Here is a 141857-nt window from a genome sequence, read left to right as displayed (position 1 = left end):
TTGTCATGATCCACCCCTGGTTTTCCCATTCACCTGCCTGCCACCCTGATCACTCCCAATTAACCCAACCACCTTCACCTGTGTTTCCCCTATATCAGTCCTTTCCTCCCAAACATTCCCTGCCAGATTGTCTCTTGTGTTTCACAGTGCTTTCCCGCGATTCGAATCCTGACCTACCACCTATCCTGCCTGCTCTCTGATCCCCGCCTGTCTGACTATTCTGCCGGTTCCTGATCCCCGCCTGTCTGACTATCCTGCCTGCTCCTGATCCCCGCCTGTCTGACTATCCTGCCTGCTCCTGATCCCCGCCTGTCTGACTATTCTGCCTGCCGATCCTGAATCCGAATAAACGATTGACACTGTTCCACGCTCTTCGCCAGTCTGTGCCCTTGGGTTCAGCCAAACGCTCACGTTACAGTTATACACATCACTGGGATGGCCCCCCCATGGATCCCCTCCCCGCTCCCCCCCATGGATCCCTTGCGGAACACAGAGCACAGCGACCACACCCATGGTCCCTACAAAGCCCCCAGGGCTTAGGGGTCAGGTGTCCCGCCAACCCCAACGCCCATCGCCCATCGCACAGTCCTGAAGTTCAGGGCCTACGCTGCAGACTCCTCTCGAAGTCTGCGGCAGTACACCACCTTCCCCCCTGGTTTAGAGGCCCGCCTCCAACAGCGGGCGGCATAGGCTCTCTTCTGCCAAATCCCAGAGTCAGACCGAGCCCTGGGGGTGTGGTCGGGGACCACCTCCATCGGGGCCCCCACCAGGTTCCGCTGGAGGGGGTGTTGGGAGTGTCATTTGTGGTCACCAGCAATCCGTTGAACCCGCTCCTGCTCTCGCCTGACGTCTGGCCCATCGACATGCACACCGGCGGCTGGGCCAAGGATGGATGGCGCGCTGCCCCACCGGCAGTCCTTGACCAACCTCACCTGCTGACATTGCTGCGGCTCGAGGTCGGCCCTGTTGTGCAGCCGCAGCGCATTGATGGCCGAGGCCGTCTCGGTAGCGGGAAGTGTGGCAGTCGTAAAACCACCAGTGATATGTGGCCCGGGCGTTGGCCTGGGCTTCCGGACCCGATGCTTCCTCTGCCCAGACTGGACCGCAGCGGTCTTTGTGGCGAGGGTGAGGGCTGCCCCAGCCGCGTCCACACAGGTTCAACAGTGACGGCAGCAACTTCGGCCGGTCAAGACCGGGCCCGGCAATCTTCCGTGGATGACTGCTGGCTGGGATGGGTGGACAACTCCATCTCAACCCGTCCAGAGCCACACTGAGGGTCTGGGGCCTGGTGAAGCGAATGTGTTGACCAAGATGTCCCGCCGCAAATCCCTGATGAAATGCGTGGAGAGCCAGGTCCTCCAGTGCAGCTATGGAGAAGTCTGCATAGTCATGTCGGGGTTAAAGTTGCAGATCAGCGGCATAAGCCCCTAGGCTCTCCTCCACCTGGCAACGGCGACCAGCTAGCTTCTCTCAGCTCTTGTCACTGAAGACCCCCTCGCCGAACCGCCTCACCAGTGTCCTGGTCAGCGCCTGAAGGTCTCACTTGACATCCAAGATGGACAACCGCCTCCCGGCACCGCAGCCGTTGTGCCATTGAGCCAGGGAGAACTTGGTCAGTATTGGCCCCAACTGAGAAGCCCAAGAGAATTTTTGCAGCTTCACCGCTGTCCTGGCTAGCAGAGGGCAGTTGATAGCTGCAAGTTCTCCGACCATTCCGGTCGGAGAACAAGGGGGCACGGCGGCCCCGTAACGAAGGGTGGGTTGGAGCTGGGCAGAACTGTCACCTCCTCCATGGGCTCGACTGTCGGTCTCAATTCCCTATCCGTGTGCGCAGGCCACATCCAACTTCTGACACCAATGTGGCAAGCAGCACGGGAAAGACGGGAGCCCAGGTCTAGCAGTTTGCAACTCTAGCACCCCTTACACCACTCGAGTACTAGACTTGCCTTTATTATCGAACACACACAGAAACACCCTCCACCTAACCAATCAACATGAAAGTCCCAGTGATATACACGTTCTCCAACCCCACCGTAGCTGAGGTGGAGTTTAATAGGTCTCATACAGTGTCCATGCCACAAAGAGTGCCGCCGACCTAGGAGGGCGACAAAGGTCCAACTGGCGATAGTCCGAACCCCCCCTACCCATGATCCCTTGCAGCATACTGAACGTGGCAACCACGCCCACGCCCAACCAAGTCTCGCTTAAGTAGAAGTTCATGTGCACAGTTTACACACTGCAACTTTGAATAAGGCATTGCAGGCCAGTTCAAGCCGCCATAGTATTTAAGTCGTTGGAAAGGGAGAGTTTACAGAGTACTTAAGCCCCATCCACACGGGCGAAAATTATCTTTTCCCCTCCGTTTTCCTCTGATGCGTTTCAGGAATATCTCCGTAAAGACGGACTCATTGCGAAAACGCGTCGAGCTGTAGAAACGCTGTTGTAAATATTCAAGACACTGCTTCTTCACAAAAAAAAGGTGGAGCGCATCAAGCCTGCGCTCATCCAGCCTGCGTGCTGTATACAAACATTCAGTCAAGGAGGAGATTAAACTTTTTAAATTGAGCAGACATACTTTTTAATGTACAGTTAGTAATTAAATGTACTAAGGGGCTGTATTTAAAGCTACAAAAAGGATACAAATAAAAAATTCAACGCAACTCTAACGTCGCCCAGCTGGTGGGGGGGCTATGAAGTCATCGTTCGCGTTTCAGGCATCCACACGAATCCAAACACGAAACCGCATAGGTCAGTTTCAGAGGCGGACAGAGTGCACAGCTTCCTTACTTGAGTAAAAGTACAGATACCCCTTGCTAAATTTTACTCAAGTACAAGTAAAAGTACTACAGTCAGATGTCTACTTGAGTAAAAGTACTGAAGTACTTGTTTTAAAAAGTACTTAAGTATCAAGAGTACAAGAGTACATTTTCTAAATATTGCATTACTACTGCCACAGTGCTTACATTTATGTATAGAAACGTCCTACATGGAGTTCTGAAAAATGAATGAGAATGTAAAAGGAATTGAAAGTAAAATCAAGTCATTTTCATCTTTTTACCATGTTTTATTTAACATTTCTCACTTGCCCACAAGGAAATAGCACAATAGTATACAGTATAACAGTATACTCAAGAACATAAAAACAAATGCTCAGCTTACAAAAATATGTAATATCAGAGAAGAAAATTCAGCTAACAATTGTATTTATGTATATTGTATGCATGTGTGAGTTTCTCAGTTTTTTCAAATCAATAAACCTAAACCAGCAAAGAAGGCAATAAAGCAATGTTCTGACACACCTTTTGAACCTGACCGTGTTATACACGCAGCATAGCAAAGAATAGAAAATAATAATGATTAAAGAAAATCAGCTAATCAGCTGTGTTAAGGTCAGTGTAAAAAAGGGGAAAAAAATTCAGACAGTATTAATCCCCTTCCTCTCACATTGACATACAGGCAAAGGCAGGAGAAAATACTTTCAGCTGAATAACACCATTCTCACACATCTATGTGTGACAACTCTGTGTGTGTGTGTGTGTGTGTGTGTGTGTGTGTGTCTGTGTGTGTGTGTACTATACTTCAATTCAATTCAATCAAATGTCATGAAGTCCTTGTTCAACTTGAGGAGAAGTTGGTTCTCAAAATTCTGTGAATCAATTGATCCCCTTCTTGGGGTGAAAAGCAAACCTGCTATGCTAAAAAGCCTTTCACACGCGGCTGAAGCTGGCAGGGCTGTGTTGAGCTTTAGTGAGAGGTTACGCACAGTGTATTCACTCCTTCAGCTGTAGCGGCTTGGTATCCATCAAGTTGCTTACTTATCTCATGGGAAGGAAGAGGTTGATGTGGTATCAGGAGACCGAAGACCTTCATCGTGTTCTGGCAGATGTGTCTTGATATAACTAAGGCCTTGATTAGAAACACAGAATCACACCAACAAACACATATTTTTGTAATTATTACTCTGTAAGTGAACAACTGCATAGAATCATTGTTGGATGTAAAGTTTTTGAAAAAAAACAAAAATCATTGCTGGTCCAGGAGGTTGTGAACCTTCGAACGAGAATGGCTGCTGCAATTAGCTCTGGCTCTGACATCATGCTCTCAAACCACTTCCTCAAACCTTCAAGAAGAGCATCAACAAGTGGCTTGCAAAATCTGAGTGAAGGTGGCTGATTTTTCAAGCTTGGTTGTGAGGGTGGTGACTGTCGGAGCCAGCCAGCCCATCTGAGCGTTGACTTCTCCTTGTAGTATGTTCAAGGACTTCGCAACTGGACTCATGGTGGTGACATATTCCCCTAAAAAGGCTATGTCAGCCGGACTGTAACTAATAGAAACAGAAGAAAATAAACAAACACATATTTCAACAAAATGTATACAGAACCACTGTGCAATGCTGGACATTTATTTATTTGTTTATGTACCTACAGCAGATAATGTGGTAAGCATTACTCTAACAAAATCAGAACACAATTATACATTAACATAAGATACTTACATTGGAACATTGAGTGCAGCACAGACCGTTCTCACAGACCCCTCTCCTTGGTCTCTACTGATTCTGACCACAACTTCCACTGCCATGAAAGAGGAGTTCCATCGAGTTGAATTAGGCTGTACCAAGTGAAGCTTACAGTGTTCCTCTATAAACTCTGCATTTTGAGGAGACCTTGATGCTTTATTCCAGAGTGCCTGACACTCTGGAACAATTTCTGATCTGGACAATTTCTTGTAAGCTTCTGTCTTATTAGCCCGATCAACATCGACTGTGGAAACTAAATTTAGTAAATGCAATGCACACCGATGATGTTTCAGCAGCTGATACTGAAGCCTATCATCTTCCTCCAGAGTGGCTTCCACATCCATGAATTCCACCTCCTCTTCACCATCAGATGCATCACAATCTTCTCCTACTTCGCCTTCTGCAACAACTCTTCATTGTTATTTTCGTCCTGCTGACCAAAGACACGGAACGCTTTCACGAAATTCAACCCGTTGTCTGTTGTAGTTCTTACAACCTTTTGACTTATTTCATACTCTGCATGAATGTCGGTCAAAACAGCTGCCAAGGCATCAAATGTGTTGGGGCCCTTAGTTGACGGCAGGCAACGGAACAGCGTTCAAAACTGCAAGGATCGAGAAAATGGGCTGTTACACTTATAAAGCTCCTTCTCCTGGCCGTCCAACAATCAGTAGTGGTGGCGATGTATGGTACCATTTTCATTTCATTCTTGAGACGTTCTTTCATTTTAGATGTAGCTGAATCAATCTTACGCCGCATAGTCGTGCGGGACATGACAGCACTACTCGGTTGTAATTCTACAATAAGGTCTTGGAAGGATGGTTTCTCCACCAGGGAGAAGGGTTGGAGACCTTGAACGATGAAGCGGAGGATAGCCCGATCAACCGTCTTCTGAGACACCTGCTTGGTCTCCAGCAGTTTCAGTTGCTTCGCCTTGAAGCCTGTTCCGCCTTCTGATGGACTCTTGCAGGCTGTTGAAGTCAGTTGACAGTATTCCTCCAGATGTGTCTCATGCCTTCTCTGTAAAACTAAGCATAATATTTCAGTTTACACTATAATAAACTAATAAATATTAGAAAAGATACTCATCATGTAGTCTACATAGCAGTATTATTAATTATGAAGTGCTGGTTGTTCATAATTTTCCAATGGCTCCAGACTAACTTTTAAATTGGTTTTACTGGTGCAACTTACTTTAATTTACGTGGACCAGCAAAGTATTTAAGTGCTTCTGACATTCTAACAAGTGCTGCAATATTAGGTCAGGCAAATACAAGACTTTGGGTAGAATATCTCTCATGTATTTAAATACAATTGTAGGCTACAGCAAATTCCTACAGCTCTCCCTATTTGTCAGAGGCATGTCAAAACATGAATCTGAAAGGTCTTCAGTTGATTATCTATGTTACACGATTAGCTTGCCTCGGCTTATGTTAACTAATTGTCAGGCCAAAGTTAGCCATCTGAATGGCTAGCTACAGCCATGGCTGCTGTCAAATTGGCGGGTGCATGTGGCTTCGACTACTTAAACGTAACTGAGAATGTAAAAAGCTGCATTATCGCAGCTAGCCAATCATTTAGTGCACTTTTATGTAGCTAGAATCTAACTTAGAAATGCAAGGAAGTTTATTACAATGTACGTACCTTGACATGCTTCCGCAAGTTGGAGGATGAATTTTTGTAGGCGGTGATGAAGTTCTCTTTTGGCAAACACAGCAAACACTTGAAGCGAAAACTATCATTAACTTGTTCAGAAAATTGAAATAGTCTGGCGAAAATTGAAATAGTCTGGCCAACCCGTGGCCCCAGGTGGGGCCACGGGTTGGCACATTCCCGGGATGGACCTGCTGCGTCTTCATCCATTGTTTCCTCCATGGTTTCGTCTCTCATCTAAATCTGAAGGCTGTCCCAATCAGTGACGCCTGCACAATTCAATCACGTTTGAGAGGGAAACAACAAATTGAGGGTTTCCGAGATTTTTCTTTTCTCCTTTTATTTTTTATTTTATATATATTCTATATATTTTTTATTTTTATATAGAAGAAGTAACGGGTACTCACGGTTATCGATAGAAATGTAGAGGAGTAAAGAGTACAATATTTGCCTCTCAAATTTACTTGAGTAAAGTCATGAGTACTCCCCAAAAATGACACTCGAGTAAAGTACAGATCCCTCAAAATTGTACTTAAGTACTGTACTCAAGTAAATGTACTCTGTTACTGTCCGGCTCTGGTCAGTTTTTATTTGAATCCACCCTGGGACCTGGTTTCAGAAAAGTGCGCTTTTGGGCACCGGGTCCACCAGATCTGTCTGGACGGTCGGCCCAAACGCACAAGACTTATTGTAACGTGAGCGTTTGGCTGAACCCAAGTGCACAGACGGGCGAAGAGCGTGGAACAGTGTCAATCGTTTATTCGGATTCAGGATCGGCAGGCAGGATAGTCAGACAGGCGGGGATCAGGAGCAGGCAGGGTAGTCTGACAGGCGGGGATCAGGAACCGGCAGAATAGTCAGACAGGCGGGGGTCAGGAGCAGGCAGGATAGTCAGACAGGCGGGGATCAGGAACCGGCAGAATAGTCAGACAGGCGGGGATCAGGAGCAGGCAGGATAGTCAGACAGGCGAGGATCAGGAGCAGGCAGGATAGTCAGACAGGCGACGATCAGAGAGCAGGCAGGATAGGTGGTAGGTCAGGATTCGAATCGCGGGAAAGCACTGTGAAACACAAGAGACAATCTGGCAGGGAATGTTTGGGAGGAAAGGACTGATATAGCGGAAACACAGGTGAAGGTGGTTGGGTTAATTGGGAGTGATCAGGGTGGCAGGCAGGTGAATGGGAAAACCAGGGGCGGATCATGACACTTATGCGGTTTCACCAAAAGATCGGCTCCGTGTGTGGACGGGGCCTCAGTCGGTTGGAATCGGCAAGCTAACCGCAAAATGCTGCTAAATTCTACACATTAATTCTACACATTGAACACCACTTTTGGTGTTTTGGGGGAATAGAATAGGGGATGGCTATTTTCTTGCTATGAAATAATCTAATTAGGATATATTTAATTACGCAATATGTATTTCCAAAATGGATAATGAGCTACATTTCTGTTTGGAATCCCCCGGCCCACCAATTCTCGTATATATGCATAAATGCATTTTTTTATACCTGATTTATTATTGATATATTTATATGTCTTGTATTTGGTGCATGAACATGGTCACACAACATTCTACAAAAAACACTGAAATTAATGGTTCTTGGTCTGTGATAGAAAGGCTGTGATGAGGTCAATTAATGTATAGCGTGTAAGCAAGCACAGTTCATATTTCTCAGTTCATGAGTAAAGTGTAATTTACACAAACCTAGACGAATAATATTCACCGAAATAGTGCAACTGAGATATTTACTATTTTAGAGAAAAATAAATTGTCCGCTTTTAAACCTAACCCAGCACATTCGTTGCCATAATGACGTTAGTCTGGCAGCTGCCGTAAAAGTATTTGTTTTTCTAAGTCTAAACTAGGTTCCGCTGGCTAGGGAAGAAACGCATAATAACCACAATCCCATTCAGGGTGATGGAAGACTAACCTCAGGGTCCAGACAATGACCAGCTCGCTATACATTAGCCGAGGTATAATTTATCAATAAGCCAAGAGAGGCCATGGTGTACAGTGATTTTAGAACAGCTAGGGGGCGTGGCTTAGCAAGAAGAATATTCACCGCCACAAGTGACTTATAGCTTTTATAAAACAGTAACTAAATCGATAACAGTAGACTACCTCGTAAGGTCCCAAAATAAACACAGCAACAACATTAGCAATCATTTATTGAAAACCGATCGTCATTCTTCAAACAAGCAATACATTAGAACAGCCCATCCAAAGAATCTGCCCTTGATGAGTCCAGCCCATCCAGATACTCTGCCCTTGATGAGAACAGCCCATCCAGGTACTCTGCCCTTGATGAGAGCAGCCCATCCAGATACTCTTGATGAGAGCAGCCCATCCAGATACTCTGCCCTTGATGCGAGCAGCCAATCCAGATACTCTGCCCTTGCGTCACACCCCCGCCACTTTGTGGGTAAAAGTAGCTCGTTATTTGACTGGCGAATTCAATTCAAATTCCGAGGTCTTTGCAAATTGAATAGCATAAAATAAGATTACTGTATCGCTTTTTTTTCATATGGCCAGTCATGCAAACAATTATGTTATTATGTTGACAATCTAAATAAATTTTAAGAAAGGGTGTTTAAAAATTGAAATACGTGCCCTTTCAGTCAACCGCCGTCAAAGTGGACGAACAACCCCTACTGATGGTTGGAGGTCACATAAGCATAACCCCCCCTTAAGGAAGTAAAGAAATTCGTAAGCTGGGTTTTTTAATTTGCAAAAACGAATTATCTGGAGAGGTCGGACTACCCTGGATTCTGAGTGTTACCTCATTGGCTATTAAGTTAGGTTTACTCCATCAGACACCAGTCATCTCAGCAGTCGCCGTGCCACTGGTCATGGAGTTGACAGTGGCACTGGTCTCACGGCACGTGGGTTCTTCTCTGATGAAGTTGAAGTGGCTGCGAAGGGTTCGATTCATGCTGGACCGGAAGTCACGACCCAAACACACATAGAGAATGGGGTTGAGGCAGCTGTTGAAATACGCCAGGCAGAGAGATAGAGAGTGTGCCACCTTTATGTTGGGCCGATGCGGAGAAGTTCGACCTAGTATAGTTATCAGAATGTCCGTAATGTGCAGGGGCAGCCAGCAAAAGAAAAAACTGGTCGTGACAGCGATGATGACCTTCAGGGTGCGCTTGGTGCGGATAGATCCGGACAACGAACTGGCTTTTATGTAAACCACAACATGGCTGAACACGATGGCCACGAAAGGAAGCAGGAATCCGAAAACAAAACGGAAACCGGCGATGATCTGGGAGTTGACCTGAGAACGCTTTCCCAAGCACTCCTTCTTTTGGTGCAAATTCACCTCCATGGTGAAGAGCAGCTCTGGAATGGTAGCCAATAGCGCCAGGACCCAGGCTCCCCCACAGGCCCAGACCGCCAGCCCAGGGCACCTGTTGTTCTGGCACCAGACGGGCCAGCTCACCAGCATACAGCGGTCCACACTGATCAGGACCAGCAGCAGAACGCTGCAGTGCATCACCAGGTAGAACAGACTCTTGAACAGCGTGCAGGCGATGGGGCCAAAGTGCCAGTGGTCGTCATGGGCCAATGGCACCATTAGGATTGGGAGGAAGAGGCAGCACAGAAGATCGGCCAGGGAGAGGTTGAGGAACCAGATGGAGGTGACGGTGCGAGACATGCTGAACCCCGTCAACCACACCACCAGAGCATTACCGGGAACGCCAAGGATAAACACAAGCCCGTAGAAGACCAGGCTCACTATTTGGATGGGCCTGATTTCAGGCACCAGGGTTTCTTCAAATGGGTCTGTACCATTGTATAGAAAATAATCCATGGTTGGTGTAAACTGTTGCATGGAGAAGAATAATAAAAATTTTAAAAAAAATACTTACTGCACCATATCCACAGACATACATGTAGGCTAGAAACAGCTAAACATAGTTACTATTCTATTTATAAAAATTAAGAAATAAATTAGGATCAAACAAACATTCATTATTATCCTATAAATAGTCTGAGTTATTTCCTATTTTAAGAATAAAATATAGATTCTTTCAAGTGAGATAAATAGTGAGAAAAGTTTTATGACATCTTTAATTTGATAGATTAAACTTACAACTTCAGAGTCCATTTTTTTTTTAAGTGCTGCACTGCTCAACAAAGAGAGACTCATCTCTTTTTGAACAGAGCGCCTTTTATAGTGTTCATGCACACAAACACACTCAGACCCCTCCTTGCATATTTCTCAATCTGTTTGTTTGTGTATTTAATATGAAGTATATGTGATGTGCGGTTAAATAAGAAAAAGAGTAAGTCAAGGGAAATCAGCAAAGATCTGCTTACAAGACGGAACATGAACGTGCTTGTGTGCATGCATGCATGTTTGTGAGTGTTTGTTCTCCTTATTTGTGTTCTCTGTAACTTGATGTTTTATTTTATTCTGCTTTCTTGGCCAGGTTGCTCTTGAAAAAGGGTTTAATCTCAATGATTTACCTAATTAAATAAAGGAAAGAGACACATCTTCTCATGCATACTACTTATACATACTAGACATAGGCTATCATATGCTTAAATGTTGTTGGGATAGTTTTTGCAATTTATTTAATCTGTTTTGTGGGATGGAAGACACAGATTTCTCATCCCTCTCCTTTCTTCTTTGACTGCGGATATTTATACTGCAAGATATTCTCCCCCCCCGCCATCAGGGGTCACAGGTTTTGCAGCAGTAGGTCAGTTGAGGGCCGGCGCATTGCTTGGTGGAAGAGTTGGAGTGTCATCCCTGAAGGCGTCTGACTGAAGGTCTGAAAAATGAATGAATGTGTCACATGCTACATGTCTGTGTGTGTCAACCATTTTGTAGCCACATCTTTTCGACATTGCAGACATTTTTTGCCGTCGGCTTTGTTGTGTGTGTCATACGGACAACCTACCAATAAGGGACGGGCTTTGCTGATGGTTCAGGATAACCGACCTCTCATCCCCTTCGTCCTCCTCCTCTTCCTCGTCCTCTTCGTACCCCCAGTCGGCGATGTTTGCCGGGGGGATACACTGCTCCAGGAACAGGTCCTCCTCGTCTTCCTCCTGGTGGGTTCCCTCAGGCGGCCAGCGCAGCTCCCCGCTCTCCACCTCGCTCAGCTCGGTGGGCTCCACAACGATGGATGGCAGTCGCTCCTTTTGGTGGTCACAGTCCCCGCAGTGCAGGGAGCTCTCGGGCCCCGGCGCCACTGCAACTGCCTCCGGGAAAATCTGGTATCGAATGGTTGCCGATCAGATGGAGGTTAGTGTAGGATGAGATTTGGCTTGCTGATAATATTCACCTGTGTGTTCCATGTTATTTAATCTCCCCAGTGCCTCCTGTCCCGTGTAGTCTGTTCTGCGAGAGTCTGTATGTGTTTCTGTGTCTGCTCTCTTCCTCTACCCCGAGTACATTTGTGATCCCTTGCCATGACCTAACTATAGGTGTTAAGATGATAATTGCTGTACGCCTGGAGACCATCCTGATCATGTGACCGCAACGTCTGTTTCGCAACACAGATCAGTCTGGTCCTCCAGCTAACCACACTGATTTCAGTGGCGTACTTGCCTTGACAGACCAACTCCTTCAGCCAATCAGTGTAACAATCCAGTCGGAAGAATGCCAAAAATGTTTCTGCATGAATCACAGGTGTACCCAGTTATAGTAGGGTCTTTCTCGTACCTGGAATCGCAGTCTATTGTCCATCCTCTGCATCTCCTCGATGCTCAGATCCTGACCGATGCTCTCTTCCATTTCTCTGTTGAAAGGTACATGACAGCATTAATGGGAGAGGCAGTACACATCACAATGCTGGAGAGAAAGAAGGAAAGACTGTAAATGTAGCTGCATTGGTGGGTCTTTTCATTTGTGCATATTTCCTTCATTTGAAATACACTTCATGTGTTCAGATTGAATAGTATGCCTAGAAAAACATTTTTGAAAGGCTTTTGTATTACTTCTGTCTCGGTGTCTGGCTGTCCAGAATCATTACCATGAATTCACATCATTAATTTGTATTTGATAGCCATTAGCTCACGCATGCTGCCTTCCTCCTTTCTATTCAATCCACGTATTCCCATTAGCTGAGGAATTATAAGACCTCTCTCTGCCCCTCAGTGTCTGCAGGCCAATGCATCACCTACTCCACCATTGCCAATCCCTCACAGCAAGACATTATGAGTCTATTCAAGGAGTTGACCCTAGCTGCACCTCAGTATCAGCCTCAAGATCAAATCAATTTAATAGAGAAGTCTGATATTTAATGTTCTTTTTAGCATAAAGGGTCGGCTGTATGTGTGAGCGGGCCAGGCTTAACCTCAATCTGTTGAGGCTGTGGTCTCCACTAGCGTTGACTCGGGATTAACGGTGAGCCAAGATCTGTCTAAAGCCTCTTTTACTCCTCTTTTCCACTCAATTATTTATAAAGGCGACCCTGTTATAAGCAATTTTAAATAGTTGACAGTTTCCCCTTGAAGATAAAACTCTTTTACATTATAGTATAAACAATTTAGTATTATGAAGGTAATGTTGAATACACTTATTTTCCTTAACTTGTCAGATTCAGCCAAAGTGGAATACATCTGTGCATCCTGTTCTTGCCCTAAACAGAACCCGCTTGGTTGCGATGATTGTATTAAATGTGGTCGGCCCTAATAATTAAGTACTGAATGGGATGTCAGTTCTATTTCTGCATTGGAGAGTGTCAATTTAAGCTTCCTGTACGCCACCTGGGATGGAAACCCTTAGCTCTTATAAGGATGAGCCGCTAAGCCCTGTTGTTACCCCTTCCGTAAAGTATTTTTCTACTCTCTTAAATCTCAGAAAGCACAAATCTCACCCTAGCTACAAAATTCCTGGGTTAAAACAATATATGTTGTCCGGCTACACTACCTGAGGAGAGTGTTATAGAAATTTCGCAAGACACAGCATTCGCAAAAAATGTAATTTTGGTTTTTCCTATCTTGTTCCCACAATAAATACTGCTGCGAAATGGCATTCAGCATTTCTTTGGATGCGTCAAAACTGTGGGCCTGAGATGAAGTAAGCAACAGGAAATAGTGGTTTTGATCTCTCAATATTATGCAATAAATCTTGTGGTGCTGACTTCTTTCTTCACAGAACTAAACCAACCTAAAAGAGCTGTCAGTAAGCCCATGGAGTTTGACAAAAAAATCATGTGCTGCACATGGTAGCCTCGTAATGGCGTTTTGGATCTTCTGAGACAGGCAATATCAGAGCTGCAGTGCCCTTAAGCCTTCCACTTACTCACGCAGGTCAATTCACACACTCACACATAACTGTCGCTTCACTGTATTAGATGGCCAACCTTCTTCCTCTGGTTGAGACCGGTTGAAGTACTGAGAGAATAGTTATAGTACCGGTAACAATAGTGGGCCTGGGTAGAAAGGAAAGGAAATGGCCAGCAAATGCAACCATTAGCACACTTTCCTTCAGAGAGAGAGAGAGAGAGAGAGAGAGAGAGAGAGAGAGAGAGATAATGCAATCATGTCTTACCCTTCTATCGAGGGAATGTAGAAATGCTCTTCGGCCGAACACAGCTCAACATTGGATAAGTCGGGTACCTCCGCAACAAGTATGGCTAAATCAAGAAGAGGTGCAGGAGGAGGGCTGTAGGTCCCACAGCTTCCCCCCTCCTCAGATCCCCCAGGCAGGCCACTGGCCTCCAGGTCGAGGCTTGGGTGGAGGGACCCGTATCCAGGGACGGGACACAGGAGGTGCAAGCTCTGGACAGGGGGATGGTTAACAGGTTGGCCCTCTTATGGATAAATCGGCACCGCTGTGTCTGGTCGCACAGAGAACAAGAACAACGGCACCCCCATTCGAAAGCCTGCTCCAGCCTCGCTCTGTCTGCGATGACTTGACTGCCATCCACTCCGGCTCCCACTCCTCACTCTTTCTCTCTCTGTCCGTCTCACCCCATATCGTACCCTCCCACCCCTGGCCAGGCTTTGGGGGAGGAGTGGGATTAGCGTCTCTTTCAATTACGGAGGCTGGGTGGGTGACGTCAGCCGCGCCCGACCGCCACTCCAGGTGAGGCTACCGGGAAACATAAGTGGCACACCGTGGGCAGGAGATGTTTCTCCGGCCTCTCTCCAACCAGACATTACGAAGCCCCCTTTTCTGTCTGTTTGCCTCAAAATTGAAACTGTCTGTCGCTGCATCTAAATATGTTCACTCCCACTCCATCTGTGGATTTGGATTTGGACGATTCAGGGAATTAGCTCTTGGATCAAGGGCTCAGTGGTGGGATAGGGATATGAATATAAACAGGTTATCATTTGCGCAACAGGAAGAGTCTCCCCATGTTTGGCTAAAATTGTATGTATATGGTGCAGAATTATGGTACCATATGTTGAACAAGTAGCAGGTCGAACTACAAAGAAATATCATTTATAGAAACATTCATATTTAAGTCATTTATATAGCTTTGAATTTGTCATAACATACAAGGGAGGTTCTAGAAGCTCATTCTATGCATATGAAGCAAATACACATGACATACCTTTAGGGGTTTCTGGAGTAATGTCATCTTGGAAAGGAAGTTACAAGTCCTTATTTTACAAATGTAGAAGAGTTCTCATCAATTAGCAGGTTTTGTCCTACTAATTAAAATACTATGCAAATAGTACATACACGATACATTTGTACATTTATATTCATGTTTAAAGCAGTGTCTTCCGTAACAAAACATTATGTAAGCATGTAATTATGTTGTCTAGCTTTAGACCTCTGTAAGGCGTTGATGCAATCTCTGACCAGGGGGGGGCTGTGGCCCAAGTTTTCAGTGAGGATTGATGTTGTTGTTTGAACTATATCTGACACCAGACTGTGAGGTGTGAATGGAAGATAATTTGCTGATAAATGTGTGGGGTAGGCCTCTTCTTCTAAATGTAGCAAAAATAAAACGAAGGGGTCCATGCTGACGTCACAAGACAGTATTGCTTGGGTTCTTTTGTATAAGCCATTTAAGTATTATTCTGTTTATTATAGGGAAACCTGTGCCTGCTGTAGATCATCAGATTGTGCAAATTAGTAGCCCTGTTTGTTTTGCAGGGCGGGGGGGGACATGGAAGCAGGCATTTTAGGTTGGGTGTGTCCTACATTATCTTATGGACAGTCAGTTGAATATGAAAATATATAAATAAGAAGTTTCACAGTCAGCAATTTCAGTAATCTATTAATATCATGAATTTTTTGCCTCAACAAATGGTGAGTGTGTGTTTGTTAGTCACTGTTTCCATATGCAATGAAATGAGGAAGGACCTGATGCTTGCGTAACATCCTGCGCTTATTTGCCGTTCTAGTTGGAAATAGGCAATTTTAGGATGTAGCAACTTAATGCCATTTCACATTGCCTTTTACAGGCATGCAACCAAGTTCCTCTTTCACCAGAATATATCATTTTTGGGAGTGAAATTAATTATTTAGGTTTATCAAATCAGTTCTTCGGAGGACCAGAAACTGGAAAGTTTTGTTTTTGAAAAGATGTGGATGGCTTACTGATGTGACATCACCAACAACATTTTTGTGTTTCCGCCTTTCTCATCTTTTTCGCAAAATCCTATCTCCTTGTTTACCCCCTGCAATCCTTCAAAGTACCCCTAGGCGTATAGGTATCCCCATTTGAGAGGTTCATGTCTTGATGTGCAAGGGCATGGCACAAGACCATCTACTCTGTTAAAACGTTCATCCAAGATGAAACCAAGGTCGCTTTCCTGGTAGATTCTCTGCAACCCTGTTGCTCAGGGCTCACTCTATTAGAGAGGAGCCTCCTGCTTGCGAGGATTGAAAGCTTTGCACTCAGGCAAAAATGCACCAACAACTGAGACAATAACAATTGCATTTTAATGCATGAATACAAATTAATAGTGTGAGAAAAGAAATGTGGCATTGCCTGTTTCATGATTTGAAGTAATAGTCTAATTATAGGGTGGAAAGGAATTTTTACAGCTTTGTGACAGCAAAGCAGCAGTCAAACTGGTTTGGTTAACTTTCGATGGGTTCTCAGACTACAGTCCTTTAAAAAAAGAAGGAGACAATGTAATCACTACATCGAACCACCAAAATAATATACATGGTTAATACAATGGTACCAAACCTTGGGGTCGGGAACACACTTTGGGTCGCCTGATGTGCCAATGGGGTCGCTAGAGTTTGCTGTGAAAGGTTAAAGAATAAACCATATTATTTTTTTAATGGTCTCATAGACATCCTGTATAGACAAACCAACATGCATCATGCATAATGATTCATTGCCAATAGAAAAATACGACTAGTTTGTAGTAGAGCGATGCGATTATGTTAATCAGGACATTGATATTACAGGCAGATATTGATTGGGTAAAATCAATTTGTGCTGAAGCAGATGCACACAAGTTAAAGTCGGGATAGCAAACATTTTCAGAGCTGCATTGTGTTACGCAAAAAAATACCCCTCAACCCTGTCCCCAGGAGGCTCTTAGGGGCTTGGCTATCAGCATTCTTCTACAAGCAGACACAAGATAAGGTGCACTTTGCTACATCTAGACAACTGTCAGTAGCATTTTGAAGGCACAGGTTCCCTCTAATTATCTACAGTCTGCAAAACATAGAATTGGACGTTCAGACTTGCATGTCCTTCTTCCATTTGCTGTCGGAAGTCTTCCATGATGGATCCACGCCGTGGAGACAACAGTGGAGAAGGCAGTGTTAATGCAGGTAAAATCACCATTCAGTTTTGATAATGTAATTGCAACTTAAAACCATAGTTCTAAGCCACGTTTATTTGATTATTTGTATTTTTGTTTCACATCTTTTTACAAACATTATGCTATGCCACCATCTGCTTTAATTTTATTGTTTTTAACATCAATATTTTAGTTGATACATTATCAATGTCCTTGGATTCACGTCTGCAATTTATTTTTTACATCCTTTAAATATAGCTTTAGGCCTACCTATATGGTATGATTTTAGTCAGTTCTTGAGTAACTTCTGTGTGTTCTTTAGTATTACCCCTAGGCTTATCTTGTATCTCCTTTCCTGCTTGTTTCTAGATAACAATTGTTATTTATCATCATGTGCACATCTTCTGCCCATTCTAGAGCAAGTGGTTGCCTTCACGGCCAAACTGGCTCAGGAAGACAGCTACCCCTGTCACTCTGGAGTGCTGAAGTTTGCCAATGTCTGCATCAACGAAGGTGATGCCTACAACTCTGAAACTGGCATCTTTACCTGCCCTCTGGATGGCCTTTATCACTTCATGGTACACATGTCTGTGTATGGACGGGCCCAATGTGCCATATCTAAGAATTCTGAGACTATAGTGTCAATGTATCACACCAGTCTGCCTGATAAATGCAGCCAAGTAGCAAGTGTCAGCACTGTTGTGAAATTAGCTAAACGAGAACAGGTCTGGGTTTCAACCTTTGGCCCGGGTCGAAATGACTTCTTTGCCAGTCCTGATAATGACAGCATTTTTGTTGGATTTCGTTTTGGATAATGTTGTTTTTATTGCAATCGGTTTACATGGCAACTATTTTGTTAGAAGGATTGTTTCTCGTTGTTATAATTGATGGAATTGAGTCGTTGTACATCGAATTGACAATATCATGTAAATCGTTTCGAAAGTAATAAAATGATTGCCCTCTACTGGATCATTCTTTGTGTCAAGTGTCATCTGTGACACCAAAACGCCAGTCCACTGGGGGCGCTGTCTCCAAAACGCCAGTCAACTGGGAGCGCTGTCTCCAAAACGCCAGTCCACTGGGGGGCGCTGTCTCCAAACAGACACCTTTTTATACAATACGCATGCGTAGATGTTCTGTTGTATGTTGCCCAAACTGTTAGGAGCGCATCGCCAACTTCACGAAACTCAAACTAGTATAATCATTGGCTTGTTTGATCGATCTCATCAGTAAACCGCTCTAAATGGACCTGGACAGTGGAACATATGAACCTGGGTTTGTCGGGATCCGTTTCTGTCAGGAATGGTAAGATCCCGGACTGAATGATATAGAGATAATACGGAGCCGACATTACGTTATTGTCATTGACTGTTTACATGTGTGAGAGGGTGGTAGGGTTAGTAGTGATAGGGCGATGAGAAGCTCAGCCATCTGCAAGGAGCTCGGAGTAGAGCCGCTGCTCCTCTGCTTAGATTGGAGTCTGTGGAGGTGGTTCATCTGGTCAGGATGCCCCCTTGGCGATTCCCTTGGGAGGTGTTCCAGGCACGGCCAGTGGGAAGGAGACCTCGGGGAAGACCCAGGAATAGGTGGAGAGATTATGTCTCAACACTGGCCTGGGAACGCCTCGGGATCCCTCCGTCAGAGCTGGCCAATGTGGCCCGGGAAAGGGAAGTCTGTGCCCCCCTGCTAGAGCCTCTGCCCCGGTGACCCGACCCCCGATAAGCGGTTTGAAGATGTGTGAGAGTGACTGAGACAAGCAGTTCAGACGTTACACAGGTGTGTTCTGATCAAGTCACGTAACTCTATATAATCTGTGTTCTCTGCCCTTTCTGTTCCCCAGTAACAACATGTTGTATCCGAAAGAAGACAAGGAGAACCGCATCCTCCTCTATGCCGTGAGTAACAGGGGGAGGGGATATCATGTTCTCTTGAAATACGCATGAACCTGTAGCCTGAGGATAGGATGTAGCGCAACATAACCGATTAGAATTACGATGCTTTAACCTCTTTCTGCAAGTTGTATCCTACCACCACCAGCAACAACAACAAAAACAACACTGCTACTTATGTCCCCTTTTTGGGTATTTCTGAATGTGGTTTAAATGTGTGTCAATGTATGTAGAGACACAATCAAAATATATTTTGATGATCTTTTACCCGAGGGCTGTGCCCACATTGTAATTGTTTAGTGATATCCTTACGAGTCTTCATCACAACAACACACAGTGTACTGTACAACTGCTTCACCATCACAATGTAGTGATGGTTATACAATATTTACTAGTGCTTGTTATTAGAGCTTTCCCTACGAATTGTACTGATGCTCTTTCCTGGACTCCCAGTGTAGAAACTGTGACTACCAACAAGAGGCAGACAACAGCTGCATATATGTCAACAAGATCACGCATGAAGTAGAGTAAGTACACATGATGGTGAATACTTGTATGCTACATAGTTACATTGGTTTGTTGTCCATGGAATGGCTAATGTTACCCGTCACTGCATCTCTTGTTATGCTATTTTAAATTTTGCCATTTGAATGTGTCCTACTTGTAGTAATGAGACATGCATGTCAAGCCATACATGTTTGGGTTAATTTAGCAATAATTGCTTCTAGTTCTTCTACATACTCCCCCATACATAGTCATTTCAAAGCATTTAAAAATGTTAATGTTGGTCTAGTGCTGCCTCTCTAGAATGTAATTCAGCAGGTTGAGCGGGCTGCGCTCCTCTGATGGGTTCCTAATTGTATCATCTGCTCTTTGGAAAAAAATACATTTACTTATTGATTGTTTTTTAGAGATGGGTCAGAAAAAGAGTAAATAAATAATAATCAAACCACACTGTATCTATAACCGCGGTGAAGGAAGTGGAACTGCGTATTGGGGCATCATTTATGTTATTTTATTCTATGGCCAAATATTGTAAACTGATTCAACTGGTGTCTCCCTATTTATATTATAGTGAGCTGACTCAGATCATAGCTGATGTATCCCAGGATCCCACGTTACCCAGAACAGAGGATCATCCCTGTCCCAAGTAAGTGTCGATGTCTGTTACAAATCCAGGGCTTTTCCCAGAGGTGCACCACTTGTTGTTTTGGTTTGCTTAACCTCAGCTTTACTTTACATTTTTGAATGTTAACATACTCTACGATTTGGTATAGCCTCTATCCATTTTTTCTATTTAGTTCCATGTACTTTCTATATTCTAGTAAAATTTTTATATTAATTTATCTTCTCAGATGTGGACACAAGGAGGCAGTGTTCTTCCAGTCCCACAGTATGAAAGCTGAGGTAATATCTTCCCCTCTGTCCATGTCAATAAATTTCAATGGCTAAACATCCATACGCATGAGGATCTGCATGAGGTGACTGATAACAATGGGTCTTGCGGACTAGAAAAACTCGCTTTTTGATGCCTCTACTTCATGTTTTCCCACAGGATGCGATGAGGCTGTACTACGTGTGCACTGCTCCACACTGTGGACACCGGTGGACAGAGTAGAGGAGTAGAGGAGTAGAGGACGTGTTGGTTATGATGTCTGCCTTCCACACCCAGGCCCCCTGGCTTCTGCAGCATAGAAGCTTTGTTGTTAAAAGTGTTACTGCAAGTCTAGTCTCTAGAAGCTAAGGGACCGATTTCTGACCTGCATAGGATGCCTAACCTCGATGTTTGAATGTGGCAGTTAGTCTGTTGCTAGGTCTCCATACAACCGATCGTGGGCAACCAGAGCAGCATCGATCTTTATGTCGTAAGTTGTTTCAGGCGTCACATTGTAAACGCAATAATTTAAACAGTTTTAAACTCTTTTTTTTTCTTTTGTAATATTACGTTGTTATAATAAAAAGATACCACATTTTTCAAGAAACTACATTCTTTCTGTGTTCGAACCATCTGTTTGAGTCTCATACATTAAGTCAACACACCTTTGTAGTTGGTACCAAAGTTAATTTTGGGTGTGGTTTCATCTGTGTGTGTGCGTGTGTATATACCTGTGTATTTATATATAATATGTGTATATATATAATGTGTGTGTATATATATATATAATTTGTGTGTATGTGTATGTATTTATATATATATGTGTGTGTGTATGCAGTATGTATATATATATATATATATATATATATATATATATATATATGTGTGTGTGTGTATAGACATTTCCATGTGAAATATTTTACATTGCTTTGCTCTAAGGGTAGTGTTTCTCTCATCACATACTAATGTGTTAATGTAGTATGTTTGCAGCGTATTAATGACTATGACCAAATGTAAATTACAGCCGCGCAAACGACCGCACATGCCACAGCAAAGTAGACAAAACCAATCCCGTGAAGCAAGCAATGACAAATACTAAGCAGGATAGGAGATAGGGTTAGTCTCGTAGGGCCTTGGAGTGGTACATGTACAGGGATATAACTACCTCAGTTGGCATTCCTCCGTCCATGGGTATTTCAGGTTGTCACCTCCGGGCGAAATGTAAAACATTGTTGAAATGATTGAGCACAATCTCACATGTGACAATAAAAAACCAACAATGTTTATATATCAGTTATGTATTTGCTATTTTATATTTATCATTAATTATTAAATCGTGGCCTTATTTTTGTTTTGCTATTAATCCTATGAATAGGCAAAAAGGATAAGGTCGAATTGCCATGGGAAATGTATTTGTTCAGCCCTGCATCATGTTTTATTCTTAGGGCTTCAAAGGCCATTGGATGACCCCCTGAGCACTCAAATAAAGTAGGGAAACATGTCACATTAAAGAGTAAATTCTGCTTTAAGATGGATTCACAAGAAATGTCCCTATCCCCAGTTCGACTTGGTAGGCTATATGTGTCTGTGTCCTGATATATATCTGGATTATAAATATAATTGAAAGCTTTTAATAGGCCCATTTGGATTGATTTTAACTTTTTATGTTACTGTCAGTTGTTCACAGATTAATCCCAAACCTAGACTTAAACTGTTTTTACAGGCACCCTTCAACGAAAACAATATCCAATCAAAATCTTCCTATAGGCGATAAGCGGAGGCAAGCTTGAGCATAGGCTACTTGCAACATGTGCACGTAGCAACAATATCAACTTACCATGATTGACTTAAATATAAAAAAGTGTAAATCCAGTTAAGGTCTTTACACATATCTGAAATGGTCTAGTCAACAGAGGCTAATTCAAAGATGGATGCCATGTGTTGAGTTGCCTGTGAGATACAGAAGGAAAAAGTACAATACAAGCAAAATAATGTTATCAATCGAAAAATCAAGCCATTGCGGTCTATAGGTCTGTGTCCCCAGTCAGCGGTGGTTCTACACCATTTCAAGTGTTCAGGCTTGGTTCAGTCTCCTATTTGAAGGACCAAAGTATCATTCAACGTCCGTGGTTCCATTAGAACTATCTCTGTACTAGAAGAGGTGTAGCTTGTTCATCCATCGGTTTTTACAGGTTAGAATAGAGCATCACTTACCCCCTGCGGAGGTAAGTGATGCTCTATAATTGCCATTATTGACTTGACTCTGAAATAAACTGCAAATGTTTGGAAATACTCCAAACTACAACAACAAAAAAAAAAATAAGTAGTGAACCGCCAATGTTTCCATGAAGTGTTATCATGTAGGCCAAGGATTATGGAGAACCCTTTGTTAGATTGAGTCAAATAAGTTGGTTTTAAATCAAATGCTTGGCGTACTACGTTGACCTTGGTCTAATTACCCCACTTTGCCTGTCAACCTCCCGGGCAGATCTAGCATGCTCAACCGTGCAAGGTCTATTGACAAAGTTGTTTGTTTCCCTGACCCAACTATATACCATTAATAGAGGATTACAACGTGTTATTATTTTATAAACAATTTAACTGTTGGGGTTGCGACGGGTTATGATGACACCATGAATCATCATTCAGAGAGCGGAGAGATGCTTAGGTCCCGGGGGCGAAGCAGCACGCAGGTGAAGTGTTGAGTTTCAGGAGTGGGAGGAAGTGTTGTAATTAAAGCAGAGTTCAGCCATCAGTCAAAGAGATGTAGCAGGCCGGGCTCCAGAGGAACGACTCGCCTCTGCTCTCGAGTGGCGGTGACACAGTGCGGCGGGCCGGGCTGCAGAGTAACGACGCGCCTCTGCCCTCCAGTGTTGGTGACACAGTTCGCCGTGCAGCGGGCTGAGCTCCAGCGAGGAACTACGCGAATCTGCTCTCCAGTGGTGGTGACACGGTGCGAACGTGTTGCGTGTCTTCGCCTCGCCCGCGCGTCGTATCCTTGTCGCGCGTCGCGTTCTCGTGTCATCAAGGGCTATATCGCAGTCAGAATGCAGACTGACACTTTAAGGACGCAGGTCATGTTGAACGTGGAGGATTTGAAAACTCCTGCACAGTTTTACCATAAATCCCCTTTCAGCATCAGCAGCCTATTGAGACGAGAGGGGGTGATGTGTGGAGAGGGCGACGCGCTGCAAAGGGTTCCCATTACGCACGGAGGCAGACCCTGCTCTGGAGTCCCCATTACGCACGGAGGCAGACCCTGCTCTGGGGTCCTGGGAGTGGTTCCCAGAACTCACGGAGGCAGACCTTGCTCTGGGGACCCGGGCACGCCGCCACTTGATCCTCAGGACCGCACGGAACACGGCCGCGGTGGGATGATCTGCAACAACGCCGAGGGTGAAGGTAAAGAGGAAAAAATTACCGTTCTTTCAAAAGACAAACTGGGGGAAAATAAGTGTGAATTGAAGAAATCAGAGGAAGAAGAAAAGGTTAAACTTCAAAAGCCCCCGTTCAGCTACAACGCGCTCATCATGATGGCCATCCGCCAGAGCCCGGAGCAGCGGCTCACTCTGAACGGCATCTACGAGTTTATCATGGGCCACTTCCCGTACTACCGGGAGAACCGACAGGGCTGGCAGAACTCCATCCGGCACAACCTGAGCTTAAATAAATGCTTTGTGAAAGTGCCGCGCCACTACGACGACCCCGGCAAGGGCAACTACTGGATGCTGGACCCCTCCAGTGACGACGTGTTCATCGGGGGTACATCTGGGAAGCTCCGGCGCCGCGCGTCATCGGGCCCTACTAGGGGGGCCAAGCTGGCCCTCAAGAGGGCCGGCCACGGCCTGACGTCCACCACGGCGACCAGCCTCGCCTTCGCCGCGGCAGGCTCCTTCTACTGGCCCCTGCAGTCTTTCCTGGCCCTCCAGCAGCCCGTGCGCCCCCCGTTCTGCACGGGGGGCCTTCTGGGGCCCCGGCACTACCACCACCACTCCGGTTACGCCACGTCGGTTCTGTCGCAGCGTACGCGCCGCCATATGAACGCAACGTGTATGGGGGAGGAATCCGCGCATCTGCAGAGGAGCCAGGAGAGGAACCAGGAGCGGACCGAGGAGAGATCTTACTTTGGAGTGAGTTGCGCGCAGTCAAGCCCCCATCAGTTCAGCGCGACCGCCGCGTTCTCCGCGTCAATGATCCCGCTGTCTCTGTCCGACTCCGGTCCGTTTAATGTGCTTTCCGGACAAACCAGTTACTTCTACTCGCAACAAATGCCCTATAACGCAGTGTTTAACCCGTGCCAAGAGGAGCGGGTCTTCTCTAGGACTTTTCAGGGCAGCGCGCTGTGTAAGAACGGCCAGTCGGAGTGTGTGAGCGCCTATGAGTTCCCTAGTTACCATCCTCCACCCAATCCGACCCCCGGGGTGTAGGAACACGTCCACTCCATCCGACCCCCGGGGTATAGGAAAACTTCCACTCCATCCGACCCCCGTGGTGTAGGAAACGTTCATTCCATCCGACCCCCGGGGATGTAGGAACACGTCCATCCGACCCCCGGGGCGGAGGAACGCTGCATGTGAGGGCCAGGGTTTATGGTGCTCAAATCGAGAAAGTATGGAGACACTTTCTAAACCACTTACTGATCACTAGGTAGGCCTGTTCCCTGTTGACCTGTTATAAAAGCTAATTTCAATATTGAATGCCTTTTTTGACCAAAATAAACTAGGACTTTTTTTAAATTGTATTAATCCTAATATGATGTTTTTTTTTGTTTATATTATATAGATTAATCAGTATACTATAGGATATTTCAGTTCGGCAGGCCTAATAAGTCAGTTAAATGTATCAGGCGGCATTATTGTTATTACCATGTTTGTAATTGCATTGATATTGCAACATAAGCCAACTTTATTTTTTTTTAACCAAAGCTTCCTGTTGTTTCATTTAGATTTTCTTATGATGATATTTTACATGTCTGTAGACCTATGCCCTCTCTTAGAGAAGATGTAAATAAATCATTGCGAAGGAAGGAAATTATTTGATGTATCTGCCTTGCATTGACGCATGCAGCTGTTTTGTAGCTATATGTGATTATGAATAACAGAATAACATTAAAAGTCAAAGATCACCCTCTTTTAAAGCAATCATCAACTCCGACAGGCTTTCAGTTTGTTATTCGTTTGAACTTTATTTTTAATAAATTTCAAGCGAATATTTAGAGGCTAGATGTTAGGGAGGATAGAAGTATTTTATTGTTATTGGCTGTTTATTATTTGGGCTCCGATATACCCTATGGATTAGGCAATTTCTCAACCTTCTTAGGCCAGTGCTTTTTAAAAAATAAAAAAAAAACAAATTAAGAGAAAAGGATATCGAATTGCTGAAGGCAAAGTAAAGCAAATAATAGCCCCAATAATGAACCTGTAATATGAATCAAATGACCAAATGCCTATTCTCTCGTCTAACCTATGTGCTGCAAATGTCAAAGTCCAAGAGGAAACGAGTCTCTGACGGTATTTTGAAGACACAAAATAGGAGGTATGGGAACAAGGAAGTTATCTTTTGTTTCTGCTTAACTATTTGCAGTAGTATTCTAATGTCAGGGATCATCCACAGTTCACATTCCACTCATCAGTGCAACAACATCAATGCGGACTGAGATGCAGCATTATAACAATGATACACAACGTTTGTCTGCCTGATGGTGTCATATGTGTCAATAAAATCAGACGTGTGATGAGAGAACAGATTATGAGTCTGTGTTTGTCTGTGTAACACAGATTCAATTTTTTTCTGTTTTTGTCGGTGGAAGGGGCGCCTCTTTTAAACAAAAGAGTCTTTCATGAAAAGGTTTCAGTCTGTCAGCCATCAACGTCTTCTACCTCACTCACATTCACAGTCGCCTGTGGTTAAACAAGACGGCAGGCATCGGGTAACCAGCAGCAGTGTGTGTTGGCAAACTCAAGGTCTAGATAGATAGAAAGATAGAGCATTTTCTTCCCCTGCATGAGTAATTGTGGCTGTACCACTTGGAGTTCAGGCGAACCGAGTTGTGAATCAACAGGTCTGGATCAAGTTTTGTGTCCTGGGTTAGTGTAATGGGATACTGTTGTTGGCATAATAAATAACTTTCTTGATTTGACATGGACTAATATCCCCACAGCCCTGGAGCCTCCGCAGTCCAGCAGAACGTGTAGTAGAAGAGTGGGGCGAAGGAGCGACATCTGGACATGCAACACAGGGATCCTTGACTTGAAATGGGGTGACTATATCCCACATACAGTCTGGAAAACTGATGAAAACATACTTATTTCTTCAATGTACTGTAAACATTTATCATGGCTATATAGGCCTATTATATTGTACTAAATTATTTGTGTTGTTCTGTTGTTATGTATGCTATAGGCCCATGTGTATATTAGAAAATCGAGGTGTGTATTTTCCTCTATGCGCATCATTTTTGCTTATTTTTTCCAAATAAAAAACGATCCTGTAAAGTGTGTGCAGTTAATGTGAATTTGTCAAAATATGAGCGTAAGTCGCCACTTTAACAGGCCTCTGAATACAATGGCTTTGATAAAATAATGGGTTTTCTGTTAAACATGATTTTAAGCATTTTAAGGTTCATGATCTACACAATCTTAAGATAACTTTCTAAAGTTAGCCTTTCTCTGGAAATGAGTCCTGAACACTGTTTTCTCTCAGGAGCATATACAGGATGAATGTATGTTCTTGTAAGTGATCTCCACAGGTACGCTTGCCACCATGTGAAATAAGGTGAGTGGGTTGTGCAGCCCTAGGCGTCAGTCTGTCTCCAACCAGAAAGCCAATCCCTCAATGCTTCATTGAGGAAAAAAATGTTGCACGTCTCTGGTTCCTCACACACCTCTCCATCATTCTTTTTGACTCAAAGAATAAAAAACGACCCATTTGATCCCCAAGCAAGCATCTAAGGCATTTATTGTCCTTAGGCTATGAAAACGTTATACTTATTTTTATAAATACAACATAATTGTTTTTCATACATATGTGTGTACGTGTGTGTGTGTGTGTGTGTGTGTGTGTGTGTGTGTGTGTGTGTGTGTGTGTGTAAATGTAGTGGGATTTTGTGTTATATACAATCAAGAACTTACACTGTACGCTTCGCAAGGCTACATTATCATAGTGCATCTAATACCTATATTTAGCTTTGCAATTTAACCTCTGGGATAGGTCGGAAAACACATATGTGGAAGCTTGCTGCAGGCAGCCAGTGTTGCCCGATTTGGCGGGAAATCTAGCAGCACTGTTGCTGACCCGGTTTTGGTTGGAGAGCTTTCCCATATCAAGACCCGGAAGTAGTCAAAGCAGCACGAGTCGTTGGTTGTTCGTTGAGAAAACAAGAAGCCGGTGGAAAGGACCTCAAATTGTTTTTACGCCCTAAAAATGTAAGTGTAATATATCATAGCCGTGTTTTTGAAACAGTTAAAAAACTATAATGAAATGCTATTGAATTGTAGCTCCTAGCTACCACCTTAAACAGAAATGATTCACTGCTAGCATGTAGCCTGGTGGCTAGCCTAGCATTAGGACGAGTATTAATGAATGAAACGATTATATACAGACCATAGCACCACATCGTAACGGATGATTGTGTGTACGCTTGGAGGCAGACTCCACATAGGGTCGTTCGGAATTTATAGTAATTTACTTTCAAGAGGAGTGTGTGTGTGTGTGTGTGTGTGTGTGTGTGTGTGTGTGTGTGTGTGTGTGTGTGTGTGTGTGTGTGTGTGTGTGTGTGTTCGTTCCACTACAGGGTGGTGTTAAAGAACAGATTTAAAAAAATCAGGCAAAGGGGTTATTCAAGTCTTCTTTAATATAAGATACTAAGATATCTTGCACTGTTGTTGATCCTGCCTGTTCCATACATGTATGTGGACTTTGTTGTTATGTGGTGTTAAATCCCAGGAGTCTATTAACCAAGCCCAAGTCGGAGATGACTCCAGAGGAGCTCCAGAAGAGGGAGGAGGAGGAGTTCAACACGGGCCCCTTGTCCGTGCTCACACAGTCGGTCAAGAACAACACACAGGTCCTTATCAACTGCCGCAACAACAAGAAGCTTCTGGGAAGAGTCAAAGCCTTTGACAGGTATCAATCACCTGCATTAATAAAAGTTAATCCATCTGTGTTTAAAGAAGAGTCAAAGCCTTTGGCAGGTATCATAATCACCTGCATTAATAAAAATAAGTACAATCCATCTGTGTTTAAAGATGAACTGGGCACCACTTGAGATTGGGTTTCGGTAGATGAACCCCTACTTTTTCATGAACCTGCTGTTTAACTGTTGACGCTACACAGCTGTCCTCCGCTTATTGAAGCTAAAAGGAAGGGGCTGTTAGCCCTGCCTCAGAATGAAAAAAAAAAACTTGAACCCATTTATTTTTAACAATTATTTACTAATGTTTATTACTACAAATTCATCAATCACTTTAATCATATTTGTGTATGACCATCTCTACCCCTCGCATTTCCCTTGGTCACCTCTTTCCTATCCCATCACCCACTAATGTGTTACTGTCTGTTTTAGTAGCCAATTCAACAGGTGTAGTCAGTGTTAAAAGAATCATAGGTGCACTCCTCAAGCCAATGATACCATACCACCATCAGATGGAACGGAATCCATTATACACTAAGTGAAACTGCATAAATAACTAAGAAGTGAATGTATACAGATTATGGTGATGAAATCCCACTGCAGGGTGTGTTCATGTTCACTAGACCCACATGGTAGAACCAGCAGAGGAGGCTGCAGAAGAAGTAGGGTTACAGCTCTGTTTGTATGTTCTGAGTGGTATGTCTGTTGAGACTCTTCTGAACAACGTCTTGGCAATTTTATGCTTCATGACACGCATCTCTTTTTTTTTATGCATCTAAGAATCTGTAACGCTTAACTAAAATTACCAATGGCTGAGAGGAGGCTGTCAGTGACTTGGTTGTGACCCACTCAAATGAACCAGTGGGTTCAGTAAGGGACGTGGTGGTAGTGGTGGTGGTGTTTGTTAATGGGAGTGATAACTGGTTCTTCGAGAGGTTGAGCAGTGTTTTTAGATCAAGTCCTAGAAGTTGGGATTTTTGCAATAAACATGTTTTCTATGCTTTTGCCTCTTTTTTCAGACACTGTAACATGGTGTTGGAGAACGTGAAGGAGATGTGGACGGAAGTCCCCAAGAGTGGCAAAGGGAAGAAGAAGTCTAAACCTGTAAATAAGGACCGATACATCTCCAAGATGTTCCTCCGGGGAGACTCTGTCATCGTTGTGCTGAGGAACCCGCTCATCACAGGGAAATAAACATTTAGCTTTTTGGTCTTTTTTCTCTAATGTTGTCTCCAGTCAAAGAAGCTGTTTAGGTCTTGACAGTCAATTGTTGTTGGAATGGTTTTTTTGTTATGTATGAACAACCTAGTTGTCATTGTACAAAAAAGACTGAGACATTTTCTCTGAATACTGATTAACATGATGACCTGATTTAGTTTTTTTGTGGGGTGTTATTTCTCTGTCCCTTTTTTCATTTTGATAATAAAATGATAAAACCAAGTCAGTTGAACTTTGAATATATTTTCTCAACCATAGCCTTTGTATGCTTTTCAGAAAGTCAGGCTGACATTCTCATATTCCTTAAACCCCTTAGTCAAGATTCCCAGCCAGCACTTAGCTTTACTTCATGGTGTTAACTATAAAATACAAATTCACTTACTCCCACACTCCTGTCAGCCCTTCACCTCCTCCTATTCCAGTGTCATCCTTTTACTCTTCCCCCACACATCTTTGTTGTCGGGGTGGATTTCAGCGAGCAGTGCTCAATAGGCGACAAACTGCCGTTTAAAGGCCATCTGCATTATTGATGAGAGCAGATGTGCTGACTGTTACTTCACACCCCGCTCCCTCCATCTCATGGTGCCACTCATCACACCCTTGCCCTCCTGAACACTCTGTTAATTGTCTTGAACACTAAGCCCCGTCCACACGGAGACGATTTTTTGGTGAAGCCGCAGAAGTCTTGTGCGTTTCGGCCGACCGTCCAGACGGAGCCGGCGAACCCAGTGCCCGAAACCGCACATTTCTGAAACCACCCTCGGAGGTGGTTTCAAATCTATCCGGACCTATGCGGTTTCGTGTTAGGATTCGTGTGGACGCCTGAAACGCAAACAATGACATCATTAGCCCCCCACCAGCTGGGGGACTGCGTTGAATTTTTTATTTATTATTTTATTTGTATTCTTTTTGTACCTTTAAATAAAGCCCCTTGATAAATTGAATTGCTAACTGTACATTAAAAAGTATTTCTGCTCAATTTAAAAGGTTGAATCTCCTCGTGACTGAATGTTTGTATACAGCGCGCTGGCTATATGCGTGCAGGCTTGATGCGCTCCACTTTTTTAGTGGAGAATCAGCGCCTTGAATATTTAATACAGCGTTTCTACAGCTCGATGCGGTTTCGCAATGGATGGGGCTTAAGAGTATTCAGTAATCATTCGTAGGCTATGACATAAAACCGAAAAAACATCGTTCGTGAGACTAGACTTCATAACAACAAGTATGGATGCCCGCAGGGGCCTCTTCACGCTTCTTTGCTGAATCAGATATTAGAACTGCTTACGATGGTTGAACATGAGCTAGAATTTATCAGGTTATGTTTATAATTGTAATTTATAATGTATTGTAATGCAAATGTTAGAATGGGTGTTAAGTTCGCCTCGTAGTGCTTGCTGCAAGTTCACTTTAGTCTATCAATGAAATAGGAAGCCATTGTTGTGACGTCAACTCGGAGGCTCGGGTTGCTCTACTTCCGCACAAAGTTCTGAGGGAAATCTCCGACCTAAAGTGTTCAAGGCGATTTCCTCCGATCTCTGAAATTCCCGGAAACTCAGACTGTTTTGAAGGCATCATTAAACCCTGCCATACCGGTGGAAACGCGATCCGTAACTGAGCTGGGCTAAACCGCACCTTAACTACTCCACCAAACCCACCGAACCGAACCGCCGCTCAGTGGAAACTAGGCATAATGGCGCATTTCAACAGGTGGGTTCGGGTCGTTTCACTATGTAAAGGTGCGGTACGGTTCACATTTCCACTGCCAAAAGTGGGCGTTGTCCGGACTGAGCCGTGATGAGCTGTACTCATCTCGCAGTACTCCTCCGTTGGGTACTGATACGTCTGAAAGGATGCCAACAAGTTCGAGCTACTCACGCGGTCCGTTGATTGGTCGACCGAATCATCACATCCGTGCGACAGGGGGATATTATGCCGCCTTCAAGCAGCTCGGAGGTTCGGAAGCTCTTACGTGTCTTTACGTCAACCTTCCCTTCTTCCGAAATAAGAGTGTTCAGGAAACGCCCCTCAGAAGTTCGTAGGTTCTGACATAAAACCGGAAAAACGGATTGTTCGTGAGACTACATTTTATAACAAGTATGAGTATAATGCCCGCAGGGACCTCTTTGCTCTTCCTTGCTGAATCAGTTATCAGAACTGCTTGCAATGGTTGAACATGAGCGAGAATTTATCAGGTGATGTTTATAATTGTAAGCTATAATGTATCGTAATGCAAATGTTAGAATGGGTGTTAAGTTCTTAGTGCTTGCTGAAAGTTCACTTTGGTCTACCAATGAAATGGGCAGCCATTGTTGTGACGGGATCTCGGAGAACTCGGGTAGCTTTACTTCCGCACGAAACTCTGAGCGAAAACTCTGACCCAACAGAGTGTTCAAAGCGCTTTCCTCCGAGCTTAAGGTCCAAACCTCCCAGAAACTCAGACCAATTTGAAGGCGGCATTAGGCGAGTTTCAGATCAAGCATGCGTTGCGTTGCCTCGCATAACATAATGCATTCTGGGTTCAAAACGTCACAAATGCTGGTGATAAAGGCGCATTCACTCTCTTGGTGATAACGAGAGGGCTCGCCAGTGATGACGCTCACACTTACGCGTGTTCCCGACAGCGACCGTTCATATGCACTTGGGAAACAGCCGGTTGGGAATCTAAAAGTTCTTCGCAGCAGGGGTTTTTTATCCGATAAAAAGTCAGAACTAAACAGAACTTAGGATCAGTTTTAAGTTTGCATGCCTTTATTTCCTTGATACCTATGACCTACTATCCTTTTGCTTTTATTTATGAGAAGCACATACACAGTATTGCCACTGTATGGAAGGCAAAACTTGCCCTTATCTAGAGCTGGTTTACCAGTACACAACGTTTACAACTGAGCAAAGTCATGCCAACAGACGTTACAACGTCAATCAATAGTAAAGTATGTGATATGATGGTTGATTCTTTTATATTGAGTAAACCTAAATGTTTTGCCATGTTCATGCGCGTAAACCATACGTCACCAACTGGGCAACTCTTGGTGTGTTCCTGAATCCTCGGACGCCAGCCTTCCGAGTTATTGTTAGCTACATTAGCCTCTTTAGCAATCCAGCCCGAAAACAAACAACACAACTTTACATTGTATTGCATGCACAGCAAGACCATGCAATGTATAAATTGGTGACCAGAATAAAGTAGCAATGTAATCAAGTGTGTAAGAGCATTTAAAAATGACATTAAAATGACCAATGTGGTACAAATACAAAAAAAAATCTCTTAACGGGCGCAGCCAGATTTCCAAAAGTTGAAGACAAAAATAGGGTGTGCATCCGAGAAATGCTGCAAGAAAGCTGGGAGATCTTCGACTTTCGACTCAGAAGTCTGGCGTCGGAGGATTGAGGAACACACCATCTGTTATCAAAATTTGGCCCGAGTTGCCGAACGGAAGTAGAATCATAACAGCGTCATGAGGTGTCGTTCACGCGAACTTTCCGACGTCGCAAAAATGTATTCCCCATAATTTCCAGCGATGTGAACTCACCATAACTTCCCTATGTGACGTGTCACATGACTTTAAAAACTCACAGGAGCTCCCTCCATCTGCATTTCTGGGCATATGGTCTTAAATAAATGCGCAAATAAGAAACTCCGCTCAAGATATCAAAACGTTGCCCTGGTTGGTTGGAGTGACGTAAATCCTTTCAAAGAGGCGTGCCCTCTCCAAAACTATGCTTTTTCGAACTACGAGAAGTGCAGGGAACTTGACGTGTTTCTGACTATTTCCGGCAGATGTTCTAAAGTGTTGTGCAGGCATGTGCGCATATGCAGACGATCTGAAACACGCCTAATAACAAACACAGTATCCGCGAGGTATTTATGGACAACGGCGAAAGCTTAGTTTATTGAAGAAAATGTTGCGCAAAAGTTTGACGTCCTTCTTGGACGATAATGTAGCTGTCGCCATCCGGCATAAACCCCGCCCTACCGTAAGGCACTGTCGGCGGTGGAAACGCGAGCCGTAACTGAGCTGGGCCAAACCACACCTTCACTACTTGGCCAAGGCGTACTGGGCCGAAGTGCACTCGCTGACAGAAACGCTGCATAAGGAGTCTTCCAACAAACTTACCGCATCGGAAGTTGGCCTACTAAACTCTTATTTCATTATTAGCCATCATTGGTTAATCTCACAACCTCGGCTATAAACAAACATGCCATGTCTGTCCTGTTTGAGTGGCAGCGGTATTGTGTTTCAGAATTAAACAATACAGTTGGCACGAGTAAGGAAGCCAACAAATCAGATCTAAACTTTGATTCACTAAACAACAGCGTCCAAATTGGGACCATACAACATTGATCAGCCTGTTGGCAATCACGTTGTCTGGTGAACTGTAAAAGTACTTTGTATTGCTTACGGCAATTCCTGATATCTCTTGCATGTTTGGGAGGAATATATCAAGTTGCCTGAACCGGGAAACTGTCAGATGTCCCTAGTGATTGATGTCGTATCTTGCCAGGCCTCACTGCCAGGTTTCTATTTGAAAACAGGGTTTTATTAAGCAAAAAGGTGGGTATGAGACAAGACCATCTAGAGACATTTATATGTGGACTTATATGCAAAGCTAAATGTAGATTTACCAACATGATTATTGAGCCTCGCCTTTCTATCATTTTTGAATTGCGGCCCCCAATGTGTCATGCATAGCCTGTTTCTCATGTTTCTTCACCCGCTGAAGAAAGATCCTTTGGAGGGGCCATCTCCCCCCAGATTTGGGGGAGGGTGATCCGTGGCAGGAAGGGAGATGTTTTATTCAGCAGGCAAGGGGCAGAGGGTGCGATAAGAGGGGAAGTGCGATTATGATAGCGATCGTCCATTCATCTATACGAGACCCTCTGAGCAACGCGATACCCTCAGCTTCACGCGCGGTTCACACCCATCGATCGGTCCCGGTAACCAGAGCGGCCGTAGGTCTGTGGTGGTGGTGGTCCGGGGGCAGAGCTGGGAGGTCAGGTGAAGTGAGTAAAAGGTATCGGCTCTGTGAACACAAGCCACTTACCCCTCACACTCATCTCTTGTGTGATAATGAACTACATAGTGCAATGCTTCAAGGACAAGTGCATTGAGGGCTAAACAGAAAAGATCAAGTACACCAAGCAGACATAGGATAGGATGGGGTATCTGGTTCTATTGGAGAATAAATGATGCATGCACTGATGTGACGAGACAAACATCGTAGACCAGTGGTTCTAAAACTTTTTATACGGCACACCACCTCAGAAAATATTTCTCTCCCCGAGTAGCACAACCATGACCGATGTTATACAACATTACAAAATACAGTAGTGTCGGCCGGCCCTATTCAGCAATGCACAGTTTCCGCAGGAGGCACATTTATTCCTTTAACTTATTTTAAACCCCATTTGAATGATCTCATGGAGAGTCTGGACCTACTCAATTGACTAACGTTCACTCACTTGAAGGCAGGTGTCTGTTGAAGTTTAAAACTATTCGAGCTGCCATAACCAATCACTAACGTTTGGCCGGGAAACACGTTGCACCCAGGTTGTAAACAAACCAAACACCGTGCGGGAAGATGTCCGTCAACGAGAGCTCACTTTAACGTCATTGTTCTCAGCCACTCCCTCTGTTCGCTGATTGGACACACAAATTTGGACAGAAAACCCACTAACATACTCAGACATTGCGTGTTGGATTTTTTCAGAAATGGCGTCAGAGAGAGCGGAAGCGGCAATTGCAGCAAATTACATATTCAATGACAACACTATGTAAAAACATTTTTTCTATATTAAAACAAAGTTGGGACTATTTTAAATTTGTATCTTTATTGTCAAAGTTCAATTTCATTAACACGAGCCATATAACGTTAAACTAATTAACGTTATATTTTAGATAATTATTATATAACCGAATCAGAATCAGAATCAGAACGTGATGGCTGAACGGCTTGTTACGCAAACTTGAAATGCTCCGTAGGGCAGACCGTCTCATTTAAAAACGTTCGTTCGGCCTTCGGTCTGGCCTTCACGGTCTACGAAGGCCACACCTTCATAGACCGCGTCCTTCGAAGGATGCGTCCCCTGAATTGAGACACAGCCCTAGTACTGAAGGGAAATTAAAATTGAGCGGAAGTACTTAGGCGGGCGGAGCCAGGCTAGTTAATGTAATTAGGTGAGTGCTGCATGCAGCGCTCAACTATTGTTCTTCATAAATTGTATTCTTTCTTTCTTTCTCTGTAAACTTTGGGACCTATCTCCTTCCTCGATTTTTCACCTAGAGACTCCATTCAAATTTTAAAATATTCAGAATAGCTTGGAATCGCGCGCTTCTTTTCAGATTTTTAAAATATTTTATACTTTTTAAGATATTCTACTTTTAAAATATTATCTTTTTTAACATTGGAGTCAATGGGAGGACGGCAGATACGTCCTCTGGTACTTCAAACTGTTTAAGACGTAACTAAATCATTTTTTAACCGTTTATCTTCGTTCAAACCATTTAAACCTACACAATTGTATCTTCAATAATATTCAAACGGAATTTCGATATCATTTAAACTTTCTTCAGAATCACAGTTTTAGTTTCAAACCGTCATATTCTACAGTTGGTCCCATTGAAGCCGTCTGCCCATCCTGACACTTAAATTACTAAGACATCGCAACTTTGTCAAATTTCGATGTCATTTCAACTTTATTCAGAATCACAGTTTTAGTTTCATACCGGCTTCGTTTTCAGTTGGTCTCATTGATTTACGTTGACGGTGGAGCGTGAGGACGTTCAGCAGTGTTGCCAGATTGGGCGGTTTTTCTTGCCGGATTGGGCTACTTTTGGAGGAAGTTCAGGCAGCGTTGCCAGATTGTGCTGTTTTTTACCACTCTACTACTACTTTTAATCACGCACCGGCTCGCTATTCTCTTAAAGACACACACACACACACACGCACACACACACACACACACACACACACACACACACACACACACACACACACACACACACACACACACACACACACACACACACACACACACACCAGCAGTGCAGGGCAATACATTTGAACTTTTACATTTCTGCATTTTTAGCAATGCTTTGCGCTTTTCATTCAGCTGTCACTTTATTTGTTTCCAGCCATTTACTTGTTCTTAAATGGTGAGCTTGTTTACATTGTTTACACCATTTAGATTTTTGAACTTTTGTTCAAATCCCTTCACTTGATTTAAGCCATTCAACGTTTCTGTATGTCTTAATCTATGTGGCTTTATTAAAAAATATTTTCAACCTCACTTTGTACTACAGCACTCACCGCATTTTCTGCAGGAAATGCATTTTCTAGTTCAATTCGTTCTTGTGTTTTGATATTAAGTTTAATAAATTATATATTACCTTCTTTTTCTTTGGATGTTCCCCGGCGTACCACTAAATAGCGCACGCGAAACAGAGTTTGAGAACCAGACTATTTAGTAGCACACAACGTTGTGAAAGCATCTCCAGGGTCGAGTTGAATTAGTTTCCTTATGTTTGGTCTTTGCAACTGTGATTCTGATCTGAGTGTGCTGTTTTGATAAAATAAATAGGTAAACGTATAATTTCTTAATATTTAATGTATAACTGCTTATTTTTATTTTCATCGTTTCTTTTATGTTTGCTTAACGATTCAAAAACAACGTCGGAACAGCGCTATCTTGGGCATTATAAATCATCGATTATATACTGCCATCTAGTGGCAGTTAGTGGAAGCCACCCGACATGTGAAACAGCTTATCTACCCTAGTAGAGGGTGGACTTGTACATACTATTAGATTCCTTTATGTATTTATATCGTTCCGTGTCGTTTTTACGATTGCCTTCCGTTTTAAATGTTTTATTTTAAACTCTGCTACGAGCATTACAATCTTTCTCTCTCTCTCTCTCTCTCTCTCTCTCTCTCTCTCTCTCTCTCTCTCTCTCTCTCTCTCTCAATTCAATTCAATTCAAAAAAACTTTATTGGCATGAGAATTATACATTTGCATTGCCAAAGCAGGTGAACAATAAAATAAACAGCGTTATAAAATAAAAAGTAAAAAGGTAAGGTATATATTATAACATAGAATATAATAAGTATAAACCGTTAGATACATAATATCTATACATATCAAATGTTATACATTAAAAGTACTATAAAAAGTAAAATGTGCGATATTTTAAAATGACCAAAATTGCAGTATCTCGTATGAACAGATAAGATACACTCTAAATACACAGTATTTACATTATGGAGGATGTGTGCATTAGTGCAATTATTGTGTGAAGAGTGAGTCCAGGGGGATGAGTCGATGGTGAGGTCCTTCTCTCATCACAACAGGTTACGAATCTTGCCGCTGCTGCGTTCGCACATTGTTGTATTTCTCCCAACAGGTATGGCAGTTTGTGAGCATCTGGAGTTTCTTTGAAGTCCTTGCATGCCTTTGTAATCCGTGGAGTGTGCAAAGTGTGTATTACTGATGTCTTCGTATGACTGGCAGGAAGTCAGGAAGTGCAGTTCTGTCTCTAGTTGGTTGTGTGGGTAGTGGGAGCACAGTCTGTCTTCTGTTGGGAGCCAAGTCTGTCTGTGGCATCCCTTCTTGGTGGCCAGGCTGTGTTCGCTGAGTCTGTATCTGGTCAAGGATTTCCTCAGTTTTGGGTCGGTCAGGGTGGTCAGGTATTCTGCCACGGTGTAGTCTCTGTTAAGGGACAAATAGCATGCCAATTTATTTGGTTTTTGGTGGACTCTTTCCAATGTGCCAAATACTTTTCCTTTTGTTTTCTTATAATTTGGTTTTGCCTGATGTGCTGGTGTGTTGGACAGATTCCCAGGACAAGCTGGCTAAGGGGACACTTTTCTGGGTGTAAGAGCCTTGTTGTGGGGTGTGTTGCTGTCGCTTTCCTTAAGGTGGTATGCAATTTTAGGGCTCACCTGAATTTTAATAACGATTGGATATCATCCTAATTCTGCTCTGCATGCATTATTTGGCGTCTTTCTTTGGACTTTTAGTATTGATTTGCAGAATTCTGCATGAAGAGTTTCAATTTGATGTTTTTCCCATTTTATAAAATCTCTCTCTCTCTCTCTCTCTCTCAATTCAAATTCCAAAGCTTTATTGGCATGAGAAACAAACATTGTCAAAGCAGACAATGTACCAAATATATATACATTATCTCTCTCTCTCTCTGTCTCTCTCTCTCTTATATATTATATATCTTTGTAATGTAAAACAACAAAGGTGTTGAAATGTTGACCATCAAAGTTCCATCACTGAGACAATTTAAATATTGAAAGAACAGCACAAAAAAGCCTTGACACAGTTGCAAATATATACCATAATTGAACGGGGATTGAAAATCTGTTTTTGTATAATACTCAGTGTAAAACAGACAACTGTAAAAAAAATTACCAATTAGCAAAACCTTACTCTATAATGCCAATACATTTTTAAAACGACTTGCAATGACGGACTGTCAGTAACCATTATCTTATTTACCTTTCAACCAACAGAGGAACCAACATTTGTGAAGAAATCCAAATTAGGCAGTTAGCTTTAAAGAGGAACAAACAGTTTTTTTGTATTTTATTACGGTTTTGAAAAGTAATGCAATTGCATAACAAACCCACTAATTGCTCCATTTATCAGTGGTCTCTTGCTAATCCATCCCCGCTTTCACCAGTCTCAATAACAGTAGCCTATCAGCTATCCCTTTGCCAAACCGATGGCGGGCCTCATATTAATCAAAAGATTAACATGATTATGTTCCGAACCCCCCCAAGGCCAAGTTTAGATATAGTTTGGGTTACCAGGATTTGCTTTTGGTAATTACCTGTAATCCTTGTGTGCTTCAGTGAGAGCTGTTTTACTTACTAATCTGGCAAAGGCATATGCAAAAAGACAAGAACTTTGGAGAGAGAAATAGCAGTATTTGTTGTCCATCGTATTTGACCTGAGTCAACAAATAAAGGTGTATTTGGATACAAAGAGGCGAACACTTGCATTTTTAAGGTCTTATTCTTTAGAAATGAATGTGTCTAAGTTGACATCCATTATAATTCTATATAATTCATTGATATTGCTAACTAGCCCGGTTTTGTAGTTTTGACTTTTTAGGCAGAATTCCTTTAAATAATAATTATCTGCAAATCCCTGCCATCTTTTCCCTCATGTGTTTAATATGAATATTAGTTGATCGAACAGATTAGAAACCCTATTCTATTTTAAAGATAGATGATAGATCATCAAAGATGGCTCCAGTGTGCAACTGTAGTTTACGACAAAATAAATTCAGGGTGCAGCTTTAAAAACCTATAGCAGCTGCTCAAACTGGTCAACTGGTGTGTGTGTGGGTGTGTGTGTGTGTGTGTGTGTGTGTGTGTGTGCGTGTGTGTGTGTGTGTGTGTTTGTATGTGTGTATGTGTGTCAGTGAGTGCCTGTGAGAGACAGATTGGATGTCTGAATGTTTACACATACTATGCATATGTAATGGATTCCTTACATATTTTTAACTACTTCCCCCTATTTAGAAGAATAGCACTTCCAAGAATGACTTACACGACACAGCGATGAAAGTCTACTTAAGAAGTCTTAGTATTTAATCACTTATATAGACCCCTGCTTAGAAAAAAAAACCCTCGGTTACAACTGTAGAAGTGCAGAATTAAAAATAAATAAATCCAAATAATAATTATATTGCAATTTCATTGCATTGATCAAGGTTTTTCCGCATTGATTTGATTACTACACACCATAAAAGACTAGAAATAAAATTGAAGTGAATGATGATCTCAAACTGGGATGATATAGGAGCCACCGCCAGGGCGAGGTGAAGCGCGCCTGAGGGCTTTGGATGAGGGAATATCTCGGGTAGGGCCAGACTCCAGTGAACTCACCCACAGCGCTGTGGCCGGGAGAACAGTCTGACGCACATTCACGCCATTGTGTCCGTGGAACCAGCAGATCAATTAGTGCCAATTAAAGAAGAAGTTGCGCTTCGGACGTGCGTTTTTTTTTTTTTTTACTTTGTCCGGGAGCTCATTGCTCGGTGGTGATTTCAAACCAATGCGGGATAGTGATCGGAGTTGACGAGCAGCTCCACTACTGTATCCCCCCCCCCCCCCCCCCCGCACAACCAGGAAATCCACCGCCGAGGTGTGCTCCTTCTTTATCCGGCTTGTAGCTCCCCCTCTACGGGTGTTAGATGTACGTTGACGGGCTTTTGTCGGGTTCTTTACGTTATCCGGTTGCTTCTTAAACCCGGGCTTTTCTGAAGACACCCGGACTGCACCCGAGGAGAGGACCTCCACCCCGGCGGAACAATGAGGTGGGTAAAGCGGGTCGGACCGCCGCTCTCCACGGCTTCATTGTTTGTGCTACACTTTGTGTTCAGCCAGCTCCACAATAGTTCCCCCACGTATTACAGGCTCTTAACTTTTTTTTTCTTTTTTTACGAACAATGCAGCCAACCATATGAACTTAAATGAATCAAAAAAGATTGAATCGCTTGCTTTGAAACATGAGTCAATTTGGGTTTGTGACCATGTTTCACACTGGCTCCACACAGTGAACCAGTCAAGCGTATGGCGATCGGGCTTTGCCACAATAAACCCGCTGAAAACATCTTTATAAACGGGGCTCTTTTATCCAGGCTTTGACGGTCACTAACCGACGTTGTTTGCGTAACAGCGTGTCCCGACACCTGACATGTAAGTGTGTGTATCTCCTCGACCCATGTAAGTGTGTGTATCACCTCCAACCATGTAAGTGTGTGGGTATCTCCTCCAATCATGCCCGGTGTTCCAAGTTCAGACTATGGACCTATTAGGTTCGGACGGATCCAGAACCAATGCTCCTAGGTTAGGTACAGTCTCGATGACCGCATAGTTTCCGTCTCCATGCTCACTTTGATGTTTACACGTGACACATTTCTGCTGCGATCCCCGAGTATCGTTGTGGACCCTATGTGGTGGTGATTGTTTTGTCATTATTATGGTGCATATCAACGGTTGGTAGCCCACCAACCATGGTGGGAAAAGTTTTCTAGAGCCACACAACGAACAACGTGTAGGTCGGCTTCTTTTCCCCACTCTGGATATTGTCAGGGAGGGTCGGACCCGGAACAAAAGTGCTCTATGCAACACCCAAGTCGGCGAATTCCACATCCTGTCACAGCCTGTGCAGGTTACAATTACATGTTTTGAACCACCACTCCTCGATTCATCTTTTTGTGGTCATATTCATTTACTCTTTTCTATCCATGCGCTCCGTATTCAAATTGGGACTCGATAAAGTAGGCCTGCTACTTCACATTCAATTTCCAGTTTCTCTTATACAAGTGACGATGGTTGGTGAGCCACCCGTGTAAGTAGTTCCTTGTCCTAAAGTAATCTTACCACTTTCACCCCCAAAACAATGCCAACGAGACAATGGTTGGTCCAAGGTTTGCATGGTCTATTCACTGTGGCAAAAGCCACTGCAATGTGTTAGGAGGGCTGTTGGCCTATTTATTCAAGCCACTTGGTTTTAACATGGTATGTTCACAGAGTTGGTATGGATAGTAGTTGGTTTAAATCATTTAATCTTCTGAGTTATACTGATTAACATATTCATCTTTATTTAATTCCTTTAGCCAAATCGTTTGACTGGTTCAGACCTTTTTATACAAACAATTACAGAATGGCTTACTGTTGTCGTCAAGTTGGCACAAATCTTCGAGTTGAGAGGGGAGTTGATACCAGGCCATCCCATATAGTGTCTAAATTTAACATTCAACTTAAGTTGATATAAATGCCTCCATGGCATAGGATCTCAACCAGCAACTCTATCCATGCAGTTCATGTTTTACCGGGAGGCCATTTCGGTGACATTGACCTATATACGTTTTATTTTATGTTATGTATTCTCCCCAAGCTTAGCTGCTGCACTGCAGAGCTGACCACCTCTAATATAATTTTGAAATACTTTTGTTGAGGTCAGGGTTGGAGCCCCCCCCCCCAAATCACAATCATCTCTTCTTATTTTCTCATGTTCATTGAAACAGAAGGTATGCTATGTGAGTTAAGGCCTTTTTATTGTCCCACATTCCCGCAACGCAATGACCATGCAGACGCTTCGACGCAGTCGTGAACGTTTATGGTTCTGCGTCGGGTTTCAGTAAACGGACCAATCACAGCCCTTGCTGCTGCGTCGCCTCGATGGAAGGTTACGATTTTTGGGAGGCGCACATCCGGCCCTTGCGGTGGACGCAAGGAGGGTCCGCAAGGACTTAAGGAGTCCGTAACCCCCTTGCGTTGCGTGAACGTTGAACCATAAAGAGCCCTTTACGGTCAGGGAGGTGACTCCTGCCATGACTATGATCAGATTGTCAGCCTTCCTTTACAGTTTTTCTCGATTGTATACCCAAAAAAAATGGAACTATGAACGATATTCTGAAAACTTGAAGCTCATGTATCAACTACAGGACTCCAGACTGCTAAACTCTAAGCACAATTCCACTGTTTTCACCCATATAGAAATTCTAAATCACATTTTTGCAAAACTAAGCACAAATCTCATCATTTAGCACACTTGGTTCACCTGGAAACACTGGCCTTCAAAACACAACAACTAATTACCAATAAGTGTAACTAGGGCTGGGCGATATTGCAAAAAATATTATCACGATTATTTTTTCGATATTAATCACGATATATATATCTATGTATGTATGTATGTATGTATGTATGTATGTGTTTTTGACAGGTGAAAGACATAACATTAGGTGAGGGACAGAACGGACGAGACAAAAACATACAGAAGGTCGTTGCATATTCTTACATAGTTGTTGATAGGCTGCGTGTGTGTGTGTGTGTGTGTGTGTGTGTGTGTGTGTGATATAATTTGATACTGCTGAAGCCTGAAGAAACCAGAGTGTTCATTAGTTAAACCATACACTTGTTTATTATCATGCTTCTTTTTGATTGTTTATCATACGGTACAACTGCCGCAAAAGACGACAGATAGACTGCTGTTTTGGAACAGCCCCCTCGCGCTGCTGCTAACTTGTTGTTGCGCGCATTTTCATACTTTCTGTGTAGTCACTCGGATGGTATTTTTTCAGATGTTGAAATAAATTAGTTGTGTTTCCCAATCGTGCTGGCACCGACCGACGGCATAATTTAAAGACGGTCTTATCCTGTGCTTCATGAGTTTTGAGATAGCCAAACCACTTCCATATAATGGACGTCTTGTAACCTTTTTTATTGACTACTTCACCCTCCGTTGTTCCACTCATTTTTATTCTGTCGCAGAACACTCCTCTCCTCTCGTCTTTCCTTACCGCGGTGCTGGAACATAAGCTCAAACATGCAACAGGAAATGGGCGTGTACTTAGACATTAACCGCAAAACTGCGATCTGACTATTGTGTATTCTGACATATCAGAACTGTTTTTATTTATTAAATTTATTTTTTAAACTTTTTTTTTATATCGAGCATTTATGTCTAATGCTTATCGTCGTAATCGACGTGAGTTTTATCGCGATTAATAATCGTAATCGAGTTATCGCCCAGCCCTAAGTGTAACTCACTTCTCAACCGTTCAAACTCAACTGGCAAAACACTTCAATTTTGTGTCAGAGCATAAAAGAGGCCTCAGTTGAGCTTTGTTGTAGATATGGTCCTCTGGCCTGATCAGGATCGGAGGTGGGGTACAGACTGATTTACATGTAGATCTGTTTCACCTCATTTATATATATTTTTTTGTTGGCCTACGAAGCTTAGTTCAGATGAATTTTTTTTGTATTACAGTAACAAATAAATATTTGCTTCATTACCTTTTTGAACTTGTGCACTGTTTTCATCATTAGATCCCCCGAAAGTCAGTCTAAACATTTTTTTACTGTAGTGTTTTTACAGTAATTATTAGTGCAATTACTGTAATTTGCCAAAATAGGTAAAATTGGTGTATTGTCAAATAGGGCTGGCAGATTAATCGAATTTTGATCGAGATTTCGATTTTAGCGTAAAACAATCACAAAAGTAATATAGAGTTTTTCAACCTTTTTTGTTTAATTGTTTTATTAAATGTTTTATAGAAAGTTCGGAAAAGCTGGATACATATCTGTACATTATTTTCAATTTGAACATGTTCTTTTTGACCATTTGACCTTTCTTTTACGGCGAAATTTCACAGTTCTCAGTTATGTGTTTTTGGGAGAGACAGGCTGAATAAATGCATCATGTTTTCAAACTCAAAAATAATTGTTTGAATAATTGTGATTTCAATATTGACCAAAACAATTGTGATTATGATTTTTTTCCATAATCGAGCAGACCTATTGTCAGAACAATGTTGCAGTATCAACTATAGGTGTACAATATAACTCTGGGAAGCTTGGATTGTGAGTTTAGCCCATTAGAGCTCATTGGATAGACAAATATGCATTGTATCCTGTTCTGAAACAATTGTGTCAATGCAATATTTATGATATAGTCACAGTATTGTATTACAATATGGCAAGAGTCTTTATAATACAAATACCACCTAATTGCAACTTTAAAAAAGAAAGCTATTTTTAAACAATTTTATACATTGGAATATGCAACATGGCCTCATGAAGCCAAAACGTATGTAAATAGTATTTTGTTGGAAGTATTTTGAATTGATCACATCAGTGTTTAATTGCTGCTCTCTTAGAGATATTAATTTGATAGCTGTGTTTACTGTTTGTCGGAAAAAAAATTTTTGAGAAGAATTTGTTGAGTTTTGACAAAATGAATAACTCTTCTCAAGTTTGTGTTGAGTTTTGAGAAATTGAGCTTTAGTTTCAGAAAACGTGTTTAAACGATTGAGAAAAACTCTCTGTTAAAGGGCATTAAAGTTGGGGCTCTGGAACCCAAACACTAGGGCAGCAACTAAAGATGATCAGTCCATCAACCAAATGTTGTTTTAATTTATTAATCATTTAGTCTGACATTTTATAAATGATAGCAAATGCATCACAAGTTATCAGTCCAGAGTGATGTCTTAAATGTGCTTGCTTTATTTGACCGGGGGCAAAGAAACCAACTCTTCCCTTATTTTATAACCGTCCATGAAGCAAATATTTGAATTGAACTGCAACATGAAGGAGACAATGTTGTTATTTTTAGTTTATCAATTGTATTCGACGCATTGGTTGTTTGACTAATCATTGAGGCCAGACATACATACTAACAGGCAGGTAACATCTTCTATCGCACAAGTTAACCCTGCTTACTGACGCTGAGATCTCCTAAGTTCTCTGCAGGGTTAGGGTTAGGGAGATGCAGATAGGGGAAAGGGCTTTACTCTTTACTATTGATCCACCGTAAAAGCAAGAGCAATTCACCCGGTTCTGGTCTCCTTTGTTTGTCTCCATTCCCACTATCGTGTAGGAATGTGTCCCACCCTCTCACGTCCACCTTTGCATCCATCTCTGCTTTTTGTCCACACAGGCCGCAATTAGAAGTGTGTGTGTGTGTGTGTGTGTGTGTGTGTAAACATACAAGTAGTCGGCCATCACATGGTTTGAGGCAGTCGATTTCTATGTGGGAATTCAATTCTATATTAAGAAGTTTCATTTGATGCTCCATTTTTTTTTTTTTTTTTGGTATATTTTGTTTTCAAAGGGACTCTAAATAAACAGGAAGAAGATTTGCCTGAACGGCAGCAATATTACGCATGGGTTTGTGTAGGAAAAGGTTAAAACAATGTCTGTCTGTGTAGTGCAGGCAGTGCACTAGTTAAATGTATTTGCCTTGATTTGCCACAACACCTAATCATGTCTAGTGCCCCCACCCCTCGCTCCGTAACAATTCACCCCCTTTGGTCCTCCCACCTCACACACATAATAAACAGGCCATTATGGCCACCGGCCCCCTGGATTAGGCGCTTTGCTACAGGAGTCGCTCAATGCACAAAACCTTCCATTGTCTCCTTGAGGACAAATCAAGTTTCCTCAGTGGTAGCTATTGTGTCTATAGGCTCTTATGTTCTCTCTCGCCGTCTCCTTGAGATTATTTTGGCCCTCTTCTCCTCTCAACATAACCTTTACCATGACCGGCGTGTTGTTGATAGCCTGAAACACCATAATCTCCTTAACTAGCCGTTTCACAAGCTTAACCTTTTTTTTTGGGGGGGGGGGGGGGGGGGGGTTCTGAATGTTGCAGATAGAGGACTGGATGGTTAACGGGAAGTGTAACAGGGCTTTGGTTGGACTCCCTGTGGCAATTTTATAATGTTCTATTATCCTGAGTGCTTTATAGAAATCAATGACAACATACAACACTGACATCATCACTGATAAAGTCTTTAGAGAAAATGCCTGGATCAACATATCCATCAATTTACAAAGTGGACTGCTGCTATAGCTGTAATCTCTATATGCTTTAATGTTGTTGTTTTTTGCATTTCATTTTTTGATAACTCCGTGTGTGGTAAGTGTTGGGTGATGGGATTCTGGGTGTTCTGTCTGGGAGGAGTAGAATAATGGTTGCCAGAGGAGATGCTAAGATGCTTTCATGGGGTAATATATGTTCAGCATTGGCCACTGCTAATGGCCAGAGATGCACATAAGACTGCAGTGGAGTTCCCCTCTATAATGGAGCATAATGGATGCCTCTTTGTGTATGACTGGTTCCAGAATGTCAGCCATCTTAAACCACTCTATCTCTCATGTTTCCTGACCTTGGCTCTACCCACATAGTCAGCAACGATGATGGGGGGGGGGGTTAAAAGTTCTGGTGGTGGAGAAAAAGGGGTTATGTCTGACAAAATTAAGTATTGGATGTTCCTGTATTTCTTACATCGCACAGGGTTTTTGATCTGGAAGTGACTCCGCAGGGGGGACAAAAGAGCAGAAATTAGCTTTTCAGCTGTGGCATGTTTGGTTATGTCAAAACTATTTCCTGCATGGCAGACATTATTATGCCATAGCGTTGTTAGCCCCTTGTTTTTCACACTTGGAAATTTGTCCCCACTCTGTTTTGACTGTTGTGGGTTAACTCTACATTTGAATAGGGTTCACTGGACCGACTGAGAGTGTCAAGAATGGAGAATGATCCGTTTTCTTTTGTTACATGTGCCTCTCATGTCTTCACTACACTCATGAAGTGTTGCTCTGTTATGGATGAGCAAGCTCTACAGAGCAGGTCTACGCCGCATACCATTTCCAGAGTCTCTCTGCGTCCGGACAGAGATTTCTCCTCTCAAGAGTCGTCCTCTTCCAAGGCCCGAGACAGGGAGGATGTGCTCCAACCTGTAAAAGGAATTGAACTCGGCAAGGAGGAGAAAGGTGATTTGGCGGATTCCAAATAAGGGCATGAAGTGTGGCAGCCTCTCTCTCCCTCCCCTTTCACCAACCCCTCACTCCCGCCTTTACGACTTAAGACGCAGGAAGCATTCTGCTGCGCGCTTCCTTAAAGTGGTCCAGCACAATCCAGAAGGAGCTCTCCCTCGCTCTGCAACACGGCCCATTCAACGTGGAGGAGGATGTGCTACAAGTGATGTCAGGGGATCCAAGCGAGTAATGAGTCAGTGCCCAAAGAATGTGTAGAGGGTGGGGGCAGGGATCTGGAGAGAAGGTTTTGAGCTGTCAACTCTGCCTTAATGAAAAGTATGGCCAGAATTGAGAGAGCTCAAACCATCTTTTATTTTTCTCTCTGTGTCTTAATTGTGATGGAGAGCATTGTGAAAGAGAGCTGAGGGATGGCCAAGATGCCTAGCATACCTCTCTGTATGGCTGCTTTGAGGAGGCACAAGGCATTAGCCCGCAGCATGTGGGTGCTTGGCTGCATTTGTGTGACTGTGTGTTTGTTCAAGTTAGACTTAATGAGTCCATGGAGAACTTGCTCAGCTTCTTTATTTGCTTTATATATGAATCCTAATTAATGGTGAGTAGCCCAGCTCCGTTACATACAGAAAACAGTTGGATGCTTTTCTCCAGGTTATGCGGCCCATTTTTGACCAACCAAGTTTGGCTCACGTTAAACGGTTGGGTTTTCCTGACCACGTGTTACTTTTCGGGGCTCCCATACAAGGACAGTCTTGACTTGAACCTGAACCTGAATCATGTCTTGTTTTTCCATCAAATAGCTTGACACGGCTGTGACTACAATGCAGCTATGTTGACCGAGAGTCAACACATCGTATTTCCAAGTAACCAATTAGAACCAATTAAAATCCCAGGTATAGGTGCCCCATTGTCAGGTATTACAAGTAGATACGGATGGAGATATAAAACATGAAATGGCATGCCTGTGTCGTGTAGGCCAAGGCTCCACATAACTGAAAGCTGTGGTCAGGGCTTGGTCCTAGGGGCGGGAGGTCCACATTGTTCTCCCTGAGGTCTGGGCTGACATTAGTGGTCTACTGTATGCTAGTCTACAACCTGAGGTCAAACCCTTGGCCACCAACTGTGACCCTGTATTGTATTTATTGGGTTGAACGCACACACAATGTTCAAGATTTTTCTCTAAATAGTGTTGTAGGCCAGTTATATAATCTACATAGTTCTATATAACAGTCCGGCACAGGAACCAACTGGCAAAAGATTCGCTCTTAGGTGAGATAATATTATTGTTGTTTTTGGTTCAGCATAATTTTGAGAGTCAAGTTTGTCTGGCCTCATGAGACCTCATGAAATCCACATTTGTGTTTTGCAATGAAAATCAGTCTAGCCTTGTCTGGGCAGCAATTGATTTCCAAATATGGACATGGCCTAACATTGTTCAAAACTAAAAAACATTGTTCAAATAGCCAATCAGAATGATCGTCCTCTCTTTGCCGTTGCCGAACCCAGTTGGAAGTAAAGCAAAAACATGTTGTTATCTGAAAGAACAAACGCCAAATGCCACCCCTATGCGGTCTTAGCATTGAAATGACTTTCAACGGCATCAAGGCCAGCCCAATCAGTCAGAAGAAACGGAATGTGAACTGGGAGGTCGTGAAGGTCTCAGCAGGACGGTCGCAGACTCCTTTTCAAAGACAGAAGGTCAAGGATCACACACAGGGCAACAGGGAAGGATTGCACCATGGGATGATGTATTCACATTCACCAGAGTACTGTACTTCCAATGTGTTTTTCATGCTTTCGTCTAGACACTTAAGTTCCGCACATGTACTGCTGAGTACTTTACTGTGCTTGTGATGTTGCAGTGTATTGAGGGAAGACATGTTACTCTTCCATGGAAAAAAAACATGCTTGTTTTGCTTGAAGGTCTTGAACATTCCCTAGATGGAAATCGCATTGGTGTACAGAGTAATGAAGGAATCAGGAACATCTCAATTTGAACTTTCTCATGTGCTTGGCCATGGCTTCCATATTGAAACTCAACAGTAGCAAAGTGTCACTTTCCTTTCCGAGTTGTTCATGCGTTGGTGTGGGGTCACGCGAGGCCAGTTGACTCCGGCCCGCCAATGGTGTACAAGTTGAACCCTTGTGGATGCCTTGTTTGGGCCAGTTCAGCATGTTCTGTCTCCTTACATGCTGAAGATGCAACCATATGATCGGGTGTTGGGTGCACCCCTACCCCCTCGCCACGGCCACATCTAGAAGCAACATGTCCCTCTCTCACTTGTCCTGCAGTTGCTGCGGGTGCGCTCGTGGCATGGGATGATCAACCTGCGTCCTCTGGTTTCTCTCGCCTCAACGTCGCCTATTAACGGCAAATCAAAAACCCCACCGCAAAGTAGGGGAAGGTTGCCTGAACAGGAATGGGAATCTCCTGGTGGAGGGTGAGGGGGAATGGTATCTCTTATCAGTTCAGCATATCTAGAAGGAGGCTGATCCCTGCTCGAGGATGCCTCCGATCTACATTTGAAGAACTATAGTAACTTGGCGCATGACGTGTTTGACCAAAACTGAATCTTTAGGTCACATTCCTTGTGCAAATGAATATTTGCTTCAGTGTATTAACATTTGTGCACCATATGGAATGCAAATAGTACTATTTTTATCAGGCCCTGAAAGGGGAAGGATTTCTGCTGGACTAGTCACAAAGAAGGCGGTGTTAAAAGTTTGTTTTTATAGTCCCCTCCTGCCTATACCCCCACCCAAACAGCCCCTTGAGTGTTAATTGGACATTTCAGCAATAGGCCAACAAGATATTCTGTTAATGCGCTATTATTGTTATTATTAGATGTTTAGCATCTACTTTTGGTTTTTGTTCTGTCTGTTTTATAATGGTGTCTTGTAAGCCCTTGTGGGCTGGGCATGCTAATGCATGACACAATAATAATAAAAAAAAAATCATTGAAATACAAATTCATTAGAAGGCCTCCTGAGGTTTGCAAGGAAACCAAATGGTGACCCCTTTTCCGCCAACACATTATTCCTATCTCGTCTTTGTCTTACTGAGTCATCCATGACTAAGTCTCATGGATAAACTGCTGCAGTGAATAATGTTGTTCTGTATTTAGAAGGGCTGACTACGTTGTTAGTCTTTCATAGTCTAGCCAGTAGCACTTCTGTACCAAAGGGGACTCACTCTAACGCTTTTTCTGGCCATAAGCCTGTTAGTCAACTAACTGCACAATCATTATTTTTTGAAGGGACAAAGGTGTTCCTTAAGTTGAGTCATCAGAGTTAAAGTAAGTTCTATGTCAGTTTGAGATTTCGAGACAGAAAAAGGCTTTTGAAGTGTTGTTTTGAGTCCTGGAATTGAACAGTAAGTAGTGGCGTAGGAGGAATGTGGAGGCTCTTGCAGTGTTTTAGGTTGCTCACTCCCTCACACAGCCCAGTGGGCCCTCTCTGCTCTCTCTTAGGTGGCTCACTCCCTCACACAGCCAAGTGGACTATCTCTGCTTAAGCCCTAGGAGCCTGTGATGTTCCTCATTAATTCCCCCCAGGAGGATTCTTATTAAAGGAATGCTTGGTTGATGGGCACGGTGGCTGCACGTACACCTCACTGCTATATTCATTCTATGCAGGATACACACATAACCTTCTCTACTCAATTGTGATGTGTTGAATGAATACCGTGTCTCTCTTATGTCTCACTTGAAGGTTTGTCCACGGTCGTTCCATCTATGTTTTGTAGGGGAATGGGTGATGGCTAGGGGGTTTGAAGGAAAGGTTGGCATCCTTGAGATGCCTAACCCCAACCGTTTCCTTGTATCTGGAATCAAAAGTTCTTCAAGATTAAAGCTGCTACAAAATAAACCAAATATTAGTTATACAATATGCAAATCATCCCTTTGGGACCTGACCGGCGTGCGCCAGGGCAAGCCCTGGTGTGTCAGCCAGGAATGCCCACAGTGTTTGGTTTCTGAGGCACTGGCCCTGGTGAGGAAGACACAACAGTAGCAAAACAGTGCAGGGGGTAGGGCCAGGTGGACAAAGGAGGAGGAGAAGGAGAACATGAGGGATGGAACGCAAAGAGGAGGGGAGAAAAAGAGGGCCACCGGGCCTGACTGTTCTTGTCAGCGTATTATGGGAAATCTCTAAAAGCAAAGCCTTATACAGACATTTCACAGTGAGCCTGTGGCCCAGCTGCACACTGCAGTTTCCTGTTAACCCTTCCCCAACCAAGAAATTGTGGCACGATCAGAATCCCATTCAGGCTCAAATATGAGAAGGTTAAGATACACAAGTGACACAAGTGTTTTTTCTTTCTGTGTGTTGCAGCTGTGTATTTCCTGTCTGCAAGCATTGATTTTCTGAAGCCTCTGTCACTTTCTACGGTTATGATTACAACACCACGCCATTGTGACAACTTCCTACCAGGGCTGTGAAATTAATCTAATTCTGATCGTTATTCAGATTTTTTTTGGTCAAACAATCTCCAAATTAATATAACTTAGTTGAAACGTTTTCTTTTTTTTAAACTCAAAAATAATAATAATAATCGTGATTTCAATATTGACCAAAATAATCGTGATTATGATTTCTTTCTTAATCAAGCAGCTCTACTTCCCACATCCAGTTGTCATGTTGCCTGTTGCGATGATTCCTGCCGCTTGTTTAGGAAGGAAATGTACATCTTATACTTGGATCTCTATCGAATTCCTTAAGGTACAAAATCCCTGAGTGTGGGGGCCAGTGACCTATATGTGCTCGCCCATTAAAAACCCTCTTAAGTCAACTAGTCGCTTAGTTAGCCTGGCACAACAAGCCACCACAGCGTGCGCCTTAGCCTAGCGGACAGTATCAGTCTGTAGCCGCGAGCAGGGCCAGGAATAGCATGTTAACGACCACAGCTTGTGGCAGTCTGTTGCAGTGCTAATACTCTGCCCTCTTTCCCCTCCCCCCCTTACCATAGCTCAGACAGTTTGCTCAACATTTGGTAGGCATCATGTGTTGGCATTCGGCAGGTTGCGAGAGTGGTGGCGGGTGCGCAGTTTCTTTCCGTCTCGGTGTCTCCAGTCCTTCCATAATTCAAGCCCTCTTGCTGGAGACAAGGACTCTCCAGTGAGGGGGGGCTCCCCGGACCAGCTTCCCCTCTCATTAAAAATGCAGCCATTTTCCCAGACACTCTCTCCGTCCCCTCAGACTTCCCATAACACCCCACCCCCTCCGAGCCAACAGCACGCTCAGTGCAGGTATTGGTACCTGTTCACCAACCTGACTATGTGCTCTTGGTGTTCGCATAAACACACAACATGCGTCTATTGATTTAATGTAGTTTGCTTTTTACAATGCCATGAAATGACATCTAACAATTAATCGTAGTGGGGTACCTTTTTTAATGAGAGAATTTAGAAAAAAATAAGTATAATCTTTTGCCCGTGTTCTGTCCTGTTCCATAACCTCTGTGTGAGGGAGAGATAAGGATGTAAAACTGAGAAATGTATGTCATGGTTAAGGCAACGGCATCCTTCATTAGATGGTAGGAAGGGGGTTGTGGCTTTGCCGCTGTGTCACAGGAAGTAACAGATTGTGTCACAGGCAGGACAGATGGATGTGTGTTTGTGTGCGTGTGTGTGGCGGGTTATGGATTAGGTTGAGTGTAGTGGAAAGAGCACAGCCTGAGTGAAAGAGATGTAACTGAATGGCATGGGGACATTTGGACTCTTTCTCATGCACTTTCTTTTCTTTCACTTTCTCTATTTTCTAAGTCCAACCTTTGGCTACAAATTAACATCCTCATCTTTCGTCTGTGTGTTTTTCTTCATTCAGCTCTCTTTAAGGTTAATGTCTGGGTTGGTGTGTGTGTGTGTGTGTGTGTGTGTGTGAGAGACTTGGCACACTAGTACCGCATGACTGCCAATGGCTCTGAGGGTTGTGACCAGCCAGGGCTATCCCAGGCTAGCTTTAGGTCGCTGTTCCACATTCACTACAGCAGCTACAGTAGACCTGCAGCAGGGAGTTGTGACTTAATGACTCCAACAGGAGTTGCGTCTGTTTGCAAGTAAAGGTTAGGCCAACTCGGGCCTGTCTGTGTCTAAAGACAGGAAGAGTGTGAGAAGCATGCTGTCCTTCTTGGCCATCGTTTGTTATAGTGATTGAAGTCTCTTGCTCAAATTAATCATTTCCTTTTTCTTTACATTTCTTTTTTCAAACACCATTATCTCCTTCCTCTGATTTAGATTTTGTAAATCCACTATTTCTCCATTTCCTTTATGGTCAATCATATTCGAATTACAGATTCCTCTTTCATGTGTTTATTTTTTTTTGTTCCTAATTTTTCTTTTTCATAAACCCACCATTGCTTAATGCATCACTTTGTTATTTTTGTCCTCACGCCGTGGAATCACAGGGCCTCGATTTGTAAATGGATACTTTATATGTACTGTTGCGTGATGGATAGAAAGCATCGATAGAATCTATAGATAATGCATGGATCTTGCATTTTATAAATGTTTAACAGCATCAGTCTTTGTCACCGTGTCCATTTCCCTCTGAAACAAAAAAGGGAATACCATCGCTATAACTATCAAAGGCAAGCATTCAAACCGCTATCTGCTGTACGCTGTGCTGATCGTTTCCCTTTGTCCGTTTACTGATGTGTTACTCTCTGCAGACTACAAACAAGTTCTACCAAAGCTTTGGGATTGTTTGACTGCTATTTGACCTAGATATGGCGCTCAGCTGTGCGTATTAGCATGCCCAGGCCCATTCAGAGGCAGTGTATTGTGACAGCGTGTTGGGTCCCACCAGATGAGGCCAGGCCTGTCTGGAAACACTGGCTCCAATCTCCCACCATAGCTTGTTTACACAAGTCAATGGAGAATGTAGCCTAGCTTAGATTCTGTAGCGACCGCTCAGCTTTAGGTCCCTCTTATTACTTTTATAGGAATACAATTTAAGTCCATTTTAAATAAACGAGTATGACTGTGAAATAAATATATATGCCTGTGAAATAAATCCTGAATTAAATATATACTATAGTGAGTCATCCATGTATATATATCACTATAGTTCAATAAATAAAATAAATATTTTATTTATATTGTTTAATTCATAATTCCACATTAATTTCCATCTGTTATATCCGAATAAGTGGGGCGTGGTCATCTCAGATCAAAGCTACAGCACCAGAACAGCACTGACCACTTGATAAGGCTCATAGTAGGTTGTTGTAATGCTCCTGGCCTCACTGCCCATGGGACAAACCCCGCCAAATATAAGCTTCTCTGATTGTCGTGTGGTGTTGCGGGGCTCAAGACATGAGTTTTTGCCGACCCTCGTCGAGTCGGAAGGGCAAAGATGTTTTTGAAATCACTTGATATCGGGCCAGCCTCACAAAGTGTGTGATTGCGTAGAGTGGACCATCAGAAGGAACGGTCTTCATGTGTGTAGAACGTGCACCTCGCATGTTCCCAATCGCCTAGTGTGGACCACCGGCAGGCCCGGTTGTGTAGTGTGTACTGCTGAAGTTTGCCCCGACTTTAAAAGTTGCTTAGTCGACAGGAGCCATCCTCCATTACACAAGGAGAAGAAGAGTGCATGACTGCTCTGCTACTCATCTATTCATGAGTGGTACAGTTAGGTCTATCTATGAGAAGAACACCTCATGTAGCCTTCCTTCCATCTGCTAGAAATGTTGCAGCTTCGTGTATATTCAGGGCTAATGTATATTCAGGGATTCATCTCATTTGTGTATAATAGATGGAAAAAGAAAGAGCTGGGCTAATAAATGTGGCATTATGAAATAAAAGTCCCCTGAAATAAGTAAACATGGCATTATGAGAACTGTAAGGAACTGATAAAATATTAATAAATTAATTTATTAATATATTTATCTATTTGTTTATTAAATATTGACTTGACTTGTATTCCCTACTTCCCCTCCTGCTCCCCCTCTTTTCACTCCAACTGAGTACTAACGTTCTCCTCATACCTTTCTGTTAATTATCAAGTGTTAGTTATCACTTGTTTGCATAAGTTATTTATTTTTTACCTTTTGGGCCACCACCCTTGTATTCTTTGTCCCTTATCTCACCATGTGTCACTATAGCAACCAGTACACCGGTAAAGTGGCTAGATTTGACTTTGCCGTCTTACCTACACTTTAATATAAGTAGAGTGTGCTTAGAGTGTAAGTTTTGACTGTTTGTAATGGTAAGTCTATTTATGTTATGCACAGAGAAGGATTTAAAACGTATAGTATGCTATTGAATTCAAGAAATGATTCATTTTTTTCCACCAAATACATTTTGTATGGTTGATCACATTTCCTAAATGTTCAAGAAATAAACTTTCGGGCCATTTTATCCAACACCAACACTAACACTATTATTTCTGTATAAAATGGGAATCGAGGTATACCGGAATTGGAAGTGGTTGAGTTGCTGTGGTTCGGAAAACAATTACTCATCAACGTAGACAAACGCGTAAGCAATGAAACGTGCAAACAATGAATACTGATTAAACAAAGAACCACACGTACCATAAAGCAAAGTTGGCTGGAATAGAAACCCACATTTTGTCAAGAAAGCAGTGCTGCACCATGAATCATCTTCTCCCACCAGGGCAGATTTTTAGAGTCGCCGCAATGCTCTGTTGTTTAAGTGCACACACAATCTCCCCCCCGACACACAAACACACACACACACAGTCGTCGCCCCCCCCCCCCCCCCCCCATAAACACACACAGTTCCCGCACACACACACAGTCACAGCACGCACACACAGTCCCCACACACACAGTCCGTACACAAGGACAGCCAACACACAGATTTGGTGTTGATAGTCGATAGCGTCACATCTTCAGAGGTGCACAAGCCGCGTCAAATCGGTGTATGAACCCTGGGAATGTCCGAGACAACTTTACATTTTTTTGTCAGCTCCTGGCGGCGAAGATAAATTAGGTTTAACACTCTGTTTTTTCTCCCCCGGGACGCCGCAGTGAGTCGAGTATCTGCCAGGCTCGGGCCACGGTGATGATCTACGACGATGGCAACAAGAAGTGGCTGCCGGCGGGCACCGGGCCACAGGCCTTCAGCAGGGTGCAGATCTACCACAACCCCACCAACAATGCCTTCAGGGTGGTGGGGCGCAAGATGCAGACGGACCAACAGGTAGACGCACTCAAACTCACTGAGCGTTTAATTACGGGGGGGGGGATGTGAGGGAAGGGTCGGCTAACTGTCTGAGGAGCCGCTGGTAAAGGAACTGTAATCTGTGATTTCACAGTTGCGAGTTTGACGGCTCCTTGTCCGTCCCGAGGTGCATACCCATGCGGTTTCCTGTCGGGTACCAAAACATGTGAAGAAGTGAGGCCGTTGCTCACTTCCTCATACGGTGTAGGTGGATGCGTTGGTTGCAATTTCGTGTGCAACAGATTTAGGTTTTAGATCTGCAATGATGCACAGCTATGAGCACATACACCTACTGTTGGATCATTAAAAACTGCATATTTTAACGTAAGCGGTTGCAACATGGACATTCTTTTGTCGCATCACTCAGGACAAACCCCAGTTGTAAAACAGGAAGGAGGGACGTGGTACGTACGGTCATTAAACCTCAGGCTACTTCCTCAATTCAGCCAGCACTCTATTGGGACCAGCGACTCTGTGATGCTGTCTTGGTGCACAGGTTGAGATGTGGGGCGTGGTCTGGGCAGGGCTGCTAATCGCTGACCGTTGTGCATCTTCTCACATTTATCAATGGAGCACAGATAGCGTCGCCCACATTATATTGTCCTGGTTTTCTGGGATAACAGTAATCAAACACATGGACTGGACTGTGCCCCCCTCCTTATCGTGACACCGTCTCCAGTGATGGCAGTATCCTGGATAGTGGTTAGTTTCTGTTGCCCAGTGCTCTTATAATCCATGCTGTTTGTGGCTGAGAACTCAGTCTGGTGGTGGCGCTGTGGGATCTCTCTCTTGAAGCAGCCGCCTCCTCCTTAAACATGCAGACCTCCCAAGTGTTCCCCAGAGACGGACCCTAAAGTGGGCCGTATTTCCTGAGAGATAGCTGGCCAACCCAACCATTTCCTGTGACACTTCAGGGCCATGGATCCCAGCACCAGCACCCATCTGTCTTACTCTTTGTCTGTCTGTCTGTGTCAGTCTAATATTGAGATAAATCAAGATTCCCCGTCTGTCTTCACCATGTGTACATGTCTAAGTAGGGTGTCCCATTCATTCATTGGTTATCTGTCTGAAAGTTTATTATTCAGGCATGGGCCCTGGTAAAAAGGCCTCATTGGCAGCCGGAAGAGATTTTACTGGAGGGATTACTTATGATCTCTTGTGTGTGTGTATATATGCAACTCGGGATTCCCAGGGAAATGTGTATCGTTCCAAGTTGGACATCGTTTATAGGATTGGCAAACTGCCAAAATTTGTTTTAAATACAGGCTATGTTGATGAGGTATATTTCTGAGCATGTGGCAAATGGACATTTTGCGTTGGTTTAGTGGACCTCTACCAATCGGTTCTCTCACCTGTTGCCTGACCTTAGCGTACGTGTGTGTGTGTGTGCGCGTGTGTCCCTGTCTGTGTGTGTTTGTTTGGATATTCACCCTAACAAGCTCCCCACTCACGTCTCCGCTGCTGTTTTCTGCGCTCCTCTGTTCTGTGGAATTCAGTGGCTGTTAAACAAACACAGAAGTGGCGTGTCAGCACATTCAGGTCTAGCCTCCCTCCCCGCTCCCTCCTGTCTCACAGGGTGCATGCCCCCTGCTGGGCGCACCGTAAACCTAATCACCGAGGCGTTCTTTGCTCCTTACCTATTTTTTGGTTATACCCTTCTCTCTCTTTTTTGTTGTTGTTGCGCGTGTGTTGCTGTATATTGTGAACTAATCGTTTCAATAGCATGTAGAAAAACACCAATTGTATATGAACTGGTTGTTTCTAGAAGCTTCTCTCCTGGAGCCCCGGCCGCTAAGCGTGTCCCGCCATTGTTCTCTCCCGTCCCGTCAGGTGGTCATCAACTGTCCAATCGTGAAGGGTCTGAAGTACAACCAGGCCACGCCCAACTTCCACCAGTGGCGTGACGCGCGGCAGGTCTGGGGTCTGAACTTTGGCAGCAAGGAGGACGCCACGCTGTTCGCCAGCGGCATGAGTCACGCGCTGGAGGTGCTCGGCTCCATGGCAGACGCAGGTAGCCAATCAGAGAAGCTGTGTCTTCCCTTCAGCCATTGGGGCTGGTGTCACACGGACCCATATGGTCGGACCCGTGCCTGGCACCTCCTGTGGAGTGTCTTTAAACGCATGTATTTGAATTTGCTTGATGCCATTTGTGTACCAAAAGGTCTATTTGTATTATATACAATACGCTTATGGTGGTGTAATCTGTGTACTGGGCCAGTTCACAGATTACACCACCATAAACGTATTGTAAATCTGTGTTCTGGCGGAGGACACAGATTCAACTACAATTAAAATCCTTCCATGAAAATGTTTGTTGTTGCCGTGGAGTTCCGCCCATAGGCTAAATCACAATACTACTAGCGATGCCTGAACTACGATATTTTTACACACAACTATGTGTTCATGCTCATGATGGGGCCATTTCCTGCGGGGATTGCACTGTAAGCCATGTTATCATCCTTCTGAAGATGTAAATAAAAAAGGGTTTTTCATTGTTCCTCTTCCCAAGGTTACGCAACCCTCCCCCGCCCAGTGTCCAACGGCCCGTCCCCAGAAGAGCTGGAGCAGCAGCGGAGGTACCAGGAGTGGGCCGGGGCACCTAGTGATTACTGCTGGGCTAATTGAATTTTTTCAGACTGACCACTGTGTGTGCGCAGATCAGATCAGTCACTTGATACCGACATTAGCCAACCGGAAACGCTGGTTCACTTGAGAATGTCCCTGTGGTTCAGTATTTGGTTACTCTCTAATCTCCAGAATTCTATAATATCCGTAACATTTATTAGCTCTAAGTCAATGATAAACTCGGGCTCAAGATGTCCAACATTCACAGTGGGTCTCTATCAACTGGCCACATGGGGCTTTCATTACTATGCAGCCTAGCCTAGCGGCGTGCTATATTGCTCAGCATAACCGGTGGCAAATGCAGTGCAGCTATATGTGTGGTCAGCGGTTGCTCACGGATTGAGACATCAGAACTAGCGAAGTCTCTGTTGACTTGCCTAACGAGCAAGACGCAGTAAGGCGTCTTTCTGTTGGCACCGTTTCACTAATAGCTCACACGCACAGACGGGCGGATTGGAGCGCATTAGCCTCACACTGCTTAACCCGAAGTCCTGCTCTTCAAGTCAAAGGTTCCAGAGAGCCAAGTGAACATCTCTCCTGTCTGAACCCCCCCTGGTTCTGCCATTATCACCCGTCATATTCCCATGTTTCAGCACATTTACTTTCATTTAGTCTTTCATCAGTCGGGCTGGGTCTTTCCATCCCACGTCAAGGCTGAGGGATTGACCTTTTTAATCCCATTTAAGTGGGAATGTATATGGTAACCTGCCCGGTGAAAGAGGCCTCGTAATATGCTGAAAGTGGCAACTGTTGGATTAACAGCTGCCCCAAACGGTGAAGGCGTTGGGCGACCTAGCGGAGTTCAACTCTCCCAGGACTATGAGGCTGTAGCAGTGTGTGAATGGCACGTGCGCTTGCTTTATTTTTGCACTGAGGTGTATTCTGCGCATGAACACCAAAACTGCAATGAAACCAAACCGTTCCAGTTCTGGAACTCGCTTGAGTCTGTTTAATGAGGAACCTTCCATCCATTTCCCACATTCTCCTACTAAGCCCCGTGTGGCCCTGTTTAGAAAAATGTTATGAAACTACTGCCGTCTGCTCTAGTGTAGTCGTCTACCAGGGGGTTACAAATACATTTAGGGTAGGCTTTAAAAGGATATTGCTCTTACCTGGCCTTCACCTTTTAATTTTCTCATCCCAAGTGGGAAGCCACAGGTTTTTGTATTACCCATACATTCTCACATCCTTATTAGTTATGTTTTGACACTCATTCTCCATTACCGTGGGTCTGTGTGTGTCACTAATGACTTATCATCTGTCTGTTATGTTCCGTAGTCAGTGTCTTATTTTGGCCTAGCTTTGCAATGTCAAAATAAAGTGCCTGTGTCTGAGCGGGGTTCGTATCTCCTGCCCTGTGCAGAGCGGAGCAGCAGAGGCTGGAACAGCTGGAGAGGGAGCGCCAGGAGAAGGAGAGGAATGAGAGAGAGAGGCTGGAGAGGATGGAGAGAGAGAGACAAGAGCGGGAGAGACAAGCTGCTGCAGGTCAGTCAAAGTCTGGTCCGCCTGGCTCCATCAGAATCGCTCGATACCTTCTTCCCTTGTCCATGCCTTGCCACCGAGGATATCAACGTCCAATCGTTCAATTTATTCATCTTTAAATGAAACTGCCTGATTTTAAATTCTCAACAAAAGTCCATGAACCTCTTTAAAATGCATGTCGTGATTTACGGCGCTCTCTTCTTACCTGTGATGTAATTATTAACAACCCATAGCGGTGGTCGCGTGGCTTTTTTTATTGATATCCAAAGCATCTAACTTAGGCTAGATGATGTAAACTATGCAAAACCGTTTACAACAGGACCGTTTAGGTCCTGTTGTAAACGGTTTTGCATAGTTTACATCATCTAACTCAGGCTAGATGATGTAAACTATGCAAAACCGGTTACAACGGGACCGTTTAGGTCCTGTTGTAAACCGGTCAGTAACCGGTTAACGGTTATCCATGGACACGTCCTTACGTTTCTCATTGTGTCTCATGCTTTAGTTCCCACCCCCCCGGCTCCCCCTATGGGCTCGGGGGCTCCTCCCCCGCCTCCACCCCCGCCACCCCCGCCCCCCGGCCCGCCTCCTCCCCCCTCTGGGGGCGGTGGCCCTCCCCCCTCTGGGGGCGGGATCCCTCCCCCTCCTGGACCACCTCCACAACTCGGGGCAGGTGCCCCGCCCCCGCCGCCGTTGCCCTCCAGTGGGACGGGAGGGGATGGCGGAGGAGGAGGAGGAGCAGGAGGAGGGTTAGGAGGCCTGGCAGCGGCCCTGGCGGCGGCTAAACTCCGGAAAGCATCCAAGGTGAGTACACAAGGGGCGTGCTCCGATGGACAATGGAATGATACCTATTGGATATAGGACCATCTGTCTCTTATGCCACACATATGCATTTGAACACACACGGAACATTGCACACTCATGTTGTATGATCACACAATGCCCTGTGTGTCTTCAAACAGGACACGTGTCCTGTGCCATCTCCCTCTCCCTCTCTCTCTCTCTCTCTGCCTCTCTCTCTCTCTCGCCCCCCCCCCTGCTTCTCCTCCTTCCTGATGTGTTGTTGTGTGCTGCCCTCAGCAGGAGGATGCGGGGGCTGCTCTGGGGAGGACCGACTCCAGCCGCAGCTCTAACTCTTCCAGTGGAGGAGGAGGGGGAGGTGGTGGAGGAGGCGGAGGTCTGATGGGGGAGATGAGTGCCATACTGGCACGGAGGTGAGTGGGGTCACTATTCGAAGACACGCAAAACAGAAACCTGTATTCAGTTTTTATTTAATGTTTATTTTGGTGAGGCTTCGACCCATTGGGATGTGTCTCATAATGAGTACAGGTTGTTGTGTTCACTACATTACATGGTCTACAAATTGATGGTCATTGCCGATGGATTGTTATTGGATATTTCTTTCCAGGAGAAAAGCTGCAGACACTGGAGAGAAGGTGCCTGCGAAGACACAGGATAATGTAAGCATATTGTTTGGGTTTTCATTTAAAAAAGCGGAAATTGCTTTGTATGTGAGATGTCCTGGTGCTGCAACATGACAGTGATCCCGGAATAGGAGATTTATAAAAATATACCAAACCTGGTTCATTGTTGAAAGGGCATTTTCTGGTTTTCTTTCCCACCTCTAGGATGATTCTGAGTCTGCCAGCCAGAACGGTAAGGCCCATCCACCTGTTTCCGTACAATAGAAAAAAGTTGTGTAGCATCATATCCTAGCTATCTTTGTTATATACGGGGAATGGATTGACTTAGCGATTGTTAGTGCTTCGCACTTGGATCTATGAACATCCTTACTGTACCGACAACGATATATTGTATATTGTTTCTCCTTCTTCTGACAAATGTACTTGTTGTAAGTCGCTTTGGATAAAAGGGTCTGCTAAATGACATAAATGTAAATGTAAAATAAGCTCATCCCATCTATCATCGTTCCGTCACATTATTCAACACTCATGTTCTTGTGCACTGTACTCCACAGACACTCGTAAACCGTGGGAGAAGTCGTCGATGAGCAGGTAATTCAAGAGGAGTGTGTTTTCCTGTACCCATGCTCCATTAACCCGCCTTCCTGCCCTTTTTTGGCCACCTCTGTGTTCTTCGTCCAAGATAGAGGGGTCCCCTTTATGTTTGTAGTACACGTGTGTCTGTGTTTGCAAGTGGTCATTGTGTGACATTGTGTGATCCGTTCACACGAGCACATTGCGTGGCTCACGTGCGCTCGGCGTTTCCATTCTAAGTGGAGAGTGTGTGTGTGTGTGTGTGTGTGTGTGTGTGTGTGCTTGCGCGTCTGTCTCACTAACAGGATAAACTCAGTCTCCAAGAACATGGACTCCACTTCCTCATTGCCCCAGGGTTCCAGGTATAAATGCTGTCCCATTCTCCGGCGTTCTCAGTCAACAGCTCCCCCCCCCGCCCCTCTCTCTACCCGCCCCTCCCTCCCATCTCATTCAGGTTATCACAGCTTCTCTTCTGAACAGTGTCTGGGTTTGTGTGTTGAAGCAGGTTTTAATCGAAAATGTTCATGGCATAGAACAGCTACCTAGGAGGGTGTACTACAGTTGACAAAAGCTAAAATATTATAGGTATCGATTGAATTCAACTTAAATCTGTTACTGGGGATACATGGACAATGGCTTGCATACTTGGTACCTCTGAGCACTAGCATGTGTAGTCTTGGGCTTTGGGTTTTATTTTCCTCAAAGGAACTTTTGGTTGGTCTGATTTCTCCACATTTATGTATACGTTTATACATCCAGGCAAGGGGGTGAGTAGCAAATGCACTTCTGTCCTCCCAAGGAAGAGCATGCATTAAGTTTTCAATTGAAATATTATTGACTTTATTAAGAGCTATACACTGCTTGATACGTATCAATGACAAGCAATGTAGGGCTTTGAAATGCCCCACAGAGAAGATCTGTATTGATTATTGTCTTAAAGCGCATCCATACTATACACAAATGGAGGAGGATGGTCAACCATTGTTGGGTCTGCATTTTTCTCCTATGTTCCCTGGAACCTCTGATTCCGGTTCCTGTTTCTTCACTCTGGTGGCGCCATAGCAACGGATGGCGGGGGATTTCATCGTGGCTGGCCTTGCTCGTCGCTTTCCATGCTTTAGTTTGCGTGTGTGTATATATTTGTATTAAGTACACATTTGTCTTGCAGGGTGAAGACTGGGGGCAGTGCTGGTAATGGTAATGATGCCGGAGGAGGTGATGACACAGATCTTGAGAAAATGAAACAGGTACATTATTGATCGCTGACGAGCGACTGAACATCTAGAGCAACACCTCATCTAGAGCTACAGCTTCTACTGTGCACCGAGGAAAACCCCACTATTTCCAAATGTTCTTCCCTCTCCAGGAAATCCTAGAGGAGGTGAGGAAGGAGCTACAAAAAGTCAAGGAGGAGATCATTGGAGGTGACTTACTTTACAGATATTAACATGAGGAACATTGTTGGGTAATATTAATGATTGATTATGAGTGTTTTTTCTTTTTTTTTCATTTCATATTCCGCAGCCTTTGTTCAGGAGCTTCAGAAGAGAAGCACATGAGGATCAGAGGATTGAGTTTGGATACGGACCTGCATGGGTTCTCCCTCACTGCCCCCTCCTGTTCAGCCCAGGGATTTATTGTCCTCTCTATCTCTAGCCTCTCAATTTAATCTATCTCTCCCTCTATCACACACACACACACACACACACACACACACACACACACACACACACACACACACACACACACACACACACACACACACACACACACACACACACACACACACAGAAGGCAATGCCTACTGTCTCTTACACATGCACATGTAAGCACGCTTGCTTAATATGTCCCACCGTACATATTCACTTTATCAAAAGAAAAAAATATAAAAAGAAAAATAAACAGACCCCAGGGAATCCTATTCACATCCTATGCCATCAGGGACTTTGATGATCTTAAACCATTGCTGTTGTAGCCATGACCCCAACTTTCATCAACTCATTGCATGCGCTCATGTCCATGTCCCTCCTGATCATTCCTTCCATTAAGACCACTTCTGAGCACAGTATGTCTTCCCCGTCCCCTCTGTGTGGTCCATCAAACATGTCCCCCCCCCCCCCTCCCCCGACCGATCACTTTGTCCCGCCTCGACCTCGAAACACGGCAGTTATAAACACACAAGGTGATTTTCAGTATCACGCTATCTTCAGGCCACGCCAGTTATCCACAGGATGATCTACAGTATTCGGGGACATCATCATCACCGTCATTCACTTTGGTTACTGTCCTGTATCGTGAGATATTGGCATGCAGGGATTTGTAAGCAATCAACTTTTTTTCTCTTCAAATCGTTTTTTTTTTTTCCTATTCACTCTCTGGTGACACACTTTTCTTAATCCTCAAGACACTGCCTATACAGAGAGCTTGGTCCCCCCCCCCCCCCCAATATCACACAACAACCAAACAAAACGAGTTTTGCCTTGATGGCAGAGTGAAAAAGGAAGGACATGGCGTTGGAGAACCAGGAATTCAGAGAACCTTTACAATGATCACTCTGGGCTGCCACGATGCATGCGGGTCTAAAGGCACATCAACAAGTGCTCGGTTCCAGCCCCCACGTCCGATGGATTTTAAAGCTCCCAAAACACTGGCCATTGGCATTTAAACACAGCTCCAGCCTACCGCACCACAAGACAGAGGAATCACATGGCGGAGAGGAGAAGCAAAGGGAATGGGATTATTACAAACATGACACCCAGAGTGCTGTGGAAGAGGGTCGCGTGTTGTAGTTTGTGACAGAACAGTGGGTATTGTAAGTTGGATATGGTTTGGAAAGTCGGTTTTCTTTGCGTTGCACTTGTTTCAGAGAAAGTGTGTGTCAGCGTGCTATACTGATTTGACACATGAGCTTTGCCCTCCCACTCAGAGAATCGGTTGGCCAGTGCAGTTCCCCTAAACTGTGCTTCTTGAACAATGATTTTTTTTCTTTTTTTTGAATTCTGGGTATGTTTTCTAACTTTAAAACATGAAATGAAATTGGCCATGACAAGGTCAATTAATTTGGCCAAGACCAACTGCCTTGAGAATAAATATATAAATATATATATAAGGAAAATATATATTTGTTTTGAGGGAAATTGTTATCAAAAAATTAAATGCTGTTTCTATTTTAATTGATGACTGGTGAATGGGTTTTTTGATGATTGTTTTCTTAAGAAATGTTTTGGGTTTACTATTGTTTCTTTTTTTCTATAGAGTATAGACTTTTTACACTTGAAATATAAAGACAACAGCTTAGAGACACTGGATTAGAAATGCCTTTATAGTCAAATACAGCTGCTTCTTGAAATGCATTATTGTTGAGTCTTTCTTTCAATTTGAAAAATGTATTTCTAATCGAATAGACAAAATGATCATCAGGAACTGCATGGGATCCTGACAGGACTTCTGCACCTCAACAGGCCAATGGAGTTGATTTTTCTCCAGTCGATGGTATGGAAGACCTGTGACCAAATAATACAATTAAATCTTGCATTATTTGTTCAAAAATAATGAGTTGTATTCATTGTAATCAATTACATATTATGTGGGCATGTTATTCCAACCTGCACCAACACTACTTTGTTCCGAGCAATAGCCAGCCTATACCACCACTTACATCATTCGATTTTAATTGTATTGCACGCCTAATGAACTGCAATAAGGCTTATAGTTCCAACCCATGTTTAAAAATAGATATATTCAAGTATTGTAAGTTTAATGATCTATTACCAAATGACTCGTGTGATGTGGTGTAGCCTATTTTCTGTATACAGACTTACATGGATGGCCAATTAACCTAGTGATGTATATATTTTTAGGCAATTAATTAAATGGGTTCCTTGTTCTCTATAATACAACCCCAATCCGTGGTTATTGTCAAAAATCTGACGCATGACAAGTGTTTAGGCAGCCATTCTAGAAGGGGAGAGTGAGGAACTAGCCTACATTCAGTAGGCCAATTATATATCCTCAATTACTAAAAAGGCGCAGTATGGGGTGCGAGAGGCTTACCCAATAGCTTTAACTATCCAGCTTTAAAAAAAAAATAAAAAAAAAAATGATACACATTATGAATTAACCAGTGGCTTCTAAGGTGGTAAAGCAGCACCATTGTGAGTGAACCATTGGGTTCTTAGTTGGTAGAGCAGCACCATTCTGAATGAACCAGTGGGTTCTGAGGTGGTAGAGCAGCACCAGTGCGTCCTCCCAGTCTTAGGCATTCAGAATGAACCAGTGGGTTCTAAGGTGGTAGAGCAGCCCCAGTGCGTCCTCCCAGTCTGATGTCCCCAGAGAGGCTTCCGGACTGAAGAGCTTCTGCGCCGCTTCCGCCGCCATTGCGGTTTTCGGAGTAAAGCTTGTGCCGCCGTAGCCGCTGCTCCTCTCCGATGCGGTGGATATAACGCACGGACCGGGGGACGTATTTGACATTTCTGACAACGGAATTTGTTTTTCAAACGTTCAAAAACACTCCGTTTTGCCGCCCTGATCCGGCTTCGTTATCTCCTCCCTGGCTCCGACCTACAGAGATAAGGAGAGGTCGTAGCTAGCGCGGCTAAGCTACTCCCACTCTCAGCTAGCTGTAGAGCTACAACATCAGCACCATTGAGGGACCAAACTCAAGCAACATGGCTCAAATACTGCCTATCCGCTTCCAGGAGCACCTGCAGGTAGGAACTACAAGGGATGCTTCTTGTTTTTGTTTATTCACTGTGATCCAGAGGATTTGTTATCCCCCCGCTCATGCCCTGTGTTGCGGTCTGACAGCTCGCAGCTAGTCGCGGCTAGCGCCGAACATCAACACCCTCCTCCGCGATGAATGACCTCCCGTCCACCTGGGTGCCTAGCCGCTAACGGTAGCGCCCTGGGCTACACGGTGATGCCTGATGGTGATAACCCTTACCCCTAACCCCTAGCCCTAGCGCCGAATATCAACTCCCTCCTCCGCGGTGGATGACCTCTCCTCCCCGGCGCGGGGGGGGGGGGGGGGGGGGGGGGGGTGCGCGCCTAGCCGCCAACGGTAGCGCCTCGGGCTACACAGTGATGCCCGAGGTCCGACGGTACCCGGGGTTGTACCCTAATGAACTCCGGTGGTACCCGGTGTTGTACCCTAACGAGGTAATCTCCTGTAACATCACCGTGCTAGGCGCCTTGACCTTCAGTGCGTGTGGTAACGGGACTGGTCCGAGCCCTGCTTGAGACGACGAGACGTGTTGTGGGCACGTTAGCTCTACAGCTCACCCGTTCGTGAGTGACTTCCCCGAGGGATCATTCACATCCCTTAATACGGTTGATTGTTGTAGCTTTACTAGAGGTTGTGTTGGTGTGATTGTTGTGTTTATGTATCACGTTACACAATAGCATCACGACGCGCGGCGCAGCGCGCGCCGCCCCCGCGCCGCGCAGACGAGGGTTCACGTTAATCCTGAAGACCGTCAGGTCTGATGATGCAGATTGTCTGCACACACACGGAAATCTCCATGTTGATTGACCATGCATACTAAGCCCACGACCCGTTAGTTTATATGTAACGTATTTATTCCATTGACTCAATCATGCAAAGTGTCATTCCTGCACCGCTTTTTTGTGTATAAAAAGAAAAGGTGCTCGTTCCGGTACGCTCGCACACCCCTATTTCTAACGTCAGAGACGGTTATACCATAAGGTATATAATGGCAGTACTATGTTAGTATCATCTGACGCATTTCCTTTTGGTTTTTCAATCCCCTTTTTATTTATTTTATTACAATATTTTATTTGGAGTTTTGGGACTATACTTAACTTGTATTTTATCTTCTTTAGTCAAGTCTACCTTCAACGGGTTGGTTTGAACTCAATACATGGTCCCCTGAAACTCGAATAACTTGTGCTCACCTGGTATATTGCCTTCTGTGCCTCCCTCAGCTGCAGAACCTTGGGATCAACCCAGCCAACATCGGGTTCAGCACTCTGACCATGGAGTCGGATAAATTCATTTGCATCAGAGAGAAGGTGGGCGAACAGGCCCAAGTGGTTATTATTGACATGGCCGACCCCAACACTCCCATCCGCAGACCCATCTCTGCAGACAGCGCGATCATGAATCCAGCCAGTAAAGTGATCGCCCTTAAAGGTAAGCCTTTTGCACCAGTTCTCGGCATGAGTGAACTACATATCTATGAGTGAATGACTGAATCTACACAGCTAAACAAAAATAATAGGGTTTTAATTTGTGAACTTTGTCGTTCCCTGTGCCTAATGTTTCAGGCCGATTGTGTAAACTATGTTTGTTGATTGGTTGATGGAGTTGTGTGTTGGCTTCTCATTTTGGTGTTCATATGCAGGCCAAATCATCGATCAACATTTAGTAAATAATTTAAAGGGCCCATGGCATGAAAATTTCACTTTATGAGGTTTTCTAACATAAATATGAGTTCCCCTAGCCTGCCTATGGTACCCCAATGGATAAAACATTGCGTTCGGTGTAAAACGAGCACTAGGTGTTCTGTTCGCCTTTTAAAAAACGGAGGCTCAAGCGCGCCAGTTTGGAATGTGGTCCCATATGTCGTCATAAAGGATCTAAGCTCCTCCCCTTTCTTTGCCTTGCCCGCCCAGAGAATTTGGCCCACCAATAAGACACGACCGTGCGAGCGCCACGTGTGTGTGTGTGTAATTACACACACTCTAACGCAAGTGTTTGCTGTTGGTATTATGGCGCATAACACGTCGGTTCTTTGACGTCTCTTGTATTTCTACAACGAGATTGTTATCTCAGCCATGGTTGAGAAGGAATTGGGGGAAAGGAACTTTGGCTTTGACTCCCTGAAGTACATGAACTGCAACATGCTGCCTGCCGCCGGTTGCCGCGAGGCTCAACCGCCTCAAAGCACCACCGCCCGGCAGCAGGCAGCAGGCAGCGGGTGGTTCAGTCTACTTCAGATTGATGTGAAAGAACCAGAGACGTCGGAGAACCCGACAAAGTTGTTTGTGATTCATAATATCGTCTGGAGGCGCACATAGCTTTTGGCCGTGATAATATAAATTATATGATATAGATACCTATGTATAATATGATATTATTAAGATGTAGAGCTCCAGGACTGTAACGCAAGTGTTGTACACTTCCTTGTTATTTGGATAACCGTTCTGCTGTTGGTGTTATGGCGCATAACACGTCGGACTCTCGTCGCTGGTATTTCCACAATAAGACTCGTAGTGGGGGTTATCTCAGCTATGGTTGAGAATGGATTGGGGGAAAGGAACTTTGGCGTTGACTCCCTGAAGTCCATGAACCACGACATGGAGGAGAAAGGGATTGTTGGGCGTGAATGTCTCCCGCTTGAGCCCCGCTTCCCGCTGCCGAGGGACCACCGCCTCGTGGAGGCGGTGGTGCCTAAGCGCTGACCGCTGCCTAGGCGGTGGTCCCTCGGCAGCGAGGTTCCGGCGGGAGGCAACCGCGGGTAACAATTCCTTTCTCCTCCATGTCGTGGTTCAGTCTACTTCAGATTGATGTGGACGTGGAAGAACCAGAGACGTCGAGAACCCGACGCGTCGTTTGAGATTCATAATATTGTCTGGAGGCTCACACAGCTTTTGGCCGTGATAATATATATTATATGATATAGATATCTATGTATAATATGATATAATTTAGATATAGAGCTCCAGGACTCCTGTGTGTTCTAGAATATTTACAGAACACGGCTAAAGGCTGTGTGCTCCTCGCCATTGAAATACATCCACTGTAAACAGTGCATTGTACCGTGGCTGCAAGCCGCTAAGGGCCACACCCCCAGCCTCCTCGTTGACCCGCCTCTCTCCTCCTCATTTGCATTAAAGCTACAGACACCGAAACGGCGCATTTGGGGAAAGCTCAATGTGGGACTGGATCCGTAGCGGCTGTAATTCTGCACCACGGCTGAATTTCGGGAACGTCTTCAAATACAGTGTTTGGGGCCTACTTATATCTATATTAAAGCATCCGTAAAGTAGCATGCCATGGGACTTTAAACAACCAGCATTACTCTATTTGTTTGTAAAGTAATCTACAGAGCATTGATTGTTACTTGTATAGAACATGAGAGACTGTAGCAATGCTACTACAAATGTCATGCAATCATGAATGCGTTGTCTATTTTGCTTGTTTTTGCTCTTTTTTCATTTCTTACTGCTTTCTTATGTTTGCAGACGGTGAGTTGAATTTTACCTATCATGATTGTCAAATTGTTATTCTGTCTGTCTGCGTAGTATTGATGTTGGTCTTGGGTACGAATTCCGGCCCGATAGTAGTTGAGCCAAGCAGGGAAACCCTATGTCAAATGATCTTTACAACTGATCTCAGAATTAGCTTAAGTAATTGTGTTTGACTTAACTAACCCCTCATCAGCTTGCCTAATAATATACATTTTATTTGGATTAGTTTCACGTCTAATCCACATCCCAGCTGACATCAGGTTACTATAAAGTTGCCAGGGTAAACACGTGCTGTAATGGCATATTTCTCAGTATTTTAGAAAGAATTTGTCGCAGATTGATGGCATAATCACAATATAGCATTGAATAGACATTAATTTAATATTTGGTAACTTGGTTGTGCAGTTCAAACTGCCCTTGTTAAACCAAACATTGCTAAGGTCTGGTAGCCAGATGAAATCCGTTCCTGCATAATGGCCTATATTTTGGTCTAATTCCGTGACCTTACACATTGCTTGACAGTGTTTGAGTGCATTGTGTTACGAACCCTTGGTATGGGTTCTTTATATGATTGGATAAGCATTGTGGAGGAACTTATTGATTACCATACCTCAATACCGACTATCTGTTTATTTTGTATTTGAAGTGTGACAATATTATTGGAAATCATAATGACTTGAATCAATCCTTTTTGAGAAAGGGACTTATTTGGGCTGGGCAGAATCAAAAGAGATGGATAATGTCTGGAGTAATAGGTATCCATTTGTTTCTCCAGGCATTATAGGATCCCCTCCCCTCTTCCCTGTGTGCCTAACAACCCTCCCAACATCATGTCTATGCTGTGTGCTTTGTGGTCGTCCTTTGCTAAGGTGCATTCAGAACCGACCGAAAGTCCTGCATCCCTGTTATGAGGATTAACATATTTTGTTAGGAGTCGCTAAAGAGCTTGTGATCACATGCTTGACGTGTGAGGTTTCTGGTTGACGGTAGTGTTGTGGAAACGGGACTATACCCTTTCAAAGGCGGTATGCTGAAAGTTATCGTCTCCTACTTATCTTGTTTCAGGTGCTGCTAATAGATGTTTGTTTGACTTTGTCAAAAAAACTAGGAAATCGATTTTTAATGTCCACTGATATGTACAACGGTTTTTAGTACACTTTTTCAGTTTGTTCTCTTGTTAACTTGCCCAAGTATTTAGAGATCTGTTTCCTGAATTACATGATCCACATAACATGGTCAGTGAGGGTAAAAGTGTCATTGTCAAAATATACATGTTAATGGCATAGAAATATTTAAGTTATACAAATCTAAATAACACAACTAGATCTAGGTCTGGACACATTTTTCAACACATTTATACAGATAGTCTGGCTCTTATGGCACTACACTTGAGTTTAGATGTCGGCAAGTTCTGATGTTTTTGTCCAATCTGTGAATTTTTCCTCCAAGACAGCATGTTGCTGTTGATGCCTCTCTTACAGGGAATTCTTACCACAATTTGCCGTCAAATATACACTTAAACACTGTCCATAGCAAACATGCATGAGGTGGCCTGCCAAAAAAACCTAACTTGTGAGCATCTTTGAACCATCTCATGTGTCTGGATATTATTAAAGGACCATAAATTGTTTGTTTTGCATAGGCAGCAGCTTCCCTGTTATTTCACCACTAGAGCGCATGTAAAAAGGCTTGCATCAAATGATGAACAGACTATTTCCACCAATCTCAGTGGGGTGCAAGTGATGGTGCTCATTGCTCTGCACGTGGTTTGTATGTGGATGGTGACGATTGTTTCACCAGCTTCTACCTGAATGGAGATCCTACCACCTATTTGATTCTTCCGTACTTCCTTCTTTGCAGTGCCCCTGGTACTAGCTTTTTGTGTGCTCTTTTGGTGGTTCTTCCGTCTAACCCTGGCTAACACTTTTCCCATGAGTGTGAAGTTTTTTATATTTTCTATTAATTTATTCCCGAAGCCTGGTGTGTTTTTTTTATTTTATGTAATTGTATTTTTTGGTCCGATTTGTGTAGTTGTGTTTGTTGTGTCTTTAGTAGTCAGAGTATTTTATACTACGTATTGTATTGCTTATTTTTTTTCAAATAAAAAGCATTATCTTGACCTGCATGCCTTAACACATCCTGTATGTTGTTTTCAGCTGCAAAGACTCTACAGATCTTTAACATCGAGATGAAGAGCAAGATGAAGGCCCACACCATGACGGACGACGTGACGTTCTGGAAGTGGATCTCCCTCAACACGGTCGCCCTGGTCACCGACAACGCCGTCTACCATTGGAGCATGGAAGGAGACTCCCAGCCAATCAAAGTTTTTGACCGTCACTCCAGCCTGGCTGGATGTCAGATCATTAACTACCGCACCGATGCCAAACAGAAATGGCTTCTGCTGATTGGTATTTCGGCACAGGTAGGAATCCCTTGTGGTGTTTATTAAATCAGGGCATGGGTCTCATTTAGTTAAGTCCCTCTGAACTGAAAATGCGGAATGGTTTGAAATGGTATTTGCCTAAAGGCATAATCTAAAATGCTATGACCTGCTATATTTCATCAGTTCATCCTGTTCAGACTATCAGCTGGTCCAGCTTGGCTGTGCATTAGTTTAGATGAAGAGGAAAATATTGGTTCTTAAAAGTCATTTGTAGCGTCAATTAAGGTTTTTTGGATGAACTACCTAAGAAAACAGCTAAATAAGGATTTAGGAAAACCAGCATATCATCAATCTCTGGATACAAGGTTTCGTACTGTGATTTAAAATACGAAGGGCCCTCGACTCAAATTCCTTTCCCTCTCTCCGTTGCTCCAGCAAAACCGTGTGGTGGGGGCCATGCAGCTGTACTCGGTGGACAGGAAGGTGTCCCAGCCCATCGAAGGCCATGCCGCGGGCTTCGCCCAGTTCAAGATGGAGAGCAACACAGAGGAGTCCACTCTGTTCTGCTTCGCTGTGCGGGGACAGGCCGGAGGAAAGGTATGACTCATCCACACCCAGCCTCCCACTCAGCAGGGGGGACGGGAGTGGCCAGCAGGCATTTTGGCTGCTAAAAATGTAACAATCACCCCGGTCCAATATCCACAAATCATCAAATGACCTCCCCTGAGAGGGGGTGTAAAAAGAAATCTCTTGATTTTCTCAATAAAACTCTTGGCAGGGGCTGTGTCCTTGTTTCGGGCAACCATGTCCACACCGTGTAAGGCTATCATGATTTAATCGGGTAGAATATGGTGGATGCGTGTATTGATTGTGGGAACAACACATGCTTGCTCCTCCTAGCTGCACATCATCGAGGTGGGCACTCCACCGACAGGCAACCAGCCGTTCCCAAAGAAAGCCGTGGACGTGTTCTTCCCACCGGAGGCCCAGAACGACTTCCCCGTTGCCATGCAGGTACCAGGGCTGTGTTCAGTGGCCTTTAATGAGCGCTTTCAGGTCATCTGAAGTGATGGATGTCCCGAGGCTAGTAAGCATGCTTGGTAGAGGAAGGGTTGGTGGAGTGCCTGTTGGTGATCTGGGATGTAAGTGTTGTAATGGCGGAGGTCATGTTGTCATGTACACCGGCGGAAATGTATCTCTTATGAGGACAATAAAATCCAATCGAATCTACTTCATAAGCTTCTGCAAAAAAGGACTATGAACAGTGACATAAACTTTAATGGTGCTTTTCTCAGCACCAACTAGGCCTGACTGTAATTCTGCAATTAGCACCTGCTTTCAGGAGATAATAACCAATATAAATCCAGATTTTACAAGGAATAACGGTGTGAAAGTATGTGGCAGGGTAAAACTAATACATTCTAGTTGTGCGTTAAGCATCCTAATAAACCATGGCTCCAATAAAATCCTAAGTAGTAACCGAGTCGGAAGTGAATCATTATCTTTATTTTAACCATTTGATTTCACATCCACATCCACAGATCAGCTCCAAGCAGGACGTGGTGTTTCTCATCACCAAGTATGGCTACATCCACCTGTATGACCTGGAGACCGGCACCTGCATCTACATGAACCGCATTAGCGGGGAGACCATCTTCGTGACCGCCCCCCACGAGCCCACCGCGGGCATCATCGGGGTCAACAGGAAAGGACAGGTACTGTGCTGTGTCTTATTTTCGTCGTGTCATCCTCCTTACTCCTCCCAGCCCTCTCTGCTCGCTGCCTTTAATCCTGTCTAATTGCTGGTTTGCAGCGATCAGTGGCACACTAACGAGCGCCGCTGATGTACAATCAAAGCGCTTTCAACAGAGCAGAGCCTTCATTATGCAGTCGGTTTCTATGAATGAATATCATTGTGTGTGATACAGGCTGTGCAACTGCCAAATGATTATTATTATAGTTTTTATTTAATGTTTATGACCGCCCTATAATTATTTTTCTTGTGTGTGTGTGTTGTATACTACTGCTGACACCTTAAGTCACCATCTCCTGTTGTGTGAGTGGATGTATGATCTCACTGTAGCCTCTAAACCCAAGGGAATACATGTGAATGTCAGCGGTAGTGGCCCCACCGGGGGTGTTGAGCAGCACGGGACTGTCACATAAGCAGAGCATGTCCGACAGTCTAGGCCTGCTAATCTCCTACTTACTGCTCTTGGATCGCTGCTGCTGGTCTTATCTTAAACAATCTAGAATTACACAAACACACTTTAGGAACGTGTTTAGTTTAGTTTATCTTTTTTATTTCGAACGTGTTCGAGTAATACAGTAAAATAAACTGAAAAACAAACAAATCCAATGAGAATAGTCTAAACAACAAAAACAATAGTCAAAACAAAAGTAATAATGTGAACCCAACATGTCCGAAAAGGAGTAGGATGAAGTATATGCTTATTTAAACCTACCCCTTCTCCACTACTCAATTAACTAACTAACTTATCTTTCTCCCTAAACATACATATTTACATAATACATATTTACAAAAATAGAAAATAAATAGATTAAATAAACAAATGTATAAAACATTTATCATTTATGTAAATACCTAATTATTATTCCCCTTCTTCCTCCCGGTACCTGGTGAAACCATGTAGTTGTACCGCTTTTTAAACTGGATCATCTTGGACATTGCTTGAGCTCCACACCCAATGTGTTCCACAGCCTCACTCCACAAACTGAAAAACAAAACTTTTTAATGTTGTACGTGGCCAGGTTACTTCTGAGAATGTGGTTGGGTAATAGTTTTTAATGCAAAGTCCAAATTTCAGTCTTAACCATTCAAAGTTGTTCAGATATCGGTGTTTCATTAGGATTTTCTTTCTTTCCTTTTTAATGCTATAGTGGCCCAGGCTAAAGCAGTCTTTTTAAATACTTTTCAAATGCCTTTTTTAATGCCCCCCCCCCCCCCCTTGTGTTGTGGTGCTGCAGGTGCTGTCGGTGTGCGTGGAGGAGGAGAACATCATCCCCTACATCACCAACGTGCTGCAGAACCCTGACCTGGCGCTGCGCATGGCCGTGCGCAACAACCTGGCCGGCGCCGAGGAGCTGTTCGCCCGCAAGTTCAACACCCTGTTTGCAGCAGGGAACTACTCCGAGGCGGCCAAGGTGGCAGCCAACGCACCCAAGGTACGGCCAGCGCTAGGCGCTCCTAGAACTCTTGCTAATGCAGGGCTCAGACACCTCCGTCTTCAGGTGTCTGAGCTAGGGTAGGAAAAGCCAGGGTAGGCAATGTGGGACACCAGCCAGGGGAAGGTCGATTTTGAAAGTAGTCAACCGAGGAAATCCTATTCCCCGGCTTCCGGGCTCCCTCCAAAGCCCCGCCCCAAAAACACAGGAATGGCTTGCTAGCTTAGGCAATAGGTCTGCCTAGCCTTGTGGAAGACTGGTCGTGCACAATGAGAGCATGGGCAGAGTGCACCCAGGTAGCCGGCTAGGAAGGTAGACACATCCGCAAACCATCGAATCAGTTCATTAGGGCTGCAATAAATGATTGGATGGGCTTATTACAGGCCTGCGACAGCCACGGATACTGGATACTCTTTTTTGGTCAGAGCCTTTGATTGACTGATTGCTGTTGGGATGACAATTTCTGAAGAGAATTTCAGCATATATATAATTTTTAATTAATTGCCTACCCTAGCTTTAAGGGATACTAATTTGCATTAATATTCTTTGCAGAAATTTCAATGATTCTTTACAGAAATTGTCACACTGCACAGCGCAGCATGTTGGTACAATGGTCAAAGTGTGCATTTTATGCAATTTTTCTGGTCTACAAGAACCTTTACATTCAGCTGTCAATGACAACGGTTTCTTCTCCATTTCACGCCGTGTGTGTGTGTGTGTGTGCGTGCAGGGCATCCTCCGTACCCCGGACACCATCCGGCGCTTCCAGAGCGTGCCCGCCCAGCCGGGCCAGACGTCCCCTCTGCTGCAGTACTTTGGCATCCTGCTGGACCAGGGCCAGCTGAACAAGTTTGAGTCCCTGGAGCTGTGCAGACCGGTGCTCCAGCAGGGACGCAAGCAGCTGCTGGAGAAGTGGCTCAAGGAGGATAAGGTGGGTGACCACCTATATCAATTCATCTCAACACATGGGCCTGGCCTAAAGAAAAGAGCAGTTTATATGTTGACTGCTTCCAATGTTGTGTTGGTCGTACTTAAGAATGATTTATTGCTTTTTTTGTTGAATAATACAGAACATTAAGAGGTTAATAAATAAATAAAAAAAAGCTTGTTTAATCGCAATCACAATATTGGTCAAAATAATCGCAATTTGATTATTTCCCCAAAATCGTTCTGCCCTACTGGGAAGTGAGGACAAAAAACATACCTGTACGGTATGTTTCCGCTTTTCGCCATGATTATCGCCAAAGAGGGTGACATGGGATGTTCTAGATAACTAGAAAATGCAATTTCTGCAGAAAATGCGGTGCTGTACAAAGTGAGGTTGAAAATATTTTTTAATTAAGAAACGTTAAATGACTTAGATCAAGTGAAGGGATTTGAACAAAAGTTCAAAAGTCTAAATGGAGTAAAGAATGTAAACATGCACACCATAGAAGAAAAAATAAATGGTTGGAAACAAATAAAGTGACAGCTGAATGAAAAGCGCAAAGCATTGCTAAAAATGCAGAAATGTAAAAGGTCAAATGTATTGCCCTGCACTGTGTGTGTGTGTGTGTGTGTGTGTGTGTGTGTGTGTGTGTGTGTGTGTGTGTGTGTGTGTGTGTGTGTGTCTTTAAGAGAATCGTGAGCCGGTGCGTGATTAAAAGTAGCCCAATCTGGCGGGAAAAACCTCCAAATCTGGCTAACTTCATCACGCTCCAGCGTCAACGTAAATAAATGAGACCAACTGAAAACGAAGCCGGTGTGGGTACCAGATCGACTCGGCTGCCAGATCAACTCGGGGTCCTAGATGCTGTCTTTCAAATGCGCTTGCGCGTTTCATTTATTCCCATGTTATTCCCAAGTATTAACGATCTCCTTTTGTTTTCTAATCTATGAATAATAATCTAATGTATAAAGATTGATCAGATAATATTTGTGGCTTTAGATTGATGGCTCACATGAGCTAATACATTTTAGCAGGGGGGGGGCTTTCATCAATATAGGATTAGTTTTTTAGGTGATAATTACTTCAACATATGTGAAAATAAAAATATATGTGTAACCGAGCGTTTTATTGTTGCCTATACTTGGGTAATATATAAAAGAAGAATCGGTTAACTCCATTCACTGAACGGGGCGATCCACTTTAATTCCAGCGCTCACAACACAGAGTCAAAACAGCGACCCACAGACAATTACGTTCTGCTCCTTCAGAATAAGAGTCCCTAACAGGAACTGGGTTACATATGCGTTCATCAGTGCTTTTAGACGTGTTTCCAATTGCTTTGTTTGTCTGAAAGAACGGACTGCGTTCAATGAAATCAAAACCAAAACGGATTGAGGCTTTTTTTTATGTCCATGATTGAGCCCCGTTGATTAACAACCCTTCCGGGTTTTGTCCGTTGGCTTGTGATCGATCTTTTACCCACACCGGTATGAAACTAAAACTGTGATTCTAGATAAAGTTTAAATGATATTGAAATTCCTTTAAGATATTATTGAAGATACAAATGTGTAGATTTGTTAAATGGTTTGAACGAAGATAAACGGTTGAAAATTGATTTAGTTACGTCTTAAACAGTTGAAGTACCAGAGGACGGCTCTGCCGTACTCCCATTGACTCCCATGTTAAAAAAAACAATAATATTTTAATGGTAGAATATCTTAAAAAGTATAAAATATTAAAAAAATCGAAAAGAAGCGCTCGATTCCAAGCTATTCTGAATATTTAAAAATTTGAATGGTGTCTCTGTGAAAAATTGAGGAAGGAGATAGGTCCCAAAGTTCATAGAGAATAATAAATAAAGAAAGAAAGAATAAAACGTATGAAGAACAATAGTTGAGCGCTGCATGCAGCACTCACCTAACTAATAAGTACTAGTACTTATTAGTATTACTAGTACTTGAAGTACAAACTATAACTGGTTGCATTTGGAAGCATTTCTTTCTAGCAAAAGTATAGAATGTTTTCCTAAAGTGTGTGTGTGTGTGTGTGTGTGTGTGTGTACAGCTGGAGTGCTCGGAGGAACTCGGGGACCTGGTGAAGTCTGTGGACCCCACGCTGGCCCTCAGCGTCTACCTGAGGGCCAACGTCCCAAACAAGGTCATCCAGTGTTTTGCAGAGACGGGCCAGTTCCAGAAGATTGTCCTCTACGCTAAGAAGGTTGGTGTCAGTCTGTTCCTAGTGGCTCTGGCCACTCCCATCTTTGAAACCGTGTGTTTGCATGTTCAGAATAGGCAAAAGTTTTGTGTTTCTAATACATCATAGAACATGTATTTCTTGGTTGACTATGGAAGGAAACGGTATCAGTTATTCAGCTATAAAATTATAATATGTAACCACAATATTCAGAATAAGAAAGAATAATACTGAACACATACCAAATTAATTTTGACGGTGTCCATCTGTGTGTGTAGGTGGGGTACACCCCAGACTGGATCTTCCTGCTGAGGAACGTGATGCGCATCAGTCCGGAGCAGGGCCTGCAGTTCTCCCAGATGCTGGTCCAGGACGAGGAGCCACTGGCTGACATCACACAGGTCAGGGGGCGGGGCTTCACCGTGCATCACCCCTTGGAAGTTGTCATTGTTTCACGAGCTCCCTCCACTCTCTCCTCCTGCTGACATGGCCGGTCGCTGCGTGTGTCTTCAGATCGTGGACGTGTTCATGGAGTACAACCTGATCCAGCAGTGCACCTCCTTCCTGCTGGACGCCCTGAAGAACAACCGGCCCACCGAGGGCCCTCTGCAGACGCGCCTGCTGGAGATGAACCTGGTGCACGCCCCACAGGTAGCTCCGCCCTTCAGCCTCGCCCCCACCGAGGGGCACACGGCACTCATAGTGGGTACGGGGTGGCTGGGGACAGAGCTGGTTGAGAGGGTTGCTGGGTTGTTTCTCGGTTGTTACCAGGCCTGGTGTCGAACGACTCACTAGCTGCTCCGGACGAATGTTCTTTGCCTTGAATAGTTGTCTTTAAAATGCTTTGGGTGCCCACGGTGGCTTTGAGTAACTAATCCACTGGTTTCCCATCGATACTCATTCTCCGAGCAGATGTGGTGTGTGTCCTACAGGTCCATTCAACAAAGGGACTGGTTTGGTACCACTGGTACTTCCTATCTGTGTATCTCACTGCCCGTGTACTTGGACAGGTTGCCGACGCCATTCTGGGCAACCAAATGTTCACCCACTACGACCGCGCCCACGTGGCCCAACTGTGCGAGAAGGCGGGCCTCCTGCAGAGGGCACTGGAGCACTACACCGACCTGTACGACATCAAGCGGGCCGTGGTGCACACGCACCTGCTCAACCCTGAGGTAGGGGCCCGGGGAGGCGCTTCACCTCCAAGAGCCAGACACATCAGTCTACATTATGTCAACTTAATGTGGAACATATTTGTACCGAGAGCAAAGGCCCATTGCCTGAGAAAAATGTGAGCTCTCAGATATCTGGCACATCCGTAAAACAAATTCAATTTGTTTTAGGAATGTGTTTTTTAATTGGTGCTCATTGAAACATTAAACTACATGACAATAGTATTGTTGTTATAGATTCCATTGAAACATTAACATTAGTTATTATGGTTATAAGCGTTAATTAAGTAAACTGATGGTAATCCTATACTGGGGGTGTTAAATAATGGTATTCATGGTAACTATGCTAGAGTTACCAACTAACCTTAACCCCTATGCTATATGATAAGGCTTATTACTGCATTCATTCATGTTAAATAACAGCTATTTAATATACCCTTTATAGTAAAGTGATTCCAAACCTGTTGTACGGCTCATAATGACCTTTCATCATGACCCTCTGTCTCTCTGTCTCCCCCCAGTGGCTGGTGAATTTCTTTGGCTCCCTGTCGGTTGAGGACTCCCTGGAGTGCCTGCGGGCCATGCTGTCGGCCAACATCCGGCAGAACCTGCAGATCTGCGTCCAGGTTGCCTCCAAGTACCACGAACAGCTGTCCACGCAGTCCCTCACCGAGCTCTTTGAGTCCTTCAAGAGCTTCGAGGGTAGGCGTACAGCAAAGCCATCCTCATCTCCTTAAATTGGGTCCCGAGTCGCTGTCCACCTGTTTTAGCGCTTCCATTCACACGTAAACCTTCAAGTGGGGTTAATCACTGTTTTAAATGCCTTTGCTCGCCCCACAGGCCTGTTCTATTTCCTGGGCTCCATCGTGAACTTCAGCCAGGACCCCGAGGTCCACTTCAAGTACATCCAGGCGGCCTGCAAGACGGGCCAGATCAAGGAGGTGGAGCGCATCTGCCGCGAGAGTAACTGCTACGACCCCGAGCGAGTCAAGAACTTCCTCAAGGTCTGGGGCAGCTGCCGAGCGTAGCTCTTTTATATAAAAAACATATATATCTACATCTGCCGTCTCTTTGAAAGCGTTGCTGTTTTGATTGTGGGTTGGATCTGGCCACCAGCTGTGATTTGTGTTTGGACTTATTTCTGAATCTCCTTCCCCGCGGCATCCCTCCAGGAGGCCAAGCTGACGGACCAACTGCCTCTGATCATCGTGTGCGACCGCTTTGACTTCGTCCACGACCTGGTGCTGTACCTCTACCGCAACAGCCTGCAGAAGTACATTGAGATCTATGTGCAGAAGGTACTAGAAATAAAATGCTCCCGGAACGACAAACTCATAGGCTCAATCAATGCCTAGTGGCACTACTGAAGGCAAAGCAGGCATTGTATCAGATAACATGTTCCCAAGTCCCCTCCGTTGTTAATAATGTGTATCTGGTGAGATGTGCCTTTTATTGAACACTAAACAGGACAGTGTGGCGGTGAGGGTGTTCAACTCTCTTTGTTGGTTCATTAATGGTTTATTCACGTACCCTTAGTCTAAAGTGTTTCCAAACAATCTATCTGACTGTTAATAAGCCTTAGCTAAATTGTAAACGGTTTCATATTGAAGACTTAGATTTACATAGACGTGAGCCGGGGAGCTCTGTGACCGTGAGTTGATGTGTTGGTCCGGCCTTAAGGTGAACCCTAGCCGCTTGCCCGTGGTCATTGGGGGGCTGCTGGATGTGGACTGTGCCGAGGACGTCATCAAGAACCTGATCATGGTGGTGCGGGGACAGTTCTCCACCGACGAGCTGGTGGCCGAGGTGGAGAAGAGGAACAGGTGAGACCGGGGTTGGAGCTTGTGTATCTGGGTCTTTTTTTAGGAGTGGATCAAACCCTATTAACCTGGCAAACCTTTCCATTATGTTAGTATGACGGGAAAGCAGTGAATATTCAAACAAAGGACATCAGTGTGGAGCTTGATTTACAGCGACTCCAGTAGACTACCGGAGCCTCAACTTAAATATAAATATCTCATCTCAAGCAGTTTCAGGCTTGTTGATGGAAACCATAGGCAAATTTAGGAAGGTCTTATTTGTTTTTCCTTAATTTTTTTGTGCTAGTCACCAGGGCTAGTCTGTTGTAGTCTGATAAGAAGCATTATTGTGTGTGTGTGTGTGTGTCAGACTGAAGCTGCTGCTGCCCTGGCTGGAGGCCCGCATCCACGAGGGCTGCGAGGAGCCGGCGACCCACAACGCCCTGGCCAAGATCTACATCGACAGCAACAACAACCCGGAGCGCTTCCTGCGGGAGAACCCCTTCTACGACAGCCGCGTGGTGGGCAAGTACTGTGAGAAGAGGGACCCCCACCTGGCCTGCGTGGCCTACGAGAGGGGCCAGTGTGACCAGGAGCTCATCCACGTAAGGAGGACAAGATGACGTGTTTCTTATGATTGGCTGTATTAAACATTTCCTTATTCCCTTCCCCTGGTGCCCAACATGTTGGAAGTACATTATTTGTGTGAGCAAGGTGACGTATTATCGTGAGAAGCGTATTTCGTAATTTTCCTTATGGTGATTTGAATACGGCAACCTCAAGCGATTCATGGATTTCCTTGAATTGATACTGACCACAACATTCATAATTGGAAAATAAATGCTGCCCCTTTTTGAGGGCTTGGGACAGCCCATCACAGTAGTGTTGGTCAGGACTGTAGAATAACGTGTGTGTGTGTGTGCTTTACTTTGTCCCAAGGTCTGCAACGAGAACTCTCTGTTCAAGAGTCTGTCTCGCTACCTAGTGCGTCGCAAAGACCCCGAGCTGTGGGCCAGCGTGCTGCTGGAGACCAACCCTTACAGGAGACCCCTGATCGACCAGGTACGCCCCACTGCCCCAGGCTGGCAGCACTGGCATTGAGTCTTAACCTGTGCGTTTTATCTGTACACATCGTAGATGCCTGTTTTTTTAACCACACTGTGTATATATTTAAGCTGTTATGTGCGCTTGCCATCTATAAATGGCATCACTGTACAGCAGCCACAAAACATCGAAATTAACTGCATTTGGTCCATCACACCTATTTACATGCCCTTTTTAAAGTCCAATCTGATCCAGACCACGCAGCATCTTATCCTCTCGCGCTCTCTCTCATCTCTCTCTCTAGGTGGTGCAGACCGCCCTCTCGGAGACCCAGGACCCGGAGGAGGTGTCGGTCACGGTCAAGGCCTTCATGACGGCCGACCTGCCCAACGAGCTCATAGAGCTGCTGGAGAAGATCGTCCTGGACAACTCTGTGTTCAGCGAGCACCGGTAGGGAGAGCTCTTTTTGTCTGCATGATGGCTGTAGCCCATGAATGTACCATGGATACTCTGTCTTTGTCCTGGAGAGAACCTTTTGCTTTCTCGAGTCATTTTAAAGGGGCAATGGCATCGCAGATCTAAACACTTGTTATACATTACGTGTTTATACATTGTGTTTGCGCAGTCCTCCCTTTTTCAGTTTTATATTTGACTCTTACTCCCTACTCTGTGGCTCCACCAGGAACCTGCAGAACCTGCTGATCCTGACTGCCATCAAGGCGGACCGCACACGCGTCATGGAGTACATCAACCGCCTGGACAACTACGACGCCCCCGACATCGCCAACATCGCCATCAGCAACGAGCTATTCGAGGAGGCCTTCGCCATCTTCAGGAAGTTTGACGTCAACACCTCGGCTGTGCAGGTTGGTCGCGTGTTGATTAAATAGTTTGAGAAATAATATGCAAATCAAGATGAACAGATTTTGTAAGGGGAAGAGCTCCAATTAGTATTGTGATGTACTTGCACATGACATGATGCTGATTATTAGCATAAACATGGCCAGCAAAGCACCAGCACGTATACACCTTGTCCCCTTCTCTCATCAGCAGTGCGCTATCACTGACGCATCTGTCATATCTAAATATATTCCTCACAAACTTCCAGAGGTGGGTTCTGCCTCTTATCCATGCGCTCCCGCTGACCTCCCCCTCACTAGGTTTTGATCGAGCACATTGGGAACCTGGACCGGGCCTACGAGTTTGCCGAGCGCTGCAATGAGCCACCAGTGTGGAGCCAGCTGGCCAAGGCGCAGCTGCAGAAGGGGCTGGTGAAGGAGGCCATTGACTCCTACATCAAGGCGGACGACCCCTCCGCCTACATGGAGGTCGGCCAGGCGGCCGCACAGAGCGGTAAGGAACCGCTAGCTTGGGGTCCACTGTCAGGTTGATCCAGAGCCTGGGAAATACTATTGGGATACAAATAAGAAAACTAACTGAATTGCACACTTGTATCCACTTTTAAACAACATGTGTGATATGAGGCATTCTGTGATTCAAGAGAATTTTCAGGTCTCTTCTAAGGAAAGATTTGTTCATCCGTGTTACGTATAAAAATGCCTTAGCTCTTAGTTATATTTATAGTAATGACTTGTAGTCTGTTCTGGTTGAGCCCTTGTATCGGTCATGATGGTGAGGTGCATGCTGGTCCGCAGGGAACTGGGAGGACCTGGTGAAGTTCCTCCAGATGGCTCGTAAGAAGGCCCGAGAGTCCTACGTGGAGACGGAGCTGATCTTCGCCCTGGCCAAGACCAACCGCCTGGCTGAGCTGGAGGAGTTCATCAACGGCCCCAACAACGCCCACATCCAGCAGGTCCGTCTTAGGCCACGCACGCACGCACGCACGCACTCACTCACTCACTCACTCACTCACTCACTCACTCACTCACTCACTCACTCACTCACTCACTCACTCACTCACTCACTCACTCACTCACTCACTCACTCACTCACTCACTCACTCACTCACTCACTCACTCACTCACTCACTCACTCACTCAACAATACTGAATTCAAATAATAATAGTGAATTTATGGTTGAGTGTAGTTGTGTATTTCAGGTCATTTTTAACAATGGCTGTCTTGGTAGAATTACATTGTATTGCACTCTATTGAATCATCACCCCCCTGTGAAACACACAACCCCTCGTCCTGACCCTCTCCTTCCTCTCCTCGGGTCCTGGTCCTCAGGTGGGCGACCGTTGCTACGACGACAAGATGTACGACGCGGCCAAGCTGCTGTACAACAACGTGTCCAACTTCGGCCGGCTGGCCTCCACGCTGGTGCACCTCGGGGAGTTCCAGGCGGCTGTTGACGGGGCGCGCAAGGCCAACAGCACCCGCACCTGGAAGGAGGTAGGCCACTAGTCCCCCCACCGCGCCCTGGGGTTCGCTGTGGTGAGACGGGACCCACCACACAACGTTCAGGGGACGTGTTTATTGGTATATTGGGCAAATAAATGCATACATGAATGTATAGAAATCTCACTTTTACTCTTTATTCTGTGAGGTAGTTAATGGGCCTTAAGGCTCCGGGATCAGTATTCTCATTCATCTTCCTCCCTTGAGTTTTTATCCAACGTTGAGATGCTAACATAGTTGAATTGTGTTGCATTGTTTTTTTAAGTCAGTAATGAATGGTTCCATAAGAAATATAATAGATAAAATAGATTTAAAAAAAGTCATACATAAAATTAAAATCCAAACAAACATTGTAGAAAGGTAAGGTGACCCGCTGCTCTCTCCCCTCTCTTCACTCTCCTCTCTTCTACTTTTCCCCCCCTCCATAGGTGTGCTTCGCCTGTGTGGATGGGAAGGAGTTCCGGCTGGCCCAGATGTGCGGTCTCCACATCGTGGTGCACGCTGACGAGCTGGAGGAGCTCATCAACTACTACCAGGTACCCCTGTGGTTCCAGAGACGCAGGAACACATGACTCCTCTATTAGTCTTTATACTAGTGTTCCCAGATGTCCACAGTAGACCCTTACTAGGGTCCCCTGGTCTCTGTCTGCGGTTGCTGACTTAAAATCGATTGATATTAAACAATACGTTTTTGTTTATCAAATATGTAAAGGGTTTGAAAGGTCTCTTAAAGGTCCCGTATTCAGTATAGGATGAGAGTAATGATCCTAGACTGTATGATTAGTAGCCACGAGCAAACTGCTATTAATCTATTGATGGTGTGTTTGGCATACTCTCAAAGGGAAATTGATTGGCCAGTTGTTGATTGGGTTAAGGCTGTGTGTGTTTGTGTGTGTGTGTTTGTGTGTGTGTGTGTGTGTGTGTGTGTGTGTGTGTGTGTGTGTGTGTGTGTGTGTGTGTGTGTGTGTGTGTGTGTGTGTGTGTGTGTGTGTGTGCGTGCCTGCCTGCCTGCCTAAGTATATGCATCAGAAGGTTGGGGAGGATGGCAAACTAGACCTGTGACGCCCTCTGCCTGTGTGGTGCGTCTCCTCTCCCCAGGACCGTGGTTACTTCGAGGAGCTGATCACCATGCTGGAAGCGGCGCTGGGCCTGGAGCGAGCCCACATGGGCATGTTCACCGAGCTGGCCATCCTCTACTCTAAGTTCAAGCCCCAGAAGATGAGGGAGCACCTGGAGCTTTTCTGGTCCCGGGTCAACATCCCCAAGGTGAGCATGGCTCTAAACAACACCACCACTACAGCTGCTCATAGTACCGCTGCTAGGACGCTACTTCTACTGTAATTATGTAGTTTTTATTGATATGATGTGCGCATCAATATGTTTACATTTTAGCATTTTTTACATTACTCGTTCAAGATAAATACCCCTTATCTGACTTCTACCAAGTATTATTGGCTCTAAAGGGAAACCCCCCTCCAAACATGCAGAACGGTCCTCGTGACCTCTCTCTGACCTCCTTGTGACCTCTCCCTGATCTCCTCATGACCTCTCCCTGACCTCCCTGTGAACTCTCCCTAACCTCCCTGTGACCTCTCCCTTACCTCCTCGTGACCTCTCCCTGACCTCCCTGTGAACTCTCCCTAACCTCCCTGTGACCTCTACCTGGTCTCCCTGTGACCTCTCCCTGGTCTCCCTGCAACCTCTCCCTGACCTCCCTGTAAACTCTACCTGACCTCCCTGTGACCTCTCCCTTACCTCCTCGTGACCTCTCCCTGACCTCCCTGTGAACTCTCCCTAACCTCCCTGTGACCTCTCCCTGGTCTCCCTGCAACCTCTCCCTGACCTCCCTGCAACCTCTCCCTGACCTCCCTGTAAACTCTACCTGACCTCCCTGTGACCTCTCCCTTACCTCCTCATGACCTCTCCCTGACTGCCCGGTGACCTCTCCCTGACCTCCCTGTGACCTCTCCCTGACCGCCCGGCGACCTCTCCCTGACCTCCCTGTGACCTCTCCCTTACCTCCTCGTGACCTCTCCCTTACCTCCTCGTGACCTCTCCCTGACTGCCCGGTGACCTCTCCCTGACCTCCCTGTGACCTCTCCCTTACCTCCTCGTGACCTCTCCCTGACCGCCCGGTGACCTCTCCCTGTGAACTCTCCCTGGTCTCCCTGTGAACTCTCCCTGACCTCCCTGTGACCTCTCCCACAACCCTCTCGTGACCCCTCTCTGACCTCCCGTTGACCTCTCCCTGACCTCCCTGTGACCTCTCCCTGACCTCCCCGTGACCTCTCCCTGGCCTCCCTGTGAACTCTCCCTGACCTCCTCATAACCTCTCCCTGGTCTCCCTGCTCAGGTGCTGCGGGCGGCGGAGCAGGCCCACCTGTGGGCGGAGCTGGTGTTCCTGTACGACAAGTATGAGGAGTACGACAACGCCATCATCACCATGATGAGCCACCCCTCCGATGCCTGGAAGGAGGGCCAGTTCAAAGACATCGTCACCAAGGTACACCAACGCCGACCCCCATCTGTTCACACGACCGCCTCTAGGTGGCGCGTTCATTCAGTTCCCCTCACGCGTGGCAGTGCGGGACAGGTGGATGACCGTCCAGAGGATTTTCTCCGGCCCGGGGCGTTCACCAGAACGGGTTGACTGAGTGATGGTTTCACGTGCAAGAATCTCATCGTTTCTTTTTATGTTGCGTTTACATGATGAATCTTGTTGTTACTTTGATCCCAGTGTCTAAAACGCGTCCTGTTTGTGGCAGGTGGCCAACGTTGAGCTGTACTACAAAGCCACTCAGTTCTACCTGGAGTTCAAGCCCCTGTGCCTCAACGACCTGCTCATTGTGCTGTCTCCCAGGCTCGACCACACACGCGCCGTCAACTACTTCAGCAAGGTACCACCGCAGCACCACCTCCTACCACGTGTACTGTTTTGAAATGGGTTTATCTTTTTAACAGTATCTTTACAATTCATCTATTTCATTTGCGGGGACTAATGTAAAAGAACATTTCTCAATTAAACTTTTAGGATTTTTACACGTATATATTGCCAATATATATGAACAGGTTGTAATGTAACGTAATAAACCAGCCCTTCCTGAGTCTCTGTGAGGAATAGAACAGCCTGCGGGATGGTTTATATTATATTTGAACCAGGCTGATTTTTGCTTGGAAAAAGGAATAAAGTGCGACAATGGCAAAACATCTCTTCTCCTTCAATACTTTTTAACTGAAGTTTACTTAGGATTAAAAACAACATTAGTTTGTGATTGTTATTGTCTCATCCCACGGAGCTCACACGCCAGGGCCTCATTTCCAGATAACGATCTCATACGATCATTCTCACGATGGATCTTGCGAACCATCGTGAATTTCTTTGGAGCGCTTCCCGAAACTTCTCTTAACATGAACGCGCGTTTACTGCACTCACGACGTTCGTAGGATTGTAACTGTCCACTGACTGACACGGTGCTGAAACAGGCTATGTAGGAGGGGGAGACGCAGGAATGTCGCAAGAAAATGGGGTTTAAAAGGGTTAAAATATCTCCCCATCAAGGCCACCAGCAGAGTAGCCTATGAAAAGAATAGACTGCAATAATATGAATGCTAAAAATATTAAAACACAATTGATTAGGCCTAGGCCGACATATGCTATAGCAGTCCTAATCCTGAACGCACTGTGCATAAATTTTTTCACTGCATTTCCCCCACTGAAATAATTCCATATTACAAAAATCCAAAATAACTTGTGTGACAACTACATTTATCTTAATGTGCTGTCTCGAAACGTACTTTGCACAGCAAAGAGAGCCGACTTTATCTGATTCCGCATAAGGTTTCATTGATTGGCGTGCACTCTAGTCCAGAATATTTGTAGACATTAAAAATGCAGCGTTCCATTCATTCATTATCATTCAAACGCAGAGGCTAGGCATTGACACACAGCTATTGCTGACCCGATTAGGAGAGCTTAGTCTAGATCCTGCCCATATTGTTGGGCAGGATGAAGTAGGCTATAGGTCTTTTTACACTGCCAAGCCGGTTTGGTCGCAGCTTGGCTCGCCCGGTGATTTCACCTCCTTATCTCAAGTTTCCTGTGTAAAACCGAGGGGGTCAAATTCCCCGTTCGTCACGGCACGCGCTTTCTTGGTTCACTGAAGGAGGCGGGGCTGCCCACGGAGTCTCTGACCTCTTTAGAATAATTTGTATTATTGCATACTCCTGAATGTTTTAATTTTTTTTATTAATGAAGACACCCGCATGCAATAATGAGTTCACGTCTGAGTGTAGACTACAAACGCGATTAACCATGGTCAGGGATGTTCGTTACTGTCTAGACACGGTCCAATAAATAGTGAACTTCATCACAGCCTCACCGAAGCGCCTACAGTGCTTAATGCAATAATCGCAGCAAAAAACACCTGCAGAAATTCTCAGACACCCGCTGGTCTCAGCATGATGCATGTCTACAGTAGCCTATGTCTTCTGTCATTGATCAATATGAGAACATTTTAACCACGATGGTTGAATTAACATCAGAGGGAGACAGCAAGTGCAGCTCGAAAGCGACCTCCCACACAAGAGCAATGTAATCATTTGATTTTATTATATGCCTTGTGACGTGGCATTTGATCGGTACATTTCGGCTGCGCATGTATTTTTTGAATTTTAAATTGCTGCAATAAATTATGTTGTTAAATTATGTTAACAGTAGTCTATGAGTAGTGGACATGGCCACATTTGGACATTGGCCACATTTGTGTGATTACACAAGCTCAGTGGCACAAACTCCAGATTGCTGAAGTTCACATACCGGCCAGAAGGGGGCAGTAATGAGAAGGAATTTCTGATTCTTACATAGTCCCTTTTTGTTATATATTAGCATAATAATTGTATATCATTAATGTTTGGTATCTACTTGTCCCTCCAGGTCAAGCAGCTGCCCTTGGTGAAACCGTACCTGCGGTCGGTCCAGAACCACAACAACAAATCTGTGAACGAGGCGCTGAACAACCTCTTCATCACAGAGGAAGACTATGCAGTACGGCATATCATTGGGGCTTTGTGTTTAGTTTGCATACCGTTTGCGGCTTTATGTTTATTTGCATTAACGGTTACAGCGACTGAGAAACCCGATGAACATGTTTATTGGGCTACTGCAGACAGTAGTGATGCAGTTTATGGTGAGGCCTGGTCCTCCTTCCTCCGTTTTCATCCGGCTGTGCGGTGTGCTTCCCGTCCAGGCCCTGCGCGCATCCATCGATGCCTACGACAACTTTGACAACATCTCGCTGGCCCAGGGGCTGGAGAAGCACGAGCTGATCGAGTTTAGGAGGATCGCGGCGTACCTCTTCAAGGGCAACAACCGCTGGAAGCAGAGCGTGGAGCTGTGCAAGAAGGACAAGCTCTACAAGGTGACCCCCTAAACCCTGTTACAGTAACACATTACTAAAGCAGCTCTTCAAGGTGACCCCCTAAACCCTGTTACAGTAGAGGGGAACACATTGACCATGCTCTACAAAGTGACCCCCTAAACCCTGTTACAGTTACATGTTACTAACAAAGCTCTACAAGGTGACCCCCTAAACCCTGTTACAGTACCACTTTAATAACCAAGCTCTACAAGGTGACCCCCTAAACCGTACTACGGTACCACGTCAGTAACCAAGCTCTACAAGGTGACCCCTAAACCCTGTTACAGTAACACGTTAATAACCAAGCTCTACAAGGTGACCCCCTAAACCCTGTTACAGTAACACGTTAATAACCAAGCTCTACAAGGTGACCCCCTAAACCCTGTTACAGTAGCACGTTAATAACCAAGCCCTACAAGGTGACCCCCTTAACCCTGTTACAGTAGCACGTTAACCAAGCTCTACAAGGTGACCCCCTAAACCCTGTTACAGTAACAAGTTAACATGCTCTGCAAGGTGACCCACTAAACCCTGTTACAGTAACAAGTTAACATGCTCTGCAAGGTGACCCACTAAACCCTGTTACAGTAACATGTTAATAACCAAGCTCTACAAGGTGACCCCCTAAACCGTACTACGGTACCACGTCAGTAACCAAGCTCTACAAGGTGACCCCTAAACCCTGTTACAGTAACACGTTAATAACCAAGCTCTACAAGGTGACCCCCTAAACCCTGTTACAGTAACACGTTAATAACCAAGCTCTACAAGGTGACCCCCTAAACCCTGTTACAGTAGCACGTTAATAACCAAGCTCTACAAGGTGACCCCCTTAACCCTGTTACAGTAGCACGTTAACCAAGCTCTACAAAGTGACCCCCTAAACCCTGTTACAGTAACAAGTTAACATGCTCTGCAAGGTGAACCACTAAACTCTGTTACAGTAACAAGTTAACATGCTCTGCAAGGTGAACCACTAAACTCTGTTACAGTAACAAGTTAACATGCTCTGCAAGGTGACCCACTAAACCCTGTTATAGTAACATGTTAATAACATGCTCTACAAGGTGACCCCCTAAACCCTGTTACAGTAACAGGTTAATATCCAAGCTCCACAAGGTGACTCCGTGCGCAGCCCCGCCTTCTCCAGTGAACCGAGAAAGCCTGCGCCTACACTGCCGCTTGGCAGTGTAGAAAGGCCTAACGCTGGAGAGAGGGCAGTAGTGTGCAGTAGTGCGGGCGCTGCTTGACTGTGCGCACACTAGAGATAGACCGACCTGTTTTTTTCAGGGCCGATACAGATTATTAGTAGTCAAGGGGGCCGATAACCGATATTTGGAGCCGATATTAATTTACAGAAAAAAGGGAAAAGATTGGCGTCAAAATGTTGAATAATACAAACTCCACCTCCAACCTTGTTTCAAGTGATTAAACCGTTAAAAAAAACACTAAATAGCCTACAGCATCTTCACTTTAATAATCAGTGTTTATCATAGGAACAGACAGATGCTGCTAACGTATTGGGCTTCACAGAAACGTTAGTAGACGTGAGTTGTCGAGTTTTGCCACAGAAAATGGACCGCTGGGCTAACGTTACGCTAAAAGCTAACCAGCCTTCACCTTAAAGCCTAAGGGCTCGAGGGGCTCCGTGGTTACGCAGTTGGATAGCGCATTACGCAGTTGTAGAAGTATAACCACCGCTTAACGTGCTTCCCTGCAACAAAACTGGACTGAATTGAGTTTATTAGGTTTTTACTCTCACTCACACACAGACTTCTACTATCACAGACTATTTCCATGTCGATATTATCAGCAACCTTGTTTCGAGTGATTAACAGGCATGCCTGGACGCCGGATCAGAGCCAAAATAAGCCAGTTTTAAATTGATTTCTTATCGGCCGTCGGAACCAAAAAAAAGGCTGATGCCGATATGCGTCAAAATGCAGAATATCGGCACCGATAGTCGGCCCGGCCAATAATCGGTCGATCCCTAGCGCACGCACCCGCACATATACACACACCATGGCGGGTGCTGACTGACTGCGCATACACACCTAACCTCCGTTCCTAGCCTACTTACCGTTAGAAGAGCTGTAGGCGAAGTAGCGTCATCAGAGACTCTACTTGCGTTAAACAGCAAAGTCTCAGAGCTTGGCTTCTTAAATCTTTTGTGCTCCTGCCTTTCTCTGCGTGCAGTATCACACAAAAATCTGTAATGTTGGGTGGCCATGATGGGCCATGGTCGCATGATTGTTGTATATAGGCCTATAGAGGGGGTTAAGTTTTCAATAGAGTGGCGAAGTCACGCCTCTTCCGGCAGAGCCTATGGGACCTATGAGATCCAAAAATATGAGTGGGTTTCAATGGAGAGAAAGTAGTTATTTTCTGGTTCCAGTCTTTATATGTCCCGGATTACACATATGTTTGTGGATTTAAATGATCATTTTTCATGTCAAGAGTTTGACCGTTTATTGTGCAATTGTTCAGTTAAAGGCTTTAGAGAAAACACAATGAGAAAGACTACACGTCTCGTATGTGACGTCACGCTCCCTGTGACTGGCGTGGACAAGACCAACAATCTCCAAATCAGCATAACTGAAATTCTCCACATGCCACGACTTATAATGGTTTTCACCTCTTTCGATGCTTTTATCCTCCTCTTGGAGGATAAAGGAGTGGTGAAGTGGAGAAGAGAGATCGCCATGTCTGTACCGGAGTTCAGTGCAGGTGGTGACGTATATCATTCGCGTCGAGAGCAGCGAAGAGCTGTAGTTCACAAAGCGGCCTCACACAAAACCTAACATTATCAAACTTCTTCACAAACATTTTTAGTTTTCTTTATATGAAAAATGATCATTTAAATCCACAAACAACGTATGTGTAATCCAGGGCATATAAAGACTGGGACCAGAAAATAATTACTCTCCGTCCATTGAAACCCATTCATATTTTTCGATCTCATAGGTCCCATGGGCTCTACCGGAAGGGGCGTGACTTCGCCACTCTATAACTCCCGCTCAGCCCGTCGCAGTTTATGCGTGACCGTGACGAGTGTGTCTCTAACCTTCCGGAGTAGTAGCAGGATACATTTTGATACATTTAAATTCAAAAACAGTTGTGAAAGAAAAAGAAGTTTACTGTATCCGGCCCTTTACAATTAAGTTAACAGATATTGATTGATTTTATATTAAAAAAAAATACAATAATAATAATAGTATAACTTCAGAATAATCTGGTGGACCAGATATTATGTCTTGCGGGCCAGTTATGGCCCGCGGGCCGCCAGTTGCAGACCCCTGCTCTACAAGGTGACCCCTAAACCCTGTTACATTAACACTTTAATAACCAAGCTCTACAAGGTGACCCACTAAACCTCGTTACAGTAACACGTTAATAACATGCTCTGCAAGGTGACCCCCTAAACCCTGTTGCAGTAACACGTTAATAACATGCTCTGCAAGGTGACCCCCTAAACCCTGTTGCAGTAACACGTTAATAACCAAGCTCTTCAAGGTGACCCTCTAAATCCTGTTACAGTAGAGAGGAACACATTGGTGAACAGTTCATTAACATTAGTTTATTAAGTATTAAGCATTATTATATAGCGTTAGCATAGGGGTAATGGTAATCCTAGGTTAACATGAACCTTAGTTAACATGAACACCATCAGTGAATGATGAGCAGACTGTTGGTGTGTTACCCAGTTGACCCATTTATGTGAAGCGTTGGTCATAGAGGATAAGTGTGTTTTCTGCGAGGACATGACTATTGGTAGACTCCAGAGGTCTGTTTAATTTGGAGTGAAAAATAAATCGATGGAGGCTGTTAAAATAGTTGGTAATATCGTTTTTTGGATGTAGCTTTTTTTTTCTACATCAATCATCTAAAACTTTGTGTAACAAAATGTTGCTAGGGCTTTTTTTCCATCCTGGTACTATTAACTCCAATCCCTCCCCATATAACTCTCCCTCCTCCCCTCCCCAGGATGCCATGCAGTACGCGTCCGAGTCGAAGGACACGGAGCTGGCGGAGGAGCTGCTGGCCTGGTTCCTGGAGGAGGACAAGAAGGAGTGCTTCGCCGCCTGCCTCTTCACCTGCTATGACCTGTTGCGGCCCGACGTGGTGCTGGAGACCGCCTGGCGCCACAACCTCATGGACTTCTCCATGCCCTACTTCATCCAGGTCATGAGGGAGTACCTCAGCAAGGTGGGTGGCCCCACGGGGCCCGCGGACACGGGGCTGTAGGCCCGGTGGACATGTTGCTCGATCCTCCTGTGAGGGAGTGAAGGCAGTGAGGAGAGGGGCTTTAGTATGTTTTATTTACCGCTGTGTTTTATGTTTTCTTGATTAGACAGAACATAACAGGACGGTGTTTTGAGTAAGACAAAACAATCCTCATCAAATACAATGTAATTGAGCGAAAGTCTAGTAACTAAGATGAATAATTGAGGAGGTAACATAAGCAGTTTCTTTAGAGAAAAAGACAAAACAGAAAATACACATTTTGTATAAATATATTTCATAGCCAGAAGGTTCCAGAACTTGCTGGTACTGAAATGTGGGTTATTTATAAATATTTGCCATTGCAAATATATCTATACAATATTAATTTTTTTAGGTTTTGCCTCAAACTCTGCTTAAAATAATGAATAAAATAGCCATTGATGGATCCTTTAGCCTAACATTATCTGAGGTCCGCAGAGTGTAGCTTCACATTGGGGGACGTTTTGAGAGCCAAAGCCCATTTCCTTTTTTAAATATGCTTTCATCCTCTACCTCAATGATGCGTGGCATTATTGGTCTTATCTCCATTTTTTTTTCCCTTTTTCACCTTTCATTCTCTGCTACTTTTCCATACAAATGTGTACCTGAGGAGGTTTGTCACCACGCCACATTTCTCTTTTTATTCAGTGAAGCACTCCCATAATCACGCTTTGAGATTGTGGATTAAATAGATTGATAACAAGTCTGTCTTGATGACTCAGTGAACTTCATCCACCCGGCGGCCATCTTGTTTCTAAACGCTATCTGGTTGATCTTAATGTGGAATTCCGTATTCAGCTCAATGAAATAGCGTTTAGAAACCAGACGGAACCAAGATGGCATCTAGGTGGATAGGTGAAGTATTTGAATTAGTTTAAAGCCCTAAGCTGAATTTGAACTAGGTCTGATTTTCTTATAAACAGTTGAGTTGCGCGACCACTGTCTTTAATTCCAAATACATACCTACATACATTACTATGAGCCGTCAGAATTTTACCAAGCCAAAGTATGCATTTGTATAAAAAGTAGCTCTATTTGCATCTGCCTTCGTTATAATTCTTTTTGGTAAGCGATGATGCCTCTGTTTGCTTGCTTTTCTCTCTGTCTCTCTACTGTGGGACTCTTTTTGTTTTATTTTTCCTCCTTAAGTTGCCTCTCTGAACTTCCCTTTCAGGTTGATGCGATAAAGGAAAAGGTGAAAGTCTAATCCATTTCCAGTCATTCTTTTTTGACCCCTCCTGCTCCCGGTAGCCTGTAGTTCTGGAGGAGTGATGATTAGCATTAAACTGCATGTGACTGTGTCCTCCTCCTCCTTCCCCCCCCCCCCCCTTCCCCCTTGATATCACTCTTGCTGCTTCTTGGTCTACCCTCATCACTAGCTTCACTAGCACTGTAGCTAGGACTGTAGTTAGTACTTTAGCCTGAACTGTAGCTAGCCACACCTCAGTGGTCCACTCTCCTCTCCCCTCCCCAACCCCAGGGAATGCAAAGGGTCTGCTGGTGTCAGTGATGGTCTTATGTTATCGTGGGGAATAGGGGTGAGACTCTGAACCGTTACCCCGACTAAAGAGCCAACTGTGTGTAAATGCAGAGTAAAGAGAAAGCACTTGCCTAACCATAATAGATAGTGCTACCGTTTTGGTATAGGACCTGGGCAACCACAACCTGGCCATGCCTGTGCCCCTGCCATTCTATGGTTTTGTGTAGAGGTGATCACAAATGTCCAATCTCAATTCTAGGGTTTCATGTGTACTTATAATAAACTGCGTACTTGGAGAAAGTGATATGCTCTCAGCTAGACGCCGTATGAATGATCATGAGGCATCCATCAACACCAGCCGGCCCAGTGTCTCTCCAGGGTGCGGTCCGCAGAGAGCCCTACTCTAAACTAAAGGCCTGTTTGGCCCCTGGACCCCATCGATAGACGCCTGGTAATCACGTCAAAATCTGGACAGCACCGCTAGCGCCAGACTCGCTCTGGGAGTGACCGTGCCTCCCTGAGCTATAAAGACTCAATAAAATGGCCCAGGGTTCTGTCTTTAATCATTGTTAAGTACCATGATAGCATGTCCATGATAGGGTGGCAAGATGCACTAACTAGGGCAAAGGCCTCATATCTCTTTAAATGATGAAGATAATCTGAATGAGTGGTTGCCATTCTTTTAGATTATCTTTCCATTACGCCCCCATGATGTGAAATGTAACTTGAATTGATCAAAGGACATTGTGCAATTCTGACCCGATTTTGTTTTTGATTGACTTAACTCTGGCAGTGACCCTCTTCATCAACTAGAGCGCACAAAAAATCCAAACTAATCATCAAACGCCACCGGTGTCTACAACCAACCTAGCTCTGACTCTATTAAACTTGCAGTCTTAACAAGCATGACCCCCCCCACACACACACACACACACACACACACACACACCACCACCTGTTTCCGTGTAGCGTTAGCAGGTCTCCGACCAGGCTAGAAGACGCTGTTGTTGTTGGCTGCTGCCTGCTTCTGAACGCCTTGAAACAGCTTGAACGAACCCCACCCCGCCCTCCCTCTCACCACAGCAGGCTTCTGGCTTCTCTCTCTTTCCTTCTCTTCCCCTCTCTCCGTTTCCTCCTCACTCGCGCACTCTTTTAACCGAGGGGAATGACTTGGCTGCCTCTTCAGCATGTCACTCTTTTCCCTCTCTCTCGTCTCTTCAAATCCAAACCTGTAGCCTGTCTTAACTTTATTGTTGACCAAAAGAAACAAAGCCTGCATAACCAGATGGACTGGCTGAGTAGGTGTAGTGGTGACCAAGTATGTGGAGAACTCGAGCCAGAGCATCAGCCAGGGCCCCTTTAAGTCATACATATTGATTATTACAACCATGAAGCGAGGCACTATCAAATTTTCCACTGCTCCATTAAGAGATGTTGTCAGTGGTTTCCTTTTGTCCAATGCTGGCCATGTGCTTCATACGAGTTAAACGGTTGAGTTACAGCTGCTTTCCTTTCCCTTTTTGGTTTTATAACTTTTTTGTAATGATTGAGTACACACACACACACACACACACACACACACACACACACACACACACACACACACACACACTGCTTGTTGTCAACATACTGAGGGCGTCCATAGTGTGAGAAAAAGACGGATGGATTTGTTGGCTGGATGGTGGGACCATTAGATTACCTTTAGCTGTTTGTGTGTTTGACTCTTCATCAAAGAGATCCCAATTAGCCTCCCCCCCTCCACTACCATTGGGTCATGTGACCGTAGAGCCAGCCTGTAGTTGTAGTGTCAGCTGCTGGCCAGCAGAGAGCCACCTTCCCCTCCGCCCCCCCTCCCAACCCAGCATGGCTAGTTCTTGCGGCCGTTTCATTCTGAAAGTGTACTCGTCTCCGCCTGTCAGGAATGGTCCCACCCGCCAGCCAGTGCAATAACCCAGAGGTCAGTTTGGTTTGCTTTGTTTGCATTAAAAAAAAGAAACACGAGCTTGGCGTCACCAGAGCTCCGCCCCACCCACCCAAGTGGTTGCCTTGAGGACTTACAACTCTCCCTCTGTCCCCCCCCCTCCCCCCACCCCCCATAGGTCGACCAGCTCGAGGCCTCTGAATCTCTGAGGAAACAGGAGGAGCAGGCCACCGAGGCCCAGCCCATCGTCTATGGTACAGCCTCCAAAGCCTTTGAAAGCGATTTTCCCTTCATATTTTGAAGCGCAACCTTAAAAACAGAAATGAGTGGTGTCGTTTTAACGGAGCACACTGGGTTACAGCAGGCTATATGGTTTCACTCCCTCCGTATAGGACTCATTGTGGGGCTTCACCCATTTAAACCAGACATGCTGGTATCTTCTGCCTGGGTTGTTTGATGGGCTGGTTGATGTTGGTGGGTGGGATGATGTTTGATGGGTTGGCTGATTGTTGATTGGTGGGTTGGTTGATGGGTTGGTTGGTGGTTTATGGGTTGTTTGATGTGTTGCAGGCACCCCCCAGCTGATGCTGACCTCGGGGAACAACGTGGCCGCTCCCCCCCAGCAGCCCTACGGTTACGGCTACCCGGCGGCCCCCGGCGGCTACTCCCAGCCCCCACAGCCTGGCTTCAGCTACGGCATGTGATTCCCCCCCCCCCAAACACACCTTAATCTACAACCATCCTGTCTCTCTCTCCCTCCCTCTCTCCTATGTCTCTCTCCCTCCCTCTCTCTGTATCTCCTGCTGCTCTCTCTCTCTCTCTCTCTCTCTCTCTCTCTCTCTCTCTCTCTCTCTCTCTCTCTCTCTCTCTCTCTCTCTCTCTCTCTCTCTCTCTCTCTCTCTCTCTCTCTCTCTCTCTCTCTCTCTCTCTCTCTCTCTCTCTCTCTACTCGTGTTCCTCACCAGCTCACCACAGTCTTCTACTGAAGGGTCTGCGATTAACGGCTCACACTTGTTTTAAACACCTTTTTTATTTCTTTACTTTTTTTTACCATGGCTTATTGTAACCGTACTGAAGGACTTTTGTTTGCGTTAAGAGGCGAACCAAGAGGCTGGGGTCGTATGATGTTATTGTTTAGTATTTTTATCACATTCCATATTTATGACTACTTGTTATTTAGACTGTTTTTGTTTTTGTTGTGTATGTTTATGTATAATTATTTTTTAAACTGGTTTTTCGTGGAGGTGGACTGGAAGCTGAGCAGTGAACCTTTTGAAGTGTGCTGAGGAGCGGTGATTTGCACTCTTGTTGTGAGCAGCAATGAATTACAGAAAGCTCTTAATTTAGTGATAAATTGACCTTGTGAAAGTTGTCCATTGTCTGTATAATGCATTTCATCAATGTATATTATGAGGAAGAGTAAAAAAAAACGTTACATATAATATTTGAACATATATTTGGCCACTCGGATGGCTATAGCTAGCAAAACACTAAGTAACGATAGTATATTGTGCACAGGCGTGTGGCTTTATGGAGTTTTAATGCATACCTGTGGGTGGAAGAAGGGAGTCCGTTGACACGTGTTTACGTGCACGCCTGTGTATGCGTGCGTGTGTATATGAGTGTATGTGTGTGAGCCGAAGATCAAAATAATAGTTTTAAGCCCCCCCTCTCTCGGCCTGTGCGAGGCTATATCCCAACCCCTCAATGTTAGCTCTTTGACGTCGGCTCAGCGTATATCGGTGAACTCTTGTACTGTGCTTGTGCGTGAGACCGCGTCTGTCTACGGGCAGGAAGGGTGTGTGTGTGTGTGTGTGTGTGTGTGTGTGTGTGTGTGTGTGTGTGTGTGTGTGTGTCCCTCCTGCAGAGGTCTGGTGTGTGTGTATATGCCGGGTGTTGTGGTGTTCCCCGGCCCACTTTCTCTCTCTAGGTCACCAGTACTATTATTTTTTTTTTTCTCTGTGTGTACAGCTCTGAAAAAAACATATGAATATGAATCAGGAACTTGTTTTGATCAGGACTCGTCCTCGGACCACCCGCCCTGTCCGTTCTCCTCTTCTTTTTGTAGGCGTGCTCCATGCCGCCGGCACACACACACAAAAAGACACACCCATGAGAGGATAATAAGCCCCCCCCCACCCCCCCCCGGACCACTCTGGAGGGGGAGGGGGACAGGGCGGTGGAACGCTTGGTGTCCTAATGTCCACTTGAATAGATCCTAAAACACTCCTGTAGGTTTATGTGTTTAGATGGTAAGAAACTAGGTCTTCGTGCTTCAAACAATACTTTGTCCAGAATGGTTATGAAATAAAGAAAATGTCTGTATTTACCTCGATGTACTTCCTTAAAGGCTTTTGAGATGTGTGTGTGTGTGTGTGTGTGTGTGTGTGTGTGTGTGTGTGTGTGTGTGTGTGTGTGTGTGTATACATTGTCACCCTTATAATGTGAATTCCTTTCTATGGTCATATTACAGTGAAGGGGATTAAGGAAGGTTATGATTACTTTGAAAGGGATATACAAGCCAGAGTACCTAAAATATTAATAAACACTTAAAACACAAAGGTACAATGTGTGGCTGTGCTGTGGCCTGCTTCCTTCTGACGTGTCGTGTAACACCGTGCCGTGGAACACTGTGGGGAGTTTGAAGTGTTTTTCTCTCTTCAGTGACTCCTACGCCTATTGTTTACACACAAATGAAACCCATCAAGTTGAACTTCTAATTTATTCCGAATGTTTCCAGTAACTTTTCTAGTTTTATGTCTATGGAAATGCACTGTGTGGCAAGGCAACTTTATTAATATAGCACTTTTCATACACAAGGTAGACTCAAAGTGCTTCACATAGCTGGTATGAGAGTATATATCGTCATGGGGTCACACACGCGGCTGCCAGCTCTACTGAGCCAGAGGAGGCAACGCATGAAGCTTCCTCTCCACTTGGTTGCAGTATTTCTCTGGGATGCCGGCCGCCCTACAAAAAGACACAAATGTTAGTGTGTGTGTGACACAGACACAGATGTGTGCGTTTGTGTACAGACACAGACACAAAGGTAAGTGTGTGTTTGTGTGTACTGACACAATTGTTGGTCTGTGTGCACAGACCAACACAAATATTAGTGTGTCAGTGTGTTCGTGTACAGACAGATGTAAGTGTGTGTGTGTACATACAGACACAGGTAAGTGGGTGTGTGTACAGACCAAAATGGTAGTGTGTGTGTGTACAGACACAATTGTTGGACTGCGTGTACCGACCGACACAAATATTAGTGTGTCAGTGTGTTCGTGTACAGACAGATGTAAGTGTGTGTGTGTACAGACCAAAATGGTAGTGTTTGTGTGTACAGACACAATTGTTGGACTGCGTGTACAGACAGACACAAATATTTGTGTGTGTGTGTGTACAGACATACACAAATGTTGGTGTCTGCCGACTATTACAGTAGAAAGGCTGAAAAGTATTCTTAATAACCGACATGGTTTTTTTTTGGTGACTTAACTAGTTGACTATAGGAGGAAAGATACAAAGTGTCCAGAATTTGAATTATTGTTCATCCGACAAAACAGTTTCATTTACATTAAGGGGATTTTGCTGATGCTTTTATCCAAAGCAACTTAACACCATTCATTCATTCATAAACCGACGGCAGAGTCAACCGCAGAGGGCGACAGCCAGCTTGTCAGGAGCAGTCAGGGTGAGGCGTCTTGCTTGGGGACACCTCAGCCGGGGATTGAACCAGCAACCTTTTGGTTACCAGTCAACCCGCTCTACCTCCTGAGCTACTGCCTCCCGCCACATCACATGTTCCCCTGGCTCCTGCTCTACCTACTTGAGCTCCCTCAGCTTCCTCTCCTTGATCTCATCCAGGCGCAAGCGTCTCTGGCGGCCCGCCTCGTCCAGCTCCTCCTGCTCCTTGTACACCTCGCGCCGCCGGGCCACGGCCTGCAGCTCACGCTCCCTCACCTGCTGCCGCACCCCGTCGGCGTGCTGCAGCGCCTTCTGCCGATGCCCCTGCTCCTCCGCCTCCTGCTTGGCGATGGCCGCCTGCTGGGCCCTGAGGGTGAGGATGATGAGGAGGATTAATGTTGTAGGTTGATGGCCGACTGCTGTGCCCTGAGGGAGAAGGGGGTGAGGATGAGGATGATTTACGATCGTACATTGATGGCCGTCTTGCACAGCACTCAATGCTGAACCTTGAAATAGGATTGTCAACCGCGATGAGATTACGAGTGGATTTCAATGCTGTCGTGATGCTTAAAGGGGTGATATTAGGCCACCAGGTTTGAGTGTAATGAGCCGTTACAAGCTGTTTGGAAATCTGCCTTTTCCTGTGTTTTAGTGACATCACATGTGGGCGTGTCCACCGAGATGTATGATGGATTGATAAACAACGTTTGCTACAGTCCACTGGGTAGGCTGGTAGACCGATCTATCCACTATACATCAGACACACCCACTTGACATGTCACTTAAACACAAGAAAAGGTCGATTTTCGAACGGCTTGTAACGGCTAATCACACTCACACCTGGTGGCATAATATCACCCCTTTAATGAGGAGTGGCATGGAGTCGATGAGTGTGCTGCCCAAGCCGGTAGGCCCTTCTATAGTGTGTTTTATGGTTATTTCCTGGATCATTTCTTAATGTTCAGATCACAGGAGTGGATGTATTCTCTCTGTAGTACATGCCTATACTGCGCTTGGTATTTCAACATAATAATATGTTTTGAGGTATTTGTATGCATGCAATGAACAGCAGTGCAAGTGGGTGGATCATTGGTCTGTCTAGGAGCACATAGATACACACAACATAGAGACAACATGCATTTCTAAACCTATGGGTTATTCAGTCTTCAACAATATTGAGATGAATGAGAAACACGAGATTACTGCAAAATGCTTAAACTGTGTTATAATGTTGTATCACACAGCTCATGTGATTTAAGATTTTAGGATAAAATTTCACACCAAACCAGATAAAATCCAAATGGATTGGTGATGGTATGCCCCGTCTCCTTGATTCCCCTTGAAGTCGTGAAAAGATGACCTCATGTTTTCATAAAAGAGCTCTTTTATGATTCGTTGAGTACAAGAATAAATCCCATCAAGTCACATTTTAGGGAAAAAAAAGGCCATGTTTGAATCCGTGCAAATCCTTATTTTACACGGCAGCCAATGGAACGGACTGTTGTGAATGGAATTTGTATAAAGGCATTCAAGCAAAAAGGCCTTCAAGGAAAAAGTACCAGTGTGGTGTGCTTTAGTAACACGGACCCCGACACGCAACCCAGGATCATCAGTGATTGAACACCACTTGAGCACTTTACACTTAACCCTACACTTTACACTTTAATAAACCTCATTACTTATTATTACTTATGACCACTGTCTTAGTTTCTCTTATTATTACTTACTTTATTTTATTTTATTATTTATTATTGGGATCTATGCTGCTACTTATCTTTACTTATTTTTTCCATATTTTTATTTGTACTTATCTTTATGAACTATCTTGTATTGTTGCTGCTATGCGGTTGTTGAGGAACCAAGCCTAAGAAATTTGCTCTTGTGTAGTTGTACAATAAGATGTAGTAAAAGTGATTCTGATTCTGATTCTGAATCCATCACAATCAGAATCAGTGATTCTGATTCTGATTCTGAATCCATCACAATCAGAATCAGTGATTCTGATTCTGATTGTGATGGATCCAGCTCTTACCTCAGCACCCGCTCAAACTCGGCCCTCTCGCGGCCCGCCTCAACAGAGAGGAGCCGCTCCTTGTGGCCCACCTGCTCCAGGCGCGCCCTCTTCAGCTTGGCGTCCTCCACCACCTTCCTCTCCGCCAGCTCCTTCGTCTTCCGGCGCCACTCCCTCTCCGTCGCCTCGCGGTTCCGGCGCGCCCGCAGCTCGTCCTTGTTGGCGGCATGGTGAACAGTAAAGTGATAGTAGGGCGAAGGAATAGAAAGGTAATCGCTTAGGCTGATAGGTTCAGATGAGATGGAACTGGGAGTCCTCAGAATAGTGCTCAGAAGAGCAGCAGTCGGTATTAAATGTGATAAAAAATTATGAATAAGGATATTCAAGTAACTTCAATGACATGAAATACACAATCATGAAGTCATTTCAGGAAAAGGAGTCAAATTTTAGCTTGTGGATTGGTTTAGGCACATTCCCATCATGTTGAAAACCATTTTCTGTCCGTTCTTCCATTGTTAAATGGCGGCTCATCCTGGGGGGCTGAGGCAGACCTGGTCAGCCTTGTGGTCTCTGTCCCTCTCCTGAAGGGCCCTCAGCCGGGCCACCTCCTTCTCCTTCCCTTTCTTCATCAGCATCTGCTTCTCTTCGTGCTCTGCCTCCCGCTCCTGCAGGTGCCACATATGCACACATGCACACGCATACACACATATATACACACAGGCACATGCACACACACACATACATGCACGCACACAGGCACACACAGAGTCGTCTGGGCCAACAGCTATTTGGTGACCACATGGTTAAAATCCACTTGGGAACAGAGAAGAGGATTTTGAGTTTAGATAAAGTTCTGTTTCAAGTCAAAAGTAAAATGTATGTATATAGCACGGACACGTCTCCAACGATTAAATAATGTGTGTCTTACTTACTTACAAGGTTTTAGCACATGTCATGATTACAAATGTCCGCCTCTTGTGATGTTTGTGTGAGTATGTGTGCAGAAAGTCTGTGGGAGTCTGACCATCTTCTGCTTTGTGTACTCCATGGCCTTCAGGTCAGCCAGTTTCTCCTGCTCCTTCTTCTCCTCCTTGGCCTGTATGGTCTCTGTGTTGATACGCTCGATCTCGTCCTGCAGGAGGCTCTGCTGCTGCCTCTTCTTCTCCAGAGCCTGGGGCCACAAACACAGACACATGCATCAAAAGGGAGCTTGGTCCAGGTGTCACACCCAGTCAAAAGGGTACTCGGTTCAATTCCCCATGTCCATAGTCCCTATATAGGCCAACCTATACCTGCTCACGAATGAGATTTAAAGATTCTGTGTGTGTAGCGTGTGTATGTGTGTGTTTACATGTGTGTGTGTGTGTGTGTGTGCGTGTGTTTGTGCTTGTGTGTACACGTGTGTGTGTGTCTATTTTTTTGTGTGTGTAATTGTGTGTATGTACATGTGTGTGTTTGTGTGTGCGTGTGTGTGTGTGTGAGTGTACCTCCAGGTCCTCCAGCTGTAACTTCTCCAGGACCTCCAGCAGCTGCTGGGCCTCCTGCTCCTTCAGCTCCCCCCGCAGCAGCTCCTCGTCCCGACGCTCCTCCATCTGGTGGATGATCTGCTGCTTCCCTCTGTAGCACACACACACACACACACACACACACACACACACACACACACACACACACACACACACACACACACACACACACACACACACTACCATTTAGCCCCAAACTGGTACTGTATGGTAGATCATTCATACAGTATGGCACCCTAACCTTAACCCTAACGACAGAAGAGTCAAAGACCAAAATTACTTCCAAAGTATCCTTTCATGCATGCAATTCAAATGAAATAGGTCCTCAACTCAGAGGTTGTGCCCAAAAGTTGTAGGAAGACTATTTCCTAAAAGCGTTAAAGTATTACGCATTTTAATACATTTGGGAGAAATATTCTGATACTGATGATGAAATGCATGGATATATAATCATCAGATATCAACAGTAGTAGTTCTAAAGTGGCCAGTCTACTCAGTGTTGATCTGAAATATATTAAGTCCAGCAACAGGTTTGGACCCAAAATAATATGAAGCTGAAGCAGATCTCAGTTCAGACTTTAGATGTGATTCAGATTTGTCCGATTTGCGAGCCGCATGAAGGCATGCTCCTAGCTGAGTGTCGAGGTGTCCATGAGCAAGACGCCTCACCCTGACTGCTCCTGACGAGCTGGCTGTCGCCCTGCGTGGCCTACTCCTAGGGTGACCAGATGTCCCGCTTTGTGCGGGACAGTCACGCATTTCCATTACTTTGTACACGTCCTGCAAATTGAGACGTTTTCCCGCGTTGTTATTGACAGTCAGACTCGATTTTTTGAAATCTGTGTTTTATAATCTGGCATTTATCAAATAGCTGTGTGCGGAGACAGCAGTGAGGGCTGTCATCAGGGAGCGGGCGGGCTGTTTGATCATGTCAATCAAACTGGGACGCGGACGCAGGTTAAGGGCACGCCCACAAACAAGAAACAATGCAAATCAGGTCAGAACGTCATGCAGCACACATGGAGGAAAGCACGAACCGTACGGCCAAGAAAAGGAAATGCAGCTTCAATAAAGACTGGAAACTATCTAGCCCTGGGTGGAACCAGTGCAAGGCGAGTCTGGTAAAGTTTTGTGTGAAGTTTGCTTGAGTAATTTTTCCATTTCACACGGATGAGGTGAATACGAGGTGAAACGACACAGACAATGCGAGACTCACAAAAAATGTGTTGCTCAAAAGGAGGCTTCCCAGTCTATGCATACGGGAAAGTTGCATTTAAATAAGATATATTTGATACATTTTTATTTGCAGGCTGTTATGTGCTACTGAATCAACCAGATGGCAAAGCATAGTAATGTTATAAGCAAAGGGGCAGAATAGAAATGTTTATTTTTTTTAAAGTTCTTTTAGACTACCTTGATGCATTGGTATCCCACATTGTCCCATATTGTCCCACATTGTCCCACATTGTCCCACACAAACGTAGTCTTTGTCCCACATCTGGTGAATTGGGATCTGGTCACCCTACTTACTCCGCCCTCGGTGTATGAGTGTGTATGAACCGTTGTAAATTGCTTTGGATAATAGCGTTGTACATATAAAAAATATATGTATATATGTAAATGTTAAAGCATGCCGCCATCAGCGTCCGTCCTCCACCACCCACCGGATCCTCTGCTCCTTGCGTAGCGTGTCAATCTGCTCCTGTGTTTCGATGGCCCTGAGGCGGCCCTGCTCCATGAGGGCGTCCAGGTGCCTCTCCTCCTCCACCAGCTCCGCCTTAATCTGCTTCCTCTCCAGGATCTGGCCCTCGCGCACCGCATGGCACCGAGCCCCCAGGATCAGCTGACCAGGGGGAGACACACACACACGCATGATGACACACACCCACACAAACACACACACAGCACACACATGGTAACACGTACCCACACAAACACACGCACAGCCACACACATGGTAACACGCCCCCACACAAACACACAGATGAAAACACAACACACACACGGTAACACGCACCAACAAACACACACACACAGCACACACATGGTAACACACACCCACAAAAACACACAGACACAGACACAACACACACATGGTATCACGCACCCACACAAACACACACACATACATGCAGACACAACACACAAATGGTTACACGTACCCTAACAAACACACAGACGCAGACACAACACACACATGGTTACATGCACCCAAAGAGACACACGCGCGCAACAAACACATGGTAACACGCACCCAAACAAACACACAGACACAGACACAACACACACATGGTATCACGCATCCACACAAACACAAACACACACATGCAGACACAACACACAAATGGTTACACACACCCGCACAAACACACAGACACAACACACACACGGTTACACTCACCCAGAGACACACAAACACCCAACACACACATGGTAACACGCACCAACAAAACACACACAGACACACACACAACAAACACATGGTAACACACACCCAGACACTCACACACACACACACACACACACACACATGGTTGCACATCCACAGATACACACACACAGGTTGTTTAAGAATAACAATAAATATAAAATGTTGTTGCATTTCTTGATTTTGATTGGAATCGGTTCCTGGTGTTAATGACACCATGGTCCGTTTGAGCCAATCAGAAATGGGGAATTGCAAACATTTTTAATCTTATGTTTGGGTCTTAGGACTGTCTCTAGCAGCTGTTTGAGGATGTGTATCTGCTGTGTGGTGGGCGGTGGGCACCTCATTGAGCCTCTTGACCTCGTCCTCCTGCTCCATCCGCATGGCGTTGGCCTTCTCCAGCAGGTACTGGGCCCGGCCCCGAGCCTCCTCCTCCAGGTCATTCAGAGCCTGGTTCTTCCTGCGGGACATGTTGGCCTGGTGCATCTGGGCCTTCCGCTCCTCAACGGCGTCCTGTCAAAATATCACGCCGTGACTTGATTGGACAAAAGAGTTGAACGTTTTGTTTTTCTTTATCTGAAAGTGAATTATATCGATGTTGTCTCAACTTTCAGTGCGGGGCTTGCTATCGAGTAAACTGTTTAATTGAAATTTGTCTGAAAGAATATATGCCCTTTTGGTGGACGCTGTCTACCACAGCCTATCGCAGTTCCTTGACTGCACACATGCTTAAAGGGATGATATCATGCTTTTTTTACATCTGCTAAACTAGAAAAATCTAAGCCCGAGCCAGGAACACAAATAACACCGTTTATGAAAGACGCTGGAAACTCCGCCGTCGGTGTGTGAATGTGGGCGTGAATGGTGAATGTGAGGCAATATTGTAAAGCGCTTTGAGTGGCCAATAGGTTAGAAAAGCGCTATATAAATGCAGTCCATTTACATTTACATGAGGCCCCAGTGGGAATGGAAGCCCTCACACTGGCAGCGTTCAGGCCATGATCCACCAGTGGACCAACACAATACCACACTATATCCACCACCAGAACATCTGAACCATCAGTAACTCTGGCTGTCTGTCTGTCATTCAGATGCTCAACAAGGTTCTCTTATGGTCTCACGCAAACCCATCACAGGACAGGAGTTTTGCAATGCAGTTGTTTCGTGGTGATATTGGATAGGAGAGTCAACCAATCAGTCATTGTGTCTATAGTGCTTGAACATCAGAATGCATCATGGGATTGTTTTTTTGCGAATGTCCCCCATTTTGAGAAGACTCAAGAGAATTGTAGTACCGGCAAAAGCTCCAGCAGGGGGCCCGAGACTTCCCTTTCCCAGGCCACAATGACCAGCTCTAACGGGGGGATCCTGAGGCGTTCCCAGGCCAGTGTTGAGATATAATCTCTCCACCTAGTCCTGGATCTACCCCGAGGTCTCCTCCCCACTGGTCATGCCTGTCAGTGGTCTACCCCACTGGTCATGCCTGCCAGTGGGCATCCTTACCAGATGCCCGAACCACCTCAACTGACTCCTTTCTAAGCAGAGAAGCAGCGGCTCTAATCCGAATTCCTCACTGATGGCTGAGCTTCTCACCCTATCCCTAAGGGAGACGCCGATTCTCCGGCCAATCTCACAGTCTATCGACCCCTCACTCGCAAACAAGACCCAGAGGTACTTCAACTCCTTCACTTGGGCTAAGGACTCATTTCCTACCCGGAGAGTCATGGCCTCAGATTTAGCGTTGTTGCGAGCTGGATCGACTGTGAGCGGATCCAGTTAGTGCTGAAAGTCACAGGCCGATGATGCTATCAGAACCACATCATCTGCAAAAGCAGTGATTAGATCCTCAGACCACCAAACTGCAACCCCTCCCCACCACGACTACGCCTCAATATCTGGTCCATGAATATCACAAACAGGATTGGTGACAAAGCGCAGCCCTGGCGGAGGACAACCCCCTTCACGAATAAAACTGACTTGCAGCCGAGAACGTGGACCAAGCTCTAGCTTTAGGAGTACAGAGATTGGTAGCCCTGAGTAGTGACCCCCTCACCCCATACTCGCGCAGCACCTCCAACAGTATCTCCCGGGGACCCGGTCATACGCCTTCTCCAGATTCACAAAACACATGTAAACTGGAAGGGCATATTTCAAGGCCCCCTCCTGGATTCTAGCGAGAGCAAAGAGCCGGTCCGTAGTTCCACGTACGGGGAGGTAACCACATTGTTTCTCTTCAATCTGAGGTTTGACGATCAGCCAAACCCTCCTTTCCAGCACCTTGGAGTAGACTTTTCCAGGGAGGCATCCCTGTGGAGGTTGGGAGGCATTGAGCCGGAGTGGGAAGTGTTCAAAACTTCCATTGCCGATGCTGCGGTGGTGAGCTGTGAGGAACCTAAGACCTTGAGGCCACAGCTCACCACCGCAGCATCAGCAATGGAAGTTTTGAACACTGCCCACTCCGGCTCAATGCCTCCCAACCTCCACAGGGATGCCAGAAAAACCCTGCCAGCTTCTGCCGCTCGGGTCTGGTCCGTCGAGACCTCTGAACTTCACTGCCACTCATGTGGCTGCCACATGGGTGGCAGCGCACCCGACCCCAGCGGGTCTTCCTGCAGGTGGTTGGCCCACAGCCCAGAGAGGGGGGGGTTCCACATTGCTTTTTCGGGCTCCGTGGCAAACCCGGCAACCAGGCCCTCCGTCTCCCTCTGGCCTGGCTCCAGACGGGGGCCCGGGGCCTCTTCCGGGCAGGGTCTCTCCTCATCTCGCTTGTTTATTTACTGGGTATTTGTGAACCATTCTTAGTCTGGCCCCTCACCTGAGACCACCCTATCATGGGAGACCCTACCAGGAGCACAAGGTTCCAGACAACACAGCCCTCAGGTTCACAGGGACACGCAAACCTCTCCACCACGATAAGGTGACGGTTCCAGGAGAGGTACCCTGATAACGGCAACCAACCAACAACTAACATTCCAATAATCCTATGCTTCCAAAATGGCGGTCACTGTGACGTGACGTGGTGAAGTCTGAGCCCTGTCAGACACATCGTCAGCGGAGGGTAAAGCAGCGGGCAGGGGGTTGACCACACTGCCCTCACCAAGAGAGCCTCCTTCCTCTGCTGCAGGGACTCCTCCACTGCATTTCTCTGCTGCTTGCTGAGCACGCGGGACGACGTGGTTAGCCGCGACACCTCTATCGGCGGCAGGATGATGGATGTTCCAGAAGGATCTTCACTGGGAATCCTGGTCACAACGGGACAATGAGCAGAACAGTAGGTGTGTGAGTGGGTATGCCTGTGGTATTGACATTTAAAGGGGTGATATTATGCCACCAGGTGATTAACCATGACAAGCCGTTTGAAATTCTGCCTTTCTCTGGGTTTTCAGTGAGATCACAAGTGGGAGTGTCCATCTAGATTTATTTATCCATCATACATCTGGCTGGACACGCCCACTTTTGATGTCACTAAAACACAGGAAAAGGCTGATTTTCAAACAGCCTGCAATGGCTAATCACACTCACACCTGGTGGCATTATATCCCCCCTTTAATCTTGAACTTGATCTTAATGTTTCACACATAACATAGGCCTAGAGTCTAAAATTTAGACGGTATATTTGGAGACACTAGCTAGCTGTATTTTGACTTCATGAGATTCTTGAATGAGAAGGAACCTCGATGCCATCCATTTATACTTTTTTTTAGAAATGTTAGTCGTTACTTTGCAAGCCAACATGTGTACATTTGCAGACTCACTTTTAGGTTAGATCATCAACAGCCGGGGGTAAATTAGCAATCAACCGTTGTCCTCAAATGACCTATTGGACTATTAACTGACGAACATACCACCCATCCAAACATGTACAGTGTGTGTGTTTAAACAGCCCTCCCTACTTCAGCTCCCGGATGAGGTCCTTGGTGATGATGCGGAGGGTCTGGGGGCGCTTGGTCCTTTGCACCGGGGCGGAGCGGGCCTGCTCTCTGGCCAGGGGGCCTCTGCCTCCCCGGGGGTCCGACTTCGGGTTGTCTGGTGGCGATTGCTGGGGAACGATATATATCCAAATTTGATACACATATTTGTATCCTGATGAGACATTCACACGTATAACTTTGCATATTAATTCCGCACGTTTACCCCGACAGCGACTTACTAGTTTGGGGCCCCCGAACAGGCTCTCGTCTATCTGGGAGCTGGGGGCCAGGATGCGGTAGCGGCGCGTCTTGCAGCTCCCGCTGCGCCGGGAGGTGGACGCCCCCGAGCTCTGCGGCTGACAGGTTATTAACATTGACAGAGCTTTAACCTTCAGGGGCGGCTTGAAGCAATCATTACATTTCATTTACATTTAGGGGACTTCAACTGTTCATTCACACATTCACACACCGATGGCGGAGTCTACCACGCAGGGCAACAGCCAGCTCGTCAGGAGCAGTCAGGGTGAGGCGTCTTGCTCAGGGACACCTCTGCACTCAGCGAGGATGAGCCGGAGGTCGAACTAGCAACCTTCAGGTTACCAGGCAACCAACACGCTCTTCCTCCTGAGCTACTGTCGCCCCAATCATGAGGAATCACACTGCCTCCTCTCCACCACGTCCTTCACAGACTGTTTTTACAGATGTTTGTTACCCTTGCAGTGTTTTGTCTTTCATTGCGTTTTATTATGTTGTGTTGAGGCGTTACTCTAGTGCTGGCTGAAGTACTGTTGTTAATATTAGACCACACGTTTGTAATAATCTTCCCAGGGACTACAGATGGAAAGGAGCTCCTTACTATGCTATAACCGGCACATTGACAGGGATATGGAGACTGAGATGTGGGTTAATGTGCGCTGTACATGGTTAACAGAGCAAGGAAGAAAGAAACATTGAATATATATTAATAATTTGACCACTTACCATGATCCCCGGGTAGGTCTATTTCTGAGCTCAGAAAATAAAAAAGGGGCAGCTTTTCCTTTATTTGCTGTAATAAAATCTTTACGGTGTATGACAATCGCACCGCATCGCCGCCGTTTAGTTGCTATGGATACGAGACCTGGCCGCTGGTTTAAAGGTTCGGACGTGTGTTTGTTGTCGTGTTGCTATGACAACACGCCTGAAACCTCGGAGGAGGAAGAGGGAGGTGTCCCTGTCCACGTGCCTTCTCCCCTGCCTGACTGTGTTTGACTCTTTTATCTGTGGATGCGATGAATTATAGGTCCATGTCTATTCCATTTGGTATAGATCACTGAGCTGCCCCGATTAAAAATCCCCGCTCACACTAAATTGGCAATGATTATTACGGGGGACCTAAATAATAGGCTTGTGAGTCACGTTAGATAATTCCTCAGATAATGCCTTCACTAGATAGTGACAGCCCGAGTAGGTAACGTGGATGGTGGCTCCACGTTAAAGGCACGACGGTTACCAATAGGGGGAGCTCTAAAACTATAGTTAACAATAATTCGCCGAAGGCTGGGTCTCGGGGGCTATTCCCCACTTTTCACGGAGCCTGAGTGAGGTGAATAATTGTTTTAGTATATAATACACGTGAACACTCCAAAAATAAACAAGATAACACTTTTTGCCGGGATTTATTTGTTTTTGTTAACGTAATGAGACTCCCTTGCGATGAAAACAATATCCAGAGTTTGAGATCTCAATCATGGGATATTGCCCAATATCCCGAGATAGCGAACCAATCAAAATGCGTCATCTTAGGAGGTTCACGTGTAGCTTATACTAATTAAACTTATGGATGTAGGATAAGGCTCTAAAACTATAGTTGAACTTCTCGATGTAGGATAATACGGTTTTCACGGATCACTTGGATTCCGACCCTCTGGTCTAGGACTAGATCATGCTGTCCCTACACTCATGGCACGTCAAAGTAAGCCAATGGGACACTTCCGATTTCCATTTTGGTTTGGCGTGTGCATTTGCAGGATTTCTTTGCGACGAGACGAGAAGCGCTTAAAATCCCAACAGCTGGACGAGAGTTCACCCAAATTCGCAATAAATCATTAACCTCATCGGGCTGACTGACTACCCGCATTACAGCCGTGGACGGCAGGTGAACACGGAGATCGTGAGATTTTTTAATGTATTTTTTCTGGATTTGCTTAATTGATACATAACTGCAGTCCGCCATTGTGTGTGTGTGTGTGTGTGTGTGTGTGTGTGTGTGTGTGTGTGTGTGTGTGTGTGTGTGTGTGTGTGTGTGTGTGTGTGTGTGTGTGTGTGTGTGTGTGTGTGTGTGTGTGTGTGTGTGTGTGTGTGTGTGTCAAATCTCAGGGTTGAGAAGTTGACCATTAACCTCACCTATTGATTACATCTCACCACTGAGGTACAAGCCTGTAACGATCTGTACTGTGGATCATGATGCAAAGTTCAGCTTCAATGGCATCGGAGAGTGAGACCTGACACACACTACAGGAACGATCTTGGACCTTTTCTGTTGGTTATTTCACCCTAAAGTATTGCACTTTTGCAGGGACCCAAACCAGCAATGGGTAAACCGAGCTATGGATACTACCGCACCACTATCTTTTTGGCCATGTTTGTTGGTTACACGCTGTACTACTTCAACAGAAAGACTTTTTCTTTTGTGATGCCCTCCCTCATGCAAGAGATCACGCTGGACAAAGATGACCTGGGTATGAGATGTGTTGTTTGTCAAAATCTGGTTCATTCTTTAGCTTAAACGTTAATGCATCGTTTAACCAACGTCGCATTGTTGGCCCCAGGGACGTTGGTTTGCCTATCCGACTGAAACTATCTAATGAAACTATCCACTGGTTTTGATTTGCTGATTTTGCTCCATTTGCTGTGGATATAATCCTGCAATCCTCCACCATGTAGAAATTATAGGTGATCAATTATGAACAGTTAGACACGTTAGTTACCACCAGGTGAAGTACAATCCTCACTTGTCCAGCTAAATAAATATGGCTACCACCTGGACATATCCTACACCTATGTTTGGCAGACCTATCCTCCCATCCTGTTTTATTTGGAGAACACTGTGTGTAATGGTTGTCGATATACTTTATGAATAATTCACCAAACCTCAAAACCAGCAGAATCATTGACTATTGTGTAGTGTAAGGCTTGATTATTGTTATTAGCATTTTCATATAAATTCTATTCATGCTCCACCTCTCCATCCCTACGGTCTGCCTCCAGGCATGATCACCAGCAGCCAGTCACTGGCCTATGCCATCAGTAAGTTCATCAGCGGCGTGCTGTCGGACCAGATCAGTGCCCGCTGGCTCTTCTCCATCGGCCTGTTCCTGGTGGGGGGCATCAACGTGCTGTTCTCCTGGTCCTCCACCGTGGCCGTCTTCTCTGGCCTCTGGTTCCTCAACGGCCTCGGCCAGGGCCTGGGCTGGCCCCCCTGCGGACGGGTGCTGCGCAAGGTACTCGACACATCCACATAGAGATGCGTAGAAGGCATGGGAGCCACACACAAACACACACACACAAACACATGCATTGATTTATAATGCGTGTTTGATAGTAACTTTTTTACAGTGGGAGAGTGAACTGCAGGGGAAAATAACAAAGTCCCTTAACTATTTAAATCTGTTTTTTAACTTGAGTAGAGAAAAACAACCTCCTAACCCTTGTGAAACCAGGCAAGGTGATGAATAACCCTTCTGTTTAAAACTATACAACAGAAGCGCCGATTTGGGGTCCTGTTGGCCCTTTAGTACACGATTTCCTCTATACCGGATGTCTTCCCCCTCTGTCCTGACAGTGGTTCGAGCCCTCTCAGTTCGGCACGTGGTGGGCCATCCTCTCCTGCAGCATGAATCTGGCTGGCAGTCTGGGACCCATCATCGCCACGGTGATGGCCCAGAGCTACAGCTGGAGGACAACGCTGTTCGTCTCAGGGATGATTTGTGTGGTGCTCTCCTTCGTCTGCCTGCTGGTCATTAAGAACGAGCCCAAGGACGTGGGCCTGCCCAACATTGAGACATCAGCCAAGAAGGGCAAAGCAGGTGAGTGTGAGGTGGAGGCCAAGACAGGAAAAGTAGGTGAGTTTGAGCTTGAGGCCAAGACAGGCAAGTGGATGATTGTGAAGGGGACATTGGACATGGACAATGTTCATCAAATTCTCACTCACTCATTGTATGAAACCATTTAAAAACCCAGACTTTTGTTTTTGTTTGGGGACAGAAAAGCTCTATGATTTTTATGGTATGTTGCAATCAACATATGTGCCTGCATCGTGTGGTTCAGCACGTCCCCGAGACATCTAATGTTCAGAGACACAGCGGACCCTGTACCCAGCATGCCCCTCACATGTGACTTGCATGAGCAGAGTTTAGGTTAGCGTTAGTGAGCTTGACGTCAGCAATGAGCGAGCAGATACGTCATGTGTTGATGTTGGGATCCTTTTGCTGACTTAGGGGCCTGGTATTTCACAATCACTTGTTTTGTACAAATGAAGGGAAATACTGAATTCATAACAGTATTTTCATAAACACTAGAATTGATTGTGTGTTCTGTAACCTTACCAAAAATAATTATTTGTAGATGTGGACAATTTAAGGTTCTTGATGTGCATGTCCATGTTCATCCCACGCTATTGTGCCAGTTTATATGCCCCTGTTTACAACAAAACATATTCTACATGGTTGTCCCAAAATACTCCAAGGGGGCATGTAGTTTTTTGTATTAAACCGACACGTTCCACCTCTGATTCATGTTAAGCACAGCTAGCAAGTATTATCACAGTATTGTGTGTTATTAAAGTCCTCTTCTCTCTCCCCGCTGTCTCAGGGCTGTCCAGTGACGAGAGCACCCTGAAGGAGTTCCTGCTGTCCCCTTACTTGTGGCTGCTCTCCTGTGCCTACCTGGTGGTGTTTGGTGTGAAGACGGCCTGCACAGACTGGGGCCAACTCTTCCTCATTCAGGACAAGGGACAGTCCGCACTCATGGGTAGGGTTGGGAAGGGCTATGACTGCAAAACATTCTACCAACCACTTAGAAGTCTGTGTTGATACCTCGGTGATGACCGAAATTGACTATGAATATATTTTTGATCTAATATTCATCCTTAAAAGGAATCAGGCTGAAGTGTCAGGTGCTGTGGTATTTCTAACTTTCTGTTCTCATAGGCAGCTCGTACATGAGTTCTCTGGAGCTTGGTGGTCTACTGGGTAGTCTAGCAGCAGGATACTTTTCTGACAAGGCTGTTGCCAAGGTGATCTTATACGTAGCACACTGTGAGGACTTGCTCAAAGACATTTTTTAGATCCTGTGTTTTGGTGAGACATAAAATCCATTTAGAGCTTCATTATTGTAGTACTAACTAGTTTTACCATATTCATGAGTTAAAATCTTAATTGAGTATCAACATGCTATACATATCACTCTACGTTTGTTCAAAAATATATATTATTTGAAAACCTAGTTTTCTTGCTTCCTTATTCTATAATTTCATATTTTGCGCAGCAAGGCATGAAGGCCTATGGCAACCCTCGTCACTTCCTCCTGATCTGCATGATGGCGGGAATGTTTGTGTCCATGTTCCTCTTCAGACTCACCGTCACTCCTGACAGCCCCAAGGTACTACTTCACCATTTCAAAGTACAGGGTACAGAATACATGTGAAAGATCTAACTAATGGTCTTTTTTAACGTGTATCCCCATCTATAGATGTGGATTTTGTTTTTGGGAGCTGCGTTTGGCTTCTCTTCTTATGGACCAATAGCGTTATTTGGGGTGATAGCCAATGAGAGCGCTCCATCCAACTACTGTGGGACATCCCATGCTATTGTTGCTCTGATGGCCAACAGTAAGTTTGTCCTATTTGTTTTAAAGATATATTATATTTCAAAATAGGATTACACTTATCCTATTAGTGTAATACACTAGCGGAGGCTTATTTTGTATGCTTTAAACTCATGATTGCCCCATTTTTTTGCCAGTTGGTGGTTTCTTGTCCGGCCTGCCCTTCAGTACCATAGCCAAACACTACAGCTGGGAAATGGCCTTCTGGGTGGCCGAGATCACTTGCCTCATCACTGCGGTGGCATTCTTCCTGATGCGCAACATCAGAACCAAGATGGGACACGTTTCAAAGAAGGCAGATTAGATATCGCTGGTCGCAGATATCGCTGGTTTTTATAGTACAATTTGTGTCCATTGTATGAAACATTATCTTATACATTCATGGTGCTGCATTTTTTGCGAACATGTTTTGAAAGGTCTATCATGTTCATATTTTTTTTTAATGACTTTCAATGATATTGCTGGGAACTGTAAATATTGTTCATGTGAGTACATTTATGGGGTGTATGGTCATTTTAAGGAATCGTAGTGTTAACTACATTTTGGTCATAGTTCACTCTCACTCTCATGTTGTATAATTCAAGCCTTATCATACAAATGTCTGCTAAATATAGTAAATGTTTAGATCAGGATGGATATGATTGCAAACATAAAAAGACAAAGATATGAACAGGAATTTATTCCCAAGGTATTTACACATGTCATATTTACAATGCAACAAATATAACCACATCATTAGCAAAAATCCAACATTAGAATGTGTCTCAACGGTACTAGCTTCCCAGTTACAAGTTCAACACATCTGTTTTGAATATACATGACCAAGTTTAGGCAGTCTAGTTTTGTCTTCTCAAGTTCAAGAACCAGGTCCAAAGCTTCCAGCCTTCTCTGCCACCTCTAATGCGATCTTCAAATTCTGATCAAAAAGTTCACACCTGAAAGACAAAAGCACTTAAACAGCCGGCACATCATTTCAGCCAACATTTCTGAAAGGCTTTGTGTAAGACTTTTGTGCATTTTGATCAAGCTATCTTCATAGTTTCATAGTTACCTGATGGGCATCTCCAGAGAGTAAAAGGGGTTCTTGAGGGCAAAGTCTGAATAGATCTCGTAAATCTTTCTCAGCAATGCATCAATGCCAGACTGCCGTGGATCTGCCAGGACTATAAACTTTATCCCTTAAACATCGGAGAACAGATAATCAGAAGTCACAAATAAACATAACTCCGATTAAAATATATCTTGCATCTTAGATATTTACATTTGGATATAAACAGTATTAAATAGATTGCATTTGGCAGATAATATATTTGTATCTCAAACGTACAGCATGGTTTACAATAGGGATACTTTGGAATAATGGGGCATAATGGTGTTCCAGAATCCTCGGACGCCAGCCTTCCGAGTTGCGTCACTTCCGGTCTCGGAGCATTCATAGCGTTCCTGTTCGTCTTTGTGATTGTGGCATGAAATTGGCTAGTCGTTGATTATTGTTAGCTACATTAGCCTCCTTAGCAAACCAGCCCGAAAACAAACAAAACAACTTTACATTTTATTGCACGCACAGCAAGACCATGCAACGTATCAATTGGTGACCGGAATAAAGTAGCAATGTAATCAAGTGTGTAAGAGCATTTAAAATCGACATTAAAATGACCTACGTGATACTAATAAAAAAAAAAAATCTCCTCTAGGGCGCAGCCATTTTGTTGAAAGCTTCATCACTACTCTCGGTCTACTCTCAGATTTTCGAAAGATTAAGACAAAAAGGGGGCGTGCCTTCGAAAAATGCCGCAAGAAAGCTGGGAGATCTTCGACTTTCGACTCGGAAGTCTGGCGTTCGAGGATTCGGGAACACACCATAAGTCACTCATGCATCCAAATTACCAGTTAGTGTCTGGAAGCAATGCAGTTTAAAGACATCCGTTTCCAACATCTCTATCCCAGAACTGCCGATTTCCGGGGACAGTTGTGAACCAATCGCAAACAACCTAGAAGCATAATAAACACAGCACGACTATTATCTCTTTGGTGCTTCTTACAATTGAAGAAACCTTAATGAAAACGTCCATGTGGACTTACGAGTGGAACATAGAGGCCAGCATCAGCTTCTCGTTGGAGCTCAAACGGGCCCGTCCGAAACGAATAGACACCGGGTAGTTTGAGGAGTCCTTTAGATATTCAATAACGTCCTTCCCATCAGCGGTATTCTTCCCCATCACATCCACTCCGTTAATAGAGAGCACTGCATGTCCCACTGGGAATGTACACAGGACAAGTTAGAAAGCAAACCACTAAAAGTCAAGTATTAGAGGTGGTCTGTCATTGCGGCTGTCATTGTGGACCATGGCATATGGCAGACCTTTCTTATGTTTATTGTCATTGATCAGTAAATCCATTGAAAGCATGTTGGTTCCCGACCAATGACAATGAGATATAAGAGACTTCATTATAAAGTGCATCAGAATATGTGGCCAAAAACCTGCACAACGCCAGCCATCTCATGTTATGTGAAAATGCCTCACCACATTACCTCGGATTCCGTCACGTTGTCCAAATGACACAATAACCTTCTCGTCGTGGATTTTGAGCACCAGATCTAAAGGATAGCTAAAGGTTTTTTCTGCCTCTGCTCGGGGAACATAGTTGTCATACTGGTAGATTAATCCCCCGGCCTTGTTCACCAGATAAACACTGAATATCGCCATCTCTGCGACGGTGCGTCCAGCTCATGGACCTGTCGAGCTGTCATGTGACCCCTTCTGTCCGGAAATGGCTTTCACCCCAAAAAAAATTGTGTCACAAAATAATCTGACGCCGCCTTATCCTCCCAAAACAAGTGATTATATATTGGTCTCCGTGTATAATACGAAAAAATATATGTCATATATTAATATAACGTAACAGCAAAAAAAAACCGAAGCGCTAAACAACTCCATTTCCCAAACGCCACCCTGTTTCATATCCGTCTCAAAGATCGCCATCTTCACGACGTGTCCAGGTGACGCATGTTGACGAGATAGTCACGTGACCCCTGTCAGGAAATGGCTGTCACACAAAAAACGTTTTGACACAAAATAATTAGACTGAGATTTATCCTCTCAAACCAAGTCATAGTTTTTTGTGCTCCGTACGAAAAAATATATGTCATATACTAATATAACGTGACAGCAAATAAATATCGAAGCTCTCAACAACTCCACTTCCCAGAAGCCACTGTGTTCCATTTCCGTAAGTACGGGTTGTCTAAGGGGCTCCTGCACGGACCGACTTCCTTTCCCTCCGACATCTTGACGAGGAAACATGGTGAGCATGTGAATCACCGATTTGCGAGTTGGATTTGTTCGTTATTCATCCTTTAGTTAAATAAATGTCGTTATGAATTATCCGGAATTTTCCTGCAGTTTGGGATGGTTCATTATTATATCGAAATATTGCCTTAATCTTAGCAATACACACAATCGATCCGTTTAGCATGTAGCCAGCTAGGATAACGCTACTACCAACCATGCTCTCATGCTAATAGGCGCAGAGTGAGAGACCTCATACAATAACACCGATAAAAACTCAAAATATCCGATAACTCCAACCTGTATCTGAAAAAAATGTGAATTTATTCTGAGACCATCTATTTCTTTCATTAGGCAAGTCAGGGAATTTGTATGCAAGATCTTACTCATGTTAGGTCGCATGGGTAAATTAATCAATGATCTGGCTACATTTGGTTACAGACTCCTTCAATTGCGCCATTTGTTACGTTATTAAAGTACTCTGTAGTAATCTTGTATTGTCTATATTTGTTAGCCTCCCAAGCAGGATAAGAAGAAGGACTCGGGGAAGTCCAAAAAGGACAAGGACCCAGTCAACAAGTCTGGAGGCAAGGCCAAGAAGAAGGTATGTTCCCCAACCCCAGGATGGCAGACGTGCGTTTATTAATAATTTAAATGCGCTTTGAGTTAAACATCCCAATATTTCTAACATTGTCTTTTTGTCTGCCCCGAGTAGAAGTGGTCCAAGGGAAAGGTCAGGGATAAGCTGAACAACTTGATCCTCTTCGACAAGGCCACATACGAGAAGTTGTACAAGGAGGTCCCTAACTACAAGCTCATCACACCCGCTGTCGTTTCTGAAAGGCTGAAGATCCGCGGCTCCCTGGCCAGGAACGCCCTACAGGAACTGCTCACCAAAGGTATGCTCCACAAACAAGCAGCTGTTAGTCATCCACAGCATCCCTAAAAAATTGTTTGGGCAAATGTCTACCTCTTAAATCTTTTGAGCAGAAACTAGAGATGAAATTCTGCCATTCGTGGATTTGTTTGACTTGTTTCAAGTCGTTGAGAAGTTATAAGGTGTGTACTGCAGGCGAACTAGCAGACCGATAAGAGATGCACCTTAAATCGATGTTCTGTATTCATTGTAACTATTAAATTGAATCAAAATCTTCATCTCAACGTACCATCGTGTTTTTTGCTGGTAAACCACATAAATGCACCTTCTTCACCAACCACACATGGCATTGAAAATCCTTGATTTGATGCATAATATAAAACGGAATACAAATCCAGAACCGGATTTAGAATGTGAAACGTGAGAATTCTCTTCTGTACATGCCCATTTAACTATGGTCCAATGTGTTCTTCCCATCTACTAGGCATGATCAAACTGGTGTCCAAACACAGATCTCAGCTGATCTACACACGTAACACCAAGGGCCCCGAGGAGGAAGAGGCAGCGGCTGCGGCTACTACCAAAGCAGAGAAAGCATAAACTGGTATGTTGAATACAATTTTTTAATCTTCGGAAATTGTTTTGAATTGAATGTAAATGGTGAACTGATCTGTAACAGTTTTTTGCTTTCCCTAACAGTGGTTCTGCTTGGCTGTCTCGTGAGCTGTAAGTAATGGAAGATGAATAAAAAATGTAAAGGCAACTATCTGGTGTCAATGTCCTCCCTGTCTACATTAATACTACACTAAAGAAGCACTACCATACATGGTCACTGTACAATAGTGTTTTTGAGTATTGTATACATTTTAAATTAAATCAGTATTTCAGATTTCTCAACTGTAGCAAACTTCAAGTAGCAACCCCCAATTGGAGGGGGGGGTTCGGCTTCCTTAATCAGGATGCAAAAATGAAGGGGATGTGACTGGAAATTAAGCTTGCCGATAAGTAGTTCACATTAAGTAATTTCAGGACAACTGGAAGTGGTGCAGAAGTTTGACTTGTGAGAAGGGATAAATAAAAGTGGTGGGGGAATCCGGGACCTTCCTTATACTGGGACTAGAAAGAAACACAATCAGGTAGCCTAAATCTGAGCCAGTCTTGAGGGAGGGCTGCTGTGCCTGAATTCCTCAATTCAGAAGTCCACATCTAAGACTCACTCGCTTCATGCTAGGCTAATGAATGGATAAGGAAAGGGTTAATTATTGATAACCCTGTTAAATCATCTCAAGCCAGACAAACCTTCGAGGATCAACAGCAGGGCTGCTTGATTTTAAATGGAATAATAAGTTCGAGGCTGTATCCAAATGTTTAGAGGAATCTTAACAACTGCCAAATTACGTATAATATGTGATGTATTTTTCTCCAGATGAGTGAGAATAGATTTTTTCCAATGCTTTCCCAATGTCACTTGGCCAACAAACAAATTAAGTTATCGTCTAGGACCCAACCATTATATGATGGTACTAGTTTGTATGCATTACACCTAGTGGCAGTTCAAAGTTATATAAAAGATTTCTTTATAAACGACTAGCCTCTTGTGCCATAGTTGGGACAAGGTGTCTAAAGAGTAAATAAGTGCCCATAAAAAAATGTATAATGCTAATATGGTTATATTGACTACATCTTTGCCATTAAGGTAATTAGTTGTCGTATTTTCTACTAAGATGCATCTTCATCCCTGATAATGACGCCAACAGCCCAATGCCTTCCATTATCTGAATTCAAAATGCTTTGATTAAATTCCACACCGTTTTCCCACGTCATTATACGAGCATGTAGCTCATCAGGCAGACCCCTGTAATTGGATGCCTCATGGGACATTGTCACTGCCACTTCTCACACTCCCTTGGGTATGTTGTGCTCTGCTTATCAGCGTTCGTAATATAACTCGTTTACCCAATAGTGACATGAACTTATGTTGTCACCTGGGTAATACAAAAACTATTACTCGGCTATCTCTCCCACACAACTTTCAGTGGCAGGAGATGAATCGTGTCTTCCGTTCCAATGCGATGGCTACGGGCCATTGAGATATTTATAAGAAATGGTATTAAACGTAGCTATCTGCGGTGTGTATTTTCTCTCTGGGCTTGCAACCGTGCAAGACAAGTGAGCCATCTGATGGATGCTGTTAGGTGTCTCTTCTGTCACCGCCGAGCGCCACCGCAAGCACCAGTGGCACAACAAACTTGGGTTTTCTCCACTGACGGATTGGCCAGTATCAGCCAGCATTGAGTCCTCCATCCTAATGTGTGCCCGCGAGAGCAAAAAACAATTACTGCACCAACATTGTTTTCCCCTCGGAGGTCACGTGACCGCTCATTGATTCACCTCATGAATGGCTCTTCTTCAGGAGGGGCGAGCCAATCATATCTCCTGGAAACGTGGCTCTATTTATGAGCAATTCTTTCCGTGCGAGGAATTCTCTTGCACGATTTAGATTTTAGGGATCCTTAACGACCAACTTTTTTGTGCAAAGTGATAGTTTTTTGGTCCATGGAGACATTTAAAATTATTAAGTACAGGTCGAAGGCTGTGTCCTTCGCAAGGTGAATTGCAGAACTTATTAACAAAAATCGGATGATTCAGTATTTTAACTCATCATTAGGCCTACCCATGTGCGAAACATCCAGAATGAGACCGTGTTCCAGAAAACCACAACCACAAAAAAGAAGTGGCCGCAACAATTAAAACATAATAGCTTATAAACTCCCGAAACGCTTCCTCATTCTCAGTGGAGTAACAAAAAAACATCCCATTTTCATACCAATGTGTGTGTGAAGCTGCTGCCTGCCAAATGCATTCCTTCCAGTCCCCGAACTACAGACTACTCGAGCCCTTTCTTTTACGTGGGCGTCTCTTCAGCTTTCCCACCCGCCTTTCCTAATACATATCAACGCATGCCACACTTTAATGAGATGATGGGATGGACACGTGGAGAGATAGGGAATGGGTGTTCCTAAACCTGGGAATGGGTGTTCCTAAATCTCCCTAGACCAGCAGGGAGTGGGAGCGCCGTCTGGTGGAGATGGGTTGGGGGACAGGGCTATAGGTATATGGCACGCAGCTGTTGACTGGCTGTCAGACACCCGAGGAGGTTCACCACTGCCGCTGCTTTCCTGAGCCTCGGAGAGAGAGAGAGAGGACTGCCGTGCTACAGCCCAGAGGTAAGCCAGACTCTTTCTCTGTTAACTGCCTGCTTTCCCATTTGCTAATAGTAGTTTCTTTCTCCGTATTATAAGCTGTCAAAGGTCAAGTGGCATTATCCTCTTTCTCCAGTCTGTCTAAAGAGTGATATGAATGGTTTGTAGGACTTGGTGTCTTTTTTGAATGATGGTTTTCCCTTTGGAGTGGGGAAAAAAAAAAGCTTTTATTACTGTCAGGCATTTTTACCCTACATGGTAATATTCCTTCAGAGGAGCCACGTTTTCCTGAGTGTGTCTGGGTATGGATGTGTGTGTGAAGTGTTTGCCGCTACGAGTTTTAATGATGCAAAAATGTATGAGTTGAAACAGTTAGTGCGTGTTTGTGACAGTGCTCAGGCGCCTTTTTAAATTTAGTTCACAATGCTGTGTGCTATTTTTAGACGTTGTAGCATTACAGCAGAGACAGGCAGACGGCAACTTTCTAGAAAGGGACCGAAACAGATCTCTTTCTGTCTGTGTTCAGCTCAGCTTTAAATCAACAAATGCAACTTGCGGTGTCTAACTAATTTGGGTTATTTACATGTTCCATCCATCTTAATAGGTGAATGAGATGAAACTTGACAGAAAAAAAACAAATGAAGGCCATTTCTCAATGAAGTGGTTATTACTCTCTCTCCCTAAACGCCTCTTTGCTGGCGTTTGCTCAGGTCACGCTGTAAGTCAGAGAAGCCTGGAATCTCAATTACAGACGGAGACCCTTGTGGGTTAGTAGGGACTTTTATTGTCTGCAACACAACAGTTCTCAGATTCGAGGTCAAACACACAGACACACAGGTTAATAGAGAAAATGCTAAAAAGCTAAACTAGAAGGTGCCACCCCCCAATTGGGTTCATAATGTAGAGATTGGAAATGTTATCACTGGCTTCAACACGAAAGAAGCTAAACCACACTGACTTGTTTGGTCCTTTCTAATAAAATTGCTGCAAAGCACTGTTCTTCAATTACCTTTTCGATGAACAAATGGAGTAAGGACTGTTGTCTGCAGTGCAGACGTATAACGTATTCCACTAATGTGTCCGTCTGTAATGGCCTTTAACCCTGAAGGAATAACTTGAGACCACTGCTCCGTGAGACACAGCCAAGGTCAGACCTTATGTTGATCACAACGCCCCTTTAATGGAGGTTAGGGTTAGAACCATTACTTCCATACCGGTCCAGTGGCGAGGTTGCTTTTAACAGTGTTTATTTGGGTTGCTATGGAAGGCTTCAGTTGGTGGAGGGGCTCCAGTCTGAAACTCGAGCCTGGAGCAGCAGCTTAAACAACCTCTTTAGCCCATGCTCCCCCTAGTTGGAAGCCCTGTAATGCCCTCGTTTCCATTTATTACAATGAGTTCGAACAAATTCATTAACACTATAATGACCGAAACCCAGAGCTGCAATACTTTTTGTGGTCGTTTACCCAGATTTCATGAGTGTTTGCAACAAACTGTCTAATTCTCAATGCTTGCCTTTGTGCCACGGGTCACTTTCACGTTTGTAAAATATTTCCAATACTTCTTTCCCCCCATGAAAATAAAAAAGTCCCAATGGAGAAACAACGATAGACTCTGCATCTGATCCCCTTCCCCTATTTAAAAGAACACTGTACAATTATAGTTTCACAGCACGTTTTCAGGAATTGTTGCTGACATTTCATTCTTGGGCCTTTCTGACATATCCGCACTCATCTCCCAAAATTAATGAATATAAATGAGGCCAGACAGAGAGGAAGTAAATAGCATTGCATTTAATAACCTGGTCCTTATCAGCGCTCCCTCGCTCTCCCGCCCTCTCTTCAAGTGGGCTTAGCCTTTTCCAGCAACGTGTACATATTTCAGGTTGTACAATGGACAGCCATAAATCATAACTTGCGGTCTTGGTGTGTGTGTGTGTGTGTGTGTGTGAGAGGGGGGGGGTGTGTGGGGGGGGGGTTTGCTGTGCATATACTCCCCAACAGTTTCTAACAGGCCACTACATAAATGTATAATAAATATAATATCGAGTCATATATTCTCTTTATCAACTCATAAGAAGATTCTCCAGCTTGAATGACAAAAGAAGATTTTCCAGTATTAGTTCCTAATTTAGATCCACCCAATCAGAAGGACTCTGCAGAGACACGTGGCGAGGCATGAGCTGCTGCTTGTCAGAACACCGGCGTAACATGGAGGTCATCCAAAGCTCACCTGGGGTTTGGAGGCGCTTGGCAGAACATCTGTTAGTGTCTACCAAGATGCATTGTTTGGCTTTGAACAGTGGCCCCTTAAAGGTGATGGAAACCAAGGTTTACTGTGGTGATAGGAGACAGCATTTGTCCTCTATGTTAATCCAACGCCCCTGTCGGATGTATGATTCACTCCATGGAGACAGTGCAACTGCACATTTGTTTAGATGCCTTTAGCATTACATTGGGTAAACCGGTACGAGAACAGTGGTGCCTTCAGGGAACCCAGGAAGTTTGGAGAAATGGCTGTTGTTTGTTTGTGTGAGAAGGTGTGTGTGTGTGTGTCTCTCTCTTTTCTCCTGATTCCCCAAAGGAGGGGAAAGTTATATTGATCGCTTCATCTGTGTTTCGGTCCACAGAGCAGTTTAGATTTTTAGGCTTCAGAGTGGAAATAACTCCACAGGGACTCTGTTTTGGGATGTTATGACCTGTTTCTACTATTTTAGATTTCATTAATAGAAACCAATATCTTTCTCCAGGCCGGTTTCAGTCAGAGCAGCTTGTGTTATAAGGCTGGTTGAGCAACTGAACGCCTCCCCAAGTGCCTTACCCTAACCTATCTAATGAGCCTCATCCAGTCTGAATCTGCTTCTTAGCTGTTTCTCATGCAGGGTACGTGTGCTTTGGTTTAGTTCATAGCCCCTTTACTAACTGGATGCATAGACTGATAAATAATACATAATTAATACGTAATGAATAATTCACTCGAGTCGTAACTCACATTATTCTTCCCGTGATAGCATGCTGTAGCCAGCCACTACAGCCTCTATATCCTACACCAAGTAGCATAACTCTTTGAGACATGTTTACTCCACTCCTGGAAGTCCTGTCAAGTTTTCCATCGCTGACTGCCAGATATGCCAGGACAAGAACTGTAAGTGCTGGCTGGCACTGCCCAATCACAGGAGTTTCCCCAAGACGGCGAGATTTAGCATTAAGTCATTTAGGATATACTTGTATCCTAAGCAAATTACTCTGATCTTCTTACCCTTTATATGAATGTGTTTATTGAGCAGTTAAGAGTTGGGAGTCTAATTCAAGGAAGGTACAGGTAGGCAAGGCAATTTTATTTATATACCACTTTTCATACACAAGGCAGACTCAAAGTGCTTCACATAAATACCTCATTGTACAATTGAATGCTAAAATAATAAAATAAAATAGATGAATTAAAGAAAATAAAGGCAAAGTAAAAAAATGCATTGGTAGGTAGACTGCAGAAATCTGTCCTGCCCCTAATGCTCTTAAAATCAGCAAATTGTTCAAAAAAATCAGTTTTATAATACTATGTCGTTATAATGGATGTACATGACAACTTATTCCTTGTCGTCAACATTGTTTCTCAGTGATGTGCATGAAATGACACAAACCGAGTAAGAGAGTGCTGAGTACTTTCTGGTGAGTGATTCTTTCTTCTTCCCTTCCCTCCTCCATGGTCGCCGTGCTTCCTTGGTCCCTCCTCCCCGCCCAGCAGATGGTTCGGGAGCAGTATGTCACCACCACGCAGGACTTCAGCGTGCCCAGCCCAATCCCCGACCACGTCTACAAGATCGGCATCTACGGCTGGCGGAAACGATGCCTCTATTTGTTTGTGCTGCTGCTCATCGCCATACTATTGGTCAACTTTGCCCTCACCATCTGGATCCTCAGAGTGATGTGGTTCGACACGGTGTGTGTGTGTGTGTGTGTGTGTGTGTGTGCGTGCGTGTGTGCGTGCGTGCGTGTGTGTGTAAGATGCTCAACCAGGCCCCGTTTTACATTGGGTTGTTTGTCTTGTTTGCTAATCTTGCAAAAAAGACATCTTATCAGTGGCTTATCTTGTTGTAGTTCTCTTTTTGTTGTTGTCCTGTTTAATAAGCCACAGAAGCTTGTGGGTAGAACCACTGTTCGATATTTGGCTGTATTATCAGGATAGTTGATGTGTTTGTGTCCCAGCATGGGGCAATAGCGGTGGTTCTGTCTAAGTATGGCAGATGGCAAACTCCAGATTTATGCAGGCACAAGCAGAGAAAGGACAACATCAACAAACAAAGTCGCTCACACGTACGCAGCCTCTCGTCTCTGCCCGTGGGACATGGACCGACCGACAGACAACGATTTCCTGGCTGGTTTATTGCAAAACGTACTCTGCTGAACCCCGTAGCGTGTTGTGGAGGCTGGAACACCTGGCAATCTGTTGAATCGGGATAATGGAAACAAAATGGTTGACAGCCTTGCATGCCATGCTTGTAAAATGTGTGGTGAAGGAAAAGGAGCCTTTCAGATGATTTACAGTTGAGGTTAGGTCTCATACAGCTCCAGAGTTCTGAGGTCTTGCTGTGTCTTTACATATATCTCCTCTGGCTGTTCTTGCAGGATGGCATGGGACTGCTGGGGGTCCACCCAGACGGAGTCAGGCTAGAGGAAGGAGAGTCAGAGTTCCTTTTGCCGCTCTATGCCAATGAGATCCACTCCAGAAATGTAAGACAATCTCCCAGCTCCTTCATGCACTGACCCCTAGAGAGGGAATTCACCTATTCTGCAGTTTTAATTCCCTCTTGTATTTCCCTCTCTCCCTTTTCATCTACTTTGCTCTGGCTTTATCCATCCCTGCCCGCCTCCCCTTGTGAGCAGTAAGAGCAGTCGGTTCAGTCTTTTAAGTGACCTTCCCGAAACCCGACGAGAATTATTTAATTTCACTGACCACAGTGATTAAAGTGGTGCTTGTATCCGTGGGGACAAGCTAGCTTCCTGTTTAGATCTGATTCACATTAAACACTCACAGACGCACGCACACAGACACACACACGCACACCATTTCAGCCAAGCTGCAATCAGAAAACTGAACTTTCAGCCTCCAGCCTTGGGGATGTTTAGAGGAATTGGCTTACAGCGTTCGGCAGTTCCTCTCATGGTGGTAGTAGGGAGCAGGGCCGATTAACCTCATGCATGTCTGTGGTGGCAACAGCTTCATAGCATGCTTGCTAGGAGCAGCTGGAAACACTTTTCTGGAGTTCTTTAAATGGCATGTGGGTTTCAGGCTCATAGCTGCAATATTTAGCCCAATTTAATTCTGTAGAACTGTATACCTTTTTTATGGACTGGCTCATTTACTTACAGTATGTATTCTTTTATTTTCAATGGTAGCGAGGTTGTGGTGTTTTTGGATGATCACAGTTTATTTAGTAAACTATATAATCAAATAAACTGGGCTAATCACATAAGAAGCCATACTACTTTACGTCTCAGAAGCAGTTTTTTAAACCAGTGCCTGGTTAAACATGTATAACTCCAAATTTAAACATAAAACATTAATTATAAGAAACAATGATCAATGTCTTTATCCTGGTTCCCCAATGGCCTCTATAACCTGCTCTATAGGTCTCCTCTCTTCAAGTGACCTCTGAGGAAAATGTTGTGCTCAACGCACGTGAACCCAACGGTGATGTGACGGGGAGAATATCTGTGGGTAAGAGGCAGGAGACACACACACTCAGTCACTCACTCACTCACTTTCTCTCACACACACACACACACACACACACACACACACACACACACACACACACACACACACACACACACACACACACACACACACACACACACACACACACACACAGTGAATACCATTCTTCTTAGGACCTGTCTCGAGGCAGTCATCATCTGAAATTAACAATGTCAAAATTAATGCATCTTCCATTAAAAATCCCTTAGTTGCCCATTTAAAATAGATTTGAGCCAACTTTACTTCAATGGGTTTTTAGCAGCCACAAGACATTTCCAAGCTATTGATTTTTATTTGGTCTCTGAAAGGCAATTGGTTTGGTGGAACAATTTGACAAGAGGAAAAGACCAACATACACATAGTATCGGACCATCATGCAACCATGATTATTGAAGCTGTTTTCTATTTGTTCTGTAAATGTTAAGTACAACACTATAAAATGTATTTAGGTCATACAGTTTATCTTCTGCAACGTTCTGCAACAGTTAGTGGGGGGATGGATCTTTTCATCACTCCTGCATATGGATTAGTAATATAAAGGCGGAATTATCAAAATAATGATGGATATATTGATGTAATGAACCCTAATCAATTAGTAATCAAATCCACACCCTGTTGGCTTGCATGATGTCAGGGTTTTTTTTTTTGAAATTACTTAACTTCTGATTTAACTGTTTCTCCTTGTTTTGCTCCTATTTTTGTGTTGTAGGCCAGACGCAAGTCCAAGGACAAGCTCAGAATATGGTCATTCATTCTCCCGATGGCCAGATGCTGTTTATGGCAGATGGCAAAGAGGCTGTGGTGGGCACAGGGAAGCTTCATGTGCTAGGTACACTGACAGCCACACATCCCATTCTCCTCCAGTGACCGGTGAACACGGGAAGCTAATACAATGAACAATAGTGAACATGTTTGATAGGACCAACATTGTAAATGGTTTGTGTCGATGGGTGATCAGCTTCACAGTGTGAAGTTCAACTAAAGTGTTGTGTTTTTGGTCATTTTGTTCCTGTTAAAACCAGCAGGGGGGCAATGTAGCCCTATTGGTACAAGCGGTCGTGGTTGCCATTCATTCACTCCGTTCTTTAGTCGCTCCCTCGTAAAAATATAAATGAACTTCATGAATGCTGAATGATAGTTCAACATCATGATCTATGATACGTCTTCATATGTACGCCGTTTGGGATGTGATATAAGCTACACAGATGTGTTTGACGTACTAAAGCCTACTTAACAGCCCAGCTGTCTGAACTTTACTTGCAATAAATATTTTATCCAAAGTTGTTTCCACCATGTTGCATGCAGGACTAATTCTAGAGTGTGTTTGTGTGTGTTTCCTATCAGGCGCTGATGGAGCATTGTTTCAGCACTCGGTAGAGGTGCCTCTGCTCAAATCAGAAGCACAGAAAGACTTGAGGTGAGACTAAAGACGGTGCATCGATCATTTGAATGGATGGTAATGACCGTCCATCCTTTCTTAAAGAAGTCTTGGTTAATCATATCAGAATTATAAAAAATGATTCTGAATTGGTTGGTTTGAATACTTGCCATGGTTCTGAAAATAATCAACAATAATGTAACAACTGCTTGTACTAGTAACCATTCATCCAATCAAACAAACATGATCTACGCTTCCGGTTCTGTGGAAACAAACCTCCTTATGTTAGTACAGTACAGAGGTAGAAGGGCTTGATTTAGCGTGGTGTTGTTTAAGGTTGGAGTCTCCCACCCGCTCCCTCACCATGGACGCCCCCAGCGGAGTGCTGCTCAAAGCCATGTCCGGAAACATCGAGGCTTCCACCAACATGGACTTCATTCTGCAGTCCAGTAAAGGCCTGGTGAGACAACCCATGTTTATTCACACACTGTAGTCTAGATCTGCGTTGTCACGGTTACATCATGACAGCTCCTTCTGCCGCTGAAGACCAGCAGAGAGCCGAGATGTTTTTGGCCGTTAAGTCCGTTAACCCTGTTCCCCCCATTAATCAAAGTAATGTCAATAGGCCTGCAAAAGGCCTGCTGTTTTATTCAACAGGTTATCAAGCAAAAACTTTTTCCCTGACTTGCTTCGCAGTATTTCCATTTGGAGTTGGCAAAAGGCATGCATCCCATTAGCCTGTGACTTTTAGCTACAAAGGCGAGTCATTGTCTTAGAGCAGAATCACTAGTGTTGCATTTGTACCCCAATTGCCCTACACTCACATTTCCGCCTTTTTAAAAATATTTTCCAGGTGGAGCAGGGCCATCATTACAGTGCATTATTTTGGAGTCAGATAAGCCCAACTGAATTATTCTGTGTCAGAGATGATAAGGCTGTAAAATGACCGTCTGTCAATGGGATGCGCTAAAATGTATCTCAGACCACATTAAATATTAATTTGAATCCAAATATAAAAATGTCGCCTAGACTCTGGAGATTGAGACAATACCCTTGCTCATCTTCTCCACCTCTGTCATCGTGCAAGTTGCCAAACAGCCTTTTCATACATGGCCAGTGATTGCATGTATGCACACGCATTGGGACAGTACTGTCAGGGAGATTATGCATTCATCTGTTAGGTATTGAACTGCACTGTGTACTGCATGGGCACACCAAGGTCACTACGATGCATTTCTGTGCTTTCCATCCTCTCTCTGTGATACCCTCCCCCCAGAAACAAAGCCAACAACCTTCCCCTAACAGCGCTCCCCTTTAAACGTCCTCGCTCTCCGTCCCACAGCTGGTGCTGGACGCCGAGACGGTGCGCATGCCCAGCCTGCCGCTGAGCGGAGACGCGGTGTTCGGGGACGCCCAGGGTCTCTATGAGGTGTGCGTGTGTCCCAGCGGCAAACTGGTCCTATCCGAGGCCAGGGTCACCTCCACCTGCAGTGAGAGGCAGGACTGCTAGACCGGGTCCTGACAAGCAGAGCCATTAGCGTGTCATCCAAGGCTTCTGGGGACGCGGTGGGGACTAAGCGAGCACGAGTGTTTATATATATCACCGCGTTTACCCTCAGAACAATAAATCATCCCGGTTCACGGCTTCAGCGATACGAGATATTCTGGTGCAAATTTCTCTGAGGCTTAGCCAAAGTCTTTGCGAAGGGCGACAGGTGTTTTGATAGCTTTTCAGTATTCAACTTTACTCTCACTGTACCTAAAGCAAATGGCTTACTCCTGCCGTGGAGATGTTTCAAAGATGTATATGTGTTTTTTCTACAGTGTAACGGCTGGGCAATAAGGAGCTGCTGAACAGCTTATATCCTATGCAATATGTTTTGTAGTGCAATACATTAGAAGTTGTACGTGTTAAGGGCTTGGATTGATTCTTTTCAAAGTAAAGGCCGAGTTTAAGCGGATGGGAATGTAGGGTAGTTAAAGTGTATTGATTTATCTTCTAGCGCCTGTTATGCTGTGTTTGTGATAGGCAAGGTTTTTATGTACCCTGGAAAAAAGCATGATAGGAAATATGCCATATTAGTTAGTCTGATTTACACTTTTGTGTACAACACCATCTTTTAAATCTCAAATTAAAATGTATTTTTAATTACAAGAAACGATTGTTATATGAAATAAACATTGTAGGGCCTCTCCTTGTTAGATTGTGTCATTTCCTTCTTTTGGTTTGCTGAGTTCTATGTATGTTTTGCCTCGCTTTATTTGTTATATTTTATAATGCAACTTTATTTGTTTTCTTTAAGAAAGATCATGTTAAAATATCTTGTTTGCATACCATTGTGTTTACAAAGGCTATAACAGGAAGTAAGCCTACAGAGTGTACGTATATTGTTGTACGTCAGCATTGAACATAACATAAACAGAACATTGGTCTTATATTTGCCTTTGTTTGGTTTATCATAAATACAGGACTTTATTTATACATTTGTTGTGACACTGGGACTTTTTAGCTTGTTGTAACTGTGGGCCTACTTGATACTTTTATGTCTGTATAGTTAACGTAGGCCTAAAGTATTAGGTCTGTTTTGAGGGTCAATTATTTAGATTATTTGAATGTTGTATTTATTCAAGTTTGTGTGGGAATAAACAATAAGTGTTACTCTTTTAAGATGGGTCGTTTCAATTTTTTTATAATAGTTTGATGACAATTTTAACCGATTGACTTGGATTAACTACAATTGAAAATAGAGATAGATATATAGAAAACCAATCCCTCAAGAGGAGTATTTTGATCCCAGGAGCTTTATACATAGCCCGCCATCTGCAGTTTTGAAAAAGTGTTCAATGTATTGTCATTAGTCCTCAAATGTTTCTATCACTGTACTTGTGTCAGGCGTAGGACCTGAGCTATCATGAATTTGAAAGCATGATTGTTAGATGGTATTTTATCCTACCAGGGTATTAATGAAGTCATTGTGTTCATTAGGGTTGAAGAAGTTTAGAAGCTTTGTATCAGCAGCTGTTCTCTGTGGCTCCACAGTGCCACCTTCATGTGAGACAAATACTTTATTTTTGGGGGGACTACTGAAAAAAAAGATAACATTTAAGTAATAGGATGTGCCTGGGTGTTTTGCACACATCATCTTTGCAAAATTTCCCAACGATATCTAAGTGAAGCAAAAAATGTGATTAAAAAAAACTTAAGCATCAGCTTTAAGAATGAATTAGACAGGGTTACCATGGCTGATCATCATGAGATTGTGGATTCATAAGCAGCAGTGTACCTAGACTTACTATGTCCAATGGAATATGGATCAGCTACATGTTTGCTTAATGTTCTCTGGTATCCAAAACTAAACCACGGTCTAGCCAAACATCCTAATTTGAACACAATTTGTCGAGAATTTCTCCAATCCCTTTCAAACTTTTTCACACTAAAATATAAGTAAGTCGTTATTTTGATGAAGACTGGAGATTACACTATTCTCGGGCTTACTTTAGCACCCCCCATTACACAGAACAGCCAGAATTTAAAATAAATGAAAGACTGACACTGGGGACTCAATTAAATGATTGGCTGAGGTGAAAATTAAAATATGAAAAGCAAAAGAAAACTCCACTTTCTGTCGTTGATGGGTGAGGCCATCATCTACTAGGACAAAGCTGCCTCGGGGAAATACAATTGATTTGGAAAGAAGTTAACTTTTTAAACACAAGAGAAAGAAGTTGTACACGTCAAGCATGCAAATAGATGTACGGATGATTTGGGTTAAATGGTGTTCGAGCTATGTTTAAAACTGATGCCACACCATGAACCCACCCCCCTAGATCATTCACCTTCACCCTGTAACCAGAGGGGGAATCAGACTCTTAACAGATGGTTAAAGGGGGCATTACCTCCCCTGCAAGAGGATTGAGACCTGATGGTCTATTAGACTTTGGGGTGGTAATAAACTGCCTCCGTAGAACCAAATCCCATACCAGAAGTCAAGGACTTGTTCACAGTTTGAGCCGGCGCCAACCGTTTTCAAAGCCATAGACATAATTTTTTGTGGGAAACAAAGGGTAGTGTTTGGTGGGGCCAAAATATAATACAAACAGGTCAACGGATGTTTGAGTGTCATACTTTATTTATTTTGATGGCCTAAGGGAGGGGGAATATAGCAAGTTGGGTAGTAGCCCCTAGATGGCGGTGTAAGCCCACAATTTGGACTAATTCAACCTTGTGTGACTGAGTTTGTCATTAGTTGTTAACCTAACTGAGTGCAGAGACTGTTTGAGTTGCTTGCTGGTCTGAATAAAACAACCCAAGTGCTCAAAGTCAGACTGATCTCCATGGTCTTATTTATATTGGAGTAACAAGATAATAACAGGTCGTTCCTACAACATGACTGTTGCATTAGTAAAAAGAATAAAACACAGTGAAAGGCTAAGGCTGATTCAGAGAGTCTTACATTCAGTCTTACATATGGGACCATGTGATCAACAGTGATCTCGGTTACCCATGTGGGAACACATGCAGGCTCCACAGCTGAGATGTATCCATCCTTTTAGAGAAGGCTGCTCACCTTGCCGGTATAAAATACAGCTCAAGGATAATGCAGGCCAGTAACCCTAAATAGAGGCTACAAGGAATATCACTAATATGCAAGGGGATAGTGAAGAGAGTTGAGGAACCTAGAGAGTGGGTTAATGGATTGGAGAAATTTAACTGAAATGAGTACAATTCTTAATAACGATGGTTGTAGGGAACAATAATCGGGATGTGAGGCTGTGTGCGGACCCAAGAGATATTTACTATATTGAATGAACCAATAAATCAAGTAAGAGCATTTCAGACCACCAACCAAATCTGACATCACAGGTGCTGTGGCGGTAGCAAGCTGCACCTCCAAACTACATTTTCCACCAGGATTCTATCAAATAGTGCAATCTAGTGCACACTCAACACTGAATCCTCAACCTTCTGGCCCAGCTTCAGCCCTGGAAATGGTGCATAGGACTGTACAGCAGATGATCAAGGGGATGGAAGGTGTTTGTTTACTACTGGATGACACGTTGGTCCGGTGAGCCTCAAGTCCCCAGCATGGTGAGAGACTGAAATAAGGGTCTCACTCTATACAAAATCAGGGTTAAGGCTGTGCCAATTTGGGGTGAGTGAACTAACTCATCTGGGAGACAAACTGTCCACAGACGTAAGACAGCCAGACCCTGGAAAGATAAAAGCGATAGTGGAAAGGCCAACACCCAAGATAAGACTGAGAGTGCTATACAGTGAATTACATGGGGAAATCAATCCACAATATGTTAGCAAACACGAAGTCTGCTGGAAAATGGATCTGTAGTAGTGGGTACAGTCACATTCAGAAGTTAGAACAGTTAAGAAGCAGTCTGGTTACAGGGCCGCACTGGCCCTGTAACCAGACTGCTTCTTAACTTCTTAATAGGTTTAATAGTCCTGCACTACCACTGAAAGCTGCAGCAGATCCTTCGAATGATGAATGAGTGCCCCTGAATCCCTCTGCAGCTGCATGGCAACGTGTGGAACCCAGCTGTACTCGCTTCCAGCATGATATAAAAGAGAGGCTTGGTATAGCACTCAGTTGTGAAAAGTTACACAAATACATCTAGGGAAGAGAATTGGTGTTAGTGACTGACCACACATTTCTTTCGGAATTCATTTGACTCCATACTGATGAGGGTTAGACGATGAAGACTGTCATGTTCAACCGTGTAGGAGATCAGAAGCTTTACAATCCATTTCAGAAGCTTCAAGAGGAGCTAAACGTTGTCTAAGTCTTAATGCCTGCTACAACTAGGCGTTCAGAGAGGATAGAGCCGAACTGAGAGACATTTAGGTGTTGGATAAATTGTGACCCTAATGTATCGGCCACATATGAACCACAGCAGTGTGAGGATTTGTTTAAAAAGGTACAATGGACACTTAAGCATATTAAGACTCTGCAGAAAGTGCTGCTTTATTTTATGGCATAGAACTAAAGGTCTATGTTGAAAATATCAGTATAAAAGTGTTTATAGTGACTGTGTTTAGAGTGAATTATGTTAACTGCACATTCAACTGTGAAAGAAGAAAATGTGCACTACAATATTGATGAATGCCAGTTGTTAATTGTGGCCTGGAAATTATATATATATACATATATATAATTGTTTAAATAATTCTTAAATATTTACGTAACTATTTTAGGAAAGAAATGTATATGAGGATTTGATTTGATTGAAGCATGCCCTCGCATAATGGCTTCTCCCTCACCTGCTATTTATTGGTGATGCTTGCAGAACAGAAAGCATATATTAGCTCTAACTTTACAGTTTCACTACCACTAACAACATTTAAAGTGGCATATTAGGTCCTTAAGCTAAGTGCATTTTTTTTACTCAATTGTAAAGCACTATTACTTAAGGTTGAATTTGGCATTCTCACAAAGCAGTTTCTTAAGCAGGTAAAACTACATCTAAACCAAATTCAAACAATATTTGAAATGTAGGCTACCTCAATCTTTGATGAGAGCACCTCAGTCAGTCCTTTCTTTGTCTCGTCTCATAACCTTGTAAGACCCCTAAATGGCAATATTACATCCCTTTTAGTGAAAATTATGTATTATGACTACATAACATAGTCTATGGGTCCTATTCTCTGTCCTCGCAATGGTATTGGTTGATAAATGTGATTTTAGGTGTGGGACTCTTTTCCTTTGTTATTGGACTAAATTTATCAAGATTCAACTCAGTAAAATTCCTAAACAAATGTTGGGGTGATTATTTGAATGTCTAGAACATGTAGTTATTTAGTTATTGTGGAATGCAGTCATCAAGTTTGATTTAGAGCATGTTTCGTCAGTGTTGCAATATTAAATCCCTGGGCGAGGGTGCAATAGCATGTGCACCTTAACCATTATATAGGGAATTGCAAAGATACTTCTTGAATTGTATCATTGAACTTCTTAGATTTTCACATGTGGGAAAAAAATACTATCAGAGGTATCATTTCGTTTATTATTAAAAATAAGTTACAAATGGGTTTTCTATTTCCAAATATAATGTTTAGGCCAGAATTGGATAAAATAATACTTTATTTCTGATTGCAGTATTTGAAACTTCTGTAGCTGTTAAGACTTGCAGATAAGGACCCAGGTGCAGACCAGATGCAAGTGGCAAAAACATTTATTCATTTTCTTCAGGTTTCAAACAAAGGGCAGACAGGTCAAAAGTCAAACTTAAGAGTCAAAACGGACAAAAGATCCAGGCAAAGTTCCAACAGAGAATGAAAAATCAAAGAGTATCACACCAAACTTTCTGGTACAATCTGACAAAGGCAGATTGGTGGCCTGAACTTAAATATCAGAGGGAAAACAAATCATTGGCAGAGAGAAAACAAAGGACAGGGAAAACTCAAGTAGGTCAACAAGCAGGCTAGTAATCAGGTGTGGCAGACAGAGTCAGGTGAGGGGGGGGGGGGGGGTTCAGAACAAAAACAAAAGCACGTGGCAATGCAAACAAAAACATTCAATTCCACCAAAGACCAGCAGTGCGGGCAGAGTCCATACAGGATACTAGCGGTATTTGAACTGTATCTGTATCTTATCAGTGAAATACATTTAACTGATCCTGAGACCAACTTGATGCTGGAACGGAATGTTTGGAATGTTTGGGGATGCTTGAATGTTGTGTTGCTCAGAGACAGGTGTGAATGGGACAGGGGAATGGGTCAGTGGTCTGGGGAGAGCATGTATTATTTTTGTATGATAAGGAGGGAGCATAATAGGCTGGGCCAGACTGGGTTGTTTGAGGTCAGGCCCCTTCCTGGAACGCTGCCAAAGAAAAACGGGGGATAAAAGATCATTTTCGTCTGTGTTGACAGGGCCTGAATGTAGTGGGAAGTGTTAATAGGATTCATTTGCATTGAAATGAAGGTAACCCCTACTCTATTCTATACATACATGCATACATACATGCATACATACATACATACATACATACATACATACATACATACATACATACATACATACATACATACATACATACATTATATATATGTATGTATGTATGTATGTATGTATGTATGTATGTATGTATGTATGTATGTATGTATGTATGTATGTATATGCTTTAACCGCACTTATTAACTCCTCCCTCACTTCTGGCATTGTTCCAACGTCTTTCAAGACTGCCAGAATAAAGCCTCTCCTCAAAAAACCAACGCTTGATACCACTGACATCCTGAATTACAGACCGGTATCTCTTCTTTCATTCCTCTCTAAAACATTGGAACGTGCCGTCGCTAACCAACTGTCCTCCTATCTCTCATCTAACAACCTGCTTGACCCTCACCAGTCATGCTTCAAAAAAGCACACTCCACTGAGACGGCTCTCCTCGCGGTGACTGAGTCCCTCCGTGCGGCCAGAGCCTCGTCCCTCTCATCGGTTCTCATTCTCCTTGACTTGTCTGCAGCATTTGACACTGTGAACCACCAGATCCTCCT

At 44.4% G+C, this 141857-nt stretch overlaps 11 protein-coding genes across 16 annotated transcripts; 8 read left to right on the top strand and 3 right to left on the bottom strand.

Annotated features, from left to right (window-relative positions):
* Positions 1–8983: 8983 nt before the first annotated feature.
* On the bottom strand, positions 8984–10285 carry LOC307073789 (C5a anaphylatoxin chemotactic receptor 1-like; the record flags this gene model as incomplete). Its single annotated transcript, XM_079733750.1, has 2 exons — positions 8984–10000; positions 10271–10285. 2 exons carry the CDS (start codon positions 10283–10285, stop codon positions 8984–8986), a joined length of 1032 nt encoding a protein of 343 aa, XP_079589876.1.
* Positions 10286–18012: 7727 nt separating this feature from the next.
* Positions 18013–20702, top strand: polr2i (RNA polymerase II subunit I). The gene is made up of 6 exons (XM_079731497.1): positions 18013–18162; positions 18698–18752; positions 19200–19273; positions 19822–19896; positions 20102–20153; positions 20302–20702. The coding sequence occupies exons 1-6, from the start codon at positions 18101–18103 to the stop codon at positions 20362–20364; spliced, it is 381 nt and encodes a 126-aa protein (XP_079587623.1). The 5' UTR covers positions 18013–18100; the 3' UTR covers positions 20365–20702.
* Positions 20703–23198: 2496 nt separating this feature from the next.
* foxg1c (forkhead box G1c) lies at positions 23199–24548 on the top strand (the record flags this gene model as incomplete). The annotated part of the gene is made up of 1 exon (XM_079733749.1): positions 23199–24548. One exon carries the CDS (start codon positions 23199–23201, stop codon positions 24546–24548), a length of 1350 nt encoding a protein of 449 aa, XP_079589875.1.
* A 2905-nt stretch (positions 24549–27453) lies between these two features.
* snrpd2 (small nuclear ribonucleoprotein D2 polypeptide) lies at positions 27454–29686 on the top strand. Its single transcript, XM_079731698.1, has 3 exons — positions 27454–27545; positions 28066–28245; positions 29272–29686. Coding segments are annotated over exons 1-3 (357 nt in total). The 5' UTR covers positions 27454–27543; the 3' UTR covers positions 29447–29686.
* Positions 29687–40373: 10687 nt separating this feature from the next.
* On the top strand, positions 40374–66416 carry vaspb (vasodilator stimulated phosphoprotein b). 3 transcript variants are annotated; one of them, XM_079733150.1, is made up of 14 exons: positions 40374–40801; positions 56767–56938; positions 58790–58970; positions 59469–59535; positions 60948–61069; positions 61572–61870; positions 62150–62280; positions 62475–62526; positions 62695–62722; positions 63045–63081; positions 63369–63425; positions 64232–64310; positions 64430–64487; positions 64588–66416. In XM_079733150.1, the coding sequence occupies exons 1-14, from the start codon at positions 40797–40799 to the stop codon at positions 64620–64622; spliced, it is 1323 nt and encodes a 440-aa protein (XP_079589276.1). In that variant the 5' UTR covers positions 40374–40796; the 3' UTR covers positions 64623–66416. The 3 variants fall into 3 exon arrangements, with proteins under 3 accessions (XP_079589276.1, XP_079589275.1, XP_079589277.1); XM_079733149.1 differs by having other exon boundaries at positions 62147–62280; XM_079733151.1 differs by lacking the exon at positions 63369–63425 and having other exon boundaries at positions 62147–62280.
* Positions 66417–67437: 1021 nt separating this feature from the next.
* On the top strand, positions 67438–101748 carry LOC307072614 (clathrin heavy chain 1). Its single transcript, XM_079731983.1, has 32 exons — positions 67438–67772; positions 69007–69214; positions 73431–73699; positions 74096–74257; positions 74561–74674; positions 75202–75375; positions 76649–76846; positions 77577–77777; positions 79839–79991; positions 80246–80368; positions 80481–80618; positions 80978–81142; positions 81661–81841; positions 81980–82143; positions 82312–82437; positions 82820–82962; positions 83309–83543; positions 83878–84000; positions 84287–84432; positions 84665–84848; positions 85143–85335; positions 85638–85795; positions 86173–86337; positions 86772–86879; positions 87442–87609; positions 88697–88846; positions 89109–89240; positions 91277–91387; positions 91590–91760; positions 95745–95966; positions 99603–99678; positions 99995–101748. The coding sequence occupies exons 1-32, from the start codon at positions 67731–67733 to the stop codon at positions 100126–100128; spliced, it is 5037 nt and encodes a 1678-aa protein (XP_079588109.1). The 5' UTR covers positions 67438–67730; the 3' UTR covers positions 100129–101748.
* Positions 101749–102317: 569 nt separating this feature from the next.
* cfap45 (cilia and flagella associated protein 45) lies at positions 102318–113357 on the bottom strand (the record flags this gene model as incomplete). The annotated part of the gene is made up of 11 exons (XM_079733748.1): positions 102318–102393; positions 103250–103474; positions 105140–105333; positions 105670–105783; positions 106143–106289; positions 106606–106735; positions 108309–108487; positions 109415–109585; positions 112170–112314; positions 112966–113111; positions 113223–113357. The coding sequence occupies 11 exons, from the start codon at positions 113355–113357 to the stop codon at positions 102318–102320; spliced, it is 1662 nt and encodes a 553-aa protein (XP_079589874.1).
* A 2198-nt stretch (positions 113358–115555) lies between these two features.
* slc37a4a (solute carrier family 37 member 4a) lies at positions 115556–119199 on the top strand (the record flags this gene model as incomplete). 2 transcript variants are annotated; one of them, XM_079732043.1, is made up of 8 exons in its annotated part: positions 115556–115703; positions 116233–116465; positions 116807–117050; positions 117835–117993; positions 118173–118258; positions 118510–118623; positions 118714–118852; positions 118986–119199. In XM_079732043.1, 8 exons carry the CDS (start codon positions 115556–115558, stop codon positions 119150–119152), a joined length of 1290 nt encoding a protein of 429 aa, XP_079588169.1. In that variant the 3' UTR covers positions 119153–119199. The 2 variants fall into 2 exon arrangements, with proteins under 2 accessions (XP_079588169.1, XP_079588168.1); XM_079732042.1 differs by having other exon boundaries at positions 118510–118644.
* A 313-nt stretch (positions 119200–119512) lies between these two features.
* On the bottom strand, positions 119513–121587 carry trappc4 (trafficking protein particle complex subunit 4). The gene is made up of 5 exons (XM_079731369.1): positions 121382–121587; positions 120931–121105; positions 120736–120839; positions 119900–120026; positions 119513–119783 (listed from the first exon to the last, which is right to left on the bottom strand). Exons 1-5 carry the CDS (start codon positions 121554–121556, stop codon positions 119705–119707), a joined length of 660 nt encoding a protein of 219 aa, XP_079587495.1. The 5' UTR covers positions 121557–121587; the 3' UTR covers positions 119513–119704.
* A 531-nt stretch (positions 121588–122118) lies between these two features.
* On the top strand, positions 122119–123778 carry rps25 (ribosomal protein S25). The gene is made up of 5 exons (XM_079731383.1): positions 122119–122154; positions 122653–122742; positions 122854–123037; positions 123500–123619; positions 123715–123778. Exons 1-4 carry the CDS (start codon positions 122152–122154, stop codon positions 123613–123615), a joined length of 393 nt encoding a protein of 130 aa, XP_079587509.1. The 5' UTR covers positions 122119–122151; the 3' UTR covers positions 123616–123619; positions 123715–123778.
* Positions 123779–126178: 2400 nt separating this feature from the next.
* On the top strand, positions 126179–135934 carry sgcg (sarcoglycan, gamma). 3 transcript variants are annotated; one of them, XM_079732275.1, is made up of 8 exons: positions 126179–126242; positions 129960–130154; positions 130841–130945; positions 131846–131933; positions 132682–132801; positions 133317–133389; positions 133687–133810; positions 134693–135934. In XM_079732275.1, exons 2-8 carry the CDS (start codon positions 129960–129962, stop codon positions 134858–134860), a joined length of 873 nt encoding a protein of 290 aa, XP_079588401.1. In that variant the 5' UTR covers positions 126179–126242; the 3' UTR covers positions 134861–135934. The 3 variants fall into 3 exon arrangements, with proteins under 3 accessions (XP_079588401.1, XP_079588400.1, XP_079588402.1); XM_079732274.1 differs by lacking the exon at positions 126179–126242 and having other exon boundaries at positions 128483–130154; XM_079732276.1 differs by lacking the exon at positions 126179–126242 and having other exon boundaries at positions 128483–130154; positions 133671–133810; positions 134693–134833.
* Positions 135935–141857: the final 5923 nt, after the last annotated feature.

The sequence above is a fragment of the Pollachius pollachius genome (genome assembly GCF_949987615.1).
Source record: "Pollachius pollachius genome assembly, chromosome: 3".
Classification (NCBI taxonomy): domain Eukaryota; kingdom Metazoa; phylum Chordata; class Actinopteri; order Gadiformes; family Gadidae; genus Pollachius; species Pollachius pollachius.
Note: the sequence above shows the minus strand (reverse complement) of the source record. Positions and strands in the feature narration are given on the sequence as shown.

Bases quoted from the DNA above. Each gene is read 5' to 3' on its own strand.
- polr2i (XM_079731497.1), top strand. From the start codon at position 18,101: ATGGACCTGGACAGTGGAACATATGAACCTGGGTTTGTCGGGATCCGT. The intron at 18,753-19,199 runs GTGAGTAACAGG...CTGGACTCCCAG, and splicing joins ACCGCATCCTCCTCTATGCC to TGTAGAAACTGTGACTACCA. The intron at 19,274-19,821 runs GTAAGTACACAT...TTTATATTATAG, and splicing joins AAGATCACGCATGAAGTAGA to TGAGCTGACTCAGATCATAG.
- snrpd2 (XM_079731698.1), top strand. The intron at 28,246-29,271 runs GTATCAATCACC...CTCTTTTTTCAG, and splicing joins AGAGTCAAAGCCTTTGACAG to ACACTGTAACATGGTGTTGG.
- vaspb (XM_079733149.1), top strand. The intron at 56,939-58,789 runs GTAGACGCACTC...CCGTCCCGTCAG, and splicing joins AGATGCAGACGGACCAACAG to GTGGTCATCAACTGTCCAAT. The intron at 64,311-64,429 runs GTACATTATTGA...TTCCCTCTCCAG, and splicing joins ATCTTGAGAAAATGAAACAG to GAAATCCTAGAGGAGGTGAG.
- LOC307072614 (XM_079731983.1), top strand. From the start codon at position 67,731: ATGGCTCAAATACTGCCTATCCGCTTCCAGGAGCACCTGCAG. The intron at 79,992-80,245 runs GTTGGTGTCAGT...CTGTGTGTGTAG, and splicing joins TTGTCCTCTACGCTAAGAAG to GTGGGGTACACCCCAGACTG. The intron at 85,796-86,172 runs GTCCGTCTTAGG...CCTGGTCCTCAG, and splicing joins ACAACGCCCACATCCAGCAG to GTGGGCGACCGTTGCTACGA.
- trappc4 (XM_079731369.1), bottom strand. From the start codon at position 121,556: ATGGCGATATTCAGTGTTTATCTGGTGAACAAGGCCGGGGGATTAATC. The intron at 120,027-120,735 runs GTAATTTGGATG...CCGATGTTTAAG, and splicing joins TTGCTTCCAGACACTAACTG to GGATAAAGTTTATAGTCCTG. The intron at 119,784-119,899 runs GTAACTATGAAA...TTTGTCTTTCAG, and splicing joins TCTCTGGAGATGCCCATCAG to GTGTGAACTTTTTGATCAGA.
- rps25 (XM_079731383.1), top strand. The intron at 122,743-122,853 runs GTATGTTCCCCA...TGCCCCGAGTAG, and splicing joins GAGGCAAGGCCAAGAAGAAG to AAGTGGTCCAAGGGAAAGGT. The intron at 123,038-123,499 runs GTATGCTCCACA...CCCATCTACTAG, and splicing joins ACAGGAACTGCTCACCAAAG to GCATGATCAAACTGGTGTCC.
- sgcg (XM_079732274.1), top strand. From the start codon at position 129,918: ATGGTCGCCGTGCTTCCTTGGTCCCTCCTCCCCGCCCAGCAGATGGTT. The intron at 133,390-133,686 runs GTGAGACTAAAG...GTGTTGTTTAAG, and splicing joins GAAGCACAGAAAGACTTGAG to GTTGGAGTCTCCCACCCGCT. The intron at 133,811-134,692 runs GTGAGACAACCC...TCCGTCCCACAG, and splicing joins TGCAGTCCAGTAAAGGCCTG to CTGGTGCTGGACGCCGAGAC.